Consider the following 144,179-nt stretch of genomic DNA (forward strand, 5'->3'; position numbering starts at 1 on the left):
CTGTGAAGACTTCTGGTCCTGGACTTTGTGTGTTGGGAGTTTTTTGATTATTGATCCAATTTTATTGCTGGTAATCATTCTGTTCAAATTTTCTCTTTACTCCTGCTTCAGTTTTGGTAGATTGCATGTTTCTAGGAATTTATCCATTTCTTCTAGGTTGTCAGTTGGCATATAATTTTTCATAATATTTTCTTATAACCTTTACATTTCTGTGGTGTCGGTTGTTCTCTGATTTCTGATTTTGAATACTCTTTATTTTTTTAACGAGAATGGGTAAAGATTTATCAATTTTGTTGATCTTTTCAGAGAACATACTATTTACCATTTCTATTTTATTTTATTTTATTATTATTTTTTTTTAGTTCCTGGTTTTTTTTTTCTGCTCTAATTTTATTTTCTTTCTTCTGGTGTTGGATTTTGTTTTGTTTTTCTTTTCTAGATCCTCTAGGTATAAGGATAAGTTGTTTGAGATTATTCTTCTTGAGTAGGCCTATATTTCTCCTTTAAACTGTTCTCTTAGACCAGCTTTTTCACTGCATCCCAGAAATAGTGGACCATTGGGTTTGCAGTTTCGTTTGTCTCCATGTATTTTTTGATGTCTTCCATGATTTTGTGATTGACCCATTTATGGTTTAGTAGCATGTTATTTAACCTCTACATATTGGTGTTCTTTCCAGGTTTTTTTCTTGTGGTTGATTTCTAGCTTCATAGCATTGTGGTCAGAAAAGATGCATGGTCTGACTTCATTCTTTTTTGCTTTTGTCGAGACTTGTCTTGTGGCCTAATTTGTAATCTCTTCTGGGGAATGTTCCTTGTGTACTTGAAAAGAATATGCATTGTACCATTTCAGGATGGAATGTTCTGAATATTGGTTAGATCCATCTGGTCATTCAAAGGCACTGTTTCCTTGTTGATTTCCTGTTTAGATGATCTAAACGGATTTACTGTTTGATGGATGTAGAGTGTTAACATTCCCTACTATTACTGTATCACTATCAATTACTTTCTTTATGTTTATTATTAGCTGCTTTATGTATTTGGGTACTTCCATGTTGGGTGCATAAATGTTTACAATTGTTGTATCTTCTTGTTGGATTGTTCCCTTTCTGATTATATAGTGTCCTTCTTTGTCTCTTGTTACAGTCTATTTTAAATCAGTTGTGTTTGTTATAAGTACTGTTACTTTTTTTTCTCTTCCATTGGCATGATAAATGCTTTTCCATCCCTTTACTTTCAATCTGTATGCGTTTTTAGGTCTGAAATGAATCTCTTGAAAGGAGCGTATAGATGAGTCATCTTTTTTTTTTTTTTTTTTTTAATCCATCCTGTTACTCCATGTCTTTTGGAGCATTTAATCCATTTATATTCAAATTAATTATTTATAAGTATGTAATTACTGTTTTTTTTGTTTCTAGTATTGTTATTTTTGTAGTTCTTCTCTGTTCCTTTCTCATGTTTTGCTCTCTTTCTTTAGTGATATACTTGGATTCGTTTCTGTTTTTGCATATCACTCTTTTTGATTGGTTACAGTTAGATTTATGTATAACATCTGCTTGAAGCAGTCTATATTAAATTGATGGTTGCTTAAGCTTAAACCCATTCTAAACCCACCAAATTTTTACTCCTCTGTCTGCTCCATATATTAAGTATATGGTGTCATAGTTTATATTTTTTTATTTTGTGAATCCCTTGATTGATTTTGTTTTTGTAGATACAGGTAATTTTACTGTTTTTGTGCTTCCTACTTGTCTTAATCCTACTAATGACCTTTTCTTTCCACTCAAAACTTGCCCAGTAACATTTCTTGTTGGGCTGGTTTAGGGGTCATGAATTCCTTTAACTTTTGTTTGTCTGGGAAACTTTTTCTTTCCTTCTATTCTTAATGATAGCCTTGCTGTAAAGTGTATTCATGGTTGCAGGGTTTTTGTTTTTTTTTGTTTGTTTCATCAGTTTGAATATATTATGTCACTTCCTTCTGGCTTACAAAGTTTCTGCTAAAAAATCAGCTTACCACCTTCTGGGGTTTCCCTTCTATGTAACTATTTTCTTTTCCCTTATTGCTTTAAAAATTCTCTTTATCACTACTTTTTGCCATTTTAATTACTGTGTGTTTTGGTGTAGACCTCCCTGGGTTGATTTTATTAGGGGCTCTTTGCGCATCCTCAATCCATATTTCTGCTTCCTTCTCCAAATTTGGGAAGTTTTTAGCTATTATTTCTTCAAATAAATTAAAAAAAATTTTTTTTACATTTATTTTTGAGAGACAGAATGAGACAGAGCGCAAGCAGGGTAGGTTAGAGAGGGAGACGTAGAATCTGAAGCAAGCTCCAGGCTCTGAACTGTCAGCACAGAGCCCAATGCAAGGCTTGAACCCACAAACCATGAGATCATGACCTGAGCCGAAGCCAGACGCTTAAGTGACTGAGCCACCCACGTGCCCCATCTTCAAATAAATTTTCTGCTTCTCTTTCTTTCTTCCTCCTGGGATCCATATAATAAGAATGTTATTATGCTCGGTGGTGTCACTGAGTTCTTTTAGTCTATTTTCATTTTTCACTATTTTTTTCTCTATCCTGTGGAAGTTGATTGCCTTCCATTACTGTGTCCTCCTAGTCACTGATCCATTCTTTGGCTTTCTCTAGTTTACTCTTTATTCCATCTAGTGTATTTTTAATTTCAGTTATTGCATTCTTCATCTCTTACTGGTTCTTTGTGTTTTCTATCTCTTTGCTAAGGATCTCACTGAGGTCCTCCACTCTGTTCTTAGGTCCAGTGAATATCTTTATGACAATCAGTATAAATTGTCTATCAGGCATATTACTAATCTCTGTCTCATTTAGCTCTCTTGCTGTGATTTTTTTTCCTATTTCATTTGGGGCATATTCCTCTGTCTCCTCATTTTGTCTAACTCTCTTTATCTGTTTCTATGTGTTAGAAAAGTCAGCTACATCTCCTACTTTTGAAAGTAGTGGCCTTATAAAGAAGAGTTCTTGTAAAGCCCTGAAATGCAATGTCCCTAATCGCCAGAATCTGGTGCTTTAGGGGTGTCTCCTGTTTGTGTTGCATGCACTCTAATGTGGCTGAGCCACTTTTTCCTTTATTCCAGTCATTTGCAAGAGCCCACTTTGTTAGGGGCAGGGTTTGGTTCCTTTGTAGTTAGTGGGCTAGTCTGGGGCCACGTTGGCCTTGAGTTGTGTCAAATCAGCCATTTGCCAGAGATGGAGTAGCATGTTTTCCCTTGAGATGCTTTTGTTGGTAGGCAGGCCCTGCAGTCACATCAGATGCATGCCACCATTCCACTGCTGGGGCTGCATTTGGACTGGTGTGTGTGGTTTTATTCCCTTCTCCCCAGAGTAGGAGTCACTTTGTAGTGTTTTTGACCCCAGTTGGGGTTGTTTGCACCGCCAGGCTTGTGACACTGCTTTGGATGGGCTCCAGCCACGGGTGCACTGGAGGGAGGAAGGTTTGCAGGAGAACTTGGGAGCAGGGTGGCAGTGTTAGCAAGGTTTTCCCAGGTCTGCTATGGGAGGGGACCTGGACCAAAACCCTGGCTGCAGGGGTCATGGCTGCAGGAGAATGGCAGTGCAGGGCACTATTAACAAGCTAGGTTAAGAGTGTTGATGTTGCACTGGTTCCTGTAGATGTCCATGTATCTAGGCTGGGAGGTGGGGTAGAAGAAGCTCTTTTGTTTTTGGAGAAGGCTCCCAATGATCCCTGCCCCCTCCAGCACATGTTCTCAGATTAGTAAACACACCTTCCTTTCCTACATCCCAGTTGTCAAACTATTGTTTCTATGTTGTACTTCATCAAGACTGTTTGTTGTGCTATGTCTTGAAGGGCAGGGACTCAGTTTCCTCTCACCCCTCAGCTGTCCTAGAGCCGAGACCGCAGAATTTTAAAGTTCCTTGTGTTAAGTCTGCGGATGGTAAGAAATCCTGCATGTTGGCCCCTCTAGTTTTCAAAGCCAAATGTTACGGGGATTTGTTTTCCCTGTGCAGGCTCCTCGTGCCTAGGCCCCCTGGTGCAAGTGTTTTTTTTGTTTCTCTTCCCTGCATCCACAATGCCCTTTCCTTCTGTGGACAGTCTCATGGCTCTTTTTAGCTCCCGATGGTGTCTCTGCCCTTCCTACCCACTTCAATTTGGCCTCATCTCTACATGGGAGCTGTGGAGAGTCTGTTCTGCCAGTGTCCACTTTTTTTTCTAGGTTATTTACACTGATGTGGGCATTATGTATTTGTATCCATCGGATGATATGAGCAAGGATCTTCCTACTCTGCCATCTTCCCAGGGAGTTTCTTGTGAAATTACTACAGGTTTTTCCCAAGTTACCTTGAGGTTTACATAAAATATCTTAAAATTAACACTGCTTTATTTTAAACTAATAACAACTTCAATAGAATTCCTAAGCTTTATACTGTTAGTTCTTCTTCCCCTCACATTTTAAGTTGATGTTACAGTTTACATATTTTTTTTAATTTTGTGCAATAACAGACTTTTGTTCTTAGGGTTACTTTATTGTATTTGTTTTTTAACTTTTAAATTAGAATTATAAGTGAATTACACACAACCATTACCATATTATGGAATCTAACTTTGACTATGTTTTTACCATTACCAGTAGGTTTTACACTGCTTTCTTAGATTTTTATGTGTTAAATAACATCCCTTTATTTCCACTCAAAAAACTCCATTAGGATTTTTTTAATGTTTATTTTTGAGAGAGAGAGAGAGAGAGAGAGAGCGCCCAGCAGGGGTAGAGAGAGAGAGGGAGACCCAGAATCTGTAGTAGGCTCTGAATTTGTGCTTATAGCTCAGAGCCTGATGCAGGGCTTGAACTCACAAACTGCAAGATCATGACCTGAACCAAAGTTGGATGCTTAACTGATTGAGCCCCTTGGTGCCCCTAGCATTTCTTGTAAGGCAAGTCTATTGGTGATGAATTCCTTCAGCTTTTGTTTAGGAAAATCTTTATCCCTCCTCCATTTCTAAAGGACAGCTTTGTTAGGTATAGTCTTCTTGGTTGGCAGGTTTTTCCTTTCAATATTTTGAATATGTCATCACATCATATCCTGTCTAGAAAAATTTCTGTTTAGAGAACTGCTGATAGACTTAATGGGGGCTTCCTTGTCATTCTTTTCCTGCTTTTAAAATTCTTTGTCTTTGACTTTTGACAATCTAATTATAATGTATCTTAATGTAGCCCTATTTGGCTTCAAACTTTTTGTGGTATTTTTGCCTCTTGGATCTGAATGTTTATTTCTCTCCTTATTTTGGGAGAGTTTTCAGCCATTATTCCTTTAAATATCCCTTTTGTCATTTGCCTTGTCCCTCTGGAATTCCCATGAGAGTAATGTTGCTTTGTTTTTAAAGGTTCTGTAGGCTTTCTTCACTCTTCTTGGTTCCTTTTTCTCTTGGTTCCTCCGACCGGTTAATTTCAAATGTCTTACATTTCAGATTGCTGATTATTTCTTCATAGTTGGGTCTGCTTTTGAAGCTCTTTGTTGAATTCTTCAGTTGAGTAATTATATTTTTCCACTGTAGGATTTCTGTTGGGTTTTTTTTTTTTTTGATGGTTTCTATTTATTTGTTGAACTTCTCACTTTGTTCATGCATTATTTTCCTAATTTCATTTAGTAGTCTACGCATTCTTGTAATTCATTAAATTTCTTTAAGAGGATTATTGTGAATTCTTTGACAGTTCGTACATCTCCAATTCTTTAGGGTGAGTTATTAGAGTTTTATTAGTCTCCTTTGGTGGGGTCATATTTACCTAACTTTTGATGATCTTTGATTTCTTACATTTGTATCTGCATATTTGAGTGAGTGTTTTCCTCTTCCGGACTTCACTGGTTCCCTTTGGCAAAGACAGATTTTGACAACCCAGTTGAGTTTGGGTTCTGGGACATGGCTGCCAGTAACGTTCTTGGGCAGATGGGGTCTGGTATTAGGGTCTATTTTGGGGTGAGGCAACTGTTCAAGCTCTGAGGTCATCAGGAGGAGTGGGAGGGATGGTATGACACTGAGAACAGTTGTACAGGACTGCTGTTTTGGTTCCGTGCCCAAGTTAGGCTACAGGATGGGCCCCAGAGTTGCCTGGATTTTTTGGTCAGGCTTATTCTACAGTTGGATTGGGTACTCTACTCAGAAGTTGGTGGGGCTGTGAATTGGTTTCCCTGGCCTGGAAGAGCAATAGGATCGGTCCCAGGGCCTGTTTGTCTCATTGTTTGGGGATCCAAATTAGGCAAGCATGCACACTGAATATCCTGGCCAGGCGGGGCCCTGGTGTTGTTCTATAGACATAGAAAGCCATGAGTTACACTCTCTGTGCAAGTCCAACTGTAAGCAAGGCTCTTGGATGGGTTATGCAGCCCCTGATGTGTTTTGGTAAGGTTCTCTGGTCAGGCAGGCTGTAGACTGTATACACCAGAAAGATGGTATATGAATTAGTTTTTCTGCCTAGTGCAGTGGGAGGAGGAAGTCCAAGGCCATTAAAACTCTTTGTGGTCTTAAGTTGACCTATGCCCCTTGATCCCAATCACAACCCTGACTTTGCTCTGAGGGTGATCAGCTTAACTTGCCTATCTCCTGGCTTGAATGATGCTGGATTATACAGCCTCCAGGTGTTCTCATCAGCTCTTCCTTTCAGAGGGGCTGAGGGCCATGCTCTGCAGTGGATGGGGCTATGACTTAGCCTTTCTGCATAGGCAGACCAGACTTCAGAGCTGGTGAGACCTCTTGTTTGAGAACTCTAATCAGGCAGACTTGCACCCTGTTAAGTACCTTGGTCAGACTATACTCCGGCTTGGTTTTGCAGATGAGCAAAACTGCTGGTTGGGAATGACTACTTGGGCTCTACTGTTAGGAATCTGGTCTGCCAACATCCAAGTGCTGGTTGATGGAGTCCCCTCCCCTTTTCTCTGTTATGATTAGATTCCCAGTGTTTACGTCCTCTAGAATCCCCTGTGATCCCTATGGGACAGAACCAGAATAGCGGCTCTCAAGAACTGCCCCCAGTGCTGCAGGGCTGGATGTCACCCCTGGGCTCTCTTTTTCCACTGGAAGAACTGTAGGCTCAGGGGAGATCTCTTGACATGCTGTGGTGCTGGCCTAGGGGAAGGGCACTGTGGTCAGAAGGTAGCTGTTCCTCTTACCCTGGTAATGCAGTCTATCTTGTTCTCTGTGGTACTTGGGGTGCTTTAGCATTCTAGGATTCTTTCAGTGCTGTTTTGTTCATGAATAGTTGTTAGTTGTGACGGGGAGCAAAATGAGGAATGACCTATGTCCCGATCTTGGTTATGTCACTTGCTGATAATAGCATTTCACACTTGTTAGAATAGTAATCTCATTGTGATTTTGACTTATTTCCCTAATGATTGGTGATATTGACCACCTTTTCATGTGCCTTCAGTCATTCATTTGTCTTCTTAGGCAGAGGACCTGAATAGAAATTTTTCCTATCTTTAAATTGGATTATTTGGGTTCTTTTTGCTATTAAGTTTTATGAGTTCTTTACGTATTTTGGACATTAATCCATTCCTTCTCATATACATAGATTGCAAACATTTTCTCCTATTCTGGAAATTGTCTTTTCACTTGGTTGATACTTTCCTTTGCTATGAAGAAGCTTTTTAGTTTGACGTAGTCCCATGTTTATTTTTTACTTCATTGCTTGCGCTTTAGATGTCCTATCCAAAAATGTATTGCCAAGACCCATGTCAGGCAGCTTTTTCCTGTTTTCTTCTAGATGTTTCATGGCCTCCAGTCTTACATGTAAGTCTTTAGAAAATTCTTATTTTTAGGCAGACTTTAAGGGAGAAGTTCAGAAAAAAAGTTTTTAATGTGTTGAGACGGTGTCAGTTACAACATGACTATAGTCTTGGCACGTCCTAGAGGATTTGGTAGGCCACATTCTCTGACTCAGTGCTTCATGCTTTGGATAGTCAGTGTCATTTCCCAGTATGGTCACCTTCACGTTAGTGAGAACTTAACTTCCTACTTGGAGTCACCTGAAGTGTAACCTTAAGACTTCAGTTAAATGGACCCAAATTTTGCTAATGCATTCTTGGCCATGGTCACTGGCAACACAAGGGGCCAGTTCTCAGTAAACTTCAGTGATCTGCAGTCACCATTTATGTTGTGGGTTAACGGAAAACCAGGGGATTGAATAGTCTCAGTCTACTAAATCACACCACAGTCTCTGGGACTCCTTCTAGAGCATATTTAGACTCACAACTTTATTTTACAGATGAGGAATTAGAGGCCTACACAGGTGAACTGAGTTGACCAAGTTCCCACAGCTAATTAAAGACCGAAGATAAGACTAGATCTCCTAAACTGAAAATCAGTCTATTTTCTGTATAGACTCTATGCTATGAATGCAAATTATATCATAAAGTAAAAATATGTTTCTGTCACTCATTAATAATAGCAGTGGCTTCTAATGAAAATACTGGTACTACTATTTCGACAATCGGGTGATGTTAACTAGTGATTCTCACACTTGAGTTTGCATTAAAGTCAGAGAACTGGAGCACCTGGGTGGCTCTATCGTTTAAGCACCCGCCTTTGGCTCAGGACATCATCTCATGGTTCCTGAGTTCAAGCCGTATGTTGGGCCCTGTGCTGACAGCTCAAAGCCTGGAGCCCGCTTTGGATTCTGTGTCTCCTTCGCTCTCTGCCCCTCCCCCACTCGCACTCTTTCTCTGTTTCTCAAAAATAAACATTGGAAAAAAACCTTTTTTAAACTGGAGAACTTGTGGAAAAAGGTTGCTGGGCCTACTCTGCGTTAGTAGTTTGAGGGTAAGAACCTCGAATTTGCACTTGGGACAGGTTTCCAGGTAGTGCTGATGATAATGCTGTTGGTCAGGAACCTCTGGTGGAAAGCAAACCTTTGCCATTTCCTGCCATTCGTTACTGGTCCCTTGTGCGCTGTCCACCAGTGGAAACCTCATCTTCAGCGCCTCATCAGGAAGAGTGACCCGTAAACCTTTCTTTGAACTTCCTAGCATTTCTCATTGGAAGGCTGTGACAGCGTGAGGAGCTTTGGCTTGAGTCACACGGCTTAGTGCTCCACTCTTCTAATTGTTGCATGATCGGAGTAAATCATGTAACATGTCTCCTTCAGTTTCTGATCGTAGAATGGAAAGCTTGTCTTCAAACTCACAATTGTGGAAGGATTATATGAGATGATGCATATACAGTATTGAATGGAACTTACATGGTTTATCAATCAAAGGTCAGCCAGGAAAAAAAAAAATCTAGCTGTGATAGGAAGAATTGAATGATGAGAATAGGTTACTCACATGGTGGAAGGTCTCAGAAACCAGACAGGTGGGGGTGAGAGAATCCTGAGGATTAGCAATAGCCGATAGCTGCCACCACCCCTGGGGCCAGACTAAAAATGGCAGGAGGCACTGAGGCTCTATGTAGCTCAGAAGCCAGAGGCTTCTTCTGAGAGGCAGAGCATCCTGGGGCCCCTCAAACCTTGGTCGGGAGGGTTGATCTGGCAAGAGTTAGTGCCGCGGGAGGACTCAGGACCTAGAAGCCAGATGACAAGAGACCCTGGGAATGTAGTTCTCTGGGATACGGAACCGAGCAGGGGAAAAGCAGGAAGGGAATCAGAGTTCCTGCCATACTCTGTTAGTCATTGTTGCCATGACTGTATTTACGTGCCCCTCTCATTTCCATTACTAGACCACGCCTCCAGGTCCAGGACCCTTGCTGTGCCTACATGGTGAATGAGTGCCATATACATGCAAAGTAGCATCGCTGTAAATTCACTCAGCAATAAAAACAAATAGGAGGGGCGCCTGGGTGGCTCAGTCGGTTGAGCGTCCGACTTCGGCTCAGGTCATGATCTCACAGTCTGTGGGTCTGAGCCCCGCATCAGGCTCTGTGCTGACCGCTTGCTCAGAGCCTGGAGTCTGCTTCAGATTCTGTGTGTCCGCTCTCTGCCCCTCCCCCGCTCACGCTTTGTCTCACTCTGTTTCTCAAAAATAGATAAATGTAAAAAAAAAAAAAAATTAAAAAAAAAAAACAAATAGGAAAGGTATTGCAGATTAAGAAAGGTTTGTATGTATTAACTAGATGCTACAATGAGAAACCTCACTCTGGAGTGTAGCTTTGCTCCCTAAGCCTCACGCCACATCCCGTGTCACACTTAGGCGTGTTGAAGAGTGCCTCAGGCTGTCCTTGTCCTGTGGGTGTTCAATATATGCGGACTGCAGAATAGAGACAAAACCAGCAGGCTTAACAAAGTGGGATGGATGGATGGGGAAAGAATTGAGGGACAGTGGCCATTATAGCAAGAACATGCTTTGCAATGATATCACATCACCTAGAGGTAACTTCTTTTCATCCCTGAGAATATGGTGAAGTTACGCCAGTAACACTAACCTATCATTCCTGTGAAGTGGTGTCTTGCGATAATGTGGTAATAGGATGAAAACGGAGGTGGGAAGCCCTGGGAACAGCAGTGATGTTTGTTAACCAGAAGAGCAAGAGAGCAATTTTAGAAACGCTTCTTAGGTGATCACTGAGACTTCAAACCATAACTTCAGTTTCAAAACAACCTTTATTCTGTTTGAAGACCTAATACAATGCATCAAAGCAACTTAAAACAACAAGACATAGCTCCATTGAATCTATAGCTTGAACAAAATGTCAAGGAGGCACACTCCCCCCACCCCCCCCACCCCCGTTGCCTTGTAAAGGCAAAATTACAACTGACCATGACATCCTCCCTCTCGTCAAAAGACCAACTTTATTTTAACAATGTCATATAAACAGATTTGTAAAAACATTGAACAGATCGTAGCTTTAAAAAATACACACATATAAATGAGTTTTTTTTGTTTTGCTTTTTTTTAAATTTTTTTTCTTTTTTTTTTTTTTTTTTTTTCTTTTTTTTTAATAGCAGCATCCCGGGCAGCTAATGCTATCGCATGGTGACAAGTTTAACCTTAAGTTGAATAGTGTTTCCAATGAACCCAATTCTGTTCCCTTGCTACTCATAATACTAATATTTTATACAACTAGATTTTTAAAAAATAAGAATTTGGTATTTTCAAACTTTGTCCCATGTGAGGCATTGTGCTTTAAACTGCCCCTTTCTTAAAAGGCCCCGAACTCAGATTTCAGGGTCTGTTCTCCAACTACTTGGATACCATGCATAGCAAAAGCACAGGTGTTAAAACCAGCAGAGTTTTTCTCCCATTAAGGAACATCAGTAGGACTCCCAAACACGTCACTAGTTCATAACCAGCTATATGACAAAGCAATTGATTCCCCACAGTGACAGCTCACATAAACACATTGTGACTCGACACACCGAAAATGAGGATTTCCAAGTTAAGTGAGTCATCCAGACCAGCTCCCCCAAAGGAGTAACTTTTAAACGCAGAAAAAAAGCCAAAGAATTATGAACTTCTCACTTCACTTGCAAAGTTTTCACCTTTTTAAGACAAAGCAACTTCAAAGGAAAAAAAAAAAACAAACCACCCATACACATACACAAGAATTGTACTAGACATTTGCTTGTTATGTACTTGAACTCGATGACTGTGGATCTGTTGTGGCTGAAAGGTGTACTGGAAACAGTCCATGCACATATACATATATACATATATCAAGGGCCGTGAACTTGTCAGATGTTGCAAACACATGCTTTTTGCCTTTTCACACGGTTCTGATTTTTCTTCTGTGTGTACGATCAGGTCCCGGTGCTCCCACTTGTACAGCCCTATCCCAGCCTCTCTGCAGCTAGCTTAGCGTCTGGCTTTTATCTTTAGGATGTTACATTGGGTGGGGAGAATCAATGCATGCATAAAAGCATGCTATCAGGAATGCCTCTGCTGTATCCATTCATACTCACGAGCCACTCAGTGTTATTAGGAGAAGACTGTCTGATTGAACGCAAAGAGCCCTTCTGGTCAAACATCTATAAGGACGAATGTGGTGGGTATGCTACATGCAATTAAAAAGGCTTTTGGCAGAGATGTAACATCACAGATCTAGTGAGTTACGACATAACAGGGAATGATGAATCCTGCCTCTGCTGTTCAAAGAGAAACTTTCCTCTTGCATTTATGTTTGCGAAACGCAAAAATAAGGCAGGTGCCTGAATACCAGGCCACCTTGCCAGAGTGTTGAACCAGAAACATTAACCAAACTTGGTATGAAACATTCCATCTTCAATCTTGTATTTCAGATAGTAAATGAAAATTATACCTAACAGCATACGTGGATGTGCTATCAAAAAAACCCCACCAAAATGCTAGTTGATAAACCACTCTTAATTAGTCGTCAGACTTCTGTGTGAAGGGGAAGGGTGTTTTTAAAGTTGACACTTACAGACTACACCCAGGGGGATCCTCAGTTGTGTGATGAGAGGGAGGCGGTCAGATCAGTACAGTCAAGTGTGAAGGCTGACAGTCTGGCCGTAAGACTGACTATTGCTCTTGGTATGGATAGCATCATAGCATCATGTAAAGAAGAAAAAAATACATTCTACAGTTGATGAAGTCAGCGGCTAGACTGATTATTTTCAGAAGAATTTCTAAAAGGAACAACACTGAAAACCAAAACAAAAACCCCTCCCCAGTGTCAGAAAGCAAGCCGTGGCTGAACCACTCCTGGGAAAGGAAAACTGATTTTTTTAAGATCCTGTTTGAACCTACCCGGAGAGGGACCGTCACACTGATCCTGTGCTGCTCCCCCTGCAAACGGACAGTTTCCGTGGAACAGAATGGACTTTGCATATGTCAGTCAGGGAGAGAGACCTCTCCCTCTTGCTCAGAATTGGAAAGAACACTCTAAAACCTCTTCCTTTCCCCACAGTGACGTGTAACACACACAGTGACTCTGACGAATGAGAAGCACTGTCAGGATTCCTGAAGCGGCTAGGACCTTAACGAGCTCGACACAGCCCAACACGGTAACGGTGAGGATCCTGTTTATTTGCTTTATGATCTCAATTGAATGGAAAGCTAGGAAAATAACACATGGGCGGATTGCAAATAGTTTTTCAGATCATGCTTCTTCCAAAATGAAGCTTTATGGTTGCAATGAGTAGTCTAACGTTGGAGAGACACATGGTCTAAATGCAGCGACGATACCTTGAAAACAGTGGTCCAAACAAAGGCGGACACTGCCCCAGGAGGCTCCCTTTCTTCCTAAGAACTAGATGCTCTGACCTGCTCCATGGCGTTAGCGTTCCAGTAGGTCTTGTACTTGTAATTAATGTGTAATAACTCGCAGATCCAAGTGGGAAAAGAGTGAAGTAGTTACTCATTTCTCTGTAATCAGGAGAAAGTGCAAACCATCCTAGCCCTCCCTCCCCCCACCTGTACATCCCTTTGCTACCTCTCCCCCCACCCCCACCCCAGATTCAAGAAGTTCACAATTTTTAATGAAGCACACATTACCTGGTACCGTATTTTAAGAGTTTTGAAACAACATTGTTGAACTCAGCAATACTTTGTCATATTCATATATCTTTCTCTTTTTTTTATTGAATAAAGCAGCTTTGAAGCTTATCAGGCACTGCCCAACAAAACATTTAGTCCACAAAAATCTGTTATGAACTTTTTAACCTTGGGCTAACAGCCAAGTACTCTGTACAAGAAAAAGTGTAAAATAATTCATAGTTTTAATTCTGAAGCCATTTTTGTTTTTTTGTTTTTTTGTTTTTTTTTACTGGCATCCTGTACACATTTCTTCTTTAAAAAAAAAAAATCACAAAATGAATATTAACAAAAAAAAATTAGGGACAATAATATTTTCAGGCAACAAAAATTGGGATGGGGTAAGCTTATTCTGAAGGTACATTTAAAACCGAGAACAATGAAAATTAAGAATTGCATAGCACTGTGAATTTAGTCTTCAGGAAAACAAAACAGAAGCTATTTGGTATTGATACAAATCCATCTATTTGATAGTTAGTCATCCATTGTTATGTACATATTTTATATAATGAATGTCCTTTAAAGTCCGGTTTTCCAAGCTCCATTTTTCTGTTGGTGTGGTGGTTTTTAAAGTTTAAAGGAAACACTTTCTGGCATTCAGCTACAACAGAATTTCCTCTGAACGTACGTGAGCGGACGTTCTCCCAAAATGTCTCTGGTGAGCCGAAGTGCCTTTCTGCTACATACCGTTCATTTGTTAGAAAATGAAATAATCCACAGTGCGATGTGTCTGGGTCCACCGTGCACAGCCCATACCCAGGCTGAAGCAGCCCGGCTCGAGCGTCCCCAGGCCAGGGCTCTTGAGCCCGTCCACCCTCTGGTCTACAAGGTCCCAACTTTGAGCTGGTAAAGCTTCAAAAAGCATTAACAAGCACCATGGTTAAAGGCCTCTTTGTCCCTGCACGCAGAGATTTTTGCATTTCTTTTTCTCTTTGTGTTGTGTGTCCTTGTGGCTTTAAATTAAACCAACAAATAAAAAATAAAAAAAAAAAAATTTAAAAAAAAGGACAAGGACTCCAGAAACGTGTGGTCCTGGCACAGTGCTAGGCTGCGTATCTTCCCCTCTACTTTTTTGTCGAAAGCCCGAGTCCCATCTGAAGGCAGATGGCTGCGTTTCCTCAGCTCAATTACAGGTCAGGCTGCAGAGGAGCCCTGTGCTTTCCAGAGGCCTCGGGGTGGTTGAGCTCCAGGAGAAGGATCAGAGGACAAGTGCTTCATCGCCTCTGCTGTGCATATACCGGGTAGGCTAGTGTGACGTTGAGGGAGTCGTTGTGCTGCACGAGGGAGGTGTGTTGGTAATGTAGCACCAGCTCTTTGAGGGAGCTGTACAGGTTATAGGGCTCGGCAAAGCCGTAGCCAGTTGCCGTTTTGTTGATGACACAGTGCTTCACTTCGCCATCCACCCTGCAGAGGACAGAGAGAGAGAACACGGTTTTCAGAAAAGGGTCCTCGTGAAAAAGTACCCTCTGCGGGCCTTGCTCCAGGAAGGGAACACTCCCAGGGGAGCTACGGGCTTGGGCTGCTACCTCAGCTTCCCTGAGCCACTGTATTCTCATCTTGAAGGTGGCAGACGTGTCACAGGGTGACTTTGAGAAACGAGATCGGGTAGAGGACACGCGCACTACCATCACCGACGGCCCCGCCATGCGAGCAGGGCTCTACGGTTAGCACAGGCATGAATTGCATTCTTGCAGACCAGCCTCTCACGTTGCATTTATCCTCAACTCTCTCCCTCCTGTTCAGTAGGAATATTTCTCCGGTTAAATGGAGGGAGATGGCTGGGTGCAATTTTCAGAACCTTTCCGTCCCAGAGGACACTCGCTTTTCTTAACTCATAGTGATCTGAAACTTAGTGTTCACAGTATTCCCCAAACACATGGGACATAAACGGAAAACGTGCCACATGCCAGAAAGGTCTTCTCTTGGGTACACTGATCTCAAGGCCAATGACCTCTCTCTCTGGCTGTTGGGCCCTGTTCCTGGTGCAGACTTGACCTGCGGGTGGAGCTCTCGTGTGAATTCCCTCATATTGTAATGCTATTAACCTTGGGAAGTAAAACAAACCCCCCCCCCCCCACCCCCCGTGTTGCTACTTCCATTTTAAAGATGAGAAGATCGAGACTGCTCATGATGAGATGAAGTAGTTGGTGAACTGAGACCCAAACCCCAGTCTTTGAACTCAACAGCAGGTTTCTATGCTTCTGCCTAGACCTGAAAAACGTTGTATCTTTTTTACTTCCTACTCTAGGTTATGGCACTGTGAGGTTCTTCGAAGCTTGGTTGACTGAATGAATGAAACACGTCCGCAGCTGTCTGACAGGAGAGAAAGATACGTACACTACCGAGCAGGCATAGCAGCCCTGTTTACTGCTTTCCCGGACCAGGAAGGTGCCATCTCGCTTCCCCCGGAGTAGGTTTTCAGCCTTGTTTCTGTTGCTGCTGCCGACATTCCATGTCTTCTCGTCGTGGTGCGGCAAATCCTCATCATCCTCCACCAGCGAGTATTGGCTAAGGAGGCAGGAGAGAAAGGTTTGACATGAAGCCCTGGGAGAGGTCACCTCTCCCACCGAGCCCGTCAGGCCAGCCACCGCGGCTCTGACTCAGGCGGCACTTGGCCGTGGAGCTCAGCCTTCCATGTGACCTCCCTGGACAAAGAGCCCCAGTAGTAAGACTCTTCCTCTTTGTAAGTCAGGAGCTACATGTAGGCAGCTGGGCAGAGGGGAAGGTATCAAACGATCCTGTTTGTCCAGTTCAGATCAGGAAACCGACTGACTAGGAGGACTGCCAGTTTCTCCTGTAATTCAAACAAAACCTAGCCTTAAGCTTTAAAGATACACTGAACAGAATTGTGTCCTTTTTTTCCTCCCGACTGTTCCAGAAACCCACTGGGGATTTTTACAGGTTTGGGGCCTTCCTTCTAGACAGAGTCACTCAATTGGACTGTGGGTAAAAACTAACTCTGCATCCTTCACTAAACTTTCCTTTTTTGTAACATTCTGGATAATGCAATGTGGTTTACAGAAGATGTTCCAAACTCCGTGAAATTGCTCACTTGGTCTGCAAACAAAGCAAGTCACGAGTTCTCTTACCATGAAGACCCCCCCCCCCGCCCCCCAGCCAGCCTCCCACCTACGGTGAGTACTCACTCTTCAGTGTTCTCATTGCCCAGCCACTCGTTCAGCTTCTTCTGCCGAACACCTTTCTGAGTCAACCACCTGGAAGACAGTTAGAAAAGGAAAATGCATTAATCATGGATCCTTGGTTTTGGCAACTGCCGGTCATTTGCTCCCAGGGTTCTGCCTCGAGGACTTACATCAAGTATTGGTCTCTTGTCTTTCTCAGCTGAATGAGGTCTGGTTTAATGCTGTTCATGCGCTTGTCAATCTCCCGATACTCAGCTGCCTGTTTCTTCAAGTCCTCCTCCAGTCGTCTTCTACTGTCCACAATTTCACTGATGCGAGACTTCAACTTTTCATAATTATGCATAATCCTATAGGCAAGAGTAAGGCATCGGTCATGACCTGCTTCACCACAATGGTTTCCCACAGCTTATAGAAAGTCAGAAAGAATGCTTTCTCATGCTGCCATTTTTAAAAATTATTCAAAGGGCAGAAAGCAAGATCATCTTTCAACAGTTCTGGAGGATTTGCATTATTATCTTGAGCACAGGGACAACCCTCAAGGTTCACCAACCTTTGTATTTCTTTCTCATTGCCTTCCCGTTTAAATTTTTCTATGTATTCTTTGCTGTACCGTTCTTGGCTTTGGCACTGCTCTTCAAATATTTTTATGGTTTCATTAAATGCTTCAATAGCTGTTCTTTTCATCTGGATTTCCTACAACACAATGTTTAATAAGACAATGTCATACCTTTCACAGAACGGATAATTTGTTATTGTGAGACACTGCCGGGACATTTGATGGTATTCCTGTCTAGCATGGAAGGGACTCTGTTAGCAAGGAAGGCCTCTAATTCATAAAACCCATTAAAATAGTATCACAGAAGCACACATTTCCTTTGGGAATTTTCCCAGTCTATGAAAGCAGACTGCCTAACAATTTCCTATAGTTTTCATTTTAAAAGCCATTCCCCTTTATCAGCAATTTAAGGAATCCATGTTGCCTTCTACTCCCTCTGGTGGTTCTAGATACATCATAGCCTAGAGAAGATTACCTCTCCAGGAAAACACTGCCATAAATGGAGCTTCTATACTTTTTTTTTTTTTTTTATTACAGGGCATCAAAAAGTTAAATCTTCATTTTGGAGGTCAGACAAGTTTGTGGAACTTTGAGTTGTTACGTCAAATCCACTTGAAACTCCCAGCGACCTCTGCAATTATCATCATGAGAACTTCTCATTCTGACACTTACGAGCTTCATTTAAAAGGTTTATTAGAGATGCTATGAATATTAAACAATGATCTGCAAATACATGATCTTTCCCCCCACTTGATGAGCAAAACCTCAACTTTACTTTCTTTTTCCTAAACCGAACTGACACATGTTCGATTCTAGTAACTAAGAGTTCTGAGATTTTAATTTGATTTTAGCAAAAAACTCACCTGGGAAGTACGGGTATAATCTTCATATAATCTATCATATTCCCGACTTTTTTCTTGAAATTGAGTGTTATATTCATGTAATTTTTTCCCTACAGCTTCAATATTATCTTCTTTGACAACTTGATCCTGGAAGAATGAGAGATGAGAAGAGAGAAAACTTCAGTTCATCAGCTATGCAGTCCAGTAACTGGCCATACTCAAACTGTAATTTTGTGACCACAGGTATAAAGTTTTTGAAATTTTATTACATGCAATTCACCTGCTTCACAATGTTTTCTAAGTATTTGAAAGTGTCTTGTCTAAACATTGTAATGTGAGCATTTCAGTTTTGAATACCTGTTGGTATTTGGATACTGGATAAAGTAATTTCACGTCCAGTTTGGGATTATACTGAGCTAGGGACTCATTCCGGTAGTGGTTTATTAGTTCAACCACAGAGTTGAAGGTTAGTGGGTCAGAGAAGCCATATTTCCCATCTCGGTGAAATATTTTGATTAACTTGTTATTTCCTCCTTTCCTGTAAACACAATAAAATAAAGGGCATGATTACAATCTTCTTTAGAAATGTGTTCCAGTGTCTACTTACACACCTCAAGCGTTGCTATGTTCCCGGACTCACCTTAGTGTAAGAGTATAATCACCGTGCATTTTAGTAGATGCATCTCGTACCAAAAAGGTCCCATCAGCTGTATCTCGAAGTTTTTCATTCACTTCTTCCCTGAAACGAAAAGGACACAGGACAAAGCTCACCTTGAGGATTTTTTTAGAGTTTTAGCTTCACAGCAAAATTAAGCACCAGCTATGTAGAGAGCCTCTATCCCCCCCACCCCTTTATTAACTGCATTTTCTGATTATATGTATTGTTTATATAGAAATGTAATAAATTTCATCTCATTACAAACTGGGAGCTAAAAGAAAAAAAAAAAACAAAAAAACCTTTCATTACTGGTCTATCGGTGGTCCAAACACACTAATCACTCTGGCCAATGAGCTCACAAAGTCATGATCCTGAAAAGGACTCCTTCCTCCCCTTCAGGAAAAAAAAAAAAAGCTACGAATAAACAGGCCTTTTTCATACGTACAAGACACTAACATTAATTCTTATACTTCTGCCTAACAGAAAGCGACCCTGGACCCTCCCTTAAGGCAGTGGGCCACCTCACCCTGGTGCTTTCCTGACCTCTCTGTCAATAATGAGACTTCTCGAGTATTTAATTTCCTGTGGCATCCAGCACCCAACAGTTCCCCAGTGCTCAGGGACTTCTCTGGTCTTCTTTGGAAGACTACCAACTATGCTTCATGCTTATGTTGGAGGATATCCTAAAAATGGAACTCAGCAAGCTGGTGTGTTTCTTTCTCTAAAACCAGAGCTCTGTCTCTAGCGAAAACTCCAGAGTTTGTGGAGCCTTACCTTGAGATATCTCCCCAGTACCATTCAGCATCTTGTAAGGACATATTGTTATTCATACCGTTGTTGGCTACAGTAGTGGGTTTGGGTGGTTTAGGAGGCAATGCTGTAGATTAAAGAGAAACAAAAAGTTGTTTGCGATCCCAACTACGGTGGAAGGTTGCAATGAGAACTAAGTTTCTTTACAATACTATGAAATACAGCAGTAATTCACAACTCCATGAAACATGATCGTTTGCTTTAAAAAAAAAAAAAAAAAAAAAGGCATCTCTCAGAGCATGGATCAAAAAGAAAAGGAAGTGAAAAAGAGAGAACGGCTTACAGATGAACAAATAAACCCGGCTGGCCATGTGAGTGTATTTCAGAGTAAATCCTGAGTCCCGGCATTCTGCTTCTAGGCTCTAGTTATATTAAAGTTTCAGGCCTGATCAAATCCATCTAAAATAGGAAACCATGAACATATGAGCAGGAGGAATCACATGGGTTGGCTTTAATTTCCTCCTCTTATTTAATTATAAAAGACAAATTTGGTTTCTGTCCTCCACAAATGCTGTTGCTGTAAGAAAAAAGCTCATCTACAGCAATATGTTTTAAGAGGAGGAATTGGGTTTCTCTAATCTTAGTATTTCAGGCCCTCTTTTGCCAAAAGCCACTTTAAGAAACTCATCTGTGACCTAAATCTCTTTAGCATTCATGTTAATATTCTAGTGGATAGATTGTGCTCTATATGCCAAGACTGATTAAAAACCATATCCCTCTTCCTCAATGTCAAGTGTTTCTGAATTTCTTAATTGGGAGCAGGGCTAATCCGGGAAGAAAATTTGGGAAGCAAAATAAGGCTAGGATTTGTAAGTGAATTCTAAGTCGTTAAGTTTTAAAGGACAGTATTTCACGCAAAAATTATTTCAGGAGTCTATCAAGAACACTGTATAAGGACTAGGATGAAATAAGGGCAAGCCAACTCCTTTTCTCAATATAGTGTCTCAATATAAGAGTAGGCAAAGTCTCAGCGTCTGATTTAGAATAGTTTCAGGTCACCTACAACTGAGTTGTAATCACTGCTACATTCTACACGCCTTCTAAAGTACCAAGTGTTATCACTGCAAAGTACCACTGTTCCCATCCACTGTCAAAAGAGAAAAGCAGCACAAAGGACGCATCATTTTAATTAAAGGAACAGTATGAAAGATACACAACAATACAACACAAATAGCAAAGGACCTCGATTAACAAAAGACACCAGTGAAAAACTGGAATTCAATTCATATCTATTCAAGTAAGAAAAAAAACCATTTACCAACAGACAGCCTGATCTGCTTGCTTCCACAGGCAAACGATTTAGTGTCCAAGCTATGATCAAACTAATTTTTATTAAGTTACAACAAATTAATAAAAAATAGAAAACTCAAGAGGATCGGTTTACAGTAGTTGTCAACCTCCCCCCTCCCCAAAAATCCGCAAAATTAACTAGCTTTCTAAAAGAATACTGCAGTGTTACCTGGTGGATCCATTTCTATATAAAACATCAAGTCTGTGCCACAATTTATATCTGTCTTAGCATATTCTAAATCCAGGTCTTCCATATTCCAAACAGTGTTGTACATTTGTGCGAGAGTTTCCTTGGCTGAGCTCAGTTATAAGAAAAGAGTCCGGCTTTCTTTGTAATGGTGTCTTGGAATTCATTTTAAAACCTATAAGGGGCTGCACTGTAACCTATTACATCACACACCCCAGCCAATCAAGTCAGAAAAATGTCACCAGACCACTCCTGCTCCATCATTTCTCTTCTAGATCCAGTCTTAACACAATCCCAGCCTCAGGAAGAACCCACGTTTCATAGAACTGCAATGTATACATGCTCATCGTTTCAAAAAGGTGTTTAATTTGACTCTTCTCCTCTAGCACTGAGTTCTCTAATTCCTTTTTTATTACTCCTTGCAGCATGGTACGCTCCGCTGTTGGCAGGTTGACAAAAGCTGATATGCTGCAGCCCGGAGCTTTTTTTTTTTTTTTTTTTTTTTTTTTTTTTTTTTTTCCCTAGTGCATCTGGGTTTATGGAGAGCCTGGTCATGCCTTGGTTTAAAAATCTTCCAAATGCATCACAATAGTATATTTAAGGTATATTTTACAGTCCTTAAATGCCTCCTGTATATATTAAAAGCAGAAGGGATCAAGAACTCAGGATGTTTAATTTCATTCCTGCATAACTCACTGACAACTCAGAACTTAAACACTGTTACAAACGTACCACATTAGAAAGCACAATTTAAAGAAAAATCTCCTTCTACCAAACATACTAAAGTTAACACTAGCCACTAGGGAATAATAATGCAACATCTCAACAGGAATGAAGATCTGCCTATTATCAGCACACATTTAATGTTACTGTCTAACAAGACTAGTCCAGGTAAGTTACGCCTTCCAAAAAGAAAGGGGCCATATATATCAAGAATGCAGAGCAGAGGTAGGGTTATGTTTGCAAACTATTTGTCACTGAAAAACCCATCCTCCGACTTCTTGTGCTAATACTGCTTGAGGGGAGAGTGATGTAATCACTTTTGGTTGTTCGCCCCCCCCCCCCCCATCTCAAATGCCTTACCCTGGGGACTATTATTCCTGGTTAGCAATATTTAATGTAAAGAAATCAATTCCTCTATAAATCTATTAATTTCAGTTCTCTACAGCCATTCTGCATATAGTCTTCCCATCCTCACTAGAGCTTAATGTACATTTCCATTATAAACCACCTCTTTACATTTACACTATTATGAAGAGGTGAGGAGGAAAAGCCCCCATCCCCAATTAGTAGCTGATTGAAAAAAACTATAGTGGGCTTGTGATCAATGCACTTATGTATGTCACATATTTGTGTGACCATTTAAAGAACACAGAACCCCTTAAAATTTATTGTTAGACCCTCTATCAAATTTAGAATCATATAAAATAGTAGAGCAAAGGCATGTCATTTCACTGAGCACTCTGCTTGAATCCTGTCTAGCTGGATTTATTGTCCCATTGATGAGGAAGGCAGTCTCAACCTATACCCTCCCGCGGACAGCCCGGGCCACTTTTCTATTCCTAAATTCAAAATCACACGCACAAAAATGGTCCAAGTGGTTGGGATATGTCCTCGACTGAGGGTCAGAAAAAATTTTTTACTTTAATAAAAACGTGTTTTCTCTCCCCCAGGAGGAGTCCCGCCAGCAGCTGTGGACAGGCTAACAGCCCAGAGGGCTACCCCATGTCTTTGGGAGCACTTGGTGCAAACCAGTCCTGCTGCTGGATCCCATGTGGCAAACGGACCAGGGGAGGAGGGGAGGGAGACAGGTGATTTTCCACGTCTCTCCAAAGCCTGGCCGGGCACCAACTTCCAGCCAAGCACTTTGTAATTACCTCCTTCCCCGTTTCCAGCCTAAAGCCCATCTTTTCCGCACACTGTGCCCCTCCAGGAAAGGGGGGAGTGTCTCCGCTAATCTCTTATCTGCCCTCCCCAGACAGCACTTCGTCTCACTGACACACCCGCAAAGACAAACTACAGAGGGGAACCTGGTACACAAGCACAAAAGCAGGGCAGTGGCGAAGGGGGTACAAGTCAAAGGCAACTTACTTTGCAGGTTATGCATGTCTGCAGTTTCCCGCGGCCAGGCCGGTCTCCGACAATGCGAACGCCGCCCCCGGCTCTCCCCGCCGCCCCCACGGTGGCGCCCACTCCGCGGCAGCGCTCCCGCCCGCCGAGCGCAGGGGCGGCGGCGGCGGCGGCGGCGGCGGCGCGGGACCCTCGGGCTCGCGCGGCGCGACACGGACGTCGGGACGGGACCGCCGCAGCAGCGCCGCTCACCGCCCGCTCCCCATGGACACAGCCACTGGCTGCCGGTGGTGCCGTACGCGGGAGGGAGAAAGCCCCGGCGCTCGCACGTCTCGCAGATAAAGATCACGGCTTCATGATTAACTTGGGCAGGTTCAAATATTTGCTGAGCTAGGGATTTCGGGTGGGGGAGGGGAGCCCAAGTCAAAGTCAAAGTTGTCATCGGCTAACAAGTGGCCACTGCCAGCCCAACTCGCTCATTTTCGCCAAGGAAATGAGAAGGCCATTGTGAGGGGACCTAAAATAGTCTCTCTAACTGGCTGCGGCAGCGCGCGGGGCTCAAGTGGCCACAGTGAAGCGAGGCACTATGCACGGCCAAACACAGGAAGTGGCTGAGCTAGTTCAGCAAAAATAGAATCAAAGCCTTGCTTGTAAAGGCCTGAACCTCTCCGAACAGCCCAGAACACCGTGCCTTGCTCGTGTCCACCTCCTCCCACACACCAGCACAGACAGCCCCGCAGGTGTAAGAGGAAAGCCCTACGGAGGAACTGAGCAGGGTACAGGGTTGAAAAAAACGTTTGATCCTGGGAGGAGAGTTTGGTGGGGAAGACGTAGATCCCATACGCTCCACGACCTAATGAAGAGGAGCAGAAAAACCCTACTCTGCGAGATACTTTTATGAAGCCAATTTCCACTCACGTTTAACTGGCCCTAGAAGTGTCTGGTAATTAAAAGTTGTGTCTGCATGCAGTTCATGTGACTGCTAAATGGAGCAAAGGAGAGGGCAAGGAGCCCATGAGCCTTTCCAGAGGATCTGTGTCCTTTGAGAAAGTGCTAATGGACCACACTAAAATTTGACCTAAGAAAATTTTCGCTCTGCAAAAGCATAGATGGATGGCTTTACTAATATCCCAAGAACCTTAACAATGGAAAATCACAGAATCACTAACTTTAAAACCAGAAAGTAATCCAAAGACCACTTCGAGCAAATCCCTCATGCTACACACACACACACACACACACACACACACACACACACACACACACAAGATCCTGATCCAGGGGGATCGAAGGGGTTTGCACAAGATCAAAGCTCCGGGGCCACAACCTAGCCTTCTGACATTCAGTCCTAAACTCCTTTTTCTCCACCCACTGGCCCTGTCTTTACTTCCCTCTGCCAGATAAAGTTAAAATTAACAAGTGAAACTTAAGTTAATGTCTTAAAGGCCACATGTGAAAAAATTCACACCTATAACAAAACTGACTTTTTCTGTTCTCTATTTTTAGCTTATTTAAAGGTTTAAAAAAAAAAAAACAACACCTTCTAGTTCTCTTCGAGGCAACAAGGATCTGTCTGTAAGACCCTCAGACTCTGTACAGGAAGGGAACCCCAGGGTCATATGTAGAGAGTGCTAAAGGAAGATCTAGGTGGGGACCATAAAGTCCACGTAGGCAAGGGGTCTTTACAAACTTGCCTTTGGTGTGACTGATAAAGCATGAAAAACCTACTTGCCAGTGGGAAGAAAAGAGTCTATAAGTGAATCTCGCAGCTCCTGCCTGCTGATCACAGGGACGTAAGGCGAGTTCAGAGAAAACCTTTGCATCCTGAGCTGCAGAATCTTGGCCTACTTTTAAAAATAGTCTCTCTAAAGCTAGAAACCTTGGAAACACCGGTCTCTTAAGCATCTGTCTAAATTTACATGATGTTCCATGTCAAAACTTCCCCAAGATTAAAATATTGACTAGTCCAACAGTATTCTGTCACAGAACACTGACCACTGGAAAGCCTAACAGCTTTGACTTGCAGAGATTTGAAAACTCTGCTTCTAATGTCTCACGATATGTCCAATCCTCTACCACAGAGGTTCTATTACATTACTGAAAGTGTGAGCTGAGTTTTTTCCCTGGTTCAATTTCAGTCTTTGAAAAGTCATGGGCGAGACACATACTGCTTCTTTATTAGCTTAAAAAGGGAGCCCTCTGCTGGTAGAACAGAATCAGTAACTTCTCCTTGGGAGAAAAGGATCAACTTTCTGTGTACTGTATTTCATTCATCTCCCACTATGTCCAAAGTATCACACAAACGTAGGATTCACTTACAAATAATAAATGGAACACACAGATGTTATAACAGCTTAGGAAATGTTTTTCACTTTCTTTAAGCCCTTTTTAAATTTTTTTTAACGTTTATTTTTTAATGAGAGAAAGAGAGAGAGAGAGGGAGGGAGAGGAAGGGAGGGGCAGAGAAAGAGGGAGACACAGATTCCAAAGCAGGCTCCAGCCTCTGACTTGTCACCACAGAGCCCCACGTGGGGCTGGAACCCACAAACTGTGAGATCATGACCTGAGCCAAAGTCGGACACTCAACTGACTGAGCCACCAAGGTGTCCCTTCCTTAAGTCCTTTTAAAAAAAAACTTGTATTTTAATGCCAACATTTATTGGAGACCCAAAGACTCAGCCACACTGCAAAACTTACACATGTAACTGAAAACTAACTTTACCTTGTGGAGTCTTCAAAACACTATGTCTTACTACTTTTCCTTTCCTCAAAGTTTTGTAAAACTCATTTCAGAGGCAAAAAGAGGCCACATTTCATTTCTCAGCAGGTGTGATCTTGTCAGGAAAAATATCCTTAATCATTAAAATACGTTTGAAAGAATAGACTGAACACTATCTCCCATGTGCACATCGCCATCAGACAGCGACTATCCCACAACCAGCTTGCACCCTGCACAACTTCTTTAAAAAAAAAATGCAGTGAGAAGGAAAAAAATAAACGAACCCAAATCTTCGTTTAAGGGTTAAATGAATACCTCCCTTCATAATTTTAACTTAACACGAATTAGGACAGAAGAGCCTTTCAGTATGATGCAAATTCTTTACTCCATATCCAGTGCTCTTAATGACCCTGCACTAAGGAAAACGTCCATTTGAACTTCTAAATAAATCCAGATTTACATACGATACATTCTACGAAATGTATAAAAGATGGGACCGTTGCTCAGCAGAATAAAGTACTCCTTCCCTCTCAGATGCTGTCCTTGCAGAGAAAGAGAAGACAGCACTGTGAAAACAAAAGTTGACCTATACCCCACCAATATACACACCCTGAAATGGGTTTCTTTTTCAGAGCACAAACAAAACTTCCTATTTCATGATAAAACCTAGTATGGCTTGCCTCTCTGTTTATTCCAACCCATCTAAATATATCAAGTTTTTTCAAGGTTTCATTTCTCACCTTTGAAACAACCCTCTAATGTCAGACCACATTTTAAACCCAATAAAAAATAAATCAGAGAAAAGTAAAACTCTTTGAAAGTCATTTCCCTCTACCTTAGTGCTTGCTTTAGTCTTGGTTGAAAACCAAGCCCAGTGCATTTAAAACAAGATTTATGAATCAGGCTCTTCAGGATGAATGTTTTGCAATGCGCCAGTGGTTAAACATTAACTCTGACAGGTGTAGAAGGGGCAGGAGGGAAAAAGAGTCATTTATTTTCCACTCCGGGCTTGAGGGTGCAATATTAGACTTCAATTATGCTGCATTAATATTTCTGAATATATCCATGAAATCTGAAATATGTAAATACACTTATAATGGGTTTCATTCAAAGGCACCCTGTGTTAAATGGTCCCAATTTTACCCTAGCTGCCCTATAGAAAGCTGCTTTAGCTACCTAAATATTAGTAGGGTAAACATAACACGTAATGATTCAAGAAAACCTGCTGTTCAGCTTTAGGTATTTTTAAGACTTTTAGTAACAAAGGGAACAGCAGACTATCAAAGTTGTGAGAACTTACTCTCTGTTCCACCTTTCAAACCTTAGTTTCCCTCCAAACATAGGGAAGATCCTTGCTTCAGTTTTGCTGGATGCATTCAATGAGTGGGTGTGCCAAAGCGTGTTGAAAGTTGGTTAGTTTATCAAAACGTTTTTACAAATTTTATTATGCTGTGCTTCGTTCTATGCTAGGAGGAGCTCAACAGGAGAAGCAGCCTTTGCCCTTGAGGAATGTAGCTGAGCAGATGAAAAGAACAGGAAGCACCACAGAAAAGTGAAGTTTAAGAAGACAAGGTGTTAAGGGCAAAGACCTATTTGAATGGGTTTACACTGCACACCCAGCAGGGAGAGACCTACTTGTGAAATGAAGTGGATGGGACTGCTGGGGGCGGGGCGGGGGGGCTGTGTTCAGTTGTGCGTTCTGTGCACTGCATAAGGGCATGTGGCAGGGGGAGCCGGTACTGAAATCCAGGCCCCTCTACTCACCAAGCCGCACACAGTGGAAAGGGCATCATACTAAATAAGGTACCTTCCTCCCGCCAAGCAGTGCAGCCATGGAGCAGCAAATGCCAAGGGAGAGGGTGTCTTTTGCAGATTAGCAGTGAAGCCCAGGCAGGTACCTGGAGGCCTGGCTCTGCTGGCTGGGAATGGGGGCTCAGTGGACAGAAGGGCATGACAGGACTCGGGAGCTGGGGCTGCAGAATGGGGGTGGGGGGGAGGTGCTCTGAGAGGTCCTTAAAAACCAGAGCTGGGCAACAGGAGAGAGAGGCTATAGGGTGGTGAGCAGCAGTACCTATCACCTCATTTACATCTCACAACCACCCCAAGAGAGAGGCATTATTCCCATTTCACAGACTAGAAAACAGTTTGGAATGGCTAACTTACTTGATAGGAACTTGGCAAATGAGTAGCAAGAGCTGAGTCAAAGCAGATCTATTTGACTCACTGTTCTTACCAGTGCAAGGCAGACAGAGCGATTCTGAGTTTTAGCCCCCAAAGCTATAACAACCGCCGTGGGGCTCCCCACTATATGGGGACCCACAGAAGCCAGTATCATCTATCTTTAGTTTCTTTCTTACTGGAAACCTCAGAGGACTTGGGACTAGACACTAAAAGCAGTCCCATTGCTCATGAAGCTTCTCAAAACCCAGGAAGCAGGTGCAGCACCAAGCAGCAGGCTGGGGTCCAGGACTAGGTCCCCCCTGCAGACCTAGCTCGGGCACACGTTGCTTGGGTAGCACCAGGGAGAGCTCTCAACCTCTGGGGGCGCTTCAGTTTCCTACTGAGCAAATGAAGCGTTGGACTATGCCTTTGGCTCTAAAATGATGCTTTCCACGACACTGTCATTGAAAACATTTACTACCTCGGGGCGCCTGGGTGGCTCGGTCGGTTAAGCGGCCGACTTCTGCTCAGGTCATGATCTCGCGGTCCGTGAGTTCAAGTCCCGCGTCGGGCTCTGTGCTGACAGCTCAGAGCCTGGAGCCTGTTTCAGATTCTGTGTCTCCCTCTCTCTGACCCTCCCCCGTTCATGCTCTGTCTCTCTCTGTCTCAAAAGAATAAATAAACGTTAAAAAAAAAATTAAAAAAAAAACCAAACATTTACTACCTCTTCAAATCTGGTGTATCCAGCCATTATTTTTGTACTTTGCAACTTATTTTGATTAAACTTCTGAACCTCGTCGAACTGGAATACTATTTCCTCTTTCCCTTTTCAAACTCTAGCAGTTCTTCCAAGCCCGTTTCAAGTCCTATTTTTTTCTACAAGCCTTTTCAGTCTACTCAGTTATCCTACCAAGTACCCATCACATTTCTAAAATTCTTTTTATATTCAGAGTAAGCACCCTAGAGCCTAGCACTTAGATCCTGTGTGCTAATGGTCTTATAGGAATTGACACGTTGCCTCAGTCATCATCAGTTTTGCCTATCACCTCAAGTTTTACCAGGTAAAAACTACAAAAGATGCCTGCCTATCTATTACATGATAGCCTTGCTTCCCTGTCTCCCCCTAAAATCATTCAAGTACTTCGTTCTTTTTTTTTTTTTTTAATGATTATTTTTATTTTTGAGAGAGAGAGTGCGAGCAAGGGAGGGCAGAGAGAGGGAGACACAGAATCCGAACCAGGCTCCAGACTCTGAGTTGTCAGCAGAGAGCCTGACGCGGGGCTCAAACTCATGAACCTCGAGATCATGACCCAAGCTGATGTTGGATGCTTAATCAACTGAGCCACCCAGGCTCCCCTCCAAGCACTTATTTCTATTCACAACAATGAAGGCAGTTCAAATGAATGATTTAAGACTGTTCAATGGAGATGCACTGGTGTTGCGTTTCCAGACCCCTCTGGTAATAGCACACGCTGGGGCAATGATGAAGGACTCGAGGAAAATGTCGGATTCCCACCAGGCCTAAGAAATCATTTCTCTAACCAAGAGTGCCCTGCCAATCATTTGCGGCAAAGCCACCCCTGAATACAAAGGTGTTCAGGACGACGTTCTTCCTGAAGTAGGTGGTGTGTTTCCACAAGTGAGGGACGACGAAGCCTCTATTTCATTCCAAAGGGCCTACAATTCCTTACAATAGCTGAGAGATACCACACAAAGGGAAAGATAGCTCAAACTAGGGTTTAGAGATTATTCGGGTTCAATTTTCTTGAAGAGGCTGCATGAATCTTGGGATGGTCTCGGAAACATTCAGTGCAGTGTTCATCATTCAACAGCGCTGACAGAACGAACCCGCCTGGGAAACTGGCACACCACTTTCTTGGAAGAATGTACCAGGGTCTATGACACAGCAGGCGGTCCGAAGCGCGCATAACGAAAATGGATGAACGTGAATGCTTTCTTTGGTGGAATCGAACTGAAACGGATAAGGACAAGGACGTTTAACCAGCTTACACCAGACTAATTAAACTCCACCCGTGACTCTCCCAGGTATGTAGGAGATACTCTTAAGATACTCCGGTTAAATTCACTGGTGGGTATCTATCAAACCTTGTCTGGCTGTTAGCTTTCCTACCTCCCCGTGTCCAGAGGGGCGGGCACTGAGAAGAGCGGCACCACCTCTGGCCCTTTCTACAAGCGGGACTCAGCTGTCCCTCCTCTGAGACAAACCTCCACATGTACACCATGGGCCAGGAGGGAGTGGGAGAGCACAGCCCTGCCCGTTGGCCCAGGGTCCTGTTTTGTTGTTACTAGTCTTCTCCATTCCCCGCCCATGTGTTTAGTCTGGGGTGGGGCCTAGTCAATAAAGGACTCAAGTGCCATGTTTCACACCTGCCCCCTGTCCCCGCATCACAGGGTACCTTTAACAACCGACCATGGACTCTTTCATACTGAGCCAAAAGGCAGCCTCTGAACACCAACAAAGAGTTCCCAAATCCATTAACAAGTGCCCCAAGTAGTTACATGAGATGAACCTTCTGGCCACCCCCTGGGCTAAAGTCCTTGGCTATTGTTGACACACTGCTCTGATGCCATTCACCTACAATTCAGAGTATCCCCACTGAACATCCTGCTTGTTGTGATCTGGAACATTTGGAACATACCACACTTGCCCTATATACTATTTCTGCTGCCTCTCTTACCTTTGGATACCATATCTTGAGCCTGCCCACAGCAGCCCTTCCAAATACTTGCCTCGTGAGTGGTTACCTACGCCATCCTTCAATCCTCACATCCTTCAATCCTTCAAGCCTAAGCCCTGCCTCTCGCAATCTGCACCATCCCACTGCGAACAACCAAGCCTGGCTATTTAACACCTATAAAAGCACAACTTAATTTCCCCTTGTTTAATTAACACTGATCAGTGGGTCCCTATGCCTGTTTATCCAGAGATAAATTTGGTAGTTTGTATGAGTTACCTATAACGAAGAGTAAATGCATGGTGTTTTATTTTAACTCTGGGCATAAATTAAGATACAAGCCACATTTCGACTGGTCCTGAAACTTCACTTACTGGACCCGAATCGTTATGCTAAATGACCAGCTTCTGTTGGCTAACTTCTAATCAGTATACGGCAAAGGAAGGTTGTTTAGACTTTCCACAGAAGAAAAATACATCAGTTTAAGTTAAATCCACTGCTAACATGGTCTACATTTCCTGCTTTGTTAAATGGCTAATTGAATGCCAGCCTGCTTTCAAAGAAGTGTCTGGCTTGCTCAAACTTGCTGCAGTGAACACCCTGGTTTCATACTGCTTGCATTATTGAAAATGTTTATTTTGACAGACATTTCTCAGCATACCTGCTTCCAAAACACACATTCCAAAATACTTGAAATTATATAGTAATTATAAATCCCCTACTTTAGAAGTATTAGAAAGAAAAACAAGAATGTCAACAACTAAAACGAGCCCCGTAATTTATGCAACAACGGGAGGCATCAAAGCTGACGGGAAGGGGGAGCACTCCCAACAACCCTCGTCTAAGACGGAGGTCACCTAAAATCCACAGACACTGAAATCCAGGTAACATTTACCATGTAGGATACCACTCAGCCATTCTGTCTCTAAATCCCAAGGCAAAACGTTATGGATCTCATTCTACAAGAAACTTCTGTTACTCCACAGGAGTTCTAAAGCCACCATTTTTCAGGCTCTAAAAAACGAACCACGAGAAAACTTGAGAAGTCCAAAAGGCATTACCTGGTGCAGGCTGTCGTTCATTCCACTCGGTCGAGATTAAAATTTCTATAACTTTTATGAGGTGTTCAGTATTCTCAGAGCTACAAAAACAGAGAGCTTGATTAGAAATCTTTTTTTCTCAACAACGAACTCATCTTCATTTCTACACATTCAAGTCAATGTGTCTGGTGTAAATGTGCCCATGAATCTGTGAGCGAGTATCTTCAGAATAAGGTTAATGATCAATCGATCCCCTCAGGACTGTCCCCATCACCCCAAAATACATGCTTCTCTCCTTTCGCCTTACCTGGCTGCTGGGAATCTGAAAAGCAGAGGGCTGAAAAGTTCAGAGAGTACTCTTGCATTCAGAAGATTCTTGCTGGAGATTTGAGAGAGCTTGAAGAAATGTTTTAGCAAATACTGAAGCGTAAGCCAATACTGATGAGGTATGTTAGGTGCCCTAATGAGCTTCTTCAACAGCTGGATATATTCTTCAGGGCTTTGTACTTCTACAGAGTTTAAAAAGAAAAAAAAAGAAAGAAAGAAGCAAAAAACGGTAAGAGACTCTAGATCTCAGTAGCTCAACACCTAGAACGTTCTTCTGCTCTAGCTACAGAAGACAAAGTCCTTTAAAACAAAGTCATCAGGAGCAGCAGACAGCACATTTGTTCTCATTACAAAAGGCTTTGTGAGAAAGGAGAAATCTCAAGTCAAATGGAAATGCAAGAAACTTTTGGTGTAAAAAACCACAAGAGGATGAGGGTGTGCTGGCAGAGATCTGCCCTCTATTGAGCAGCTCTCAGTGTGATTGGCTAATTCAGAGGAGCATCAGATAAGTATCACACGGTTTAACTTTGAAGGTTCCGAACCACAATTTCCTGTCCCCAGAGCACTTGAACTGAGCATTAGGCTCCTAAGCCTAAGAGCCCTCCTCTCTCAACACATTTTGTAATGGCCCCTCGAGGAAAATGGTAAGAACATCGCTAGTCAACGGTCCTAGTCCCTGGTTCCCTGAATCCCAAGATGGCACTTGGAACACTGTGGCCTTCAGTGACGTAGTGAACTTTGTTAGTACTGATAAAAGGTTAACAATTAGCCATTTCAACATGTGGACAGCCTTCCTAAGCAAACGAGAGTCTGGGTCTTCCATTGGACGCCCGGGTAAGGGAGGGAATTTGTGCCAAAGGAGAGGGTGTCAGGGAAGCGGCAGATTCCTACTAATATTTTCCAAAACAGCTCTCTTTACAGGCAGCGTTTCATAGAGTTTACATGTGCATCCACATCTCACTGTATGTTCAATGAGGTTTTCAGAACAGAAAACAAACCTTGGGCTAAATAAAGCATCTCATTGTAAACGGCTACTGGAATGACAGGATTCGGTAAGTCCGTAAGATAGCGTTTGAAAGCGTCTCCTAAAACTTGCACATCGATCATTTCCAAGTCCACGGAGGCGGCATCTAGGACAGAAACATTTTAAAATGCATTTCAAACATTGTATGCATCGGCAGGGCCAATTTTCTGTATGTGTGACTAAACTGTGACACATGAAAAGTAAGCAGTATGAGGACAGATGTAAAAGATTTCAGTGGTTATCAGCAGGGTTTCTCACAGGGGTTGCTCCTGGCATTTCAAACAGAACAATTTTTCTTTGTGGAAGTCCGCCCCTTAAGTTATAAGCATTTAGCATGATGGCCTCTCCCCAGGATGCCAGGGGCACAGGCCCAGACTCTGGATTGACAACAACGAAAAACAATGTCCCCATTATAAGCTGAATTCATATGCTGAAGCCCTAACTCCCACTATCTCAGAAGGTGTATTTCACGATAGGGCCTTTATTTTTTTTATTTTTTTTTTTTAAGTTTATTTGTTTTGACAGAGAGCAAGCGGGGGAGGGGCAGAGAGGGGGGAGAGAGAGAATCCCAAGCAGGCTCCACAATGTTAGTGCAGAGCCCGATGCGGGGCTTGAACTCACAAACCCTGCGATCATGACCTGAGCTGAAGTTGGACACTTAGCCGACTGAGCCACCCATGTGCCTTCAGACGGGCCTTTAAAGAGGTGGTTTTGTTGAAATGAAGCCATTAGGGATGAGCCCGGGAGGGGTGGAGAGAGAGAGAGAAAGAATCCCAAACAGGCTCCACACTGTCAGTACAGAGCCTGACGCGGGGCTTGAACTTTCAAACTGCGAGATCATGTCCTGAGCTGGAGTCGGATGCTTAACTGACTGAACCACCCAGGTGCCCCTGGTATCCTTGTAAGAAGAGCAAATTTGGACACACAGAGATGCCAGGAGTACACGCATGGAGGGAATGCGGTGTGAGGACACAGTGAGAAGGTGGCCATCTGTACACCAGGGAGAGAGGCCTCAGAGGAAACCAAACCGGCCTTGATCTGGGACTTCTAGTCTCAAGAACAGTGAGAAGACAGGTTTGTGTCTAAAGCCACCCAGTCTGTGGAAGGTTGTCATGGAAGCCCTGGCAAACTAAAGTAGCCCTGCAAATATTTCCAAATACCTTCTGGAGGGTGCTTCTGCTCTGAGAAGAGTTCTGTCTAGGGATGGCTAATCACAGAGTAAATGCTTCCTAAAACCTCCACAGGAAAGCATAAAATGCACATCCATTAAATTTCCTAAATTTCGAGTCGCTAAATACTACATCTCACAATTAATATATATTTAGCTCAACAGAGTGTCTGAACAAACAGTAAGATATACAGAATTTTAACAGTCAATCTCAAGAATAGTCATAAAAATATTTATAACATTTTTAGAACGCTCCCCCCTAATTCTGACAGAGTATTCTGATGAGGATATGACTCATCTAACCTGTGGGCACTGACCTAGCTCAGAACAAAGAGAAGACAAGCACATCTGTCCAGTAAATTCCTCAGCTGGAAAAGAGGTCAGGCAATTCAATAACGGGGTGATACTAACCCAAACCACTCTGAGTACTCAGGGTAGAAAAAGGTACCATGTCCAGCAGAAAGAGGGGATGCTGGGGCAGGAAGGACCACAGGCATCTAGATCTGAGGAGAACCATCTAGCTGCTGCTGAAGGACTGCACACCCAGTGATGTGACGGCTACCTTGAGGAAGAGTGTCTGGAGATGTGTGTACTCAATGGGCAAGAGGTAAGCTGATGAGCAAAATGCTACATTTTTCAACAGCTTTATTAATTGTGGTGTTAAAAAGAAGTTGGAAAAGGGCGCTGCTGGAAGTGAAAATAACACTTCTGGTAATTCCAATTTTAACGGTTAGAAATGTGTGAGACATGATCAAGAACTAACATAACCTGGTGACTGACTGGATTAGGTTGTGGCCTCGGAGAGAAGGAGAAGGAATCCACTCAGTCCAAGGTGTTCAAGCTGGAGGAGAAGGTGGTGTCCTGGAGAGCCATGAAGGGAGTGTGATACTATCAATCACTCCGGGTTGAAACTGAAGTTACCTAAGGTCTTTAGGCACATCGTTATCATAGACCCAACGCGCCCCACTATGTAGGCAGAACTTACAAAAGAATCACGCAACACCAATGAAGCTAAGAAAATTCCATCTGGTAGAAAATGTGGTAGGGGAAATGGCGGAAAAGAATTATTAATCTCAGGAAGTGGAGAGGTAAAGGCTTATATCACCTAAGTGTCCTACAGAGAACTACCTGCGGACTTACCGCATCTCTAAAAGGGTGGCAGAGACAATATTACGTCTTTGCATAAAGGATCCACATTAGAAGGAACGCAACTACTAGAAACTGTGTGTGCATCACTCGAGGAACATTCCACAGCCTCTGTCCACTTCACAAGCTGCTGGACCCCACACCCTTCACACCCTGTACACTTCATTTACTAGGTCTCTTTGCCCAGAAAATTAAAATTACTTAATTTGCTCATCATAAAGAATGCAATACCATTTGGCGATGTGCTATAAGATAGTAAGATGTTCAGGATTCTGCAGGGCCCTCCCTCAAGGGAGGGCCACGTCTCTTCCATGACACTTCCCAGACAGTACGGTAATTAAATGTCTCCCTGCTAGACTGAGAGCACCTCAAGGTCATGGGCTGCGGCTCTTTCCTGCTCCCCTCAGGGCCCAGCACATAGGACGTGCTTGCTCAATGTTTGTGGACTGAGCTATAAAAAACCTTAGAGTAATGTTAATTCTCCTAAGACCTTCCTGAACACATGAGATGTATTCCAAAGAGCATTTTATAGCCTTTGAACAAAATCATCTTATTTCAAGTCTTGGGAATAGTCATTGGATAAGCTCACCTTATGTCAAATCCACTAGAGTTGATGACATAGATTTTATTTTCTGTTACTGTAGCTTCTAAGGCTCCTTGGAGCTTCTATGATTCTGCAAATCCCCTTTTCTGCATTATAACCATCCTAACAAGCTCTTCTAACAGCCACAGGCATCGGTCACGTGATGACTTTTGTGGTGAGCTAGGCGAGAACTACACCACTTTGGGTCTGGGATGGGAGAGTTGACATCCCTCTGCAACCTCCCTTTTCACTGAGTCTGCTCAGGACAGGTAACTAGTAAGCTCTCCAGCACTTCAGCCTCCCTCCCAATGGAATGGAGTCCCCTTCCCAGCTCACCTCTCCCTTAACTTAGTAGTTCTCAGTTGGGGTTTTGAATTGTTGCCCCACCTGAATTCCCAAGAGATGTCTGGCCATATCTGGAGACATTTTTGATTGTTACAACTTGGGGACAACGCTACTGGCATCTAGTGAGTAGTGGACAGGTGTGCTGGGGCTAAAAAAGCCTGATTTTTTTTTTTTTAAATGCGGTATAATTAACATATAACCTTATATATGTTATTAACAACATAATGATTTGATATTTGTTTATGTTACAAAATGATCATTCACAGGAAGTCTAATTAACATCCATCACCATAGTTACAGGGTTTTCTTTATGATGAGAACTTTTATTATTTAAAAGAAATTTTTTTAGTGTTTATTTTTGAGGAAGAGAGAGAGAAAGAGTGTGAGCGGGGGAGGGGCAGAGAGAGAGGAAGACACAGACTCCGAAGCAGGCTCCAGGCTCTGAGTTGGCAGCACAGAGCCCTTTGTGGGGCTTGAACCCACGAGCCAAAGTCGGATGCTTAACGGAATGAGTCACCCAGGCATCCCTGTTAGGAGAAGTTTTAAAGAAAAGGTGTGCTTCAGGATGAGGCACCTGCCGAGGTGGTTCAGTCAGTTCAGCATCTGACTTTTAGCTCAGGTCATGATCTTCTAGTTCCTGAATTCCAGCCCCACATCAGGCATTCTGCTATCAGCACAGAGCCCGCTTGAGATCCTGTGTCTCCCTCTCTCTCCTCTCCCCATCCCCAGCTTGAGGGCACGCCCTCTCTCTCAAAAATAAATAAAAACATTAAAAAAAAGAAAAGAAAAGAGGGGCGCCTGGGTGGCTCAGTCAGTTGAGCATCCGACTTCAGCTCAGGTCATGATCTCATGGTCCATGAGTTCGGGCCCTGCATCGGGCTCTGTGGTGACAGCTCAGAGCCTGGAGCCTGCTTCGGATTCTGTGTCTCCCTCTCTCTCTCTGCCCCTCCTCCACTCGCGCTGTCTCTCTCTCTGCCTCTCAAAAATAAAGAAAACTAATAAAATTTTTTTTAAAAAGAAAAGACCTGCTTCAGGTTAAGAGAAACCAAAACAATCAGGAGAAAATTCAAATGAGAACAACAAAGAAACAATTCACTGGGGGTCAATACAGTGAGGAAAAAAAAAACAGTACGGACCTCTGAGTTGGAACAATTTGGGTGTAAATCAGAGTTCTGCCATCAGCAATAACTGACATCACAAGGGTAATATGTAGATGAAATAAAATAACTTAGTACTAATAAAAGTCGGATGTTGTCCTTCACATCTATCCTTTTCAGACATTGGTAATTCACAAGTTTGGTTAAAAGCCATGAATTCCAGGGGCGCCTGGCTGGCTCAGTCGGTTGAGCGTCCGACTTTGGCTCAGGTCATGATCTTACAGTTCATGAGTTCAAGCCCCACGTCCGGCTCTCTGCTGGCAGCTCAGAGCCTGGAGCCTGTTTCGGATTCTGTGTCTCCCTCTCTCTCTGGCCCTCCCCCACTCATGCTCTGTCTCTCTCTCTGTCAAAAATAAAATAAACATTAAAAAAAAAAAGCCATGTTTTCTCTCTCTCTCTCTCTCTCTCTCTCTCTTTTTAGTGTAAGTGATTACCCTGAGCTTCCTCCAAGGTATTACAATATTTTTATGGACTGAAAAATCCTCAAGCTATAAAAAGTCCGAGGATCTACTCCTAAATTTAGATAATGTTTACGCTTTCTCTTCTCACAAAATTCACTTTTTTCACACAGAATCCAAAGGAAACCAGTTTTCTACCTGTGTGATTTGCTCTCAAGTGGGGCAGAAAAGCTGCCTGTCAAAACATACTGTTGACGTAATTTTGGTTAGGTATTCCATCTCAGAGGTGAGGTGAAGGTTTTTTTTTTCAGCCTAGCCTGCATCATCTGTATTCAGTCACACTGAAAAGCTTAACCACTATTTCTCAAATAACTCTCATTTCATCGGTCTCTGATGTCTAAACATTTCCTGTGACTGTTGTTCAGTTTGACCAATTTTCTGACCAAAACATGTATCTCAACTCCAACCGGCTAAGGACAAAATTCACTGTTTCTTTCCCACTCTGGTCAGGCTGTAAGAAATAAAGGTATGTCTTTCACCTACAGCTTTCTGCCAGTCAGCTCGTACTGACCCATTCTGGAGGTGAGGCAGGATTTGCAGCTGTCAGGGGACATGCCCTGCATGTGCGTGACTCTGGTTTCCATGCACAAAATAAAAATGAAAGTTTGAAAAAATTATTTTCAAACTTCAAACATCTGGGTGGTGCATTTCAAATGAAACTATTTACTGACAGAGATAGAATCTTCGTTTTTCCCAGAAACATCTTTTCTAGAAACTTTCATGAGCTGCCTCATTTGAAAGCTGCTCAACTTCAGAGTTTTTCATTTACTACATGCTCTGCACAAGTGTATGTCTCAAAGACCTTCCTCCCCAACAGGGTTTCATTCTTTCGGGTTCCTAAATCCAAATTCGGTGAAATGATGTGAGGCCGAAAATTATTTTTCTAAAAAAAATTCTGGGAGGGAATGAAGGATCGGAGGGATTCTACAAGTTGATACAGAAGATGATCTGCCAGAATGATGGCCAGTGAATGTATTCACATTTATAGTTTTATTCGGTTTGGCAAAGGAGAGAGGGAACAAAGAGTAACGCCACCATTCAATTGGTTGAATTAATTGATGTCCTTTAACCAGTGGTGTGCAGGAGCTGGCCTGCTCATCACCAACTACGCTCAATTCTTTCCGAGTTGGAGTTTAGTGATAACATGTTGGCAGCCTGAAACCAACCACGGCGGGCATACTTACACCACGGAAGTGGGCAACTGGTACAAACCAGGGTTCCCCCACCTCCCTGAGAGGGGTTTACCAGCACACCATTGAATATAACAGTATCATGCTGTTACTTAATATAAACATGGCATGAAAAAGCAAATAAGCATTTGGAAGGAAGGAAGGAAGGCCAAGAAGAAAAAAAAAAGGGGGGTGGGGGAGAGGAAAATGGAAAAGGTCAGAAGAGACATTTGTTAAATGACACAGGCTTATAAATATTTTTTAAGCTGATCCAGATGAATTAGATGTAGCCAAATGCATGGTCAGAGAAAAGATGGTGGATATGCAGAGCCAGAGAAATCCCAAGAGGGTGTTTCTCTCCTCTGCAATTCCTGCAGGGCCCAGAGGCTCTTAGCTGTGATGACAGCCAACATGCCTGCAGGCAGGCACACACACCCCAACTCAGGAGACAAACATCAAAGGTCAGCGCTGGTTTGGGCTGTTACCATAATAGGGCAGAGGGAAGTGTGTGTGATTTCTGAGCTTCCTTCAAACTCAGAACGCTGCATGATAGAGTTCAAGTGTTTTTGTGTGCTTTACCTGAAACAGAAAGGTAAGAACCGTGTCTCCCATTCGTCTTTCTAGCTCCATGACACTCACCACAATCAAGAAGCTGTCGTAATTCTGCTGGGTTGCTGGAGCTCTGTGTTCTGTATAAAGTTGAACATTCCAGACCTAAGACACAAAACAGACTGAGCATGCAAAACACAGCTCTCTGGAGAACCTGTGGGCCGGCTGCCAGAACGACATTCCAGTTTCCAGCTCCTATCTATTCTAGATGCATGCACCAAATATTCTTGGAAGTTAACTCCTGCTATTAATCGTAGCTGGCATGTCAATACTTTTGGTGAAGTCGTCTGGCCACGAAGGAGCAAGTTAATTATATTTATTAAATTGTGGAGAATTTAATAGTTTCCATACAGTAACTACATGTTAATATGGAGTCAGGAATCAGACCAAGGCTGTTTCCCCAGGACACAGCAATAAAGAGCTTATGTGTCTAGCACAAGTTGGCGAGAAGCTTATTTAACGAATGCCCCACAGACAAGTATAAATTGTAATACCCATGAAATAAGGACATAACAAATTAACTGATTCTCTCTATCAGCCGATTACCTTTCTTTTCAATGGCTTCCACTAGCTTCACAAGAAGAGGCGGAGCGATGTCAGGAGGGGCAAACTGCTCAGCAAGATCTGGCAGAGCCAAAGCTGCGAATGAACAGAATCCTACAATTAGATTATGTTTAGGTGGGGGCAAGCAAATGCATTAGACAACAACGAAGAAAACCGAAATACAGAACAGTTTAGTTCTACCTGACACCAGCAAACTCAGGCCTGAGCAAGATGGCGCCCTGTGCTGGGCCCTGCACTTCAGAGGGCTCCTCTCTGGGCCTCCTCCAGCCGTGCCTCTTCCTGCAGTTTAAGGAGTTTTGGGGGCCCAAGGGCAAGGCCTACTTCTCTCCAGGGACACACTCAGAACACTTAGCTAGAATCAGGGAATTCCCTGCCCAATTAGCTTCTCAAGGCCTCTTCCCCAGGTCCATCCTCCCTGGGGCAGACCTCCCTGCTGGGGTGTGCCCCTGGGCCTGAGGCAGTTGGGTTGGGGGCTGGGTGGGCAGGACTCAGGGTAGGATGGAATGTGGATGTGCCAGAGCCCCCGCAGTGCAGGGCAAGACTAGGTTGGGTGAGTGGTCAGCTCTCCCCAGATCACCACACTCCGTGGCAGAACTGAAACCCGAGAACTGGCCGCCTGGCCATTATGAAGCAACAACTTCATAATATCCAGGTAGGAGGATGGACCAGCTTTTACTCAACTGTTCATTAACATGACTTAGAACTTTAAAATATTCAGACACAGGGCATTTGCAAATGATCACTGGCCACATGACATTAATTCCAAATTAAGCCCCTGGATTTAATTTAACTTGCTACCGAAGCCTTGGTTTGCTCACATATATTTTGGTCGGTTAGTATCTTCAGAAATGTGATGTTTTCACAAACTGTTTTTCCATGCTTTATTTATGTATTTTACCATTCCTGGTGATTCAAGAAGAAACTAACTGGATAACACACCAATAATGGCCTTGAACATTACATTAATAATTGTATTCTCACTCCAAAAATACACAAAACCATTTTAAGTAAAAATATTCATCTCATAATATACCAGAAGAGGGAGCTAAATATACTCACCTTATTTTTCTCAAACTGCAAAATACACGTAAATGACAGTCTATATAAAAATACCTACAGGTGCAACCTTTTTGTTAGCCTCCAACATGTAACTTTTTAGACACTTAAGGTTCATCACTGCACCCTCTTTTCTAGGAATAAATCGTTTATATAACTTAAGAAAGATGAAATATTTATAATTTTGTTTCAGGGAGATTTTAGTGTCATGATTATTATACGTCGTTTATTATGCTAAGCAAATTTCTAATGAAGCCCATCTTTCTAATACCAAGAATCATCACGTAACAAGAAACTCACAACACATAAATCAAGTAAAATTATTTTCGATGCTGCCCTCAGAGGGGGACATATGATTTATGTCGTTTTACAAACCCTAAACCCTGCAGTGTAAGAGCCTGTTAGACTCCAATATGCCCTGGGTCAGACACATGTGGTCTTGCCACTAACCTCTACTGGCCATTTAAGTACTCAGGATAAAAGGATAAGAGCTAAATTATGGAAGAAAATCCCACAGCAGCACTGTCCAGTCAAACTTTCTGGGAATGATGGAAATGTTCTATTAGCTGCGCTATCCGAAAAAGCAGAGACCAGCCAACTAGCCACATGCGGCTAGTGAGCACTTGAGATGTAGCCACTGCAGCTGAATAAATGAATTTTTAAAAATTGATTTAAACTTAAAAAGCTCTATGTGCTAGCGGCCACCATATTAGAGAGCAGGGTGCTGTATGTCCTGAGCACGGACATATTTGTCAAGAGCAAATGAAAGATTCCTGAGTTGGCTTTGTGCAACTAAGACCCCACCATAAAGACATGCCTGGGGACAGGACATCTGGGCGTAGGGCTAAGTGACATCTGTACTCAGAGCACGAAAAGTCTGTCACAGCTTCCCAGGTGACTCCGTCCTACTGCAACACCACTTAAACATGTTATGGACTTCATAAAGCCAGGACAGACAGGCCACTGACCTTCTAGACCGTTACTAGGCACAGGGCTGAGTGGGAACTTCACCTCTCCTGTGTTCCCTGTACCTACCGGAGCCTATACATCACGTGGAGAACCTGCTAAGAAGAAAGATTCCCAGGTACGACCATAAACCCCCAGAATCAGAAAATCCAGGAAAGGAGCTACTAATCTAGTTTGGAGTAGTACTAAGTTTTAGGACATGCTATTATGATAAGCAAATTCATGTGGGTAACCCCCTGAAAAAAACCCATCAGTGACATCCCCCAAATCTCTAAATGTTAAAATGTCAGTATATTTGAGAAGTACCGAGAATACAAATCTTGCAAGTTTCATGTGGTCTTTTTCATCAAAAGTATTGTAAAATAAAAAACGATACACCATCAAATAAAAGAGCATACCATTTCATTCTCTCTGATGAACTATAAACTACTTCCTTTTGCCTCAGAAAATTATCAACTCACAAAAATGTCCTCCCCCATAAATGCCTTCTATGCTGAACCAAGTGATATGTATCATCCCAACAGCACATGTAACAGAGGCAAACCTAAAAGTAGAAATGGTGTAGAGAAATATCAGTAAGAATTCACTGCAGTGTTTCTCCTTGGCCTTCTCAAACTTCTAGTTCTCACTTATTAGCACACGCCAAGATGTAAGAAGCTAAAGATTAACTAGTAAATACACAATCCCACATAGCCATGCAACACTCGCCTGGCTCTGTCCCCGCCCTCTTAAGTTACTTAGGCCCTTTTTTTTTTTTTTTAATTAAAAAAAATCTTTAAAGTTGGCACCTGAAAATGGAATTACTTAATAAAGGTTTATCTCCTTCCAGAATCTTATCAACACAATCATTTCTGCAGGCAAATTTGAAAGTTAAATTAACTGATAATTAAAGATTTCACCTAATTGCGATTCAAATATGCACCCGGCAGTTGTTAGATTCCTGGGTTGGCAAATACGACATATAAAAGGGTTTCCATCTATTTGTTCACTTTGGCTTGAAGAAGAAAAAAGGAAAAAAAGGAAAAACCTTCTTTCTTTAGTCCTTTCAAGGTTTCTTTGGCAAAAAAAAAAAAAAAAAAAAAAAAGAAATGGTAGTTTGCCATCAGTATCCCGAGCTACAAAATATCATGTGTTTCGCTCATAAACTGTTACTTCAAGGTTTTGAAAAGCATCATGATAGCCATTGGGTACCTATAACAATTCTGGAACTTTTCTCAAAGAGCACACCACAATATGAAGAACAAAACTAGATGCATATATAAGGAGTATGGGCAGTCTTCTTATAATAGAGCTAGTGAATTTCCCACTGGGTTTTTAATATTGCTAAAAGCTGTATTACTCAAATGTCTGAATCACTGATCCATTGCTGATTAAGCCTTTGCAATGGGAGTTTTAAAAGATAAATTTCATATGGAGAGACCCTATTTTTTAAATAACAATTCAAGGATTTCCTATTCTCTAGTACAATATCTGTGATTCAATCTGTTTCCCCTTAAAAATATTTAAACATAGGGAATGCGAAGTCCTACCCAAGAAGCTTTTCAAGTTCACATTTTCTCCTACGGGTAAGAGGATCAATCAACATCAAAAATCTAAAAAAGTATTCTAAAGCAAACTATTAATTATTTCAACAATCCTAAAATCAATGATTCCTCTAATTTTATTAAGTACACAAGGTCGGTATTTCCTTTTCCATTACATTCCATTTTAAGAAATTCTAACAGGAAACTATAATTGCGAGGCATTGCCAAATTTGGCAAGTTGTTTTCTGAAAGGTGCATGATAAAGCACCACGTTATATACAACAACAGATTAAAACATAGTGGGACTAAAAAAGAAAAAAATACAGAATATACAGATCATCTACAAAACACAAAATCACACAGCATGATCCTCATGAAGGTGATATATACATTTTTATTAGGTTTTATCATTCAGACAAATTTTTTTTAACTGAATTAGGAATGCTTTTTGGCTCTGAAGCCTGCTGTAGCCAGTGTGTTAAGTCTGAGCCAAGCCCACTCTTAAGAATCTGGGTGAATTCACAGATTCCCTTGCGATAGTCCAACACCAGTTTTTGACTGAGTGGAATCATTTTCCATCAAAAGAAATCAGCATTACTTAAGGAGAAAGGAGACAAGAAAGAACAGTAGAAGGGTCCAGAAGTGGTGAAGCAAGACATATATTGTTTCAGAAGAGGAATCAAGTCTTCAACACCGATACAAATACCAATGAATTAGGTGTCCCCGGTTGTAGAAAGAATTTTTTGATGACACCTCAGATGCTGCATTTTCCATTAGTTCTATTTTTCTACCTTAACCCTGGTGACAGCCAATCACATGGAACAGAAGGGAGCCTTCTTTCCAAACTCAGACCCTTCCCAAACCACTAACCCGGACAGGCCTGAACAGTCCTTGGGCACCAGCGGTGTGTGGGAGACAGTGGCATTCCTCACATTAAATGGTGCCAACACGGCTACAAAGTGCAAGATGAAACCGGCACACAGCTGCACCTTTTGGAGGCGGTCTCCATAAAAAAAGATATTTCAGAGTCAGTGCCTGGCAGGGACGAATGGAAAGTTTAAGCTGAAATTCTGGGACTCCAGAGACCGCCCAAGCCAAGTATTTCATTACTTGATGGAAGTAGCTTGGAAGTACATGAAAAACTGCCACTTACCTTTTAAAATGTCATACAAATACGCAGAAAAGAAAGTATATGTGCTAGGCGTGGATCAATATTAAATCAAGATGTGTGCCGATTAACTGTTGTTGAGTCAAAACTTTATTTCGGCCTGAAAGAACTTCTCTCATTGTTTCAAACGAAAAATGTACATTCTGGTGGGCAAAATCTGAAACTTTGCAAAGCACATTCACATTTTATGTCCATAACGGTTAATATCCCGACATTTAAACTTCTTAAGCCCTACTGGAGAAACCACAACAAAGACGGGCTAAGATAGTATAGCTAAAAAACTAAAAGCAAAAAACCAACATGGGTTCCTCAACTTTGGAACGCACCTGTTGAATCAGAAGTAATACAATTATGAAAAGCACACGTTTAAAGCCAAAGAGACTTGGGGTTTAATCTCAGGTATGCCACTTACTGAATGTATTCTTGGGCATGTTAATTAACTTGAACCTCAGTTTTTTCATGTGTAAATGGGCATAATTAAGAAGGTAATAAGGATTAAATGAACAATATAAATAAACATGGCAGGCACAGTGCCTAGTATGCAGAAAGCACAAACTAATGGTTAGGTGTTATTAATTTAGAATTATTTATGTAATCTTTTTCACTACTAATAGATTTTCTATTGTAATGGCAAATTTTAAGACCAGACACTAGTATAACGGAGACAGAATTTTCAATACTTTTTTTAAGGTGGCAAACTAGAAACATTTTGACAGAGTAGATATTTGCATTTTGCCTTTCTTTCACTGAAGCATATGAACGGTATCTTTTCAGGAGTCGTATCTAAAATATCACATTATTTTCAATATGTTGCACTTTCCCCCCAGAAAGTCTCCCCTATTTGAGTTATACTTCAGTTTTCTGAACAAAAAGGAAAAATGAAGTTGGAATGGTACTGAACTTGGGGGAAATAGGGACTTTTTTTTGAGGAGGGAGGAAAAAAAAGGATGGACAAAGAAAAAAGGAAGAGCAAGTCGATGTGGAAATAAATCTCCAGCCATAGCTACATTATTTTCAGAGATAACTAGTCAGGGGGAATTAAAACACTTGTCAACACATTTAAACAGTAAGTTTGCAAATCTTTTCAGATACTCTAATTAGTCTTTAATATCTTTATCTTTTCCCACTTATCCCTTCTGCTCCACAGCTTAAAAACAAATGAAAGGGATTGGAGTTCTCTGCCCATTTAGTTTTATTTCTAGACCACAGCCTCATATAGGAAACAAACAGCACTCAAAGATCTTATTAAACCTAAGAAGACATTACAGTTTTGCTTTGGATGGCCTTAGCTAAAAATTCAGAGGTAAGAGATCACTGAAATGATTGTCATCCCCTAGAGTCTGATTTAAAGATTACAATTTATAGTATATAGAAAAAATTAAAATACTGGTCAGGAGGTAAATGAGGAAGAAAGGAACTCATTTTTATACTCCTGAAAATAATTTATAGGTGAGTCCCTGGGAGTTCTGGGACTAATGACTTATAAAAGAAGTTGGTCTTTTGGTCTGTTGGCTTAGAAAGATTTCACGTGAAGTGTGACTGAAAAGCCCCAAAAGGGAAGGAGAGAAAACAAAACCACATAACACACCACAAGGGGTACTGACCATTCGCTGAATACTAGGGAACATCAATTAGGAGCCATATTCCCACCAAGACATGGCATTCATTTTTTTATTCATAGCCATCCAAAGACGCAACGGTCCTTATTATCCCCACTCAAAAGACAAGGAACTTGAGCCTTAAAGAAACTGAGTCATTTGGTCAAGGTCGCCAAGCTCGTAAGCAGTGTCTTGAAGTTCAGTTTGTACCTGTTTTTCTCCCCCCAGAGCCTACAAGTCCCAGTTGAGGACAGAACCCTGTGAGAAGTTTTCCAGAATTTTCAGCAAGTCTCCTGAATTTAAAAGGAGACTGCGATCGTGAATGGTGTTGCATAATGCACAGATATGTAATGTTCGATCCTGCAGGCGAGGAGCCCCAATACTTGCTGGTGTGCTCAAGTAAACTTATCCTAGCAACACCTGTTTCAGCACTTCCTCCAAATAAGCTAGGGGGCACCTTCTCCCTCACTAGATAATATTTTGAAATGCAGGTAATTAACACCAGAAAGAGAAAGCAAAGAGAGTCCCTTTAGTGAGGAGAGAGGCAGGGGCTCCAGGGAACCTGCAGAGGCACTCACTTCTCTCTCATTTGTGTCTGGTAATAGATTTCACAATCAAACATATAAAAATACCATGTTAAAAAAGCAGGGTCTTCCAATGTAGTCCGAGAAGCCCCCATCTCTCCAGAATTAAAGATCCTCTGATCAGGAGAGCACAGAAGTGAAAGAGAAACTGTAACGATTTACTTTCCTGGGGAAAGGAGAGAGCTGAAAGAAGCTTCTTGATCCAGGCTGGCCCCTCACTAACTGCGCAGAAGCAGGCTGCTGGAGGTCCGAGGCGTAAGTGCCAAAGGAGGGAGGAGCTGCCACAGAGGCAAAGTTGTCCAGCCGGGTGGCACCAGCTTCCTCACAAAGCCTGGATGGAAACCAGAGGAAAGAACCACCAGACTCCATTCTAATGACGACAGAAAGAGGTGGGCTTTTTCTCTGACATTTGAAAACATACCAAAAAGTTGAAAGAATTGTACGGTGAGTGCCCACGTAGTCTCCTCCTAGATTCTACAAGCAACATTTAACTAATCTGTCGTATTACCTATTGATTCATCAATCCACCTTTCTTTCTGGGAAGCATTTCAAAGTAGGTGGCAGAAATCAGTTGCTGTGGACTGAACTGCATGGGGCACCCTCTCCCCTCATCCATGTGATAAAGCCTTAACTACCATCAAGACAGTATTTGGAGATGGGATTTTTGAGAATTAAGTTTAGATGAGGTCATGAGGGTGGGGCCATCATGATGGGATTAGTGTCCTTCTAAGACTCCAAAAAGCTTCCTCTTTCTCTCCCTGCCCTAGGAGAGAGTAGGAAGAAAGGCCAACTGCCTACAAGTCAGGAAACAGCCCTCACTAGAACCCAACCATGGTGGCCCCCAGAACTCAGACTTTTAGCCACCTGGACGGAGATGAACAAATAAAGGCCTCTTGTTCAAGCCATTCAGTCTATGGTATTTTGTCATAGCGGCCCAAGCTGACCAAAACATCAATACACTACACCCAAAGGAAGCAAGGAAACCTTAGGTCTAGAAAAAAAAAAAAAAAATCAGTGGCAAAGGCTAATTCCGGAGAGTTAGTAAATATCTTCTGAGTGTCAGAATATTCACAAGGGCACATGCTTCCTAAATTTTACTGAGCATACTAAAAGCCCAATTCAGACAGATCTGCGTGGGCTTCAGGATTCTGCATATCCGACAAGCTCCCAGGTAAGGCCCATGCTGCTGGCCCTCGGAACACACTTTGAGCAGCAAGGATGAGCCCACCAGTCCCAGAGAGAAACTCCAGATCACGGTGGGACAGCGAATCCCAACAGCTAACGTTCCACACTTGATACTTATTACCAACGCGCCCTGGGCTTCAAGGGCTGGTTTTATACCAGATCCCAGGAGCCCAGCATCGAAACATGTGTCGGACAGATGACAGGACTAACTCAGAGCTTCTACCTGTCAAATCTAATTAGAGCTGATATCATACCTAATTACACATCCAAAGAGAGATTAGCAGTAGAGGCTCGGCTGCTCTGTGCGCCTGGGCACTGCTTCGTGTGGGGAGAGGGGTCACGTGGGTCACGACTCGACAAAGTCCCGCAGTAAATTCAGGCCAAGAGCTAAGAAGTACCCACCTCCCCTGACGTCCCCAAGAAAGCTTTTCCTAACTGGTCACGTTCAAGAGGACTCAGGTGTTCAGATTTTGGTTGGAGGAGAGGAATAGGAAGTATTCCTACAAACACTACTATAAGCCCTACTACTGCTACTACTTCTACTACTGATAGTACTTGTGTACTTAACACTTAGTTTTGGAAATTGTGCTCAGGGCTTTGTGGGGTTTATCTCATTTAATCTGCACAACCCTGTAAAGGATTATAACTGTCCCCACTTTACAGAGGAGGAAAGCGAGGCTAAGAAAAATTAAGCACGTTTTTTTGTGCCAGGAGTAAGTGGTAAAGGAATGATTTTATAGACCAAATCGACTTCAAAGCCAGCAGTAACCACTCCAGGCATCTCAGGTGCCTCCTCAGGCAGACGCACTGCAGGACTCCATTCTGGGGGTTACAAAGCCCTGAGCAGAGAACAAAGATGGAAAAGCACTCGTCAAGAGAAGACACGCACAGTGACAACCCCTGTGACAAGAGGTGGCATGGGTTCAACTTGAGCTTGGGCTGGCAGGCCAGCATCTCGCCATCACCTCTGCTCTATCAGGATTGAACCCTTGCCAGTTCACTCAGCCAGGCTAAATATTTTGAGGACAGCATTTATTAAATATTTTCTCATAAGGCTAAACTAAGCACATTCTTCCCCAAGGATGTAATGGGTTTTATTGAGCTAAATATAGTTGGCTAACATATCACTTTCGGCAAAGGTACAGATGGACCATAAAGAGCCCAGCAAATAATTTACAAATACACATAACATTGTCTCAGGGGGATACAAAAAGAAACGGATGAGCCGTCCATGGGATTGCGAAGAAAAAGAAAATAAAGCAAAAAAGAAAAGGGGCCAGAAAGTACTGGACGGAAAATTCCTTATCAGCTACTGCAGAAAAATTACATAAGAACATGTCTATTTGGACAGACTAGTTCAATTAAACATATTTTTAAAAATCACTGATACATAAAACTAAGTTATCCATTTATAATAAAGCAATTGGTAACAAATTTTAACAGTAAACACAACCCTTAATAATCATGAGCAACTGGAATTAAAAAAATAAAATAAAGCAATATCCTTTCACTACCTCAAATGTGATTAATTCTGGGGGGCTAATATGTTCCCCTATCTCACAATATACTATGATCACTGTAAAATTATTATTCACCTCTCAACTACAGAAATTCATGGACTTACGTTGGCTGTGACTTTCCTTTTAAGGGTAACAATTTTAGATGGTTCAATTTGGGCAGCAGTTGGACCATACCATTACATTCTCAAAAAAGACAGGACAATACATAGTCTTATATGCTACAGAGACTTATTTTTGCCAGACCCAACTACCTTGTTTTAAAGACTGTGATATACAGGAGACCCTACAGACAGAAGCAAAATATAAAATGCGTTATCAATTACAGAAAGAAATCGGACCATGTTCCTACAAAGATTCTCAGAAACTAAACAAAACATATAGATGGGTAATGTATGAAGAGTGGGCCTATTTTATAATTGCTTAAAACAGGGGGATTAAGGGGACCACGTCAAATACACGAAGAGCAAAACAAACAAAAGAAGCGACATCAAAAATTAGGCTGGCCCCAGATACGAAACTATTCCATCAGTAATTCTAATGAACCCCTGAGGTTCTTGATAGAAAATACACTGTAACAGTCTGTAGATTTCACACTGCTGAAACTTCTCAGGCACAGTCCGCATGGTAAAGAAAATGTGGGCTGCCTATAACGGAAGTCACTGTGATGTTGTTAATGAAAAAGTACCCCTGGAAGATGGACGCCCTGGAGGGACTAGCAATCCCTGACCACAAAGGGGTGTTCCTTTCTGCATTCTGGTCTCAGAGCCACCTCTGTCCTAACCACCGTGACGACCTGTGCTCTGCTTCTCTGGGAAGCCACTTGTATCTTCCGTTGGAAGGGAAGTGATAGGGCCTGAACCATGGGACGAAGTTTTGTACATTTTGTTCTATCAGATCAGGCCTCAGTAACTTTATGAATTATGAGCTGTCAACTTTTTTTCATCTGCTATAGAATATGCTTCTTAGAAATCGGTGCTATAAATAACACAACAGATGTTTTTTGCTGGCTTCAACAGGAGCTTGGGTAATTTTTTTAAAAGGGGCTAGAAGTTAAGCGAATTAAGCCAAAAGGATGCACTAGGTTTCCCCCTGTTGGTCACTCTTTGCATTATGCTTTTGAAGTCCCAGATTCAGTGTAGCCCATAAAATAGTTTTTGGGGCCATTTCATGTAACCTATTGAAGAAATCAGAAAGGGTTTTAAAACATACTGCATACTTTCTGTGGCTTCTTCTATCTCAGAAAATACTATTAGGTCCTATGCTGGATTGTTAATCGATGACATCAAAACAATTGAAAAGCTACTGTGCAGCAGCAGACAGCGGGTGCAGACATGAGTTCTAGATGGCTCTATCAATAATAGGTTGGGAACTCGGAGGAAAACATTTAATAGCTCTGGGCCTTCAACTGCATATCAGTGAAGTGATAAAGTTTAGCTAAAGAATTCTAAAACAACTTTTGGTTCTTAAATTCTGTAGTTGGAAGACAAAAGTTGAGGTAATCATTGGGCCAACATAAAATCACTCAATTACATTTCAACGTGAATTGCTTTAACAATAACTCTATTCTTGGGGCATCTGGGTGGCTTGGTCAGTTAAGCGTCCAAGGTCAGCTCAGGTCACATGATCTCACAGTTTGTGAGTTCAAGCCCCACACTGGGCTCGTTACTGCCAGCTTGTCAGAGCAGAGCCCTCTTTGGATCCTCTGTCCCCCTCTCTCTGCCCATCCTCCACTTGTGCTCTCTCAAAAAATAAATAAATATCCAAACAATAATAATAGCTCTATTCTCTTCAGCCGTTATGTTATTGCATGGCTGGCAAAACTTCCAGAGGAAGGCTGGACTTCATGCAAAAAGTTACTTCAAGTAAGGGGAGGGAGGGGAAATAAATTAAATGAGTTAAATTAAAAGAATGGAAAAATGTCAAAATTGAATTAGATTTCATTCGGCTACCTTAACCTGTAATTTCTGACACACGATGGGGGAAATTTTTTTGAAGCAGTCTTTTCGAATGAGATACAACCTTTCACTTGGCCATTTCTCCCATTTCTTTGTATGTGGATCTAACAGAAGGACAACGGACTACATGCTCTTAAATGCATCCCAAAGTCCAGACCCGCTACAAATCCGAGCATGCAGTTTCACCTAGGTGTCTATGTAGCAGGATTGGGAGGGACGGGGGTAGAGACTCAGAAATTCAGAGCAACATAAAAGTCAGGCCAAGAGAAGGAAGGAGGGAGAGCGGAGGGTGAACAGTCACTGGCCTAGATACCGCTCTAGTCACTTAGCTTATTTCCATCAGTCACGCTAACAACCTTGTGAAGGACATCAGTCTTGTTTCACATGTGGCAAAGACTGAGAGGTTAGGCGACTGCAACAAAATCACTTGGTCAGGGTTTGGCAGATCAGATACCAACAACCCACGTCTGTCTGCACCTAAGGGCAGTGCTCTTTCCACTTCAACCTTTGTTCTACAGGGAGGTATTTCTCCTGTGTTCCTTCTCCTGAGTTTCTGAATTAAGTTGCTTGTAAATGCAGCCCCTTTTAACATTTTGGCATTTCTGACCAACGCGTGCTGGGCTCTAAGAGATAGCAAGGAGGGTCCATGCAAAAGTGGCTCATGATCTACACAGTCAGTGAGTACAAATATCCATGATAAAACACATAAAGGGGTTAATCATAAATAATGATACTCATGGGAAAGTGCTCCATTTCCTAAAACCTAGATCTCTGTAAGTTTATCCATTTCCTTCTGAGGGGATCTGGCATTCAGTCACTTGGAAAATGACATGCTCTCGAAAATGCAGTAGTAAGAAATAATCTCAAATCAAACAAGACCGGAAATAATACACCAAGGCCTGCCTTTCACATTTGAGGCTCTCATTACCAACATGCTAATAATAATGGCTAACACTTACGATGCACTTAACATGTGCCAGGTCCTGTGCTAAGTTGCTTTAATGAAATTATCGCATTTGGGGGCAGGCTGTCTCATCACTTCCATTTTGCAGAGGTGAACTGAGGCTCAGAGATGGTAAGTGATTTGTCCAGGCTCACATGGCTATACCAGTCAGAGCCGGACTTAACTGACAGGGGTTATCTAGTTTAGACATAAAGGTTGCTCCCTTCCAAGGGATCTTTATTTAGTAGTGGAGTGTCCTCTCACTGAGTTCCTTTAGGGCATATAGTTTCCTTAAAGACTACATCTTTTTTTGGTCCAGCCCAGGGCACTACCCTGGCAACTGGGACTGCTAAGAGCCAGACAACAAAGTTAGAAAAAGAAGACTTCTCTAGGTAAAGAACACAGGTGGAAAGCAGAGAGCTCAAGAAGGGCCACTCAGGCTCCTTGACTGACCCATTCCTGTATTTACTATATTCTTCCAATTCTAGAACATTCTACAAGATGTTGAGCATATCAGATCTACACCTACTAAATGAGGGCAGAACTTGCCAGGCAGAGGGACAACCGACCTTCTCAAACCCGTGAAAACCACAGAGTGATACCAACCATTTCCATGGTCCTGTGTTCTATCAGACGATCGTTCATTTTGAAAGAAAAGGCAAAAATATACATGAAAGGAAATCCAACGAAATTTATGGGAACAGTCACCAAGTACAATTTGAAATGCAGAGAAAGAATGATTTTTAGGACGCTGTAATGATGGGGTCCAAATATAAGCCATATATGTAATTTAATATCTTCTAGGGGCCACATTACCGGTAAAAATAAACGAGAGAAAATGTAATCTTTTATTTAACTCTGTTTATCCAAACTATTATCATTTCAACATACAATCAATATAAAGGTTATTAACGAGGTATTTTACATTCTTTACCTCTTCTTTTACACTCCTCGCACATCTCGATTCAGACTGGCCACATTTCAATGGCTCAGTGTGACTGTGGCATGTGACTAGTCAATGTCTCCTGGACAGCACTGCCCTAGAAGACACAGCCTTTCGTTTTCCCTCAGCGTGCTGCCGTCTGCTGACCACAGCCGACAAAAGGTTCCATTATCAAGGAAAGGCTGCCAGAGTCCAGCTATTAAGTGAGACAATCTAAGGTCTGCTTAGGTTCACATCTTGACAGTATGATCCTCAATCATTTCATTTATAAGATTAGTGATCATTAACATGTCCAATATTAGCTACCAGACAAATGAACATTAAAGGGGTGGAAGGGCAGCCATGTCTACTGAGGATTGGAGGCAGAGGCAGAAGGAGGTGCCTGAGGGTGCCCTGCCTATTTTTAAAGCGCAGCATCTTCAAATTCAAGGCCTTGAATACAGCCATCTTTCCGAAACACGCAATTTAACCAATCTGTTCTTACAAAAACTTGGAAACTATCGCTCGACTGTGTTAACCATACAAAGCACGTTCTGGGATTCAAACTCTTGCTACAAAGGCAGCATGGCATGGGGCTGTGGACAAGGTTGGAGCAGCTTAAGTGACATCCCGTTCTGTCAAATACCGTCTCTCCTGCGACAGGTGCTTGTGCTGTTTGCTCCCAGTCTTAAAACTTGACTCTTTCCAAGTAATGGAATGTGAAGCTTAAACCCAGCTAATAACTGACACTTCTATGGGGGGCGGGGAGGAAGGAGTTTCACAGCTCACATATCTGCTTCCCTTTTGGACCCCAGAAGAGAAACTCATTCCTTTAAAAAGTCAAAGCTGCTATTGTTCTCCCCAAATGTAAAATGTTTTAGAGGTGGCAGAAGCTGGAAGTGGGAAGCGGTTCCCAGCTCAGATTAGATGATAACATTATAAAAAGTATAAAGGCACTGAATCAAATATCATTATTCAGGAAAGGCAACAAGAATGGAGACTGACACTGTGCTCCTCAGACCTCGGGGCTTCTTCCAGGAGGAGGCCTCGGTCTGAAGGCAGTGGGGGTTACCACGCCTGAATTTCAAAGGCGATGTTTACAAGAGTCTGCCCTTATCAGACACTTGACATTTTGACAGAGTTTATCAAGTGAACATGGCTCTTGAGGTGTCAATTTTAATGGTTTTAGCACTTGACTATGCAGGTCAAACCTTGGTATAATGTGCTACTTGATGATGATACCCAGGAAATTGGGTCTCGGGAGGAAGTATGCGGTCTGTATAGTGTGTCCACGCTGCCTGCATTGAACAGCTTAAAAAAGATTAATTTTAGATGCAAACCAATGTTTGAAGAAGGGGGCTCAAGATCGCCATGAGAATGAAAACTCTGGAAACTCACTCATGGAATTCATCGCATACCCACTGCACCAGCACGCAGAGGATGTGATCGGTGAATACAGGTTGTCTGCACGGATAAAGGAGTCCATTACTCCCAAAATGTTCAAGAATTCTTGGTCTAAGAGAACAATTTGAAGAATGAAACTTACGACAGACTATGACCCATGTGAGATTCTTAATTAAGAGCTCATCCATATACATGAAAGCACAGGGGCACCTGGGTGGCTCAGTCGGTTAAGTGTCTGACTTTGGCTCAGGTCATGATCTCATGGTTTGTGGGTTGGAGCCCTCCATGGGCTCCATCCCTCCATGGGGCTCCATCCTGGCAGCGCAGAGCTTGCCTGGGGATTCTCTCTCTCTCTCTCAAAATAAATAAATAAATGTAAAAAAAAAAAAGTTTAATGAAAGAATAATCACTTTGGAAGTAGTGATGCTACATTCAGATGCTGTTTCTTTGCCCCTCGGTGGTTCAGTGTCTCCAGAGCACACATGTAGGGCAGGGATGTTCATTACTGCACCCTGTGCTTGGTGGTGTGCCTGACACAGGGAAGTTTTTTCATGAATGTTGGTTGGGACTCCTCTAAGTGGAATCTTTCTGGACCTTAGTTTTCTTGGATATAAGCTATATGGACTGAGTTATCATTTCTAAGATCCTTTCCAGTACTCTATGAATACTGTGAATTGAAATTGCTGTCTGAAAATAATTGAGCATCCGCGTTATATATTTCTGCCAGCAATACTGAATATAAGCCCTGACAAAATGTATCATCGAGATTTTAACACCCAGAAGTGGCAGCCCTTTCCTTACCCAGTACTTGAATATGGTGTATGAATAATTCAGGGATTACTGACAAACAAAAAAGTATCAGGGGGTTGGAAAAATCAAAAACCAAAACGAAAACCCCAAATAACAGACCATGTACACTGAATGTCTGAACATGTTAATTAATCTGTTCAGGAATTGTTTAACAAAGTAAAAAGAACACCGTTTTATAGGACAGATGAAAAATTATTAGCAGAACAGAATAATTTCAAGTGTAGTACGTACCTTTTCCCCAACCACATGACTGTATTACTCCTTGTGGAGACTTTCCGACAGATAGTAAGCCAAAGGCATAAAGGGACCACTGGAGAATCACTAAAGGTTAGCCCCATGTTAATAAGGGTCACTCCTTCATGGTTATATCTGCCTTTCAGCAGGCTGTTCGGTAGACTGGACAAAGGGGGGTGAAATTTGTGGGAAGAGGCAGCTTCTTTCATCCAGCTGCCATATTTCATTGAGTTATGAACTCCTTTATACTTGTTCCTATTATTCAAAATGCTGAAGCGGGAAAACAACCCGAAGTAAAGGTAAGCGACTGGGCAATGGAGCTCTCACTTCTGGTTCTCCCACCTCAGACTGTGGCCCGAGCAGCATCCTACGTCCCTTATGGAACACCTCACAGCAGTGGGCAAAGAGGCCCCCATAAAGCACACTGTCGCTCCCTCTTGTGACCACGCCCTCAAGAGGAGGCCCTCTACCACAGACCCGCACAGGGGGTACCCTGACCCTGGCTTGGTGGGTCACCACGCTACAACTGGCCGCGCGAATGCACGGACCTCCTTCAAGAGAGCCAGACCTAGGATCAAGTGAAGAACAAGAGACTTCTCTTGAGCATCTCCATTTTCCTTTCCCAAACCTTTTTCCCAATGGGGCAATATTCTTTCTCTATCATCTCACACCCTTACTAATCCTCCTCCCCTATCCATGAGATTGCTCAGCGCCTCATGGCCTCTCTGGTCTCCCCCAGGCTCAAAAACCAGCCTCTTACAGAAGGGTCTGATCAATGATCACAGTGAAATGGGAATAACCAGCAACGTTTCATGTGTTACCATTCCAGAGGTATATGGTTGATTTTAATAGGGTCCCTAGCCACATTCTTCTAATCGTAGAATTCCAGGCGTAATCTTCTCTGAAGACACACACCCACATATATGGTTCCTTAGTATTGTGCTGTAAATGAGTCATTAGAATAGGTGTCACTAAGGTCATTAAAATGCTCTGCTCAGTGGTAGATTTTGCAAACCCGAGACCAGATGATCATTTAGGACACCAACCGTGCTCACTGTCTGTGCTTCAACAACAATCAACTTCATACTGCCACGATAAAATTAAGAAATATTACAATAATACCTTAAATGTCTGTAGCACTTAAAAGATTACAAAATGCTTTCATACCTTTTTTTTTTTCCTGACCCTCAAAATAGAGGGGGGAAAAAAAACCCAAAAAAAACACACACAAAAAACAACAACTAGTCAAAGAGAAAAGCAGAGGTGGTGACCAAGGTAGAAAAAGACACAGGTTAACAAATAAGTTCAGGCTGTTTTCATTAAAGAACAGGAAAACATCCAGTTGGGGTCATCAAAGTTGCTTTGAACCATGTCTTATTTTGAATAAACAAGATACTTGATTTTAAAGATTTCTGTGAATACGCCCTTATGAATTCTGTGTCCGCCCCCCTATTCCCCACTTGCAACCAGGTGCTTCAGAAAAAAAAAGAATAAAAACCACACCAGAAAGGCACTCGGTTACCACGCCTGCAAAGCCCATGTCTCTGTGGTTTTTAAAGATGTTATCAGCATTTTAATGTGAAATGCCTTGCAGAATGAAGTCCCAAGCAATCACCGCTTCTCAGGAATTGTGCGAAGCATAAATAAAATTCCAAATGACATAACAACACTTATGCATGTGCATATTACAATCTCTCTATTACAAGCTTTAATGGGAAGAGATACCAGTTCCAGAGACGAATTGTTTCAGTGTTTCACACTGACAGCCAGTGGGTTTCACTTCTGCCCTCTGATCCCCTCCCAAGAAGAGCAGTCAACTAGGATCTTAAAAGAATACTACAAAAGAAGTGAAGCCACCAATCAAAATAAAGGTAAGGTTCACTGTTTTTCCCAACACCACTGTCTTCATAAAATTACTAGCCCATTTTCCCTAAGGACCATTTTACAGAGCATGGCTTCCAGTCAACGCTTGGTCCCTAAGGCAGGCCCATGAAGAAGTAGCTAACAAGTGACATTTGGTTACCAGCCCCTTGCTGAAGTAGATGGTGTGTGGCTGAATGAGAGGCTGACCGAGATAAAGATGCTATTCACGTACAGCTTCGTCAAGAATGAATCCTGCCAAAGACCCCAGAGAAGCCCTGAATTCACCATTTGTTCCCGTACAATACTAACTTCCCTTTATCAGCAAGAGAGGGTTATTTCTTCCACCTGTGTGGCATGGAAAAATCTTTACCTGACAAAAATTTCGCAAGGACCAAAAAGTGAGTACTTTGCAAATTAGGGGATGAAACAATTCTCCTTAGGTAACTTTAGAAAATTAGATGCTGTTAAATTTTATCACTCATTTAAACATCTCAGAAGTTAAGCTCTGTGAAGCTTCTGGAGCAACCCAGTGACTAACACTGCAGGCCAATCCAGAGTTACGTCCCCCGAAAGATTTCTCTCCCCAGCAATTACAGCTTCGGAGCAGCATCAGGTCCATTCATGGTACAAATCGTGGCCTGATCCATGTCAACTGGGGACAAAGGCAAGATAAGGATTTCAAGGCTACTCAGTGGAAAATTTAGGAATAAGATTCCAGAACCTCAGAAAACCTTGATTTAACTTACAATACTACTTAATTTGCCTCAATGGGAGAAAAAAAAAAAAAAAAAAAAAAAAAAGACTGTGCTCAGGCAATCTACTTCCCTGTATTATATAAAGTTTTAAGACCTAAAAAGAAACAAGATTATGGGTACGAACAATAGCTAAGCACTTCCAAGGAAGGCTTCTCTTCAACCACATTGAAATTGTCAAAAGTAAGTTGCCAATGGTGACTAAGGAAAACTCATTAGTCCATTCAGGCCAGCTCCAAGAGAAGGGACTTGACTGTACAAAACGAATAAACATCTACACAGTTCACATTTAGATTTGGGATGCAGAATCATTCTTTAGTCCCCAACAAATTTCTCCTGGTCTAACTTTCCATTTGGTAACAGTGCCAGAAGAATAGAGTTCACAGAGCTACCAGCTGACGTTTGCTCAAACATGGACTGTGCAACTGATCTGTAGAATATTCAAGCGTGCAGGCTCACATTATGACCAAATGGCAAACATTTAAAAATGACTCAAGACTCTGGAAAGGTTATAAAAATACCAAAAAAAAAAAAAAAAAAAAAAAAAAAGAAGAAAGAAAAAAATAAAGGGATTCATGGGAAGATAAAATGTAGATATTTAATAGCTCCTGGAATGGATATAGATGGGTTTATAGTTCATTGTTTTCAGTAATTCCTCTGACTAAATAAACTTTCCACCTGCTTAGTCAAGTGCTGAGAGAATAGGACTACAGTGATGTATGTAAGAAGCATGCATTTCATTGACCATAAACGACTCTAATAAGGCAAATGTGTGCAGCTGGAATTAACCTGTATCACATTTCACCAATCTCCCATCTCCCTGTAGATATTTGCAAACACCTCTCTAAGTCCCAGCTGCTTTTAGTTAATAGCTGATGTGGAGAGCATCTTGCCGAACTTTCCAGACCATTGTTTCATGAAAAAGGATTTTGAACCTTTTTTAAAATAAGGATCAGATCAATTTATTTTCAAGTCAAACGTATGACCCAAAGATAAATTTAAGTTTAGCTCTTTTAAAAAAAGTAATACTTCACATTGAATGTGCTCCTGAGGCCAGAGGAAATGTTCTTTCCTTTCCTAAAATTTCTAGCCAAGTTCTAACAAACCCAGTTTCTTCCCAAGAATATTTGTTTTCTATTTCTCTGAGTCTAGTGTAAAAGGACTGGAACCTTTCACAAGACAGAATCATTCCATTTGCTAGCTGGCTCTTTCTCCGAGTCCAGTTCCAATCCTATGGGACACATAAATCCTCAACTGAAATGTAGGGTAAGTGTCAAGAAACATACTTGGAAACTGGGAAACCACCGTTCAAAGCACAAACACAAAGACAGCAGTGAAGACCCACTTTAAATTAAAACTCTAGCAAGCAGAAATACCACTAATCGTTAATTCTTTAGCCAAAAAATAAAACACATTCAAGGAAAAAGTATGCAAATTATTACTAATGGGTGAACAGTAATGCAGATTAATCATTAGTATTGCTTGGAAGGAGGGACAAGGTAAATAAATTTACATTTACGCTGACTTACTTAAGCCGGACATATAGCTCATTGCTCTCATTAAATACTGTGTCAGGCAGTATCTGGGGTAAAACACAAAACTGGGAGCAACAAAAAGGAAGAGAAGGCAGGAGGAGGCAGCTTTCACAGCTACTGTGCTGTGCAGGCAGCTGCCACTGGATGGCAGTGGGGTGTCACACAGGTAGGTTGCTAAGTGCTGGGATGGGTCACTCAACACTCCAGGTTCTGCGCCCGTAACTCAAAGCCTAGGGAAATAAAAAGAAGCTCCTCTCCACAAACAAGGTTGGGGACTTCTGGCTTCGGGGTCTGCAAACCCTCATTCTGATCATCACCAAGTGCCTTGAAAAACACCAATTTACTGTCAGAGTATGGCAGGGAGGACTGAAATAAATTAAATTCTAATTCTAAATAACATCTAGGATTCTGAAATTCAGAGAACGAACACACACTCCACACATACACTCCCTCCGGTTTACTATTGAAACATCATCATCCCAAGCCCAGGACACCAAATTGAAACCACATTTTATTCTACTTTTTCTTGTTAGCTTGATGGCTTCACCACACTTTTAAATGCTACACACTCTCCTCCCTCTCCCTTGGCATTTGATCCCTTTTTTTTTTTTTTTTTTTTTTTTGGTGAAATCAGTAATCTCACCAGTGACAAGCTTTGCTTTCACTAAGTACATCTGCCAACTTAAACAGCATCTCCTACGGCAACGGGATAATGAAAGACACATGTAGGTACTTGCCCATCATTAGACACCAACTCCTCAAGTCGGCCTGAAATTGGGCCTGTAATTCTGTTGATCGTTGGGCTCAGGACAGCTGTAGAGAGTGGTCTAAGATAGTCTGGATCTGAGTCTCAGCCGCGAGTGAAAGATGCAAGCAGCCGACCTTTCTCATCTGTGCGGGACTCACCGTGAGGCAAGTCCCAGCCCTTGGGTTCAATGGGGGAGATGTGAAGGATTGCTCAACACTTGGCAAATGGTGAGGTCTCAAGACATCAAATCGTGAATTCTGCCTCATTCCTGCTAGTTGAACTGGAGGCAGTGTTTTCAAGCCCAAACTTATGATCCAAGCAGAACATCTCCAAGGTCGGCCATTCCTTCCGCACACAGCCAAGGCTCCACCAGCTCCCAACCAGGGCGGGGCCTGCAGATCTAATCTAAGTCCTTCCACGGAGGACACCCAGTTCACTCCTTTCTCCCTCTCTCCACAGTGTCCACTGGGCACTTTCCTCTGTCGATACTGACAGATTCTATTATAAAACGTACAAAGTCTGAAGAATGGACTAACAAAAAGGCTGGAAGATTTGAAAGAAAGGACCTGGAGTTCTAGTTCACAAGAAAACCTTCCTATTTTCTGCAGCTGGGTCCCCCATCAGGAATCAGTGGCTGATTAATCCAGGCCTACAGGCACCCCCCCCCTCCCGCCTTTCTGCATCCCCCAACCCCAACCCGGAGACTGACTTAAGCCCCTTTTTATGCACTTCCTTTGGGAGTCCATCAGTGGCTCACAAATGTCGGGCCCCCTTACTTCTACTCAACAAGTAAAAACCTAGAGGGCCATTGGGCCTCATAAAGACATGCTCATTATTCAAATTATTACTTTTTTTTTTTTTAACATAACAGTACATTGAAAAACTGACTCAGGAACCGTTGACATCTTTCATCTTCTAAACCAAGAATCTCTGAGTCATCTTATGCACAGCACGGCAGTGAGAGATGTGTTGCAAAGGTTCTATGAAGAATACATTTCCCCTCTACATTAAATAGCTATTTTAAAATCAAATCTAGAATGCAGGAATTTTAACTTCCATAAGGACAAAGGCAACGTTAGACAACAGGACCACTGTATTACCTACTTAAAAGAAGCTCTTTGGCAAAAAATAGATAAAATAAAAAGTAAATCCAATGGTAGTTTAAATGGAATCCTTATCTGAAAGCAACAGTGGTAACCCATGGCATGTGACTAGGTTCCGAAGATAAATCTTTAATAGCTAAGAGTTGATTATTGTGTCAGGAAATTAATCATTTCCCTCACTTCCCTCCTCCCTTGGGGAGTCCCAAGGCAACAAGCTGTTGGAGCACCAGGTTAATTTTGGTAATATGCATATAAGGTAATCACATATACACTTTTGATTTAAAAGGGCCTTTTAGGATATGAATTAGGTTTCCTTTAGCTCAGTGGCTCTGGTAAGCACATTTTGAAAATGAGTGACTAACTTCCAAAATTCCAAGAGAGTCAATTCAAACTCCCAGAGCAGCACAGAAGTCTGGGGATATGGAAGATCTAACAAAACTTTCCTAGCATGGCTAAATATCAACACAGGAAGTCTCCAACTTATATAGGGATTAGGTTTCCAAAGCTCATTTCTGAGTTGATTGTGCAAAACTCAGAACGCAGGAATATCATAAAGGGTGGTCAGGTCCCCAGATCAGACTGCCCAAGTCTATTTCACAGAAGTTATTTTGAATAACTACACTGGTGATGACTACAAATGGGCTTATTTCAGTGACATTATGGGCAATAAAAATTTTAGTATGTAAATATGGAAACTTAAGGCACTTAAGATAATTTCTGTATCTAAGTATGTCAAGACCCATGGGAGTAACCCAATCCACCTCCCTTTGCAAATGATGTCAGAGCCAAGGGGGCAGGCAGAGCAGTGGGAAATACAAGGGCTAGGAGGAAGGGAACACAGGAGGTATGGCAATGCAAGGAGAGCAACAAGGGGCGGGGTGGGGGGTTCCCCTCGCCTTCCTATCCTCTGCTGGGGCCTGTCACTGAGATCCCAGACCCTGTGGGAGGTACCCACTTCCCTCCTCCTGCTCCAGACAATCTGAGGAGGGGGCAACACAGCCCCAGCACCCTGAGAAAGGGCAGTGATGCAAAAGGAGGAGGGCGCGGTAAGGGTGAAGGAAGGTGCCTTGTCCTGTTTCCAAGGCACACCATTGCTCACCCGGCTGCAGCCGGAGCTCAGCTCACACACTCTGCTTCCCTCCACCAGGGTTTGAGCTTCACAGATAGGAGAGGAGATACCCTATTCACTATGTTGACCCCCACATCCAGCCCAGTAAGTGGCATACAGTAAGAATGTAACAAATGACTGTGAGTAGGGGTGCCCAAGGAACTGCTTCCAAATCTCCAGGGCAACAACGTCAAGACACTGGCCTATTCACCCATGTATTGACTCACAAGTACTCTATCGACTGCCTTCCATGTGGAATGTTCAAATAATGGCCCAACTGAGGAAGGATCTGTGTTAACTTTTCTTCCTAGGAATTCCCATTCAGAGTACTTGAAATGCTTGGTAAGTGACACCCATAAACACCTATTAAAACGTAGCTTTATGGGAGGTTAAATCATTCTTGTGCTAGCCCAGCAACAGGAGCTACACAGGGCAGCAGTATTCCCAGAATGGTCTGTTGAACTAACCAATGTCATTTGGGGGGGGGGGAGGTTTAGTTATGAAATCCAACTGCCCAGTACAATATTCTGAAGTGATAGGGTACATAATCTGTCTGGGCAGCATTTAAAAGGCCCAATGTGTCTGCTTTTATGGAAACACACTACAAAAAGACCAAGGAGAGATACCACAATACACAGTTGATGGATGAGAGTAGAATTTAAAAGGGGAGAAGAGCTGGGTAGTTGAAAAAAGCAGAAATTGAAGAGAGAGCCAAGTTTCACATGCACCTAATTCTACTCTTCTTTAATGTTATGAATAAAACCAACCAGAACAGGAAAATGACTCTGAATTTTAAATAGTGAGTAAGCATATATTCCTTTTCCTAAGGAAGGGACAAAAATAGAAGAGAAAGAAGGTATCATTACTGGTAAATGGGCAGGTCTTTGCAGAAGGAAATGACACAGACTGATTATAACAATGCACTTCAACTTTCCTACATAAAATGCTCATGATTTAAAACTTCTGACAACGTTCACAAAGCTACCTTTCCTCCTCTATCTCAACTCTTCAAATTACACCGCGGGCACCAGGTACAAGCCTCCTGCAGACAGCCACAGAAATCTGCTGGAAAATAGAAATATATTTTACTTACCTCAGAAAGCATTTCTTGATTTATTATGGACTCACTCCGATCACTCTTGTGTTTGGTTTTTGCTTTTATCGTGCCTACTCATTTAAATTCACCAATATGTTGCTTTATAACAGTTTATATATTTTCTTTTCACACATATATAGGTGTACTATATAAAAATTAAAGCAAATAACATATGGTTCTCCCCATTTTCCTTATATTACCTCTTCCTTTAGCTGATAGAGTACTAAGTTCCCAGGGCAAAATCGGGGGAGGGTTGCCGAAACAATTCATTTGGGGAATATGTAATACCCCCAAAGGGTATTAAATAATTATTTGGGAAATAGCTAACATCAAAAGGCTTAAAATTCCAAATATGAGTAGACATGTGAGCAAAAAATAAGGACACAATACAGGGAGAGCAGTGGCTTTATTCCTAAGTTTGGTAGGATATATACTAACACATACATACACACACACAGTCACAAATAAAACACTAATTTATGTAGGTGTTAATTTTCTCAAGATTTGAATGAAGCGTGTTTAGATATTTGGGATACGGAGGAAAGGTGGATTTAAGATAATACAGCATTAACAATAAAAAAAACTCTACTGCACTACCGTTTTATATTTGTATCCAAGGATTCTTAATAACTGAATTTATGTATCAATCTTAATAGTGGGGAATGATTTATTAAAAACATTTTCCAGAGACGCCTGGGCAGCTCAACGGGTTAAGCGTCCAACTTCGGCTCAGGTCATGGTCCCACGGTTTGTGAGTTTGAGCCCCACGTTGGGCTCTTTGCTGATAGCTCAGAGTTTGGAGCCTGCTTCAAGTTCTGTGCCTCCCTCTCTCTCTGCTCCTCCCCTGCTCATGGTCTATTTCTCTCTCTTTCTCTCTCAAAAATGAATAAACATTAAAAAAAAAAATGTTCCAAGTTTGTATACATTTGAGACTTTTCAAAAAAAATCACCTTTTATTATTTTATTATTATTATTATTATTATTATTACTATTATTATTATTATCAATGCACCTTTAAGATGTTCAAAGACTATGGGGAGATGGCATCACTCAGGGCAGTGCTCTCTGTCTAGTGTTCATGATCTAGAAAAACAGATCCTGGCACCAAGGCACAGAACGCCAATGTCTCCAAGCCCATCCCATTTTGGTTGGACAGGAAATGATGGATTTCAAAGGTTGGAGTGAAGCAAAGACCAAATTAACAATAAAGTTAGAAAAATGTTTTCAAAATCAAACCTCCAACATTTGTCTAATTAAACATGCATGTACCCATTAATAGTCCATTAAAGTGGAATTCTGACCATCTCTAAACTATGCTTTTAGAAAGGGATCATGAGAGCAGCACACCTCCTCTCCATCAATATCTACTATGATTTAATGAGACAGGGTATGAAAAAAAGAAAGCACAGAGTAAGAATTCCTCATCAAATCACACGTTTTCAAATATCTCAGCTGAAAGCACCATCAAAGTAATTCCGTTCTGATCACACCCACTATCTGTTAGATGGGCAAACATCTTTTAGCTTTACTTCTTTTTTTAACCAATAGGTGGCAATCTTTATTGCCAAGACTATTTAAGCAAATCCTTCAGTGTAGAAAGATTGTTTTTCCTCCCTCCTGTCAAGACTCAGAACGTCTTTTACCAATGAGCTATCTAATAAATGATTATTAATCATAAAGGCGAAATAGTTGTGATTTATTACATTACTGTAATTTTGGCTTGGTAAGAAAAAAAAAAAAAGACGATGACCTGACGATTTTTTCAATTAAGAAACATACCGAACAGAGGGAGCAAAATGACACTTTTTTCCTGGGTATGTTTTTGACAGTGTTATTACACCAAAGGAAGGCAGGTAATAAGTACAGAATACACCCAAATGGTATATAGGTCATGAAGACGCATAATGTAAAAAGAATACATGAGCTGACCAGAGTACATCTTCTAGGGGATCAGACTTGGTAAGCACACATGAAGACACTGTTGTAAGGAAGAGAGCACTATGCCAGCACACAGGTGTTTGGCGAAAGCGCTGCCCCTTTCCTTGGAAGCAAAGACAAGGTTCAAGAATGAGTCTCAGAAAACTGGTCAGTGCCACCGCCAGGGCTGTGTAGCTTCTGTCATTTCTGCTCTCATTTAACCTCATTTCTTCTTGGGATAGCCACAAAGAAGATACAAAAGAATCGTTTCATAAATTTCCAGATGTTTAAATCGGCTCTAGGTCCTTATTTCCTGTGGCTAAACAATTCCAATTCTTCTCATTCCCTTCAGATCTAAACACATCACTTAATTTCAAGAACTTCTTTTGTGTGCGTGCCAAACGCGTTTTTAAAATTTTTGAATGGTATCAACGAGTTGCTGATTTTTGCCAAATACTAGGTTTTTAATACTCTAATTTTTCGGGGCTTGGTTGTGACCACGATGCCTCACCAAAATCCTCTGCTTGGCGGAGCGTCATTAAATTCTATTTTACAGATGAGAAAACCAAAGTGAAGTATGTTACCATCTTGACGACACACGGCAAATTAGTCTCAGTAATTAGGACTAACGGTTGGCCAAGGGCATTGTTCAAAGCCCAGCCTGTTCATAAGTGTTCTAACATAAGCAAGAACAATGAAAAATGACGTTGAACAAAAAAGTGCAATGGTTGCTTCGGTGAGCCTACAACATTAGTAACAAACTCCTTCTCCTATACATCTTCGAAATGCCCACAAACACCCAAACTTACAGGACATTCCAAACTCAACCAGCTTGAAATCAATGAAGAAAGCAAGCATGTTTATCAGAAGGCCTAAACTTTCCCACAGGTGCAACCACTGTTAAACAGATCCACTTACAGTACAATAATTATGAAATAGGAATTTGCTCATGTACAAAAGTAGTTCACAATCTTCCTCAAAACAGGAGGCAGCCTCTTTTGAATAGGACACAAAGAGAGTTGGAAAGACCCATCGCGTATTGTGTGCTATGTTCTTTTAGGATGCTGAAATGTATTTCTTCCTTTTGAAGACAGCAGCTGAGACTCAGAGAACCAACCCGAAGTGAGTGATTTGGATGCCTGATTTAATCCGGCAATTAACTGTGAGTCACTTCACCCCTGGTTTGTCCCTTCAATAACAAAAATAATTCCTCATGCCAAACGGATGCAGGGAAGTTGATTAAACTATACACTGCTTTGGGTTTCTTTAGAAATTGTCTATACAACCCATGGGGTGTGCTAGTCAACAAAACATTACACAACTGGAAATGAGGTTCAGTTAAAGCTGTTCTTACCTCTAGTCCCACTGACTGCCACATGAGATCTGAGTTCAAAGAGGTACGTTTTTCTAATGCCTAGGTTGTCTTACGACTAGTATTAGAAGACAAAGGGAGAAAACTTGGAATTAAGATGGATCTGACCAGTCAACTATTCGGTGAACGGCGGCATTAATACATTCTGCCTGACCTACAATTATGGTTACAGCAAATACTCTTCACCCCACCGCAGAAATTTAACTTGGTGCTCGATATGAAATATGCAGTCAAAAGACAAGTTTTCACAAGGGCCACTGAGTGAGCTTAATAATCCAATGAAAAGAAATACATCCTCAAGTCTTTAATTAAGACCCATTTAGGTAAGAAACTTTCAACGCGTGCTTTCGGCTAAGTCCCACTGAATGAAAGAACAGAATTTCCTCCTCCCCTTAGTCCTGCATCCAATGCAAATGCACTCCTTGTGACTGTGTTTCAGGCTCAAATTCTTGTTTTTCTTGTACCTAACTGGAAGAAAAAAATCAAGTCAAATTCTTTCAATTTTAAAAGGTTTCTATGTATAAATAAAAGATCACCAAGGATCAGTGATTAACAGAATTTCGGTTTGCTCCTGATAAAGCTTTGGTTTGCATATACGCATCTGTCAAATCCGCAGGAATGTCATCTTAGTAAAGATATAATTAATGCAGCCACACAACACTCCAAATTAATGCTTTAATTTAAACTACAGCTGTTTAATCTTCTCATTGTAAGAGACCAGAATAACTAATGCTCGATTCTAGAGGAGCAGGAAGTAAACAAGAGTAAAAGGAAACTGAAGTTACTCAATTGTCCATGAAGCTTAAGGAACCATTTTATGCAGTTTCAATTAAATAGTCCCTTGTCACTCTGGTCCACGTGACTGGTGAATGGCAGATGTCTCGGAATCTGAATCCCAAAGCTAACTTGTCTCTGCCCCTGAGCCACCGAAGTTAACTAAGCACATGCTTTATGTTTACAGTCCTGGGCCGGGACCTAGTCCCCAACTACACTGCCTCAAAAGACAAAGAAAGGCTGCGACTGGACACCTGTGCCTGCCACAGCTGTTCACCCATATTCTCTTCAGTGAACATTTTGAGGAGGAAAGAAAGGTAGGACCATTGGTACAAATTCCCAGTGGGGCCCCCAGGCTACCTCTCTCCTCCACTGTGAAGGGACATCAGTGACATGTGTAGACAAGTTTGCAACAAACTAGGGGGCCTCCGGAATCCAGGCTGAAATGGTTTCTTCAGCTACAGCTGTGAGAGAACAGAACTTGGAGCTTCCTAACTCCGCCCTCTTTCAATTCACTGAAACTTCCTTTGAAAAATGTTCTAGGTTATGACCTCCACATAGATGATTCTTCCCAGAGGTGAATTTTCTCTGAGGGAAATCCTCTCAGCTAGTCGGAGACTGTAAGAGAGGACACGTTTTTTAAAACAGGAAACACAACATCAAAACCTTTCTAAGTTTTATGTGTCTAATCATAGCAGCAAACAAATCTTTTCTTCATCAAAATTTAACCGAGAGCCCAGGTTTTACATGCCTATGAAAGGTTCAAAAATAACAATTCTTCTGATACCAAGAACAGAAACACAAGTGTGTTTCAAATAACACAGAGGCAAAGGCCTCAAAATGGGCCTTCCTCTTTCATCGTGGCCTTTTGTAAAAATTGCGACAGTGCACCAGTGGGAATTCTGGCAGGAAAAAAGTCCCATCAGAGACTGGCTTTTTGTTTTAAGGAAAAAAAAACAAAAAACAAAAAAAACATGCTTATGCTGAAAATTCTTGCTTTTTCCATTATGTGGTGTCTGGGGGAGGGTGGGAAGAGGAAGGCTTCTTTCTATATCTGTAGAGCACTGTAATTTAAAATGAGTCATGTAAAACATAAATGAAAATGTTAACCTCTCAGACGGGGGTCAGCAAATTATATTCCTGCTTAGATCCATTTTTTCTCTGGCTAACTTGACTAATCCCAAGCCAGGGGCTTTCCCTATAGACATACTCCAACGTACCTAGAAAACTGAGGGTTAAGTCTGAAAAATGGCAGGCTTGAGGAGGAGGCCTCAAGGCCTTAAGGATTGAGAAATCCTTGGCCACAGCTCAGCCTTGGGCTATCCCTACACTACCTCTCAGCCCCAGATCCCTCCCATTTCACAGCAGTGAATTTTCCCAAACAGGTATAGAGAGGAGACCCTGACTCCTATGAGGGGTGGAATTATTTGTCTTTGTGTCACCTCCCGCTTAACCTCTCTCTCCTGGACCGGTCCTGGGAAAGCATCTGTGTGTCTGTCTACCCACAGAAGACTTCTCTTTCTGGGCATGCCCCTGCCTCAAATCCATCTTGACGGTTTAATGGGATCACCCAGCATCGAAAACTTTTCTTCTGCCTTCACACATCACGAGTGGGACAGGAACCCAAATGTGACTGCTGTGCTCTCTGAGCAAGACTCAACATGGGGTCACGTGGAGAAGTGCGGACGCCTGATCCCCTGTCCAGCCTCACCTGCTCTTCGTCAGCGCTGCTCTCTTCTTGAAGATTAAACTTTTACTAAGTCAAGTAATTAAAGCACCAACATTCTTCTAGACTGTATTGCTATAAACGAGTCCAGGTCTAGGTTCAAACACTGATAACGTTCTAATAGCACAATACTTTCACCTGGATGGAATGAGGTCATTGCTTTAACTTGCAGTATTTCAGAGTCTTCCCTCTTTATTGTAAGAAAACTTTTAAAGAAATTGATGATTTTGTACGAAGAGTCTCAACTAAGTCTCCGGTTTGATATACGGTTCACGTACATGATCTTGATGGAAACAAGATACTGGCTAATCAAGCATTTTTTTAAAAGACTTTTTTTTAACGTTTATTTTTGAGAGAGAGAGAGACAGACACAGCGTGAATGGGGGAGGGGCAAAGAGAGAGGGAGACACAGCATCCGAAGCAGGCCCCAGGCTCCGAGCTGTCAGCACAGAGCCCGACGAGGGGCTTGAACTCACGAACAGCGAGACCATGACCTGAGCCGAAGCTGGACACCCAAGCGACTGAGCCACCCAGGCGCCACTAATCAAGCATTTTTAATACCTATATCTTGAAGATTTTTAAATTAGTTCGAGGGTAACTGAAAATGACCAAGGATTATAGAGATGTGAGACCCTATTTAAAGAGTCCAACACATAGGCCACTTCTTCCTAATATTCACTTAATATTCGCTTCCAGAATCAGTGCTAGGTTTGATATGACATAGCCTCTGGGTAAGTTAATGCTGCTGGAGGTTCCTTTCTTTATCCGTTCCACTTTGAGGGTGGAAAACAGTGTGATGTTGAAAAGCACCCAGAAGTCAGAGTCGGCATGCAAATCCCAGCTCTCTACTATTTACTAGCGTTTGCTTCTGGGCATGATTCTTTCTCTAAGCCTCAACCTGAAAAGTGGAATAAGTGAGATAATGTGGGCAGTGCACACAGCATGGGTGCCTGGCTCAAAGCAAGGGCTCAACGCATGCCAGCAAACTTTAAGAATCATGGTGAAGAAATTTCACTTTTCATCCCAGGGGTAAAACATGTCATCTTACACGTGTTTAAGAAAAAGGCAGAAACCAGATGCAACGAACTAAAAAGGGTAATATGAAAAAATTGCAAAGGCAACCTTTTTAGCAAATCAAAAATTCATGTCATCATTCAGTGACATGCCTGTAAATGAAAGGTCCTGAATAAGGCAACGAAATTAATCAGAGCCTACAATGCATATGCCTAAAACATTAAATATCAACTCAGTGAGATAGATTTCTGGGAAAAGGCTAAACCAATCAGTAATGATCTCTTCAACTTCTATAAGCAAAGGATTTTTGCCTTCATTTTAAGAAGCTTTGGTTGCTGTAACTATTAACTCCCAGCCTTCTTCATTTCCTTCTCTTAGCAAATTATACATTAAATGTGAGACAACATAATTTGGAGATTACAAACTACATTTGCTGGGATATAAAATTTGAAACGTTTCAAAATGTGAACTAAACATAACATCTGAGGCTGGCTAAAGATGGTCCCCTAGAGATTACTTGAATCAAGAGATTCTTAAGCAAAAGCTTTAGTTATATTTCAAACGTGTTCTAGAAAATGGATTGCATGGGGGATACCTACGAGGTGGGAGGGACAGTGTTTTGTATTTTGGGACAAAAAGATGATTGTAAAGCTGCCCCCATCTTTCTTTTTCAGAGTATATGAAAGGCAACTAGTCCTACAGCCAGACCATAACTAACACTACCCCCGCACCTCCAAAATGTTTTTTCACCCTTAGAGCTAAAAATACTCAAAATACTAACTAAAGGATGGAACAGCGAAGTTGGAATTCGCCAAAAGCAGCTAAGGGGATAAAATAGTTATGTGATTAGACAAATTCCCTTATTCGACCACGCTGCCATTGGATAGGCAGAGGTCTTGGGGTCTGCTACACAGGCTCCGGAAGCCAACACGAGTAAACATTCGGTGCATCTTATGAAACTTGTCCTGAATGCGGGCCACAGTTAGACGATTCCATTTGCAGAAGAGTTGGATCCATGTGGTCTGACAGGAAACGGAGTTTCAATCTAAACAACCATGAATTTTATGCTCCAATGTTTAAACTTCCTCTCAATGTTAAAGCTGACCGGGTTTCTCAAGTTTCCCTTCTGGGGAAGATTAGACCACAAATGACAGTTACAATATAACCGTACATGTAACTACAAGCATCTGATGGCTAGGGGAGTAGCAGGCTACAACTAACTTTCAATCCTTTCAAGCCGATTTTAGTGAAATTAGCAAACTCAATCACAAAGGAATATTTGCATGATTGAATCAACAGCGCCTTGTCTGTTTTGCCTTATACACTGTGCCATCAGGCATGTTTATATATAGCATTATATACACTGTTTGATATATGTTACCCCATTTTATAAATATATAATGTCATATATATGTGAAAAACATTTTGAGAGGCGCTAGTCAAGTGAGTGCTAACTTAAAAGTTAATATTTTAACCATTTACATCCCACAGATTCCAACATGACTTTAATGGCCTCCTCCCAGCCTCCTGTTCTGATGAGGTTCTTCTGACGAAAGGGAGAGTAACTCACACAACTGCTTCATCGTCTTTAGTTTTTCTTGGGTCTGTTTCCTGCAAGTGGAAAAACCTGGTTGTTCAACTCATCGCCTGATATCAGGTCACGTCATCATGTCACAGGTCCCTGGCAAGCCAGGGGATCATCTTTGGCTCAGGGGTGCCCTCCTGGCCGATGGGCTGTGTCCAGGAATGTAGCCTCGTCGCAGAGCACAGACATCCCACCCGAGGGGCTTTCAGCGGTATGGTAGAGCTGCTTAAGCACAGTGGGGCACCAGGCGGACGGTCTGGGGTCAAATCCCAACTCCTCCACTAGCTGTGTGAGCTTGGGCTATCATTTAATTCAACTTTAATTTCTTTTCCTTTACAACAGGTATAATAATAAAGCCAATGTCCCAGAATTCCTATGAAAAGTAACAATTTAACATAGTAAAATGTTATTAGCACAGCACCTGACGCAGAACTAGCATTTGCTGAACACACAAATATAGGTACGTATAAATCCACACTTCTAGATTTGTGTGTGTATACACAGGTACCTATGTATGCTTATATATGTATTTCCTTAAATTTTCACACAAGGTAAGTATCTTCCCCACGGCAATAATATTTTCACACTGTCTCTGTAGGCTGCGTTTGAGAACATGCACTTTATTTCTAGGTATTTGGAAAATACACCCCTGACAGTTTTATCCTTTGGGTAACTGTTCTTCCAGGTAATCAACCTCTGCCTTTCTCATTACAAAGTTTAAATGAAGAGCAATGTTTAGGTCCTCCCAAGTGAGACGAGAAGTTTCGTGTATGTTTCTGGTCTCTTGCTGACAGCATAAAGAGTGTCTGTCAATTGCCTCTGCATGTGAAATACAAGGAAGCAACACCCTAAATTCTCAAGCTACCGTCTTTGTCCTCAAAACTCTAGTGACAGCAAACTACAATCTTTTGGCACGTACAGCTACAAAGGAGAAGGAAGCCTGGTACTTAACTAGATATTTTGACTAGAGGCTTTAATATTTTTACACTTAAAACTTTTTTTTTTTTTGGCCAAAATGTATCCAGAAGAGGCCTTCCACTGATTTCATACCAACAATGTGGAGAACACTTTCAAATGTGCACACATGCATGCAAGGTTATTTTTATTATGTTGCTCTTTTTCGCTTGATAGGATTTCCTGTTTATCAGCACCTGCAATTCTCATGTCATATCTCCTTTCTATGCATCCATCATCTTTCTCCCTCATTTTTCTTTTTCTTTGGATGCCAGAAGAGCTGTATCTGCATTTCTTCTTTACGACACTAAATTTCTTTTCACTGCGTTAATTCTACTCCTAATGGCCTCCCATATGGATTTTAATGTACTATCACATTTTTAATTTCTTTACGATCACTTTTTATGGTTTCACTTCCATTTCATCCATCCCATCGTTTTTTGTTTTTTGTTTTTTTTTTCCAACTCATGAACATCTAACTGCTTTCTGCCCCTCTTTCATCAGGGCCGTGTCATTCTGAAGCAATAAATCATTGGTGGAGGTCTGTTCTTTCTTCCAGTCTTCTATTTCATCTCCCCTTTCCTTTATGGAGCAACCCTGTTGATCAGGCTAAGCTATGTTTCTCCTGTTTTGTGATCACAAAGCAAGGAGAAATCTACCCAGGCCTGGTGTTTACTCTGAGCTACTCCTGATCTACTGGGCACTGGCTTCAGAACTGGAGTCGCCTGTCCGGTTGAGATGAACAGTTCCCAGGCCAATTCCCAGTGTGGTTTTCGTTCCAATGTCATTTCCCTGGCCTGAAAGAAAACCTTTTTCTGCCTTCACTGCCTGGCTTCCTGAGGTGCTGAATGATGGAGAACTCGATCAGAGTGCTCAAACCCTCAGTCAACGCAGGTCTTTCTAACTCTTCCCCACCTTGGACACTTTACTTTTGTGGAGGGACAATGGCAGGATGTAACAGTAATACCCCTGTCCCAAGATCCCAGCTTCGCCCCATTCTTTGCGGAGCTAGGACCTCTTCCACTACATAAGAAAGCACCTTCGGGTGACATGAGAAAGAGGAAGGGAAGGGCACTCTAGGGACAGATGCATGAGCTCCTTGTGAATTACAGGTGGGGGGTGGGGGGAGCACATAGCCCCACCCAGCTATTTACAGGGGGCCAGGACTTACTCTCTGCTTTGAAACCCAGTTCTGTTTAGTTTACAGTAGCTCTTTCTCATTTTTATAAAACTCCAAGTGCTTTTCTTAGGAACTCTAAAGAGAAGTCTCAAGAGGCTGTGTCCGGACCACCCGGCAGACACACCTTTGTAAATCAGGAAACTTGCAAATGTTTTCAAGTACAAAGACATGAGTCCAAATAAAAGTATCCAAGAAGTTTTGCTGGCACTCATTGCCTCGGAGAGACTATCTCTATGCAAGATCACATGGTCCTTTTAAACACCCAGAAATAGGGGCGCCTGGGTGGCTCGGTCGGTTAAGCGTCCGACTTCGGCTCAGGTCATGATCTCGCGGTCCGTGAGTTTGAGCCCCGCGTCGGGCTCTGTGCTGACCGCTCAGAGCCTGGAGCCTCTTTCAGATTCTGTGTCTCCCTCTTTCTGACCCTCCCCTGTTCATGCTCTGTCTCTCTCTGTCTCAAAAATAAATAAACGTTAAAAAATAAAAATAAAACAAAAATAAACACCCAGAAATAAAATTCACCTGTGCCTTTCACGTGCTCTCACCTACCTTCCTGTCCTTGGGATTCTAGAAACAGAAACACAATGTTTATGTGAGAAACTTGCCAGGGACTGACTGACTTTCCTGAGAAATAAAGCTCGACATTCAAAGGAATTCAGTCATTAGCCAGACTTTAAAATGGCGTTTACTGCTAACTGTGACACAACTTAGGTTTAAGACTTCAGATTCATTTGAGTCCACTTGGAATTTCCTGTACTTCTGGATTTCAAGCAGCCAGCATCCATATGCCAAAACACCTAATTCTTATGCTGGACACACTCAGCTTTTTGGCTTTTAAACAGGTAATAACCAGCCAGTGCTCCATTTCAATTAAAATGATATAATTCTAAGTGAGAAAGAAGAAAATTTCAAATTCAGGTAAACACCTGAAACAGACATAAACTTCTTCCAAAATAACAGATATGGAAGTAAAACCATTTAACCATGGCACATAACTTTGGACTATCTGATCAAGGTTTATTTCTTCCCCCATGAAAACTGCATACACACACACAGACCCAAAACTTTGTCTTGGTTCCCTGGCCTCATCAGTCTCCTTGTGATGCAACCCTTGAATGTATTTAACAGACATAAGAAAATGCTGTGAGTTGTATGTAAAACAAAGGTAATTTGTTGTGTAGCCGTATGAATGTAACAGCCAATGAAACTTAACTGATAAAACAAACATAATTGAAGACCACCCAAAAAGCTGCAACTATCTGGTTTCTTCAGTTACTGATAACTTCACAAAGGACTGCTTACCCAGAACCACACAAGGGCTTGCTGGAGTGTTTCTGAACCCTCTGAATGCTCCTTCTATGGAGCCCCCTCCTTCCTAAATATTTGCACAGTCCCTTGAGCTTTACCTTCTTAATCGGGAAAATAATGGTCATAATGCAATCTGTGCAGGGTGGATATAAGAATCAAATGAAAAATATCTCTGACATGTCTAGCAAAACGCCTGGCAAACAGTAAGTCTGCAAACTTTTCAGGTAATTTTTTTTATAACAAAGTCTTGATGATATTTGTTAATTTAAGGTACATTTTGAAAAAGGCATTTTCCACATTTAAATACAACCATGGGGAAAGTGTGGTACAATGACAATAATATATACTTTTGATATGTCCTAACCAAATGCACTAAATCTCACTCCTTGGTACTCAGTAGATACTCAATATTATTTAGCAATAAAGTCTTTTTGCTCTAACCTTTCTGAATCTTTCTCCTTCAAAAAATAGGAAATTTATTTTTTGGCTACCTAAAAAAGCAAGTCAGCAACGTTGTGAAATACTTTCAAATTATAAAGTAATGATACAAATATTCAACTATGTTTCTACCATTAGGACACGGGGATGGAAAGATCTATTTCAAATGAACTGTTCACTGATAAAGACGCAACATTCTTAAACATTAAAAATTATTTTAAAAAATAGGATAAAAATAAACCCAGGGGTGTTGAATGTGGATTCACAATAGATGATCTTACAACTTTAAGTAATTTTGAAAAACGAATTTTCCAAGAACCAACAGCAAGTGGGAACCAGTGTGAGGGCTCCTCGCTTTGGCAATGGTACCGTGTGCCGAGTCTAAGTTGTGGCGCCATATGGCAGCTTCCTTCCTCAGGATAAAGCTTGTAGGATGAGGACGACCCCAACAATCTCGCTGACTTTACAATGCAGCCTTGCCCAACGCCTATGCTCACGTGTTGCCTCTTGGGCACATAGTCTAATAATTCCATCACATAAATTTGAAGAGCTCTGAAGAACCAAATCTTTCCAATTGGAATAGACAAATGTTAACACCATCACCCTCTCTACCTGCCTTGGAAAACTTAACAAAAAACCCACTAGACAAATACTTAAGAACTCTGAGCGCCTATCATGTCAACACATTGAATTACACCACACACACACAGCGCAAGGGAGGCATTCCATGAGTGTCTCTTAATTCACTCATGAACTACAATATGTCACAATGGGAGTCACAAACTAATTTAGATGTCAGCCATTCCTCAGCGACCACCAACAGAGGGAGAGCATAAGTTCTCACACTGGTGAAATATATCTTAAGATCATACAGTGCACAGTTTTGCAAAAAAAACAAAAAAACAAACAAACAAAAAAACCCAAAAAAACCCTTGGTATCAGTGTGGCACTTTCATTAGCAATAATCCCATCTGATTTCCTGGCCCAACCTCCATATCAGATCTTGCAGCGAGCACATGTGCCCAATCATCCCAGCTTGGGTTTCCATCCAAGTCCCTTCGCCATTTACCCTTCTTCTGGATTCTGGGCTGAAGTACTAATGAACGACTACTAGTGACAACTTAAGTTTTCTGGGTTTTGTTTCTCCAGCAATTCTTATGAGTAGGAATGGACAAAGTTTTACTGACCAAGTGTCAGTATGAGGTTAAAGCAAAAAATACAGCCAAAACTCAGAAGAGACAGTATCTACTTTTTTTTTTTTAACATTTATTTGTTTTTGAGAGAGAGAGAGAGAGACAGAGTTTGAGTGGGGGAGGAGCAGAGAGAGAGAGAGAGAGAGAGAGATGGACACCGAATCCGAAGCAGGGTCCAGGTTCTGAGCTGTCAGCACAGAGCCCCACGGGAGGCTCAGACTCATAGATCGGGAGATCATGACTTGAGCCAAGTTGGAAGCTCAACTGACTGAGCCACCCAGGTACCCAGAGACAGTATCTACTTCTTATTTTTACAACTAGACAACACTAGGATGGGGAGGGGCTCAGGAGGAGGAGGAGGAGGAGGAGGAGGAGGAAGGAGGAGGAGGAGGAGGAGGAGGAGGAGGAGGAGGAGGAGGAAGGAGGAAGAAAAAGAAAGTGAGGGAGGGAGAGGGGGGAGGAGGAGGAGGGGGAGGACGGAGAGGAGGAGGGAGGAGGAAGAAGAAGAAGGGAGGGAGGGAGGGAAAGAGAGAGGGAGGGAGGGAGAGAGGGAGGGAGGGGGAGGAGTAGGAGGGAGAGGAGAGGGAGGAGGAGGAGGAGGAAGAAGAAGAAGGGAGGGAGGGAGGGAGAGAGGGGGAGGAGGAGGAGGGGGAGGAGGAAGGAGGAGGAAGAAGAAGAAGAAGGGAGGGAGGGAGAGAGAGGGAGGGGGAGGAGAAGGGGGGGAGGAGGGGGGAGGAGGAGGGAGGAGGAGGAGGAGGGAGGAGGAGGAAGGAGGATGAAGAAGAAGAAGAAGGGAGGGAGGGAGGGAGAGAGAGGGAGGGGGAGGAGGAGGAGGGAGAGGAGGAGGAGGGAGAGGAGGAGGAGGGAGGAGGAGAAAGGAGGAGGAAGAAGAAGAAGAAGGGAGGGAGGGAGAGAGAGGGAGGGGGAGGAGGAGGGCGGGGAGGAGGGGGGAAGAGGAGGAGGGAGGAGGAAGATGAGGGAGGAGGAGGAAGGAGGACGAAGAAGAAGAAGGGAGGGAGGGAGGGAGGGAGGGAGGGAGAGAGAGGGGGGGAGGAGGAGGAGGGAGAGGAGGAGGAGGGAGGGGGAGGAGGAAGAAGGGGAGGAGGAGAAGAAGGGGAGGAGGAGGAAGAAGGATTAAGGAATTTAGAGGAAGCAAAGTAGAGTGGAATTTCTGACTCTAATAATGTATCATAGAGATTTATATTTCACTTATACCAACATCTTTACTATCTTGGATATCACATTTGATCATCAAATTACCAACAGTCTCCTACAATACACTGTAATAAATTCACAGTCAGAACTTCAGTATGACTCAAACTGTGACAGGATAGATGAATCCATAGGCACCGCATAATACAAGCTATCAACTGAAAATAGATGAACAGATGAATGCAAATACCTCCAAGCAAGAAGTATCCAGAAAAGGTATTCCTGAAAGTGACAGCCATGCTTTCGATGGCAGAAAGCCACTGGGACAAAGTTGTGCATACATAATTAAACAGGAAGATCTGCTGCTTGTTTTTGTTTTCAAGTGCAAAGTTCTATTTTATCAGAACATTTTAACAATGTAGAGTGCATGGAATTATCATAGTAAAAACAAAATACTGTGGTCGTTTATAGAAATTAGTAAGAATAACACATTTATAAAGTATTCTGACAGTTATCTTGTTAAACTTGACATTTTAGGGATTATACCCAAGAAATGAAAATAAAGCCAACTTCTAGTGCACCTTGACCTTCTCTATTTAGATTAGTTTCAGTGAAAGCCTAAGAACTGTTTTGGTACTCAATGCTATAAAACTGACCAAGACCTCGAAACATTAGATATAATCCATCATGCAATTATTATGCTTCTCGTTTCCAGCTATCACACCAAGTTATTTTTCCCCCTACCTCAGCCTTCAAACCAATTTTGTGTCATTCCTCATGGAAATGTGTTTGCAACGAAGATACACATACAAACAACAGTCAGCTGTACTGCTAACATCTGTTTTACAAAGAAAAACATGGATATGTGTATGGCATCACATATTTGCTATTCTTTCTTGCCAGACACAAAATTCTCCCCTTTCTGGATGCTACTTAGCAGATGCAAGGCACCATTTGTTGTTAAACTTAGTAATTTCAATTATTTTCTCAAACCCTGACTTTGGGAAGAAGTACTTATTAATCAGCATTTCTCCTGTCTTCGACAAAGATGCATTCACCTAGAAACCAGAAAGATTGACCTCAAAGTTATCAAAGAATCTACTGACTAAATGCAAAAGGAAACATTTTCACAAGACAGAGTTCTATTTTTATGATAAAGAAAATTTCATTAGAGCATCACCATTAGCTGGGTGGCTAGGACACAGAGAGGCTCACTCCACTTGACAAAGATCCTGTTTGAGGCAGAGGTGTGGAGGCTTTGTTTAGGTTGTACAGATAGGGACACTGGACGTTTTACCCATGTTGGAAAAAAGAGCACATAATGAAATGTCGATAGCCAGAACCCTTGAGGAAATCATCTGAACATATATCTCACTTAAGAAAGTATCACTTCCGTACCAAAGCTCTGTGATTCTACATGACACAGGTCATGGTAACACGGCAGGAATCTTTTCCTCAAATAATGTCTTATCTGTAACCTTGAACTTAACTGTCCTGGAAAAGAGAAAACAGAGCCCTTCTGGTCAAATAAGAGACTGGAGGAAGGAGGGAGGAATGTCTTCCTCTCTGCCTGGGGGTACCAAGGGATGCTCCCTACTCATCTGCCATCAGGGTTTGCCTAGAGTTCCGAACATGGCCAGCCAGCTCCCCGCAGAACTTTTCTGGTAAAAAGCAGCCAAGGTGAGAAGCTTTTCTCTGTCAATTTTCTTCTCAAGGATATGGAAATTGTTCATTGGGATTACTCTCCTTTCTCTTCATATTTCTGGGGAGACAAATAACTAAATTTCAAATTCGCAGGAAAAATGTCTTAAAAGTCAAGAATCTAGCAAAAAAGAACAGCAGTGCTGACACTCAAGAGGGGAGAACTATAATATGTAACTTAACACAGGAGTAATATATTCTGGGATCGTAAGAGAAGTGGTCAGGCACATCTGATCTTATCAGAAATAATTAGCACATTTGTTTTCTCCGGACCTAGTCTCCAATCAATTCTATTGATGATATCCTTTGGAAATGTATTTCATTTCATACTAAAACACAGAGGTCAAACACTTAAATTTTTACACCTGGCTAAAAATCTCTAGCATGCTGACTAAACTTTCCAGTTGGTCAGAAGTCAGAGGCAGAGCTCTACAGCCTTCACCTTCAAATACCCTCTAACCAGCCTTGCTTTCTCACACAAGCAGCATGGACAAAGCCGGGTGGGCAGTCAGCACCAAAAGTCAGATGTGTTACCCCACCATTCAGGGGACATCAGCAGGACGATGCTCTGACCTCACAGCCAAGTCTCACTTAAGTAGGAAAAAAGGTGCAGAAAGTTACGACAAGGTCTAATCGCAACTGAAACAGAATTCATAAAGGCAGGGCTTTGTGAAGCAAAGCCGATTGCTTTCACGGGTACTATCTGGGGGAGTAACAGCAGTAAGTTATGACCACGAGTCTCAGCAAAGGTGTGCAACTTGGGATCAGGTCGCTATCTTCTGTGACCTCCGTACAGTATAGTCAATTTATGTGATTTATTACAGCCTTGCCTTCTAGACGGGGAATGACAACCAGGGAGGGGCACTCAAATGCTGAGTGTGATAAATGTAAAAATAACATGGCTGGGGGAACCTTGAAAGCAAAGACAAGTTAGAAGCTTTTTGCTTCTTCTGTTTAGAAAGAGTTTTGATCAAAATTTAAAATCGGTCTTACCAAATGTATGCTTTATGTTTTATATGTGGAACCAGCTGGCACCTGGGACTCACCGTCAGGGTCCGCAATGGGGGTGGTAAGGGGTGTGTAGATGGGGGATAGAGATGGGTACAAACTCGGACCCCTAAGTGACCTCGAAAGTGAACAGATTCCAATGTTTGTTCTATTCAAACTAACACGGTCACTAGTTTGTAGAGTAAACTAGATTCTAGTTTGTCCCTGGGATCTCACTAGTCTAAATATTCTACGTGACCGTGACTTTATAATTAAAGAATCGCAAAATGCGGTTTCAAGAAATAGCCCGCGGCACGGTTTACTTATGTAAGAAAGGAATACATTTTCATTCCTCTATCCCTACATCTCCACCTCCACCATTTCTTGGTGTACCAAGAAGTGGGGACCATGGCTGGATGGGGCTGTGTGTTCAGGAATGGAATGCCAGTGTCTGAAGAGCCTAACGCAGAAGGAGCCAGTGTAGTCTTTCAACAGCATGGCGCCCCCAAGGACCACGTGACACCCATTTTGCACACCCTTCACCTGTTCGCAAGAGAGTTGTCTCTGAAGGTCAAACAGGGCTTGACTGCGTTGTGGGCAAGTGTAATGTGACACTCTCGTTGGCAATTTTAGCCCCCACGCAAAGGGAAGCAGATGAAAGCAGGGGAGAGGGAACAAAATCTGTGCCTGAAGACACCTGCTGCTTTTGACACATGTTCTCATCACTTTGCTTAAGTGGCTGACAGTACCCACTATCAGCTTAACACACTTCCCCACTAGCAGAACTACCTATCCCAAGCCCTGGAGTATTAAATAACAGCTTTGGAGACATGGCATGCAACGGTCACGGCCAAGGCTGCAAGGTTCCTCAGACGTGAATGGTGTGAAAGAACAAAGAAACTGTGATTTCTAAAAACAGGATGGGCTGTCACCGCCTTGTGTGCCTGTGTAGAACACACAAAGCACATGGCTCCTTTCAAGTCACCTGGGATGTGAAACAGCTAGATGATGAACCTCGGAAGCAAGCCTTTATCCACTTACTGAGAACCTACTGCACTGTTCTAGATGCTTGGGATAATGGAGGGACAACTAAGAGCCTCGCCCTCATGGAGCCTACAGTCTACCAGAGGGAACAGATGATAAAATATCAACATGGTAAGTAAATGCTTTGTGAAAGCAGATGGGGCATGTCGCCACGTGAAGTAAGGAGAGCAGAGCCAGCCTCCGTGCGATTTGAGCCAAGAGCTGACAGTAGGTCACCCAAGAGCTGCCCAAGCGGAGGGAAGGAAGCAGAGTCCTGAGGTAGGAGGAGGAAGGCCAGGGTATCAGAAGGCATGCTCTCCCTCTCAAATCTAGATGCCGATTTTCATCACTACTTTCTGGCACAAAACAGGGATGCAATTCATGGTGAATGAATGACTCGAAGGCCAATCAACACAACAATGTCCAATTCACACATTTAATTCAATCCACGGGTTGGGCTTCCTCAGACACTGTACGCAAAATGTACTGGTGAAAGGTTTATCAGATTTTCAAAGGAATTTCAAAAGCTAACCTTCACACCTTTATTTCCAGGAACATTCATGGAAAGTGGAAAAGTGGGTTCTATTATGTAAGAAGGAATCCCTCACACAAAGTCTACTTTTGGCCGAAGCTCAATGACAACTTTCTTTTAAGAAGAGACAGGGCACCTGAGTGGCTCAGTCAGTTAGGCATCCGACTCTTTTTTTTTTTTTTTTTTTTAGGCATCCGACTCTTGATCTCGACTCAGGTCATGGGATCGAGCACTGACTGGACAGCACAGAGCTCTCTTGGGATTCTCTCTCTCTCTGTCGCTTCTTCACTTGCATGCACAAGCTCGCTCACACTCTCCCTCTCAAAATAAACTTTAAAAAAAAATTTTTAAAGGGTGCCAGGGTGGCTCAGTCAGTAAGCATCCAACTTCAGCTAAGGTCATCATCTCAGGGTTTGTGGGTTCGAGCCCCACATTGGGTTCTATGCTGACAGCTCAGAGCTTGGAGTCTGCTTCAGGTTCTGTGACTCCCTCTCTCTCTGCTCCTCCCCTGCTTGCACTCTCTCTCTCTCTCACCCCCAAAAAAGAAAAAGAAATAAAAATAAAAATAAACATTAAAAAAATAAAAAGAGAGTACGTTGCAAGAGCAGGAGACAAGAACCACACAATTAGTAGGCAGGCAGGCATGAGCACCTTCTATCTATCCCATTCCCATTACGGGGTGTGCCAACTCCCCACGGCACACTATCTCAACAGGAGGCCTGCATTTGATCCTTAGACCTCAGGGGTGACCTTCAAAATAAAATAAAGACAGTCCAACACGAAAAACAGGTTAAATCAAGTTAGGAGAGGGGAATAAAAGGAAAAAAGGGCTAAAGAATTCAATGACAGCAAGAAAAGAACTATCCTCTCTGTCCCACAATCTGTCACTGCAGAGCCTTCCAAGTAAACATGCACGTGGGCAAAAAGAAAGTGGAATCCCATAGTTGTCCTCACAACTACTTTCCTTGTCAATGTGACATGCAATTACTAGGAGCTACTGAATTCTCACTTCATAGCAGTCATATGTAAATGAGACTAGAAGGTTACATTTCTGGAAAATCTACAGTTTAGTACCAAAGCCCCCTCACAATCTCCCATTTCAACTGCCTATTCAATCTTTCAGTTACTCCTAATGACTCATTTCTATTTAGGCCAGCTCTTTCTAATATCTGAATGCACGATGTCATGGTTTCTTTCTTAAATTCTGCTAAAAATTTCATTTAGTCCACTTTCCATGTAGTAAAAAGAAAAAAGGAAAAAGCTGTTAAAAATCTCTATTGTCACCGCATCAGATGAGAAAGCAAGCATTATAAAATAGGTTCGGACTTAAAAAGAGAAAATCACTTTGCTTATAATGAAAAGTTATACCTAATGGCAGTTTTCAAATGCAATTTTGCTTAGAAAGTATTTTTACAAAATCTTGTGTCACTAATCTCAACACGGTATCCCTTTTTCCACTTTTTAAATTATCTTCTCTGGTAATCCAACACAGATACTTGTAGGATTCTGTAATCTTTTGTATTCTGGGACAAATTAAGTAATTTTTCCTTTTGAATTTTTTTTAACTCAAAAAGTAAACAAATTAAAAATATGTAGTTTGGAGGTGGGGGGGGGGGGACCCAATTGCATGTATACTTTCTATCTGCTAAATGAAACACAATGGTTGACAAAACCATATATACATATGCAGAGTCAATGTTTTATGTTTTTGTTGCACAAAAAATTAACTTTTGCTTTGGAACTGTATAGTAGAAGACATTATCTGGACATGATTTATAAAGTACGGTATAACGTTCATCAAACAAGTATCCCTGTTGGGTCGGGCAGGGGAGGAAAGAGCACATCCTTCAGGTATCTCTAGGCAGTTACCCTTGACTTTTAAAAATATTCCCTATCCTACTGCTACCCAATGCTAAAAAGCAGCTATTTATCCTTGCATTCTGCTCCTTTATTCTTGTTACCTCATTCATATGTTCTAGAATAAGCCAACGTTCAAGAAGGCATGATTGTATCAGAATCCCTTCCAGAAAGACACTGTAATGCCACAGGCAGTTTTACTCAACATGCAACCACGGCAAAAGGGCCCACCTGTTTTAAACATACCTTGCCAAACCTTTCTCAGTCTGAGAAAAAAAAAAAAAATTATGTAGGGGGGGAAAAAAAAAAAGAAAGAACAAAAAGCTTGAAATTTACCAATGAAGAAATGAGTATTTAACAAAGGTGATAACAGCAAAACGGAGCAAAGGGCTGGTCTTTGTGTGAAAACGAACAGAAGAAAAATCTTAAAACGACCAGCTGTGCACAAAGCTAGAATGTGGACCATCTCCAGTATCAAGGAGTGGTTTTTGAATCAAGGTGGTTTCCATTTAAGAAAAGTATTCAGTAAGTTTTTTCTTCTCATGAGGGCCAAGCACCGTAGAGGCATTAATGCTACAAATGACATTGCCGATGAAAGAAGGGAACTCCCTCTACATCTAGACTGAGTACAGGATTAGGTTTCAGCTGCAGCCACAGTGTTTCTGGAGAGGAAACCCAGAGGTAGATACCAGGTTATAAAAACAATGGTTTCTTCTCTGCTGAGTTCTGGGGTCACTTTATTACTTTCTACACTTCTCCATACCAATCAAATTAACGTTACATCTACTGACGTTAGACTTACCCTCTTCTTTCCTTAAAGGATTATTTATATGTATTACGAGCAATTAAAGAATAAGGATGCAAGAGATGTTTAATTCAATGGCAACTATAAAAACAGGGTTTCAAGACACTGACCAAGTTCTCATACACCATCTCCGTCTTTTGACAACTCCCTACCCCACAAACACAAATTTCCAGTCTTGTAATGGTTGACCCAGTTTTTATGTACCATATATAAATTGAGGTAAGGCTGTCAGAGTAAGTTTCTGCTCAGAGCTCACTACGGTCCGACGCAAATGGTAGGCTTTTCCTTAAAAAAAAAAAAAAAGGGGGAGGGGGAGCGGGGGTGCACCACGAAGCAATCGCTCATTAACACTGACCTTGTTGTTGCTCACTGTCTGCTTCAGCTTTTGAAGAACCTGGTGCAACAGGAAGGGGTCGAGGTGGTCGGGGCTTTGGTGTGGGAGGCGAGATTTTTTTCCTTCCAATATATTCAACGTAAGTTCCTGGAAAGTCCCCTCTTTCCCCCGTGGTTTCATTATAACCATTTAACCAGCCAATTTCTTCAGGCCTGGCTTCCTGTCCGTCACTGAATCCAAGAGCTACTAAAGACCCTTTATTCACAGTCAATACATCGCCCAAGTGCAAGTCAATATCTTCTTCTCGTTCCTTTTTGTAATCATACAGCGCCCGGTACTGGTAGCCCTCGGCACTCATGGTTGCAAACCTGTCACCATGCAACAGACGTCTCGTTACACACTGCAGTCTGATTTTACGTTTCTATGGAAAGCGAATTCAGAGAGTATGTTAAGATTCCTAATATGTGTCCAGCAGAGGACAAAGGACAACTCTCCAAAGGTTTAAGAGGAGAGGTGACTGGATGTCCGGCTGTCCATCTGTCCTCCATCAATGGTGTGACTGAAGACAGAGTGCCACTTCCTCTGCGGCCCGCAGTCCTCCCACTGGCTTCCTTTTCAGCAACTCGTCAACACTTGGCCTCCAGGCTGACTCTCACAGCGAGGCCCAATCCTTTCTGACATTCTTGTCACACTGTCCATCTGGCGTCTGATTTTACTGTTGCACTCCACACGCGAGCTTCACCTAGCAAAGGAAAAACAAAGCTTATGAATGAACATCACACTTTGCCATCTGTGTGAATTTGAATTTCTACTTCCATTCAACAAGTATTTAATCAATTTGGCATACATGCACAGGCCGGTGTGCTATTGCTCAACATGATACATACAACAAAGATTAGTAAGAACACCAGGCAGGGGTGGGAGGTGTGCTGGCATGTGGCAGCGTCTCAGAGATAAGAAGGGTAAACAAGGAACCATAACACTAGGTCAGTACCCTAAGACAGGCAGAGACTAAGTGCTATTGGGTTCGATGAGGGAGGGACCACATCTAACTGCAGGGAAGACAGAATGGAATGTGGAGCATGATCTTAGGTACAGATGTGACTAAGCAAATGTCATATTCTGGGAAGAGCTAGAACAGGCAGTCCAATCCATCTGAAGCCAAAGAGGGAACACTGGATCTGGATTAGGAAGATAGGTAGGGGTTATATGACATGATGCATGCCTGCACTGAGTTTGTGAGTCATGTGGTCCGATTTAGGGCACCACCGAAAATCCGTGGAGAGAGGGGAGCAGCAAGGTCAGAGATGCACTTAAAGAATCTCAATCTAGTAACAGCGACTAGGACAGATTGGCATAGGGATAGAAGAGGTGAGGAAAGGTGTCAACCGTGTTCTGCAGTGGTCTGGGCAAAAGGGTCCTGAGGGCATGAACCAAGGTGGCAGCAGAAGGTATGGAAAGGAGAAGAATGAAATAACAGACGCTGCCGAAGAAGCCTGAGTGGATGCGGCGATGCTCCAATGTGGGTCAGGACAGCAGCAAAAGGCCTGAACCTGAGTTCGTTAAAAGAATTTAGCCACGGGTATCAGGCAAAGGGAAGCCAAGAGGACTGACAGGCTTACAGATGCAAGGACGGTGGGAGGCAGGGGAAAACCTGGTCTGGGACTCTAAGACAGGGAACACACTACAGATCTGGTGATCAGCTGCAAATAAGGCAAGCCTGAACTCAGCGGAATGGAGGAACTCACAAGGAAAAATATTAAAGGTTAAAAAATGATCCAAGGATCAAACACTGGGGTTCGCTGAACACACCTGAAAAAGCAAAGTCACGCTTTGGACACAAACCCTATGTGCGGGAAATAATAAATTAGAGGGTTTTGGTGGGAAAAGCGAATCCCTGAGACCAAATCCCACAGGGGCCTCCAGCAGGGAGGAAAGTGAGGCAAGGCCAGGTAACCTGGGCTCTGCCCATCACCGCATCATCACTGGCTTTTGGGAAAGCAGACCCCGGTCTAGAGGTATTGAGGATACTAACTAGAATTTGAGGAGTTAAGGAACTGAAGAGAAAGCAGAGATGGTTGTGGGAGATCACCCTGGAAAGACAGCCCCAGTGTCGGGGAAAACGAGCAGTTGCAAGCTTTTCGCTTTTTTTTAACATAGTGGAGGCAGAGGGATTCCAGACTCTCGAGAGGGAAAGTCAGCAAGGGGCCTGCCTGCCAATAGAACAGGGTGTCCATGTACATGCTTTGCACCCTAGTTGTTTCTCAATGCTATCTTTATTACAAAGAGTAAAAGCAACCTAAAGGTTTCAGTTAAGCTGGCCAAGTCACAAAGCCATCAGCGACAGCCACAGAATATCAGTGTTCTATATCAAAGACAGCTTGATACGTTTTAACGAGTGGGGCCACTATAGATGTTTAGTATTAAAGGAACTCATCGGCGTATGCATCTTAAGAAGGAAGATCTAATCGCAGACAGTAATGTTGGCATTCAGAAGCATAAAGCATTCAACTTTACACGGTTATAGAGCCTCTTAGCCATAGTACAATAACACTCTTAGGAGAGTTAAAATTAAAAGAACTAAAAAACAAACACTGGAAACCTTTGCAGAGTAAGAATATTAATTTGAGATAGATATTCTACTTTGTGTTTCAGTCATCGGATTAAAAAAAAATTAAAGCAACCAGCAGGGTGTAGGAGAAAAATAAACTATATTATGTTTGAAGACAACCTCTCCTTTTGATAGATCCAGGATCAAATTAAATATTCACTGCAGAAATTCACACAAAAATGTAGAACTAGCAAATTTCGTTTTTAGTACTAATGTACTCTGTACAAATGAGACACAGAACTCTAAAGAACATGAAAATTTACATATCCCTAAATGCCTGGAAACCAGGCAACATGCCTAAGAATAATTTAATTCCTCCAAATCTGCCTTGAAATTTTTGTTAGCTTTTCCTGGCAATGTAGGTCTTTATGGAAAAAAAAAAAAAAAAAAAACATCTTCAACTAGTAGGTTGGAGAGATCTTCCCACCAGCTGCTGCCTATGGCTTCCTCTATTTCAACAACCCAGTGGGCCAGTTTGGTGAGATTCTTCACAGAATGGCGAGTATTTTATGCTCCCTCTCTTCCTCCCTTTCTCTCTCCCTCCCGCCCTGTCTCTCTTAATCACTCTCTCCCCCACACAGCCCTCAGCAGCCACCAGGCCCCCCATCACAGCACACCTCTGTAGATATGCATGTTCCTCAACAGAGGAGGCCACACTAAGAGGCTCCACGTGTGGTCAAGGTTTTACAAACCTGAAAATTATACTAATGTTGGCCTGAGGCTAAATCTGTGCAAAGAGGAAAAAAACCCTGAGGAACTTGATGATCTCAAGAAGGCCAGACCTGAGAGTTAGCAATTCCCACCCAGGTGCCAGAGACCCATATATCTCTACAAATTCCGGTCCCTCAATGTTTGTAAGGAGAACCTGACTTTCCCTGTTAGAAGAATCCTGTGCAGAATTCTGGGCTCTCATTGGATTTTAAAAAAAAGCAAAAAAACAAAAAAACAAAAACAACAAAAAGCCACATCTTCTATGATGCTAAGATTATAAGAACACACCATTCCTGTCTTCTGGGACTCAACAATGCCAAGGCCACGAAGATCAATCAAAACAATTCAAGGTTGGCCAAGATTCAGTGCCAACAAAGTGGTTGGAGAGCAACCTTGTAAGAGAAGAGGGAGAGCTGACTAGTCATGTGGGTGGGGACTGGATAGTGTCCTGTCCCTATCCTGTCTTGGCCAGGGAGAAGAGGCAGGCTCTTCTACCCTGCTGCACAATACACAATTTCTCCCGATGGCCATCCCATTTCAATGACGGTCACTGTCATATTGATCATCATGGGTATCATCTAACACTACTGGAAGCTGTATGTATACTAATCTATCCAATCTTTTTCCTCTTCCTCCTTATCTAATACTTACTGGGAGCTCTGTGTGTATTAACTCATTCAATCAGAATCATCTAACGCTTAATGGGATCTATACACGGCCCAGCATGTTGGGTCAATACTCAGCATAACTCTGAGGCAGCACTATCAATATTCTCATTTTGCAGAGGAGGAAACTGAGATAACAAAGAATTTAGTACCTTGGCCATGGTAACACTGATCAACTGATGGGAGGAATCACAAGTCACCTTCAAGTACTTTAGCTCCAGGTCTGACACTTTTAACACCACGAAAACCTACTGCCCAAATTCAACTTGCTTTGATGACAAAAGACAGCCCTGGTGGGTCCATGGGGTCAATGATGCAGATTCCTTGCCTGCATACTCTGGCCCCCCAGATTAACCTTGAATGTCTGCTTTCTATTTACTCTCTGTGACAGTGGCCCTACTGATAGTGTCTGTGACTCTTTCACAAACACACCTGCCAAAAAAAGCCACTACAACCTGGCAGCAGTCCCATCAAGTTCAGGACCCAGTATCTTAGACAATGCAAATTTTCTTCCAAAGAGACTTCAGTAAAATGCATCCTTGCCAAAGAAGTCTATAAACTATGAATAAAAGAATACTGGGCACATCACTTCTGGAAGGCTGCCCACTTCTGGAATCCTGCCCACTTCTGCTCTAAGAGCTTCAACTACTGCCACCTGTACCCCTCTTGGCATCTATGTCCCCTACCGCTGTCCCAGGCCCCTGACTACACAATTTCTAACAACTCAGCTCCTCCTGAGGGGGGATATGGGAAACATTAAACCATAGTCACAAGGGCTATCATATCTTGACAACTGGCAAGTTTTTTGTTTTTCGTTTTTCCCTTACCCTCAAATTCTCCCCAGGACTGCAGAAAACTCAGCAGCCTGAGGCATCGGCATTGCCTGTGTAACATAACCCTCCTAAGATCAATTTGGAGCCCAAACTACCCAGATTGACCGGATACATGTTGCCGAGATTCACAAGATTATGGCTCTAATCTCCTTGGCTATGTTCACCTGTCCAATGAACTATTTCCACCTAGCTCCAACATAATTGTTAACATAGTAAAGGTTTTATATGTGAAAAATATCTACCATCGATAAATGAATGTTTTCAAATAAGTAATGCAGTTTTCTAATCTAGGCTCTAAGCTACTGTACATGTAAATTACTGTAAAAGGTATAAAGAAATCCCATCAACAAATAACAAACTTACTCACATAACATCACATGTAATAGTTCAAAATTTCTTTAACAGTAATTATCGTGCTCCAGTATTTCAATCTTTTCAAAGATTGCCTGTCACACCATTTATCAGAAGTATATTTTCTCTCTTTGCTAAGATACTGATCTATTCTTATTCTGTGCCTCAAAATAAAGTTGTGTCTGATGTCTGACAATCAGCAATCCATGACTTCTTAATGTTCAAATGCCTCAATGTAAATTTTCAATTTAACACTCTAACCTGCAGGCATTCTGGCAGAGAACCAAACAAAATTCTTTGCAAAGTGCTCTGACTTTGTGTTGACTTACTCCCCTTTTACAAAGGACAAGGATTTACCAAACTTAATGGGAGGAAGGAATATAAGATATTTTAAAATCACTTGAAATAAATCAAGAATATACTCTAATCATACAATTCTATCCTGTGGTTGAATTAGCAGTTTGGCACTGGGTCCCAGCACGCATTGGATCTTCGACTCAGATGCAAAGGCCATGGAGGGTTCATGGACCCCGACCCCCACTTCCCTACATTCCATTTCTCTGTCCTCCCGGTGCTAGGTCTGAGTCTAGGGCAAGCTCCCAACCTAAATTAAGAAATTATTTACAAAGCTTTCCACCTTTCAAGTATAGTGTTCTGGAAATTATAAAAATCAAAGTCAGAGCAAAGTTAAATTGAACCTAAATCAATAGTCATCAAACACCCCCATTCATTTTCAAACCAACCAGAACGTGCTGATGGTTGCAACCCTCGGGGCTTAGTCCCTACTGTGGGCAAGCAGGGTATTTAGATGAAGACTCCTGCCTGCAAGCCCGTTTGGCACCCCAAGAGCAGTGAGGCTAGGAGGGGTACAGGACAGTACAGGGGTACTAGGTGAAATAACCAGGAGGCAGGACTCTGCAGAAAACAAAGTGAGGACACAGAGCCGGAGCACCTGAGGAGGGGCAGAGAACAGAGACCCAGGTCCAGCTGGAGTCATCACCAGGAGGCTGGCAGAAAGATGCCGATGCTCCTCCAGCAGCTTCTGAGGGGCCTCAGAAACATATGCCATCACCTGGGAAAGGCCAGGGGGGTGACTATTCTGGTTCTCTTACTCATCACGGTGAACAGGTACTGAGGAAAAGGCCATGGAACGAAGAGGACTAAGGAAGATGATCTGAACTGGCTCCTCTTGTGAAAATGCAGTGCTATTTTGCAAAAGTCTTAGCAAGAAGATTAGTATAAGCACTGAGCTTCAGACGCGGGCAGCTGTCCCCATCACTGTCTGGATTTTTAACCTTGGGCAAGTTACTCAGATCTCTCCATGGCACAATTTTATCATCTATGAGGCAGATACAATAAGCAAACCTGCACCTTACAGGGTTACTAGGACGATTAAATGAAATTACATCTATAAAGTACTAAGCTCTGTGCTGGATAATTAGAGCTTAATACAATTAACACCAACGTAGTGTTTACTATGGATCAGGCACAGCTCTTAAGAGTTTCGTATATATCAACTCATTTAACCCTTACAACTTCCTAGATACAATTTGTATCCCCATTTTACTGATGAGAAAACAAGCACAGAAAACTTAGATAATTTGCCTGACGTTACATAGCTAGTGAACTGCGGCTATGTTATCATTGATATCATTATTATTATGGCTACTAGTATTCAACATCCCTTACTTCCAATTATACACTTCCTACCTGAAACAGGAAAATTTGCTAGGAATTTGTGTGTGTGTGTGTGTGTGTTGCCTCTAAATGCTTGCAAACCCTTGTAAATGCATCCTGAAGTTAGCCAAAATAAAAGTCTGCTGTCTCCTTAACTTCTTTTCAGACAGACACATAAAGGCAGCAGGTGGACTTTGCCCACCTAGTTCTCTCCCCGCCTGAGGGAGAGGGTGGCTCTGGAGAGACCAGGGAGGGGCCAAGACTTCTCCAACAGGATATGGTGATCTAGCTGCCCTCAAAGAGAAAAGATGACAGGCACTAACACAGTCCTCCAGGGACTAAAGGGAGCTTCGTCCTTAGGTTGCAGCCCTCGCTCCTCCCAGGGTCTGGACCACCGGTGTCCAGCTAGGGAGGGGAGGGGCAAGGCATGCCTGCCCAGGGACCTCGCTTTATTAACTCACTCTGCACAGTGCTGGGGTCTTCTCACACTTTGCCCAAACTCCTGTGATTTCAGTACTTTCTGGGGTGATCCTTAACCTGAAAACTATTTTCACTACAGATGCCTGTGGGTATGTATTTTATTTACTTTAAGGAGGACAATGCTGGGAAGATAAAATCTCCAAAGATGTTTTTATAGCAGGATTTTTTTCTTCAGCAAAAGCTATGCTAAGCTCATTGTACCCTTTCAAAAAAAAAAAAAAAAACCAACATAAGCCAAACAGACAAGTTTATGAGTAATTATGTAGTCTATTTTTCAGCTCATTTGGCATAATGTACATGAAATGGCCTTTAATTGCCATTCTTTTAGGCAAGTAATTCCAATAAGAGCGTTGGCAGAAGCATAACAAGAAATCACATTAGGATATAGGTGGAAGAGACAGAGAAAAAAAGCAATAAATAATACCGATATTTTAAAAATTACTTACAACCTAAGTCTTTTATTAATAGTTGTTACACAATTTATATTGTGCCTTCTAAGGCAAAAAGCTAAATTGATAAGCCATTCCCTCCACTGATAAGCAACCTCATTTTCTAAGAGCTTTACTAAGAGGCTCCATTCTCTTGCCTTCTCTGGCAAATCCCTGTGTCCTCCAAAACAGGGAGATCTGTGGGGAGCCTATTTAAAATGTATAACGTACAGAAAAAAACACTTCTCATTTTCTGCTGCATGGTGTATGCCCCACAGGTGAGAGAATTAAAAGCAAAACTCTAAATGCAACCATTATCTCAGCTTTCTATTATCTAACCTAACCATTAAATCACTTTCTTTGAATCTGCTCCTTCACCATCGCTTTATGCAATAAAATGCATTTTGAAAATCACAAAATGCAAACACAATAAAAGGTGAACTGAAATTGTTCCTGTTTTAATGAGCATATGGACAATCTTTCAGACTGGATGCCTTTTTAGAACCTGATCCCTGAACTATCTAAGAAAAAAAGGAGATTTTGACCAACACACTAATTTAAAAATCACACGGCATTCACGGAAGAATTTAATTAAAGGTATGGTCACACGTTTAACAACACAAGATTTGGGTAGGTAGGTGGTGTATCTTTGCATTGAAGATACAAAACCCTTCAGAAATCAGCTGAGATACAATTGGCATTTCCAGAAGATAAACGCATACTACCAGAATCACTACCAACAACCAAAATATGTGGTAACTGTAACTTATTGTACCACTTCATTCCTCCAAACCAACTTTATGCTGTGCGGATTTCCTGATCTTAATAAATTAAACAAAAAATAGCTAAGAAAAGACAATATAATTAACCAATGGGAAGGGAAGTGCTTTTTCACACTATCAGCATCATACGTGAGAAAAGACACAGTGATAACATCATTTTACAAAAGCAGATAAAACAGCAGATAGACAGTGTGCACCAGAGTTCTGTTATGCAACTGACAAGAACAGGTCCCAAAACAAGATGGAAGTTAGAAAGCAAATGCACATAGCACTTTGAAAGCCAGTTTGAGATACACAGAACTTCCTTCCAATCATAAAAACCCATACATTGTTATGGAAAAGTATGACTATCTACTACCTGCCTACAACTAGCATACAAAAGCTGAAGAGGCCAGCAGTGACATAACCCAACAATTCTGTAAGGCAGGTAGGTCTCCTCCACTGACCTTTCCAGTTTAAACCTTGATTCTGAACCAAACACACCTTCTAGAACTTTACAGGGACCCCCCCCCCCCAAAAAAAAAAGAATTACTCTTAAGGTATTTTCTTTGTAACAACCAAAAAACACTTGCTTCCCAAAGTTTAAGCAACTTTTGTTTCTAAGAAGCTATCCTCTGAGTTTTAACTGTTAATTTCAAGAAAGGTGAAATGTATTAAGGAACTGTGGGGGGGGGTTATTTTTCTTTTTTAAGATTAATATTTGCGGCCTTCTGTGCAGAATTCCCCAAATTCCCAATTATTTGCACCCTGAAGATCCTTTATTCTGAGAGCATACCTCAGAAATAAACATGTCTACTCCGATCTTTTCTAGCTTACCTACCCATCTTTAAAGTGGAAAACGCAACCCAAGCTAATGAAACATTAAAATGCAATTCCAGATAAATGCCTAGGTCAATAAGCTTGGTGAAAGTCCCGCCTAACAACTAAAACTTGAACCTCCTTACGCTGAAATGACAATCTTAGGCTGCACTCAAAACCCGGAACTGTTTTATCCAGTCGTACTTCGCACTGAATGACAAAGAGAAAAAGAACAGAACAGGAAAAGAAAAAAAAGAAAAAAACCAACCCCGTACCGCTTCCAAAGTCAACCCCCGCCCCCCCCCCCCCAAATAAAGAGTAAACTCATACTCAGACACCAACAGTGCTGCAGCTCCACCAGGGATTAACGGTGGAAGGGAGACCTTTTCCATGTTAACAGCACTCAGGGAAGCCTAAGAATTTCCCCAAATCCAGTTCACACACATTCTGCATTCAACATGTAACAGCCATTCCACTCACACCCTTCTAGTTCATGCTCCAATTCAGGTTACCAAAGTATGTATCGGTACTGGAGTGCCTGGCCTGAGCTTTCCAGTTCTCTTTGTCTTGCGATCTGCGGGGCAGTTTCTGCTCTTGGGAAGTGAGTGTTAGAGCAGCGGTTGCCAGATAATTCCCCCACGATATTTTAGCTCGGGCTTGCCACACTCTCTTGCTCTCCCTAGCCGGCTCCATATTGCTGGGCAGGTCCCTCCACTCTCGCTCCGCGCTACAAAAAGCTGGATTTCCGGGCTGTTGGAGGACCCGGTTAAAAATGCCTCCAACAACCTGTCCAGGCCCGGCCGGCACTAAACGCCGTTAGGGCCCCAGCGACCAGCCGCCCCGAGGCGCACTTCCCCCACCCCGGAAGAGGAGGAAGACAAACTTCGGAGGGCGGGGGCTCGGGGCGAGCTCCGGGGACCACCGCCGCCCCACCCGCTCGGGGGAAGGGCCCGAGCAGCTACCCTGGCTGCAGCCGAAGGACGCGGGGGAAGGCTTCGCTCCTTCCCGCTAACTCAAAGGCAACGGTTTGGGCGCTCTGTGAAGGACCCCGGAAAACTGCAAGGCGACAGCAAGGACCCTCAGAAGTGTGCGGTAACGGAGGGGTGGAGACCAGCCCGAGATCGCCTGCAACTCAGGGGACGAATGCGCCCGGCGGCGTGCAGCTAGAGCCAGCTCGGAAGAGGACCGGGGAAACGGGAGCTCTGAGGCGGCCGGGAGCACGCAAAACGCTGGCCATGAGCCGGAGATGCCGGCGGCCAGCCCGCTCTCCCCCGGCTCTGCTCTGCAGGAGAAGCGGCTGCTGGTGACAGGAAGAGAACGGCGGCAGCCGCGCGCGCACGCACTGCCTCCCCCTCCCGGGCACACACACCCGGACCCGCTGCCGCCGCCTACCTCCCCTGCCGGCCGGCTTCCTTCCTCTGCGGGGCCCAGGCTGCAGCGGCGGCCTCCGACGCGCCTCCGACCCGGCCTCGAGCCGCCCGCCGTTCCCGATTCGAGCGCGGCGCCTCCAACCCGCTAGCCCGCAGCCCTCGTCGCGGACGCCGCTTCCTCCAACTCCGCTCCAGCTGCTCGCGACTCCTCTCCGTCAGCCAGCAGCTCCAGCGCCCGGCGCCGGCCCCGCCTCCGGCCCGGCCCAGCGCGCCCCGCCCCCGAGCCCGCGCCAACCAGCGCGCACGTCTCCGCCCCTCTCCGCTGGCGCCGCGCCCTCGGCCGCCGCCACTCACCGTGCCGGCCCTGGAGCTGGGCGGCCGGAGGGGCGGAGCTCCGGCTCTGCGGACCCTTCCTGCCGCCGGGCCGGCCTTCCGCCCCCGGCCGCGGGGATGCCCCGGGCGGCCGGGCCCCGCGCTAGCTCCGCGGCGGAGCGCTCTGGATCTGCGCCAGGCCGCGGCACAGCCAGCTGCCGGTGTCTCCGGGACCAGAGGCGGTGGGGCCGGGAGAGGTGGGGGATGATTTCAGACGTAACAGGCTGCGTCTCTAATCGGAGGGTCTGGAGCCGACCCCTATCCTCCTTCGAGCCCCCAGTGCCCCAGCGGAGTGCCAAGGGCGGGGAGGATTCGGATTCCTGGGCTCGCCAAGGCGGGGAGGCCCTGCAATTCCCGGCCTCGCCAGCACAGCTTCGGGAGTGGGCGGAAAAACCACGCTATCCGCGTGGCGTCCCGGGGTGAAGGAAGGGTGAAGGGGTGAGCCGGAGAGGCTAGCGCCCGCAAGCTGCCACGAGCTCCAGCAGCCTGGCACCGCCGCCGCTGGGAGCCAGGCGGGCCCGCGACTGGGGAAGAGAGTTTTATGAAGAGGGCTCACGCTAACTGATCCCTTCCAGCCTTGCCATGACGGAGCAAATGTAGGTCGCTCTGGCGGACCACGGCCCCTCGGGTAGGGAGTGGAGGCTCACATGAAATTATACTGTCTCTTAAATGTTAGTTTTCAAATGCAGAGTCTTCCACTAAGAATCATTACTTAGTTGCTGAAGAAAAATCTGATGTTGGTTCAGACCTTCCCAGGACGGGTGAGATGGAATGCCAGCAACTTGTGTTCTGCTCTTTACTTATTAAACCGTGGAGGAGTCCGCTTTTTAAACATCTATTCGCAGATCCCTCTTTTCAGCAGTTTTGAGATCTGCACGCGCCCAGCCTGCTTGCCCTAAAGCCCTTTTACAGCTCTTTGCCAATTCCCTTGCAAGGATTTTCCTTTTTTTTTTTTCTTTTCTTTTTTCTTTTCTTTTCTTTTTTTTTTTTTTTTTTACCATCACTTAAGACTTGTGTCAAACTTTGAATTTGGTGGTTTATTCCTTGGGTGTTGGAAGTAGAGGACATCCTGAAATTGAGTATCCTCAGAAAATAAAATCATTTTGAAAGGTGACTCACACTCTAATGGAAAGAGTTTCTTCTATTTTAGGTTTCAGGTACTGACCTATTATTCCAACATGTCTCTTAAAGTGGAGATAGAGAAGTAGAGAACTACCTACATGTTTAAGAATCCACTTTACCGAAACTTTACCAAGCAATATCCTTTCCACCTACTCTATGAAATGATGGGCTTCATCTATTGTTTGCCTGAGCTTGGTAAATGAAATGAGGTGTCTCAGCCTGGAGTAGAATTACCTTGACCCAGTCCAATAAACTGAGCTCTAAGTGCTGTGATATTTGCACTATTTCCTTTAGGCTTGGGTCTGAAGAAACCTTACCAGCTACCCTCTCCTTTTGTACACGATGAGTTCCTGGAAAGGGACTTACATACTGTTACGATGGGGTTCTATTCCCTCAAACCTAAAAAAGCATGAAATCCTTAAATTGAGCTTCCTCGTTTTTAGGTGGTCTTTAGCAATTTATGTTGTATATTCTTTCATTTTTTCCATCCTATGGAACACACAGCATTAAGTCCCATGGGAGGAAAATTATGCTTTTCTTCGATAAGCTGAATAATTTCAGTCTTTGTTTCCTCTGTAATGATATCTGCCCCCACAGCACTAACATTAGCTTTTATATTTTCATTTTCCATTGCTGTCTATGAAATAACAAAAGGCAACAAAACAGTAGTAATCAAACTTAAAAATAAACCTTTTTCCTAAATAAAATCTTACCTGGACTCCAGAAATGTAACTGTTACAAGAAGCCTTGTGGTGAGGTCAAGGGAACCTCTAGGCCTTTGGACAAGGCAGGTTATTATCTCCTGGGGATGGGTTGGAAATGCAAATTCTCTGTCCTTACTGCATCACAAATGCTAGGGGGGTGGAGCCTACCAATCTGTTTAAATAAGCCTTCCAAGTCTTCCGCGCACACTAGGGGTTGAGAGCCTTTGCCCTAGGCCTAGGGCAGCTGGGAACAGACGGAAAACCACTGCACTGAAATGCTCAAATGGGCACAGAAACACCACTGTTCAATCAGTAGCAGCCAAACTGTTGGCTGCCAGGTGGTGCCACCACTGAGGAGCTCAAAATGTCAGAGGATGTACAATTTCCCAAAGGAAGATGGGTATGATGTGCACAACTGGTGATGGTCAAGGGGGTTTGGAAGTCAGACCTAACAGAGACAAGGACCCGCAGCACCCTGAAAGGCTTTCAGTGGCCACAGCAAGCCACTTTGGGGAAGAAGTGTCCTCCCCAAAGAAGACTGGTCAGATATCCTCATTGGCCCCCATCACTCCAACTACTGCAGTGATGTGAATGCTAGAACACAATTCCTTTAGACTCAAAACCCAATGATGTGGTTTAGAGTTCAAACAACAACACAAGTACAAATGCCTTAGAGCCTTACTTCGCCAAGAGAGGTGCACAGACCAGCAGCATTGGCACCATCTAGGAGCTGGTTAGATATGCAGCATCCCGGGCTCCATCCCAGGCCTCTTGAATCACAGTCTGCGTTTTAACGAAATCCCCAGGTGACTGATGTGCAATTTAAAGTTTGCAATGTTCCGTCTTAGCAGGGGTCCTCAGTTTTGGCTATGGCACTTGTCATTGGCTGGGGAGCTTATAAAAATCCCAGTGCCTGGTCAGCAGCCCAGAGAGATTATATCAAAACTTCTGTGGGTAGAACAGAGGCATCCGTGGCCTCTATAGTTACTCACGTGTCTCCACTGTGAAGCCAGGGTTAAGAACCACTGCTCTGGGGGATCCAGGTAGGAAAGGTACCATCAGGAAGGCCAGCTGGGAGAGACTGGAGCACAAATGGCTGGTCTTACAGGAAGCAGCTGGTACTAGCATTTAGCTGATCGTCACCACATGGGAATGTGAGCCCAAATTTACCAAACCTTCCAAATTTCAGAGAGGAGCTGGAAACCCAGACTTTTATGGGCCATTTCTCAATGACTAAATGCTGGCAATTAATTCAACATTTTTTGAAACCTGGGTTAGGCCACATAAGTGTGATGACCACTGGTTGATGGTTTTATGATGCCTTACATCATAAAATTAAGTGGACCTCAACAACAAAAAAAAGGACACCCAAGAGGACAACTAGCTTGTTGGAATCTCAAATTGCTGGTCTAAAGGCCTCTGTATTTCCAATCTTCTGTTCTCCATGGCACCAAACACTGCAGGCATTCAATAGCTGAGAGATGGTAACGGGTGAGAAACGAGCACCACCAAACACTAAGGAGTTTTGCCTAATAATTTTATTTTTCCTCTTTCCTGCCCTGATAATGGAAATTCTGGGGGGGGGGGGGGTGGCAATCAGTCCCTGTATTACTTAGCTTAAGATTTTTCACTTTTGTGAATGACTAGGTTAACCACAGGTTAAGGGAAACATGAAAAAAATGGCTGGAATGCTTCCTAGCAGAGTGAAAATTCTTAAGGCCACCAATACTGTACTTCTCAGTCTGGTGTTTCTGAGCCTGAACAAGCTGTTAACCATGTTGAAGTCCTACAAAGAGTGACAACATTCCGAGTGTACCCCCAGAGAACGTGTCAGATCATAATCGCTCATACATACCCTGAGTTCTCTGCTCACAATCCATTCTCTGGACATCCCTGTCTAATCTTTTAGTGTCTGAATCCTCATCAACTGTTGAGGGTAAGACTCGACAAATCAACCAGTATGAGATACAAGTGAATAAGCCACCTGTGCAGTAGTTTTCAGCCACATTCTACCCAATGGCTGCCCTCAAAGTCCCTTGAAATAAGAAGCTGTACTTCAAAAAGTTACAACACAGTAAACCTCAGTTGAGGTGATAAAATGTGAAACATAGAAGCAAATGTTTGTGTAGCTATTTTCTTGAATGCAAGGGCCACGTTTTATTTTGGGGTAACTCCAGCAGCTCATGGACTTACTGGTACAGAGAGGGTACTCAGTAAGGGAGAAAAGCCTGGAAGTTGAAAGGAAACTCAATATAAATTCTTAGATTTGTGACCTTTAGAGCAATAGTGTGCAAGCACTCTCCAGAAAGAGCCTCAGAGTCAGAAGAAGTCAAAGCCAGATTCGGGGACAGAGCAACAGGGCCACCAGGAAGCCAGTCTACAACTGGTGCTAAAACATCAGCAGGCATGGGGCAACTGGAAAGCCACGTCCATGGAAAAATGAACTTGGGTGCTGATATCCCACCATATAAAAAATTGCCTGGAAATGAATCATAGACCTAAACATCTAAGAGCAGACACTACAAAACTCCTAAAAGAAAATATAGGTTTAGAAGAAAAGATTTCTTAAAAATTAGGACACAGCTACGAAAGAAAAAAAAAAAATCAAAATCAAACTGAACTTCATCAAAACTGCAAAGTTTTGCTCTTCAAATGACACTGTTGTGAAAATAAGAAGCCACATCTTGGGAAAAACATCTGCTGTTAAACATATATCCAACAAAGGACTTGTATTAGAATACGTTAGGAGGGGCACCTCGGTGGCTCAGTTGGTTAAGCGTCCAACTCTTGATTTCGGCTCAGGTCATGATCTCATGGTTTGTGAGTTCAAGCCCCACGTTGGGCTCTGCACTGACAGCATGGAGCCTGCTTGGGATTCTCTGTCTCCCTCTCACTCTGCCCCTCCCCCACTCACAATCAATCTCTCTCTCTCTCTCAAAAGTAAAATAAATAAACATTTAAGGAATACGTTAGGAACTCTCACAAGACGGTAACAAAAAAGCAAACAAACAACAGCTTTTAAAAATGAACAAAAGCAGGGTGCCTGGGTGGGTCAGTCAGTTAAGCATCCGACTCTTAGTTTCGGCTCAGGTCATGATCTCAGGGTTCATGAGTTCAATCCCCGTAACAGGCTCTGTGCTGACAGTGCAGAGCCTGCTTGGGATCATCCCTCCTTCTGTCTGCCCCTCCCCTGCTCATGCTCTCTTTCTCGCTCAAAAATAAATAAAATAAAGATTTTTGAAAAATGGACAAAAGAGGGGCACCTGGGTGGCTCAGTTGGTTAAGCATCTGACTTCAGCTCAGGTCATGATCTCACAGTTCGTGGGTTTGAGCCCCACAATGGGCTCTGTGCTGACAGCTCAGAGCCTGGAGCTGCTTCAGATTCTGTGTCTCCCTCTCTCACTGCCCCTCCCCCACTCAGCTCTGCCACTCTCAAAAATAAAGAAAAACATTAAAAAAAATTTTTTTAATGGACAAAAGATTTAAACTCTTTACCAAAGAAGATATGTGCATGGCAAATAAACTCATGTGTAGAAGCTAAACATCTTTAATTATTAGAGAAATACAAATTAAAACCACAGTGAGAAGGGACCCAAATAAAAACTTGCATGCCAATGTTCACAACAGAATTGTTCACAATAGCCAAAAGCTGGAAACAGCCAAGTGTTCAGCAATTAATGAATGGAGGTACAAAAATGGTAAATCCAGGGGCACCTGGGTGGCTCAGTCATTTAAGCAACTGACTTTGGCTCAGGTCATGATCTCACGGTCTGTGGGTTCGAGCTCAGCATCATGCTCTGTACTGTCATAACAACTTGGAGCCTGGAACGTGCTTCAGATTCTGTGTCTCCCTCCCTCTCTGTCCCTCCCTGGCTCATGCTCTCTCTTCCTCTCTCTCAAAAAAGAACATTAAAAAAAAAATCTTTTACCAAGCTTACAGGACACTTAGCCTTCAGCTTTCTGAGCTAACATCACATTCCAGGTTTGCCTCTTAGAAACTAAAACTTAATCACCTTGTTTAGACTTGGGTGATACAAGATTTTCTGCATCACCATTTACAGACTCTCTCTCTCTCTCTCTCACACACACACACACACACACTGCTACATCATGTGTTAATTGTTAAGTCTGATTTCTTTCTCAGAGGATCACCTTTTCCCAACCTTCTGGAGCCACCTTACTCCAATACAAGCAACCCACTTAGATCCATAAGCATGTGTCAGTTGAGCTAAGAAAACAATTCTGAAACATTCTACCATTGATTTTTTTATTTGAAAATGAGCTTGCATTTGAAAAGTGCCAAGTGTAAATACAATAAGAAGCAAGCAAATAAACTATATGTCTTGGTGATTGAAATAACTGGAAATTTAACCCATATTGATTATATTCCACACCCAAGTTTGGAGCCCTGGCACAAATTGTTAGGGTGCTGTTACAGCTGTCTGGGTAAAAGGATTTGCTTAAATATGCTCGTGTTGGCCCTGCCAGCATAAAAATTAAGGGCAAAGTCACACCGACAGATAATGAGCCCTTTATCAAGGAAACTGTGTTGGACAATCTCGCTGCTCAGAAAGAATTTTTCAAAAGAAACCCTAGCCTTTGTTCCCTCCACTGGAGGAGATCCAGAACTGTCAGAGCTTCTGACGGAACCTAGCCCGAGTATTCAGACAGCCTCGGAGAATAAAGGAAACACATTACCCTCAGCCTCCCCAATCTAGCTCCAATCACACAGCCTTTTCTCTGGGTCTTGCCAAGCTGTGTAGGCAAAGGAAACACTTTAGATCAGGTAAGGCTGTCTTCTGACAGTACCCATTTTTCTAAAATTGGTTAGAGTCGTATTTTAACACTCAAAATCCTTGGTGGGTGGATGTATCATAATGCTAACAAGCACTTCCTTTCTCCAGTTATGAATAAAATGCATCCTGAAGGAACGACTACTCATAATTTAGGATGTTGTGCAGTGTATCAGTTTCTTTAAGCACTCATGTCTTCTATTTTCTGCTTTAAGGGAGCTGTGTTTACGATGGCTTTTGTATTGGATTTCAATGTTTCAAGAGGGCTTGCACCAAAAAAAAAAAAAAAAAAAAGAGGGCTTGCACATGAACTGTTCTGTGAAATGCACTGGCTCTGGGTTGTGGGTACAGCACGTGTCGTGACTGCCATCTTACAGATGGACAGACAGACTGAGAAAGGCTTTGTGATTTGACCCGGTCCCATCTGTGATGAGCACCAGAACCAAATCTCCACTGGGGCCCTTTTGCCTCGAGGCAGCCCCTGCTGCCTCACTGTTCGCTGATACCTTCCTGCTTTCCTGTCACGGTGCCCCTTATCCTGAATTTGTGATGTGCTACTTCAAGGCAACTTTCAGCCTAACCATTGTGATTATCAACTAATCTATTGGTGACCACCAATCACAGAGAAACTCTGATGATTTGGGCTCATCAATAGAGAATTTCAGACCTTTGGGACCTCCCTAGTCTCTCTCTTTGGGGAATCCTGAATTAGAAAGCTGCCTAGTGCCTTATGCCTCTAGCTTACCTCTCCCATTTTCAGATAAGGACACTGAGTCCTAGAGAGGTTAGATAACTGTCTCTGCGTTACCAATTTAGTTGACGCTCCAAGTCACCAGCTGCTGAGTGACAGCATCATGACAAGTACCTAAGCCTCCTCCAGTCGGCCACACTGTTGTAGCTTGTGGTCTCAGTGGCACCATCCTGGTTTAGCTGGGGCCTGGTAAATACTGGCCAAACGTTAACAGGTACTGTGGAGTTACTAAAGAAAAGATTTACGACTTTTATGCATGCTTGTGGGTCTGTCAACAATGCCCTTGTAAAAGATTACTAAACTCGTGCATAATTGAGGCACCCTGCCACTTGAAAAACAGGGGAAACTATGCAGGCTGATGATGCAATCTGAGGCAAAACAACCTGAAATTGCTAAAAAATAATTGACCGTGCAGTTCTGTGGCGAAGGAGCTGGCGATTCCGGCTATTTTTGTTTGTTTGTTTTTAATCATGGAATGCAAAGGGAGAAAAGAATACACGTCTGTTCCCAAGCCATTTCCCTCACAACGAATGTCAGCACACACAACGACCCCCGTGCCCACCAATACCTCCTTGCTACAATCCACCTTGGACCCCATTAAAACTGTATCCTAATGTTCTCATTTGGGAGAATGTTCCCTCACCAGTCCCTGCATGAAACTAACAAGCTAGTGGTACTAAATCTGAAAAACTCACTCTCTTCTCTAACACGAGGCTCAGCCCTTTGACAGAGGTTGTTATGCCACGCTTTTTTCTTATTCATTCTTTCCTGGAAGGGGGTTCAGAAGCCTCCGGGCTTACCAACAGGCTACCATGCGGAAGGCTACAGGACGATTTCTGTTTACATTCAAAGCCTATCACGCAAGTGAGGGCTAGAGCCGCAAGTGTGAGGCAGGCTAAATTGATGTGCTTTTGCTCTGGTAAGAAGCTGTGAATAGATCTATGACTGTCCACCAGTGGAAACTCCATGAACAGGAAAGTTTACTTACAAGGATATGTCTTTACTCACCTGGCACTGAGTGGCTCTTGCCCCATTACCACCTCCCTGCAGAAGAGGCCGCTGGGCCAAGCTCATTGACAGGAAAATACTGTGCCGAAACCCAAAATGAAGCTGACGAGGGGGAGAATAATATAGTTAACGGCACTTAGTATAAAGTGAGCACTGGTTCAAGTGGTTTACACATGTGAATGCATTTAGTCACCACCGCCACCCTATGAGGTACCTGTAGTATCATTTCTCTCATTTTACAGAGGAGGTAACTGTGGCCTGAAAAGGTTGGGTAGGTGGCAGAGCTGAGCTTTGAACTCAAGCAACTTGGTTCCAGACTGCATTGCTAAAGCAGGGGTGTGAAAACTACACCTGCAGGCCAATTCCAGCCATCAGCTATTTTTGTAAATAAGTTCTCTTGTCGATGGCTGTTTTCACACTACCATGGCAGCGTCAGTGGTTGTGACAGGGACTATACGGCCCACAAGGCCTGAAATATTTACTCTCTGGCTCTTGATAAAAAAAAAAAAAGTGGGCTGACCTTTGCTCTGAATTATACCTGGGGAAGAAGAAAAGACTGTCCATCTCACACCTTTTAAAGATACACATACATCTGAAGGCTGTTGTTATAGAGGCTAACGATTTAATATCTGGAAGACAGTGTAGCATCGAATTCTTTCCTATGTGTTTTAAAGATGAGAAAATGGAAGTCTGGGACATGACGAAATTAGCCCTAGGTTACACGGAGCGATAACAGCAGAAAAAGGTCTACAATCTGAATCCCCACCACACAGTTCTGCTGCGTTTGAGGTAACACCTCAACTACCAGTTAACCCCTTACCAGAAATCAGGTGAAAATGAGTGGAGAACAAGATTTATAGGTACCGTCCAGCAGATAGAGAAGGAAGTTAAAGGTAAATATAGAGGGTCCAAAAGGGGGAAAACACAGTCCTTGCTGATGAGAACAAGGGCACCCAAAGCAAAAGATTGTCTACTGGACACTAGATTCGTTTATAAACATTATTAACCATGTTATTTCTTTAGCCCTAACTAGATTATACATTTATGTCTTGAGGGAAATTCCAAAGGTCATGACCTCACAAAGTATAGAGTCTGCAAAGAAGGCCACACCCTGCGAAGTCAGAATGGAAATACCAGCCGGATTATTTCCTAGTGGGTTTTCAATACCCATCCATGAGATAGCTCCTGGAAGATCTTTATGATCACTTTCATCACCAGTAATGTGCACAGCCCTCATCTTATCTTGGAGCTTCAAAAGAATACACTGTCAAAACCAGCTTCTTCATGACTTCTCTTCTAGCAAGTTCTCCTCCATCTCTTAGGAAACAAAGTACATATTTTCCCAAACGCAACTGAAATCTGAATCATGCTACTTCTATTTGGGCTTTGGGGAGTCTCAATGTTAATCAGATACTAATGAGAATCAAAGGAGCTAGGATTTGTTATGTAATTTTTCCACCTAAAGAAATGCAAATGATATTTAAAATCAGTGTAAAATCAGAGCTAGTAGCGCATGGCTTTGGTGAATCAGCTGGAAAACTTCCTAGTCCAAATAATATACAAGTCTCCTAGCATTCCTCCCTATCCAATATAAGGCTTTAGAAATTTTGGAGACTTCAGATTCCATAGTAACAGCAGTCTAGAAAGACGGGACACTTTATAAAATTATCAACCTGCTTAGAATTGTTTTCAGTTAGAGCTTGTGGTTTGCACATTTTAATATACTCAACTGGGATGTCATGGCAAACCTGGCTTTTCCAGGACTTGCAACCCTAGTCCTACCACATTTACCGAGGACTATCACTGAGAGCCTCCAGTGCAGCCGGAGTTAAGTGGGGTAAATGAATCAATGTGGGCTGATCATAACCTTTCCTTCAGATCCTACTTCCTGGCCACAGGTAATTGGTCCAAAGCAGGATACCTGGCGCATTTGGCCAATGAGTTCCTTCCTCAGGATTCCGGAGTTTGTAATGACAGTCAGGATAGCCTCCCTTAAAGTCTGAGCTCAGAAGCTCTGTAAACCTATCAGAAGCTATCAGCTGCCAGTTCTTGTATGTTGACAGCAGAAGTGATGGAAGCTGGTTTGTGAGGAGACAGAAGAAGGAAGGACAAAGCAGATAGGCAGAGAGCCAGAACTGAGGAGAGATACCATAAAGTCATGAGTTCATGATTTTAATTTTTCTTGGAACCTGGCTGCAAATTTATCTTTGTATTCCAAGTGATACTTTTATAGCCCTACAATAAAATGTTCTTTTAATTTAAGCTTCTTGGAGTGAGGTTTCTGTCATTCAGCACCAAACATCTCAAGGGATCTGCAACATGAAAAATGCTAATGAGAAGATGGAAAGGAGACAACTTTGCTAGGAAAATGTGTGTATTTACTAGGAAGGCTTATTTACGCATCAGTAAGCTTCTTCAAGTTACCATCCAAGGCAGATCAATCAAGCCAATGACTTGAATTTAGTGTTTAGTAGTTTTCTGTTGTTGTTGTTATTGTTGGTTTCAATACATAATAAATAGCAAGGATTTGTGGGTGACACCTTGAAGGCCTAGAGAAAGGAGAAGTAAAGCACAAGATGAAATGAAGGCCGACTCCACCTGCCAAAACTGAAGCCCGGCCATCACTCTAACCACGTCTGGTTCTGGTCCTTGCTGCTATCCCAACAAATAGCACGGTTATGCAGCTTGCTGTATAGGCAGAACCCTGTTAACCCGCCTCTCTCTTTTCCCCTACACTGAGTCCATGATTTCAGCACTCCCCAACCCCAGAGGTTTAAACAAACAGAAATCTCTCATATTTACCCATCTCTTTTCATCTCCATGGTTGCTACCCCCCCCCACCCCTCCACCCCCCCACCCCCGCCCCAAACTTGCACCATTCAGCAGTCACTGAACTAGTCTCCCTTCTGAGGGGAGACCTAGCTTTGCAAACTCCAGAGTTCTGGCCATAGGATGCTTTCTGCAATGTAAATCTGATGATGGCCTTCACTTCCCCCTAAACACACAGAGTACACATCTTCTCTTTTAAACATCTTGTGGCTTCCCAGGGCCGGAGGGTCATGATTTCCCATCAAATCATCTGGAAGCTTTGAAAACAAAAAATGAAACACAAAACAAAAAAAACCTGATGCCTGGGTCTCCGTTCCAGTTCGGATTTAATTTTCTGGAGTGGGATTCTCTTACCAGTGTTTCTAAAATGCTCCCCAGGTTTTTCTGATGAGCAGCCAGCGTTGCAAAAAATGTGTAGGTATACAAGCTGACATCCTTAATGTGGGCGGTGCAGTCTCGTCCCTGCTTACTCTTCTTCCCTCTTCCTATACCACATCCCCGTCCTGTGTCCTCCAGACACGCTGGCCTTCTTTCAGTTCCTCAAAATCACCACGCTCCTTCCTGCCCGGGGGGTAGGGACTCTGAGCAGGTTCTTGGGACACAGTCTCCTTTTTCTCCAGACCTGCACTTTGTACCACACCTCCCTAGGGAAGGCTGCCTGGGCCTCCCTGATTAGGTCAACTCCCCGCTCTGGACTCATCAAACACTTCTTTTACAGCACCAGTCACAGTGTAGCTTTATAGGATGTGTCATTCTGTGAATAATGTTCGTTTCCCCCAGTAGACTATCAACTCCGTGCGGGCAGGGGCCACGTTAGCTTTGTTCACCATTGCGTCTGCAGTCCCCAGCCTATACCAGGAAGAGAAGGCCTTCTTTATATGGGCATAAGGACCAAGGAAGAGAAGGGTGACAGTTCCTGAGAGCAGGCTGTGGAAATGAAAATTCTACACACAGATTTTTTTTGTGACAAAGGTAGCAGCAACTTCAAAGGGAAACCCAAGTCTTGAGTGGAAAGGACAGGACTATATGCCAAGGGGCATGTGGTTGATGACGGGTTGGAGGATGGGGAGGGTGGGGTGTGAAAAAGTCTCAGGACAAGTGAAAGGTCTGGAGGAGAAGCCTCTGACCCTTCCATGTCTGGTCTTCCAGTTTATTTCTCTAAACTTCTGCCAGGGCTCAAGCAGCATGGCCTGAAAACAGAAGAGAAAATATGCCCAGCAGTCCTGTAGGGTCACTGGAGTGGACTGCAGGTTTGTTTGGATGGCAGACAGAGAAATCACCCAACTGGACATCTAGTTTGGTGGTTAGACTTGAAGCAGACTCCCCAGTTTCAAATTCCTGTAGGGAGCTCTGCTGTGTAACCTTAGAACAAGTTACTTATGTTCTCTATGCTTCTGTGTCCAGACTGTAGCACAGAGACCCTAACAGAACGTACCTCACAGCAGGTATAGAAGATTTTATAATCTCTTTAGCCTGGTAGTTACAAATGTAATGGCTTCTAGCTAATACAACCACAAATTCCAGCTCGCAACCCTTCTTCAGCCATTGTTTTCATAATTTTATTCCTACTCTAAGAACTCTCTGAGGTTCCCTATTTTTGCTTCTGTTGGCAGATGAGCAGTAGACGGCCTGGTAGTTCCATGTCCTTAGCCGGTGTGGCACACAGCCTCCACCCTGCAAGCCCAACTTTGTACTATCAAGTGAGAAAAAGCTACCGGTTTCTGAATAAAATCTAAGGGCGGCACACGTATGATTTCTGAATTTTCAATACGCCATAATCACGCTAGTCACATTGAATTGGGAGGAATGATGGTTCATTTTACGTGTCAGCTGGACTGGGCCATGGGGTCCCATCCAATCAGTGAGGACCTGACCAGAACAAAAAGGCTGACTCTCCCACCAGTAAAAGGGAATTTCCTCCTGCCTGACCACCCTGAGCTGAGATGCTATCTTTTTCCTGCTTTGGACTCAAACTAAAAACGCTGGCCCTTCCTGAGTCTCAAGCCTGCTGGCTTTTGGACTGGAACAAGACTATTGGTTCTCCTGTTCTCAGGCTTTTGGACTCAGATTGGAACTAAACCATCAGCTCTCCTGGGGTCTCCAACTTGTCAACAGCAAATCTTGGGATTTGTCAGCTTCCAATATCACATGAGCGAATTCCTTATAATAAATGTTTTTCCATATGTGTATGTGTGTGTGTGTGTGTTTATTCTATTTGTTCTCTGGAGATCCCTGACCAAAGAGAAAGAACTTAGGAGAAAGCCTTTTCTGCCTTAGTAAATTTGGGAGGCCAAATGCATGACTTCTTTTCTTGCTAACTAATATTCAGAGGATTTAACACAAATACTCAGCATTGTGAACATGAGTCACTCACTATTCAGTGCGGTGGGAAACAAAAGGGGAATTAACATGTATGAAGTACTCCTTATAAGCTAGTTGCTTCCACAAACAGCACTTCGATGAATTAAAGCAGTATCTACTGACCTAAGAAATTAGCTTAAGAAAAGGTCCCAGACATTAGTTCTATGATTTGTCTTTCCCAATAAATATGGAATTTACTAACTTGGAAAAGCCTCTTACACAGCCCAGACACAGGCTAAGGCAACAGCCTTCTCTTGCTTAAGGAAACTATAGAAACTTCAAAGGAGAAGGTGTGATTTCTTTCCTTGTTAAGTAACTGAATGGTAGTGTTAAAAATGCCATTCTGACAAACTGCATCTTTGTGATGCAGAAGAGGTGGCTTGATATTCAGCCTTCAAGACCCACAACAGCTAGGATGACTGTTTTAGCACATCACAGTACCACATGTGGTCACCCCCTGAACATACAATAGGACCCTGTCCCAGATTTAGGCAGGCTCAGGGACATCTCCACTTCCTCATAGGCCTTTTGTAAACCACAGGAAGCCTTCCAGACTCAGCAATGCACCTGATGTAAAACTACAAGGTTTTGGTGGAAGACATGAGAAAAGGTTCAGAAAATTAGTTTTTCTGACCTGTATCTGAAGAGAGCCACTTGGGAGTCTTATGGCTGGTGCCATCTTTCTGAGATTTTCCGTGTCTGCCCAATGGAGTGGGTGGAAAGGACAAGAAGGACACAGTGTCTCACTGACCTCAGCCTCATATATAAAAAGACCTGAACCTCACTGACCCTGCAATTTTTGATACAGTCATAACTGAACAGTGAAAGGCAAAAAATGTTTTATAATGGAAAAGATGCAATGGCTAGAATTTTACAAATAGAGACTCTACCTCTATTGTTTAGTTTAAGTCACTTAACTTCTCAGTGCCTCAGCTGTAAAAGTGGAGTGGGGTGAGGAGGGCTGGGAAGGTGTGGGGGAGGGTGGGACCACACGATTTCTCAGACTCCCTGACCTTTAAAACATCCAGGTTTCTCTGTTATCTCCATATTAGAGTGGTGTTATTGGCATGCTAACCCTTTTAACTTAACAAAGGTAAGAATTTGTTGGCCACAAAGTACCTTCTTCATTTGGATGGCAGGGTTCTGAGCTAGTCAACCCTCTCTTTAGTTTAACAAACACTGTGGAGTATCTGCTAGAACAGAGAACCATGCTACCTTCTGGATGTACAAAATGAACTCACAAACTTGTGGGGTCTTAAGGAGGATCCAGATTACTGGTCGAAGATAATACACACTAAACTGTTATTCTTTTTTTTTTTTTTTTTAAATGTTTATTTCCAAGAGAGACAGAGACAGAGGGTGAGCGGGGGAGGGGCAGAGAACGAGGGAGACACAGAATCCAAAGCAGGCTCCAGGCTCTGAGCTGTCAGCACAGAGCCCGATGTGGGGCTCAAACTCACGAACTGCGAGATCATGACCTGGGCTGAAGTCGGACACTCAACCGACTGAGCCACCCAGGCGCCCCGACTAAACTGTTATTCTTAAAGAGAAACACAAAACCACACGTAGGGCAGTTTAGGAATGTCTGTGCTATCCCTTCTACAAAAGGGGTCAATATTAGCAAGTCATTTGTAACCAACGGAGTCTTGCAGCAGTCATGTTCTGTTATGTCAGAGGCTAGGGTGGAAAAGGCTTCTGCCTGGTTCTTTTGGAACAATCATTGTGGCAGGAGCCCTTTACCAGGGGGCAAGTCTGACTACCCTGAGGCCGCCACGCTAATGGAAGTGCTCTGTTACCTGCCACTGCTGAGGTCCCATGGGACTCTTCAACTGTGGGGCTGTGAGAAAGCTCCGGGGAGCCTCTGATGACGGTAGTATCTGACCTGCCCACACTGAGCTCTTCCTGAATTTCCAGCCCACAAGACGGTGAGCAGAATAAAGTGGTGTTTGCTGCTCTTGGTTTGGAGTAATTTGTTATGCAGCGAGAGTAACGAGAACATTATCCTCACCAAAGTTACTCTCAAGATAATTAATCCAAAATCACGGTTACCACAGAAACACTTACATTACAATAAACTTTTCCAGTGGATATACAGTCCATGCTTCCGGAGAGAAAGAACAATGGCACATGCCACCTAAAACCTTCACGAATGGAGTCATGCAATGTTCTAAAATACCTTTTTTTTTTTTTTTCTTTTTTTAAGTATAGCCTTGAAAAGTAGCCTGTTTGCTCAAACTAGGAACGCATGCACGGAACATTATATTCTAAAAAAACAAAAATTTAAGAAATTTGAAACCAAGATGACCCTTTATTGTTATTTATTTATTTTTTGTAAAACCGAGATGACCCTTGAAATAACAACTACAGTTGTACTATTTCACATTATCAGTGCTCCTCAGGACAACTGAATTTTTTGTTTTTGTTTGAAAAAAAAAAAAAAGTCATTCTGAGTCTTTATTTACTCTAACCACAGTGAAACACATTCTGGCCTGGTGATCAGAGGAAAAATACAGAAAGATAAGAATAGACTCCCTGCCTCCCACCCTTCCAGCTATATTTCATGGTGCACAATCCTCCGATCAGGAATTTGCAGGCATTTTCAACACCATCAAGATTCAAGTACTCTAGCTCAAGGGGGGAGTGAAGCATGAGCCATCTCCTAAAAATGAGAGCTTCATGACTTGACAGACCTGAAGCCTGTCGGAGGATGCAGCTTTCAGTCACTGCAGAAAATAGCTCCATTTCAACAGGTGACAATTTAAGGCCCCACCAAGTGGAGCAGCGAGCGGCTGACCTTGCCTCTTCATTTCGGTTTCTTTATTTGCAAAGTTGCAATTATACTCCTGACCCATCTTAACAGATACTTTGTCAGCTGGTGGGGGGGAGAATGCAAACAGGTTTTAAAAAAAATTCTGAGAATTAAAGACACTAAGTCAGCTTTGCCAATATAGTAGCTTTGAGAATAAACTTTTTTTCACCCTGGCCATGTGTGCCTGTGCTACTGCCTACTTTTTGCCATCTGAATTTTAACATATTCACTCTAAAGGTACAATAAATACAGGTGTGAGGATAGGGGGAGGGGTCAGCAAATAAACATAAAACTGGAGGTCCTTTTGTGTTTGGAACTAATGAATAGAACAAGTGGGGAGACATCTATTTTCATGGTTGCATATCACCACAGGTGATATGTCAAGTCCCATGTGAAAAAAATACAAACGACAACCCAGAAAATAAGGGGTTATCTACATAAACAAATTCACAGTAAGGCACTCCTTTATTTTATTTATTTAGTTATTTTAAAAAAAATTTTAATGTTTATTTTTTTTGGGGGGGGGGGGAACAGCAGAGAGAGAAGGAGACAGAATCTGAAGCAGGCTCCAGGCTCTGAGCTGTCAGCACAGAGCCCGAGGTGGGACTCGAACTTACAAACCGAGAGATCATGACCTGAGCCGAAGTCAGATGCTTAACCAACTGAGCTACCCAGATGGCCTGGTAAGTTTCTCCTTTAAATTTTTTTTTTTTTAACGTTTATTTATTATTGAGAGATAGAGAGACACACAGCATGAGCAGGGGAGGAGCCGAGAGAGACGGGGAGACACAGAATGCGAAGCAGGCTCCAGGCTCAGAGCTGTCAGCACAGAGCCGGACGCGGGGCTTGAACTCACACGCTGTGAGATCATGACCCAAGCCGAAGTCGGACGCTCAACCGACTGAGCCACCCAGGTGCCCCTAGGTTCTCCTTTAAATAGGCTCTCCTTTTATTTGTTTGAAATATACTTAAAATATCAAAGTTTGTCCTGTGCAAGGCTTCTCAGGAACACTTCTAACAACAACAACAACAACAACAACAACAAAAGGACAAGACTGTATCAAATAACTTTGGGTCCTAAGCCCATGAAGTAAAAAAAAAATTAATACAGTTGCTTTTCTTTGCTAACCCAATTGTGCAAAGTTCCTCCACTGCTTCTTTTCTCCTATGGTTGCGAGGTTTCATTTTTCTTAACTCACCTCCACTGTCGCTTCATCTCTGTGATCTTCTGATCTTCTGTGAGCCCTCTCCTTGCTTCTGTTGGGCTCCCATGGGACTTCATTCATTTCTCTCTATATGCAACCCTAGTGCTGAGTGAAAAAGGCTTGCCTATAGCCTGTGTCCTCCATCAGACTGGGGCTGACTCATCTGTCTTCATACCCACAGCACAGATGGCTCTCTGTGCAGCAGGGGCTTAGGCCAGGCTCAAGGCCCCGTCCTTGGATCTGTCTGCCACCACTTTGTTACCCCTGCATTTCTAGTAGGTCACACATCTTTTCCTCTTAATATTTGTGATTTTTCCTCTGAGTCCTTTTGGGTTTTGATTCCACGGTTCTTAGTTAAACGATGAAATCACATCAGCTGGTGTAAGGCTGGTGCGAGGCATAGTCGGGGGTGTGCGCGAGGCAAGTCGCTACCTCCCGTTTCTGGCTTTGCTCTTCTCATCCACACCCCATCCTTGTGCTGTATGTTCACTCCTTCTTCTCATTTCCCTCGCAGAGCACATCTGAAGGTGAGAAAACTTCTTCTTACTCTTACATTTGTACTTCCCGAATACTATGTGGAATCCGGCCACACTTCTTCTATCCTTCTGAAGAAAGGGGTTATCTAGTGCAAAATAAATTTTCTTGTAATCTCTAGTTATAAAAATCCTGTCCTATTTTGTTCAAGTATGGCATGGTGTACGTAAAACTCTGTTCTGAACCTTTTCTTGGCATCAAGATACTTAGGGTGAAACTATTCCAAAGTCATTACAAGTCATTCTTTTAAGAATATCTAATGGCATATGCAGTGGTCACCAGAGGTGGAAAAAACCATGGTATAAACCTGAATAGAACCGGATTCCATTTAAGCACATTGAAAACTTCTTTTCATCTGTGTATGCGCGCACATATAAAAACTGAAAGGAAATACACAAAAACATCAGTGCTAATTTAAGGACATGGGGCTTATATTTTCCTCATTATACTTCTTTTCCACATTTCTCAATTTACCACAATTATAATGTACTTTTCTGTAACTAGAAAAAAAAACCCTAAATTCTGACATGTTAAAGAAAAATAAGCGTGAAAGTTAAAAACAGAATACACCGGACATTTAAAAAAAAATCCACATTTTGTATTTTAGCCTGAGAGAAGGGGAGACCAAAAAGGTTATTGTGTTTTTTAATGCACTCAATTTTTATTTTTTTAAGTTTATTCATTTATTTCTGAGAGAGAGAGAGTGTGCGTGTACACGAGTGGGGAAGGGGCAGAGAGAGGGAGAGACAGAGAATCTCAAGCAGACTCTGTGCCCCACAGGAAGCAGGGCTGGAACTCACTAATGGCGAGATCATGACCTGAGCCAATGTCTGGTGCTCAAAGGACTGAGCCACCCAGGCGTCCCACTGCACTCCATCTTTAAACTCTCCAGAAGAGAGAACAGCATAGGAAGGTCCCGGGTACCCATCTCTCACTCCGCTTCCCCAATAACCACACTGCTATCCGTCTTTCATGCACTTTCCTGTGCCCACTTTGTCTTCAAAGCAGTTTTTTAGGGATTCCAGTTATCCTTTCATTTGGATATATTTGCTTTTAAGTAGCTTGGGTTTTCTTTTGGGATGGCTTACAAGGCCAGAAAGCTTCTGAAGACCCGCTAATGTGAGAGGGCATCCTGATTCTGCAAGCGTGTGCTCTTCGACCCCATCCGGAGACAATCCTACTGAAGTCCCAGGGAGCAAACATCTAGCAAAAGCAAAGCGATATGGTATTTACTCAACTTGACTCCTGTCCGGTGGGTCAGAGAACAGTCTCCAGGGTCCAGGATCAAGCCGGGCCTCGCCGGCCTCGGCAGCTCAAGCCGCTCCATTGTGATTCAAGATTCGGGGTGTAAACACATGCAGTGTTTAACCATGGCCAGTTTGCTTTGAATGTTTGATAGCCGTGACTGAGGCTCAGGAAGAACACAGTAGTGACTTCTTCGCTGGAACTGAACTTGAGGCTTTATTTAGTATTTGGGCAAGCGGCACTGGCAGCTGCAAGCCCTCAATGGGCGCTTTCTAGTCGCAGGGCGGGCCGTGTTGCTGGGAGCTGAGGGTCCGGAGCTGCCGGGGAGCTGGGTGGGGGGAGGAGGAAGCAGGACTGCCCAGCCTGGGGCCATCCCGGACCCAGCGACAGGTGCTGAGGAGCAAGGAGGAGGAGGCCCTCCCCGCCCGCTCCCAAGCCCAGCCTTGGTGTCTGACACTAACTGCCGTTTTTATTGCGTTTTTGTTTCAGGAATACAGGACCTTGGCAGGCAGAGATGTACCCCGTGGCTTGGGCTTTCTCTGCGCAGCCAGTGGTGATGAAAACAATAACAAAGACCCTGACGTTGCTTAATGGCCAAGACTCGCTCAGATAACAAGCCAGCACAGTTACTGGCCGAGACCCTTGATTACAGAGGGGAGGGGAAGGGACAGAAGGAGCTCTAAGTTATATTTCGGTGCAATCAAAGGAGATTATCGTCTCGTGATCTGGACCGATGATCACGTTTATTAGTAACTATCGTTTCCTGACAACTTTTATGTGCCAGGTACTGAATTAGGTACTTTATGTTCATTTTCTTGCTCACACAACCCTGCAAGGTTTTGGTGTTTTCTTTTTTTTAACAGAAGAGGACACTGAGTGTCAGAAAGGTTAAGTAACTTGTTCGATATTATTACACAGCTTATCAATAGTACAGCCAGAAATCCAATCTTGGTATGACTATAAAATAACTTTTATTCTTTCTTGGGGAAACAGATAGCTTATGCCTTATAAATTTTCAATTCAAAGTGTCAGATGACTGGCCTGGAACTGCTGAGTTGGCCATGGGAGTATGTAGTAAAAGTCAGTAATTTACATACACAACAATATCTACTCTTCATTACAGAGAATTACAGAAAAATTTGGATGAGGTAGAATCATTCCCCGCCCCCCCCCAAAAAAAACCCACAAAAGGCAAATGATCCTGTGATGATGATAAAGAGGAGGACAAAGACGATGAAGGAGGAAAGAAGTTTAAAATAAAGTATCGTTTTTCCAGTGTTGTATATACAACATTTGTTTGGATGTCTACAGTATATACAAAATAAAAATAAATAAAATAACCACAGATTAAAGCACAGTTCTTATCTAAGAAGACACTTTAAATTTTAATCACTTTTGTCTCTGAACTAATGAGGGTACTTTTTCTTTGTTCACTTCTTTCTTTTTAAAAATATTTTTTAACACTTTATTTTTGTAAGACAGAGAGAGACAGCGTGAGCAGGGGAGGGGCAGAGAGAGAGAGACACACAGAATCTGAAGCAGCCTCCAGACTCCAGGCTGTCATCACAGAGCCTGATTTGGGGCTCAAACCCACAAACCGTGAGATCATGACCTGAGCCGAAGTTGGACACTTAACTGACTGAGCCACCCAGGCACCCCTGTTCCCTTCTTCCTTATTTAAATATTTTACACTATACTTTTTTAATTAAAAAAATTGAAACTTTATTACTATGTTAGAAATGTCACTGAAAATTGTCCGATTCTGATAGCTCACTTTAGTGAGAAAAAAATGAACAAAGTCAGCAGTGTGCCTTTGACCTTGAACTGTTATTTAACTAGCAATCTGAGTATCAAGCTTTTTAACATCTTATCAAGGTCCTAGATTACCTAGGTATATCCTTCCTTTAGGTCACATATGCCATTTTTTTTTTTTTTTTTTTGAGTAGGAAGATTCAGAAAGTGGACTTCCATTTTATCCAAAAGAATCTGCACCCAAATCTACATAAGGAACAAGATGGATGAAGAAAGATGGGTTAGGCGAATTCACCCCAGGGAAAAACAGAAAGGATTTTCCTCAGTGGAAATACACTGACGGATATTTTCAAGGAAGTTTTTAAGAGACTTATTTATTTTATCCAGCGTTCTGAATAGGACACTGAATAAATATCCTCTGGTGGTAGGCAAAGGGATCATATTCAAAAGCTTATGATTGAAGCACATGGCAGTGATAATACAAAGGCAATGATGCAGCCCAATGTTTTCAATCTTTTCAAGAACAAGAATCTCTTTGGCAAGTCAATAAAATTTTATGGGTCCCCATATGATAGTAGTTGTGTTCATTGACAAAATAAAGAATTATAAATTAGGGATATTAATCACATAACCACACTACGGCTTCCATATACATCTGGAAAACCCGTAGCATCTCTGTGTGAAAACATGGATCTATTGAGTCTGTAGTGTTTGCTGCATAAAGCCTTATAATAACCTCCGGGGCCCCTAAACAGGAAGGTATGAGGGTCTTCTGCTTCCTCTCCCCTCCCTCCTTGCCCGCCCAAAGGTAGGTTCCTGACCTAGGCCTTCTCTTCTAGCAGATGAGCTATCACACCTAGACTTCCAGTTTCTGTGGATCCACTTCCTCCTCATATCTCAAGAGAACTCTGTGAGAAGGAGGCACAGAGGGAACTCCGTGTGGGCTGGTGGGTTGATCTAGATGGAGTTCTGCTGCTCTTCCAGGGTCCAGCCAACTCTTGGCCACACTGGCCAACATATCCCCCAGCTCCCACTACCAGTTCTAAAAGTACCACGAGTATGGAGTAAGGAGCGTTTGTGTCTTGGTGCCTTGAATTTGTTTGTGCCCCAGAGCACAGACCAAGCTCAAGTAAAACGGTATGAGCTCTGGGTTCAGACTCACTCCTAAGGTCACTCATGGATCACAGTGTCCTATTCTGGCATCTTAGGTACAATGCATGCTACCTCAGTAAAGGTACCTTTTGTCCTCAGTAAAGGCTTTTGCTTCTTGGTAGATCTGCCTTCTCCCTCAACTCCCTGGCTCCCCTGAAGGCACTTCTGATTTTCTATACCTGCTCTGCTGCCTCAGGAAGTCCTGGGGAAAATCCAACACCTCTTTCCCACCTGCTCACCTAGTTAGCTACCTTCTTGGTTGAGGTGTGGAACCTGGATTCATAGGAAAGACACGGGCTTCCTCCCTTTCCCTTGCCCCTTATCTCACACCAGCAAAACAAAACAAAAATGCAAACCTGCCCCATTCTTGACCGATACTAAAACCATAACATTACAGATCCTTTGGTTTAGGCTTTAACTTTTGGTAAAAGTACAAAATGCAGCTAAGGGCAGAGGTCACTGGTTAAGCCTTATCAGCAAGTTGCCACTGAATGAATGAGCTTATCAGATCCTTTCCTGGTGGCAACTCTCAATAGCAATCAGGTAGAAAAAGGAGACAGAACACTGAACCTTGCTCCTTCAATATCGACCAACAGTCAGGAAAAGCAGAAAAGGAAAAACCAAAGCTTACACAGATTAAGAGTAAAATTAGGGTCCCTCTTGTCTAATACCACGGTCAGCAGAAGTTCTTTTCTAGAGCAGATATAGAGTAGATGCTGGACTGACTGTAACTAATTCACACTGGATATAAAGAGAGTACAAGACTCCTGAAAGGTGGTCAAGATGGGGCCAAGATGGAAAAAGAACCAAAGCCACTGATATAGTAAATTGTGAGCTGGTCAATGGTAGGAAGGACCGAGCACTCAGCATGCTTCTGATGTTGTTTTATGCGACTTACATTCAAGAGATAGGTGCTATTATTATGCCCCATTTACCACACGAGGAAATCAAGGTCTGAAAAGATTGCTCAACTGGACCTACCCTGGGGCAGGGGCAAGCACTGAACCCCAGTAGTGTGGTTCCAAAATGAGAACTCTCAAAAAACACTATGCTATGGATTAGAGAAGTAGAGCCCAAAGCACACTCTGGTTCTAGTTTAAGCACAGCCTCTTGCTATATGACTTTAGGGAAGGTCATTTCGGCTCTCTGGCCTCAGTTCCATCAACTACAAAAAAAAAATATGTATATATATATATATATATATATATATATATATATATATATATTTATATATGATATATATGATATATATGATATATATGATATATATATGATATATATATGATATATATATATATATCAGAGTAGACGACACAATGTTCTCCCACTGCTCCAACATTCAGTGATTCTACATGGAGTACATACAGCCATAAGATGTGATAGCCTGTGCAACCAATACAGTAGGCTGAGGGTTCACAGTACCCCCCCAACTCCTACTCCCACAGACTTATGCGCCCAGAGGGGCTTTTCTGCCTTCCTTTCCTTATCCTCACTGATAATGGTGGTTGATGGTGATGATAACAGAACTGATGTGAGAAGTACTTCTGGGATCTGTCAAAGGAGAAGAGGAGGGAGAAGCATCGGAGGCAGATGAAAACCTGCTTGGTGCTTTGTAACACGATCTTGCCCAAGTTAGTTAACTTCTCTGAGACTCAGCTTCTCCATCTGCTGTAGTCAGAGTAGCTACACAAAAGGTTTTCATGGGGATTCAGGAAAATACGTGAAGAACCAAGGCCAGCACCTAGCAAACGCTCAGTAAGTTTTAGTTCCAGGTACTTTTTCTATCATTCTCCCTTCCTAACAAATATTCCGAGTTGTAATGCCAACAGCGATGCCATATGATCTCATGTCCCCTTCTGTTATATTAAACTTTTGTGTTCTAAGACAGCTCTTGTTTTTCCAATTTTTTTCAACATTTATTTTTGAGAGAGAGAGACAGAGAAACAGAGTGCGAGTGGGGGGAGGGGCATAGAGAGAGGGAGACACAGAATCTGAAGCAGGCTCCAGCCTCTGAGTTGTCAACACAGAGCCCAATGTGGGGCTCGAACATACAAACTGTGAGATCATGACTCGAGCTGAAGTCCAACGCTCAACCTACTGAGCCACACAGTCACGCCTAAGACAACTCTTGATTTAGGTGAAAGGGAGTCACATTCCTTTGTGTAGACAGCTTGAGGTACCTGCCTAGCTCAAAACAATTTTGTCTTCTTGGGAAATATCCAAGATACACAAATGATTTCAGATATAACTAACAGAAAATACAACTTATAAAGGTTTAATTAATAAATGAAAATACTGACTTAATGTCTGTTAAGTCTATCTGTTAAGTCCAAAGGAACATAAGCTTCAGGGAGGGCTCACTCAGGCATCAGATAGTACTGAGAACATGGTGAAAAGTAAAAAAATAAATAAAAAATAAAAAATGAAAATAATACAGAGAAATTAAAAATAAAGTTTAGAATGATAAACACCTACATTGAGAAACAAGAAAAAATCTCAACCTAACTTTACGCCTTAAGGAACTAGAAAAAGAAGAACAAACTAAGCTCAAAGTTAGAAGAAAAGTAATTACAAATATCAGACTGGAAATAAATGAAACAGAGACTGTGAAAGAAAAGATCAATGAAACTAAGAGCAGGTTTTCTGATAACATAAACAAATAAACCTTTACCTAGTTTCACCAAGAAAAAAGAGAGAGGATTCAAAAATCAAAAATGACAGATGTTACAACTGATACCATAAGAATATAAAGGATTCTGAAAGGCTACTATGAACAATTATACACCAAAACAATAAGAACCACAAACCCCAAACTGGACAACCTAGAAGAAATGGATAAATTCCTAGAAACATACCAACTACTAAGTATGAATCATGAAAAAATGGAAAATGGAAACAGACCAATTACAAGTAAGGAGATTGAATCAGTAATCAAAAACCTCCCAACAAAAGAAAGTTCAGGACCAGATGGCTTCACTGGTGAATTCTACCAAACATTTGAACCACTAACTAATTCTTGTTAACCCCTTCCAAAAAAGAAAAGGGGGGAAACACTTTCACCCTCATTCTATGAGGCCAGCATTCTCTGATACTAAAACCAGGTAAGAAAATCACAAGAAAATTAAAATTCTAATATCCCTGATGAACACAGATGCAATAATCCTGAACAAAATATCAGCAATCTGTATTTGACAATACATGAAAGAAATCATACACCATGATCAAGTGGAATTTATTCCAGGAAGACAAGAAGGGTATATAACATCTGCAAATCAATCAGTGTGATACAGCACATAAACTAAAAAATAAAAATCATATGAACATCTCAACAGATGCAGAAAAAAACATCTGAAAACATTCAACACCCATTTATGATAAAAACTCTCAACAAAGCAGGCATAGAGGGAATGCATCTCGACATGATAAAGGGTATAGATGACAAGTCCACAGCTAATACCATAGTCCACATTAAAAGCTGAGAGCCTTTCCTCTAAAATCAGGGACAAGGATGCTACTTTTGTTCAACACAGTACTGGAAGTTATTGGAAGGTCTAGCCACAGCAATTAGGTAAGAAAAAGAAATAAAATGGATCCAAGTCAGAAAAGAAGAGGTCACTATTTGCACATGATGTAGTATCATATAAAGAAAACCCTAACATCTCCACCAAATAGCTCTTAGGATAAATGAGTAAGTTCTACAATACAAAATGGGCATACAAAAATTAGTTGTATTTCTATACACTAATAACAAACTATCAAAAAGAGAAATTAGGAAAACAATTTTGTTTACCATTACATCAAAAAGAATAAAATATCTAGGAAGAGATTTAACCAAGGACTGAAATACCTGTACACTGAAGTGAGAACTATAAGATAGTGATGAAATAAACTGAAGACACAAACAAATGGAAAGACATTCTATGCTCAAGGATTGGAAGAATTAATGTTGTTAAAATGTTCATACTACCCAAAGCAATCGACAGGTTAAATGCAGTCCCTATCAAAATTCCAATGGCATTTTTCACTGAAATAGAATGAAAAAAATCCTAAAATTTGCATGGAACCATGCAAGACCCTAAGTAGCCAAAGTAATCTTGAGAAAGAAGAACAAAGCAGGAAGCATGCTTTGTGATTCCAATTATATTACAAGGTTACAGTAATCAAAACAGTATGGTATTAACATGAAAACCAACGAACAGATGAATGGAACAGAAGCCCAGAAATACACCCACACATATATGGTCAATTAATTTTTGACAAGGGAGCCAAGAAAATACAATGGTGAAAAAGCAGTCTCTTCAATAAACGGTGCCAGGAAAACTGGGCAGCCACATGAAAAGACACCACATGGTGTCTTACATCATACACAAACTTCAACTCAACGTGGATTAAAGACTTGACCTTGACCATAAGACCTGAAACCATAAAACTCCTAGAAGAAAAAATTGGTGGTAAACCCCTTGATAATGGTCTTGACAGTAAGTTTTTGGATTTGACACCTAAAGCAAAGGCAACAGAAGCAAAAATAAACAAGTGGGACTCCGTCAAACTAAAAAGCTAGTACACAGCAAAGGAGACCATCAAAGTAAAAATGGAATGGAATAAAAAATTTGCAGCTCATTTATCTGATAAGGGGTTTATGTCCAAAATACATAAAGAACTTATACAACTCAACAGCAAAACAAACAATCCAACTAAAAAGTGGTCAGAGGATCTGAACAGAAAAGTTTCCAAAGAAGACAGATGGCCAATATATACACAAAAAGGTGCTCAACACGACCAATCATCAGGGAAATGCAAATCACAACCAGGTGAGAGATCACCTCATACCAGTCAGAATAGCTGGCGTCAAAAGCAAGAAATAACAAGTGTTGGCAAGGATGTGGAGAAAAGGGACCCCCTGTGCACCATTGGTGAGAATGTAAAACTCCCGTGGAAACCAGTATAGAGGTTCCTCCAATAATTAAAAGTAGAACTACCAGATGATCCAACAATTCCACTTCTGGATATTTACCCAAAAGAAACAAGAACGCTAAACGAAAAAGATACATGCATCCCCATGTTCACACTTGATCTTAGACAAAAGGCCGAGAAGCGATGCATCCCCATGTTCACTACGGCATTATTTATGAGAACCAAAATATGGAACCAACCTAAGTGTCCATCAACAGATCAATGACAAAGAAAATGTGGTGTGCGTATATACACACACATACATAATAGAATACTAGTCACGCTCAAAAAAGAAGGAAATCTTGCCACTTGTGGCAACGTAGACAGACTCTGGAGGCCTCGTGTTAAATGAAAATAAGTCAGACCGAGAAAGACAAACAAAAAACCAAACTAAAATAAATTCGTGGATACAGAGAATTCATTGCTGATGAATAGCAGGGGGCTGGGAGTGGGGGAAATGGATAAAAAGGGTTAAGAAGTACAACTCTCAGCTCTAAAATAAGTAAGTCATGGCATATAATGTACAGCATAATAATACTACAGTTAATAATACTGTGTTAGTAATACTGTGTTGTATATTTGAAAGTTGCTAGGAGAGTGTATCTCACCAAGTTTTCATGGTAACAAAAAAAATTCTAAGTATGTGTGGTGATGGATGTCCATTAGGGTCATTGTGGTGATCCTATTGTAATATATACATATACTATACCATCATGTTGTATACCCTCAACTATTATGTCAAGTATATCTCAATATTAAAAAAAAAAGGAAGAAAAAGATTTGGTACATATACACATATACACTGGAATACTACTCAGCCATAAAAAAGGATATTCTGCCTTTTGTGGCAACATGGATGGGCTTTGAGAACATCATGCTAAGTGAAGTTAAGTCAGACATAGAAACAAATACTATACGATCTCACTTCTATGTGGAATCTAAATAAAAATGAAAGCAGAGAAACAGAACGCATTGGTGTTGTCAGAGGCAGAGTTGAAGGTTTGGGGGATTATGTGAAGGTGCTCAAAAGGTACAGACTTCCACTTACAGGATAAATAAATTTTAGGAGCATAATGTACAGTGTGGTGAGTATATTATCAATACTGTATTGTAGGTTTGAAAGTTGCCAAGATAATAGAGCTTAAAAGTTATTGCAAGGAAAAAAATTGTAACTGTGTGAGGAGATGGACTTTAACCCTATTGTGATAATCATTTTGTAATATATACATATATCAAATTAGTATTTTGTAAGCCTTAAATGTATAGAAGGTTATGTCAGCCATATCTCAAAAACTAGAACATAAATAACAACAAAGAGAGTCACAGGGCCAGCCCATATTCAGTGTGGACCTACATAAGGTCATGAACACTAGGAGGCATGATTCATTGTGGGCCATCTATGGAGACTAGTTACGGCAATTGGACAATGAGTACTCTTCCAGTAATTTTCATTTGTATTTCTTTGAATAAAAAAGAGTCAGATTCTGCTGCTTAAAACAAAAACCTCTTTATTAATACGCCTCTGATCAACCCTAATATAAAAGGGTAGAATAACCAAAAGAGAAAAATATGAGAGAAGTTAACTGAAGTCAGTTACAAAATACCAACTGTGTGTGTGTGTGTGTGTGTGTGTGTGTGTGCGTGTGCACACATGTGCACATGCTCATCTTCAAAGACCTAAAAATTTTTTTAAAAAATCAAATTTTATTATTTTAATTTTTTCAAGACATATCATTCCATTTACCAACACGTCTACAATGTATTTCTAAGATATACTCTTCTTAAAAATCCATGACACCATTATCACACCTAAAAATGAATAGTTCCTTATTATAAGATCAGCATTCAGGTTTCCCTAATTGTCTAATAAATAGCTTTATATTTTTAAAACCTCTAATAGCCAAGAATAAGGTGGGTGAGAGGTTCCAGATTATATAATATGCTCATGAATTAGGTACTGAATCAAAGTATTTCTCAAAGGAGTGGGTCCCCAAAAGGGGTATATTCCATGAACTGAAGGAAGAAATAAAACAGACACTTCTGAATGTAAGAGCCTGGCCTTTCTCTACCTGTAGCACCCTTTTTTAATTTTTATTTTTTAAAAAATGTTTATTTATTTTTGAGGGGAGGGCAAGAGAGAGAGAGGGAGACACATAATCCAAAGCAGGCTCCAGGCTCTAACCTGTCAGCACAGAGCCTCACGTGGGGCTCGAACTCCTCAACTGTGAGATCAGGACCTGAATCGAAGTCAGACACTTCACCCACTGAGCCACCCAGGCACCCCTACCTGTTACACTCTTACTCATTTCTTCCTGAACAGCTCAAACTTTACCTCTTCTCTTACCCTATTCTATCCATTCCACTAGGCAGAGTTACTTGTTGGGTTCTCTGGTTTCCCATGGCTCATTGTAGGGATCTTTAATATATCATTTAATATATCATTTACTCTGGCAGATAGTAACTTTTTTGTTACACGGGGTAGACAGAATTCTAAGACAACCACCAATAAGCCCCGTGTATGATTCCCTCCCATTCTGTGTAAGGACCTGTGAAATGTGTGGAGGTGTTACTCCTTGATTACAAAACACTATTGACAGAAGGGATTTTACAGATGTCCAAACTGGTTCACCTTAAAATAAAAATGTCACCCTTTGGTTGCACTGACCTATCTGATCAGGTCAGCTTTGAAAAGAAACAACATGTGAGAGGGATTTGATGCCTGGGAGACTGCCAGCCTGGAGATGGAGGGGGCCATGTGGCAAGGAATGCAAGCAGCCTGTAGGATTGGAGACCAGTCCCTGGCTGACAACCTGCAAGGACTTTCAGTCTTATAACCGTAAGGGAATGAATTCTTTCACAAGCACACGAGTTTGGCCTAAGATCCCAGCTCTAGACGAGAATGCAGCCCACTTGAAACCATGATGTTAGTCCAGAGAACCCACCTGTGCTGTACCCAGACTTCTGCCTGCAGAACTGTGAGCTAACAAAAGGGTACTGTTTCCAGCTGCCAAATTTATGATTTGTTACACAGCAATACAAACTGATACATTATGAATCTGTCTTCCCCACTGAATGGTGATCTCTTGGAAGGCAGGGACCACCTCTTATCAACATAGGCTCCTCTGAGCAACGTGTCTGATTTGGAGCAGTGGTCTAATAAATGGTTATTAAACAAAATTATAAATTAATCGCAAGTGCTGCATTTTGCAGCACCGTACAGGGAATTACAAAAAAGGGTTCATTGCACTCAGTTTGTTTCATTAAGTGTTCTTCAAATGCCCACTAAGTGCTTAGCACCATGCCAAAGTCACGTTCCTCCAAGGTAACATCCCTGATTCTCCTGGTCTCCCGGGGAGCCTTATTACAAAATATTGGGCTTTGAAAAATTACTGATGCAGACATAATTAATCATGGTTATTACCCTAGTAGAGTTAAGAACTGATAGGGGGGTGAAAGTAAGAGACAGAAAAAGTTCCAAAATTTATTTTGAGGGAGAACTTTATTATGCTGTCCTAACAGAACTTCTGATTAATGCCACTCTTGACTATAACTCAGGGCAATTCATTGATCTTTGAGTTTCAGTTTCCTAATAAAGAAGTAGATTACATTAGGTCACTCCTAGCTATGAGATTCTAGGTGGCCTATGGATTTCGTGTCTTCTCTTCACCCCTGCTCACTATCCATACAACGAGATGTTCACATTGTGACCTACAAGCTCAAGAAATGGCCAGGCGACAATCATCCACAGATTAACTCTGTTATTTTCTCCCCAGGGGTTAGCATTTCAAAATCTTCAAGAAACAAGAAAACAGGTTCTTATTTTTAAAAAATCTCCCAATATCTTCGCCTCAATGTTTAAGAAATCAGTAAATAGCTTTTTTTACCCTGAAAAAGCTCAGGCATTATAGTGTAACTGGAAGAATTCCAGTCTGAAAGTCTTGACATTTGACTATCTGGGCAGCAACAAAACATGCACTCAAAAGGAAAAGAAAATGACATGATGTTTGAACTATGCTTTAAAGTCCCTCCTGCCACCCATTGTGGTGGGGTGGGGGAGGGGGAGGTTGGATGATGTAAGAAAGCGTATCTCAAGGGTAGATGAAGACATTAAAAGTGAACAATATCCAAGTAGTTTCCTGTTGGTCGGCCTGTTTTAACCCAGAAAAACAAAACGCATTGGTAGCTAAGTTTGGTCCCTCCTACAGATGGAAAAATACTCTGAGAAAGGGCCTTCTCATTCATTTAGCAACCAACCGTGTGCTAGGTACTGCTGTAAATGATAAAGATAGAGCCGTGAACCTGCCTGTGGAGTCCACAATATTAAGTGTATTAAGTAGAGGTCACTTTGGCCAGGAAATGTCCATTATGTGCCGGGTATGGAATGTAGAGATGAATTCTTAGTAAAACTGATGAACTTTGAGCTTCATAGCTGCTTACTTTCATGGGCCCCTTCTAAAGTATAGTTATCTTCCTCTGAAATTTGGGGCTCATCTGGGTGCTTGGTGGGCTGCCCAACTAGGGCAGTGCCCTCTATATCCTGGATCTCTAGACGATGTCAGTGGGCTGCTGGAAAGCTGACTGCTTTTGCTGGCCCCTAGTGACATCCTATGCTATGTGGGGCCTCTGCAAGTATCTGCGGCCCAACCTCAGTACCCAGGAGAAGATTCTAATTAAGATGCTTCTCCACCTTCTCCAGCCTCCAGAAAAAGGCTCCAACAGGAGCCCCTTGTGCTCTGAAAACTCCTTTCCCCTGCCCAGGACTACTAACAGGATGCTGGACCTGGCTGAGCTGGGCCAGCTGTGGAGGCAATGGTCCAGTGACATCAAAGGTCTGAAGCCTCAAAGGGCTTTTCCTAGGACAGGAGGCACCTCCAGAGTAAGAAATTATTTCAGCTGTGGCATGACCAACAAGTTCTGAAGCTGAAAGAACCTTTTCTAAACCATCCATAATGAAAAACATATTTCTATCTACTATGCCAGAAGACAAAATTATCTTTCTCTCTTCACAAAATGGTAGTATAAAACTTTTACCACGTGAAGAAGGATCAGAGAGGATAAAACCAGAGAAGTAAGGAAAAGATTTATTACATAGGCAGATCAACCAATGAAGGTATAATAGTAACAAAAATCATTAGAACTACAATAATGCCATTTTTCTAGATGCTCCTTAAAATGTGTAATTCGTTACGATTTCTTGTTTTCCTTTCACATACATATATATTTTTGAACCTACTTTCCTATTCTCTTTCATAAACAGGGCTCCACATTTGAAAAGCTTCAGACCTCGTAAGAATCTGGATCTAGACTGCCAACTCCTTTTCCTTAAGAGGTGAGTAGGACAAAGGACATGGAAAAAAAAATCACTAATATCTTGAGAAATCAATTCCCACAGCTTTTCCTCACTCCATTAAATCCTCACCCTCTCATACTTGGTCTTGAGTCTATTAAAGAAACTTAGAAGATTCAAATGCCAATAAGGACTACTGAAAATGTATAAATGCAAAAGACCTGCCTGACCTGACTTCAGTGAAAAAGCAAGTCTCCATTCTGTCTTCCTAACCTGGAAGAAGGCAAATTGGCCTGGATCATTTTTTTGGAAGGTGATTACTTCAGAAATGTGGCATTCCAGAAACTGCAAAGTGTATCATTTTGTGAATACGTTTCTTTTAAAATTAGTTATTAATACAGAGGCGGTCACTATTGACTGTCTTTGTAACAACACATCAACTGCTATTTTCCATCAATTCAGGAGGGAATGGCAAGGCTGAGAGCCAAGGAAGGGAAAAGAAATGACTGCCCATTTTGTTGCAACAAAACCAAAGGACTCTTGATTTATCAGTACATTTGGCACACTCTTTTTGGGGAGGGGGGAGGGGGGAGGGGTGACTGGGAGATGGGAATAAAGGGTTGTAAATTTTATAAATGCAAGTCCTCTAAAGTAGGCCAATTGGTCAGCTGCAAACTTGGCAGACGTGATGAAGCATGTGTGCTGGGGCAGCTTCAGAACACGATGTTCTGGTTCACTCTGAGAGCAAAGGAAAGTGGAAGAAGGGCTCAACCCAGGACAGAGAGGGCTCAGCACAGACATGCAAGGGGCCAAGAGACAAAGCCAACACTAAGGAATAAATGCAACTTGGTTAGACTCCTGGCCACAAAATCAAGAGAGAGAGAGAGAGAGAAAGAAACAGAGAGAAGGAAAGAAAAAACTATTAAAGCCCCCAAGAGAGGTGCTGTGGTTCTGATGTTTACTCGAACTAAATTCTGGAAAATTCAGAGCTGTTGTGTGATTAATGATTAAGAGTAATCATTGAATGTTTTATGTAACAGTAATGATGAAATTTTGCAAAAGTGCTCAGGAATAATGCTGAGTCTATAAACTTTGAAATATAAAGATGCATGGCATAGACAGAAAAAGAATATTAAAAAAAAAAAGAAAAAGAATAGCATCTGAGGTCCAAATTTAATAAGGACCTACTAGGGCTTTTTGAACCTTTATTTACAGTTCACAACATTTCAGTAATTACTCAGCTGCTAATGAATAAACTAATAATGTATAATATATACAAATAACAAAATATTTGGCATACTGGAGTATGCAACCTTCTCAGACATTTTCAAAAGATTCAAGAAAGTAAACCTAATACTTCAAGTTCAAATAACATGAAATAATATTAACAGCTCAAGGAAAACAAGGAACCAATGGCAAATTATATTTTAATTCACAAAACATTCTGTGGATTGGTACTGAATGCCCATAATCTTGAGATTTTTATTTTTTATTAAAAATTTTTTAATGTTTATTTATTTTTGAGAGAGACAGAGACAGAATGCGAGTGGGTAAGGGGCAGAGAGAGAGACACACACACAGAATCCGAAGCAGGCTCCAGGCTCTGAGCTGTTGGCACAGAGCCCAATGTGGGGCTCGAACTCACGAGCTATGAGATCATGACCTGAGCCGAAGTCGGTCGCTCAACCTACTGAGCCACCCAGGCGCCCCGAGATTTTTATTTTTATTCAAATGATTTTGAACGGTGCTAAGGTTTTATTCCATTAGATGGAATCATTTACAGCTGATAACATGCAATGAGTAAGTTCACACATGTGTTTCCTCAAACATCCAGTACTGTCATAAGCTTGGAAGGACAGAGATTCCACTAGGGATAATTGCTAATTCCAAATGTACACTATCATTTAAAAATTTCAAGTTGAAAATAATTTCTTAAGGAATGTCTCTACACCTGATTTATTGCACAAAACAATTCAAGTATATATGAAAAAATGGTTTTTACTACTCCTCCATGTAGGAAAAAAAAATGCAGCTTATTTATCAGTGTAAAAAACCAGAGCCTACAGTAGCCAGAAGACTCAGCTGGTCTTTGCAAAGGAGTTTATAGCTTTCAGTTGAAAACTGTAAGGGAGAATTCTCATTCTCAGCTGCTGGCTCCCTGTGAGCTCCCTGTGGCCTCTGGCCCCATTTCCATGGAGACAGAGGTGGGAAGGGTAAAAATAAGTTAAGGGGAAAACTTTTCTTTGAAGGAAGTATTTCCAAATCCCTACTCCTCCAATACTTATGAGTGTCCAAATTAAAACTGACCGCACATTACTGACTGAAGTTCACATTCAGTTCTTCAAGGTTCAGTGCCTGAAAATAACATATCTGATGGTTAAGGTATGTTTGCATGAATAAAAGCAAATACCTGCCTTATTCGGTACTCTGTAAGCTCAAAATAGAAGCTCGAAAGAAAGGTAAAATGGCTGCTGCCATTCAACAGTGGACAGAGAATCCTACCATTTTCCAGGGTCTGTCTACCTACTATTCAAAAACAATCCTGCCAGTTTTCTATTGGCTGAGAGCTGTGAAAGTTACCACTGCAAACCTCTCATAGAGGAAGCAGGGTGGGTTGGTGTTACCCCAAATATGAGGAAAATGGGATCTTCACCAGGAGAATCTTTTCTAAAAAGTGTTGGTTTTCCTCACATGTAGCAACTAATCCATTGCCTCGCTCTAGGCTTTTGTTCCTGACCATTCTACCGAGGTTAATAAAAATAGATAGGATGGTCAAATAACTATTGCTATAAATCATCAGTTTACAGCTCACGACTAGCGGTCATTTATTGAGTCATCACTGCCTACCTGCTACTGTCTGATGTATCTGTTCACTTAATGATAGTCTCTTAGGAAAAACCTTTCATGAGGAAAAATTCAAACACACACACAAAACAGAGCACTCCGCTGAGCCCGTGTGTTTATCGCTCAATTATGACAGCCATCAATTCAAGGCCACTCTTCTTCTATCCATACTGCCACACACTGCTCCATTATTTCGAAGCAAATCTCAGATAATTTATGAATATTTTAGGATTAATAAAATATAACAACTCATTAAAAATAAACAATACCATTAGCACACCTAACACCACTATCACACCTAAAAAATTAGTAATTTCCTAATAACTGTTAAGTCAGAGAACTTTTCGGATTAATTAGTACTGTCATATTATTATTATTCTTTATTCACATTTTTCAATTACAGGGAGTGAGGGTGAGAGGAGTTTAAAATCCTGCATAATACCAAAGAGAAGTTAAGTAGGAGAACTCACTTATAGGTTCAGGTATAAGACCACCACAAAGCCTGAGTTTAAGGTCACAGGGTTTACATTAAAACAAAACAAAACAAAACAAAACAAAAATCCTGATACTAACAGTTTTTCTGTGAGTTAGTAACTACGGGACAAACTTTGTTCTGACTGTTCTCAAAACAATCCAACGAAATAGGAGCCAATACCTGCATTTTACAGATGAAGGCACAGAGCTAGTCCAGGGTATATCTCGTCTGAACATACTTTCACTCACTGCCTCATCCCTTTACTCACTTTGTTACCTTAAAAATTTTTTTAAATTTATTTTTATTTTAATTCCAGTATAGCTACCATAGAGTATCATAGTATATGTCGTATAACATAGAGTTTCAACAATTGTATGCATCAGTCAGCGCTTATCATGATAAGTGCACCCATCCTCCCCATCTACCTCTCCTCTGGTGGCCATCAGTTCATTTCCTGTAGTTAAGAGTCCGTTTTTAATTTGTCTCTTTTTTTCTTCATTTGCTTCTTGAATTCCATGTATGAGTGAAATCATATGGTACCTGTTTTTCTCTGAATGACTTATTTCACTTGGCATTATACTCTGTAGATGTATCCATGTTGCTGCAAATAGCAGGGTTTCTTTTTTTTTAATAACTGAATACAATTCCATTGTGTGCGTGTGTGTGTGTGTGTATACATACATATACACCACTTCTTACCCATTAGCAGAATTACTGGATTATAGGGTAGTATTTTTTTTTTAATTTTTTGAGGAACCTCCATACTGTTTTCCAAAGCGACTGCACCAGTTTGCATTCCCACCAACAATGCACGAGGGTTCCTTTTTCTCCACATCCTTGCCAACACTTGCTGTTTCTTGTGTTTTTGATTTTAGCCATTCTGACAAGTATCAGGTGATATCTCATTTGATTTGCATTTCTCTGATGATGAGTGACAGCAAGCATCTTTTCATGTCTCCACTGGCCATCTGTATATCTTCTTTGGAGACATGTCTGTTCATGTCTGCTGCCCATTTTTAATTAGATTATTTGCTTTTTTGGTGTTGAGTTGTATAAATTTTTATATATTTTGGATACTAACCCTTTATTAGATATGCCATTTACAAATACCTTTTCCCATTCAGCAGGTAGTCTTTTAGTTTTTTGATTGTTTCCTTTGCTTTGCAGTAGCTTTTTACTTTGATGTAGTCTCAACAGTTTATTTTTGCTTTTGTTTCTCTTGCCTCAGGAGACATATCCAGAAAAATGTTGCTATGGCTCATGTTAGAGAAATCTCTTCATGAGCTCTCTTCTAGGATTTTTATAGTTTCAGGTTTCACATTTAGGTCTTTAATCCACTTTGAATTTATTTTTGTCTGTTATGTAAGAAAGTGGTTCAGTTTCCTTCTTTTGCATGTTGGTGTCCTGTTTTCCTAACATCATTTGTTGAAGACACTTTTTCCAATTTCATATTCTTGCCTCCTTTGTCAAAGATTAATGGATCAATGTAATCATGGGTTTATTTCTGGGCTCTCTATTCTGCTCCACTGATCTATGTGTCTATTTCTGTGCCAGTACCATACTGTTTTGATTACTACAGCTTTGTAGTATACCTTGAAATCTGAAATTATGGTACCTGCAGTTTGTTGGTCTTTTTCAAGATTGCTTTGGCTATTTGGGGTCTTTTGTGGTTCCATACAAATGTTTGGAATGTGTGTTCTAGTTTGGTGACAAATGCTATTGGTATTTTGAGAAGGATTGTATTAAATTTGTAGATTGCTTTGGGCACTTTGGGCATTTTAACAATATTTGCTCTTCAAATCCAGGAGCATGAAGTCTTTTCATTTGTTTGTGTTGTCTTCAGTTTCTTTCATCAATGTTTTATAGTTTTCATAGTACAGGTCTTTCACTTCTTTGGTTAAGTTTATCCTAGGTATTTGACTATTTTTGGTGCAACTGTAAATGAAACTTTCTTCTCTTTCTGCTACTTCACTATTAGCGTATGGAAATGCAACAGATTTCTGTATGTGGATTTTGTATCCTGCGATCTTATTGAATTCATTGATCAGTTCTAGTAGATTTTTGATGGAGTCTTAAGGGTTTTTCTACATATCATGTTATCTGTAAACAAAGTTTTACTTTTTCCTTACCAATTTGGATGCCTTTTCTTTTTGCTGTCTGACTGCTGTGGAGAGGACTTCTAGTACCATGTTGAATAAAAGTGGTGAGAGTGGACATTCATGTCTTATTCCTGATCTCAGGGGGAAAAGCCCTCAGTTTTTCCCCATTGAGTATAACTAACGCTGTGCGTTTTTCATATATGGCTTTTGTTATGTTAAAGTATGTTCCCTCTAAATCTCCTTTCTTGAGGATTTTTATCATGAATGGATGCTGTACTTTGCCAAATGCTTTTTCTACATCTATTGAAATAATCATGATTTTTATCTTTTTCTTGTTGATATATCACTTGGATTGATTTGTCTTTTTACCCACCTTTATATCTATCAATCCATTCATCTATATAGTCAGTTATGTGAATACTTAATATGTTTTCATGACTCAAAACACAAGAGGTTCAACATGGTACTTATGGAAAAATCTCTATCACCTCTGTCCAATTCCCATTTCCAGAGGTAACCAATATTTCTGGTTTCTTGATTGTCTTTCCATACGGATCTTGTGCACACACAAGCAAATGCACATCCTTTCTCTATTTTTACACGGGAGGCAGGATACTACATACACTGTTCTTATTTTGGAGCTTTATTCTCTTCTTTTATACAGAGCCCACACTATGCCATCCTGCCCATTCTCATTGAGAAGCAAGCCCAGATCTGAGTTTCTAAGTCTCTAAATCTTAACTTCCCTATAAATATTTAATATTGACTCAGAACTTGTATGTTTCCCTCATTCATATTTTGAGACTGTTTAAGCATTCTTTAAAATCAATTAATTCTGCTATCATTGCTTTAGGCAATGCCCTAAAACTTACTTTAAAAGCAAAGCACATTGGACTGTGTTGCCTGAGATACCAGCAGGTTTATTTAAAAATAATCCAATGTTATAATTAACTAGCTTTTAAATATTCTTCCATTTATTTGTTTCATTTTGTCGTTTCTATTTAAAAGTGTTCTCAAAGAGGATGGAAGATGATTTGCAGTAATGGCACTATCAGCTAAAGTAGCGAAATTAAAAACTAATAAAGACGGGAAAAATAATTTAAAATGTCTCCTTGGAGAATTTCTAACCATACTGGTTTGGGGCCATCATTTCCCATGTCTACACAGTGTTTATAAAAATCCCAAATTGATATTATCCCCAGGTGCATGGCAGAAGTGAACACAAATTCTCTTTCACCCCAGCCTTTGAATGAATTCCTATATGCCAAGGTCCAAGGAACACCAATCATCACAATCATCATCATCCCCCCACCACACACACACACACACACACACACACACACACACACACACACTCACATAGAGTAACATGGGCAAACCAGCCACCATGAGTAAGAGTCAGCAAACAATATAATACACGAACAGTCCCACAAAGGCAGGAGATTTGGGAATTATCAGATATAAATGAAGTTAAAGAAAAATAGATTTGAAAAGGAATGAAAATATAAAAGAGAAGTCTAGAAATAATGGGCATGGGGTGAAATAACCTAATGTAATCAGACTATTAGAAAAGAGAATAGGAAAATGTAGCACGTTTTAAGTTGCATGAAAATGTAGAATGGAATTCATTTCTCCATGAAAAGGCCTATTCTTAGATTCAGGCATCCCAACAAATTCCAGGCAAGTTAGACAGAAATCTACATTTAGACACATTATGGAGAAAGTGCAGAAGTTTAAAAAAAAAAAAAGAAGTATCAGTTTGAGCAGAAGACAAGTTTAGTACAAAAGAATAAATAGTTGACCTGTCAAACAGCTATATGGAAATTAGAGGACACTGGAATACTACTTGTGGGTATCCCAACAATGCATCTTCAAAACACACTAACTAAATACAGATAGAACTACAAGGAGAATCTGACACGTCTATGAACACACTAGATCTGTGGTTCTTGACTTTGAGTGTGCATCAGAATCACTTGGTGGGCATGTTAAAATGCAGATTCCTGGGTCTACCTTTTGTTTCTGATTTAGTAGGTCTGCAGTAGGGCCCCAGAATTTGTATTTCTAGTGAGTTTCCAAGTGGTGCTGATTCTACTGGTTCAGGAATTATACTGTGAGAACCACTGCCCTAGAAAAGTATTATACATATGCATCAAGAGACAGGTATATAAAAGTTTACAGCAGTACTGGCTGTTATTTAAAATTAATGACAACCTGTTATGTCAATCCACAACAGAAAACTAGAAGTAACTCATAGTGTATTGAGACAACTGAACGCTATAGAGTGATAGGAAAGAACCAACTATTGCTACTTGTATAACATAGCTAATTCTCAAAAACAATGAGCAAAAGAAGAAAATCTAAGAAAAATACATAAACTAGGATCTCATTTACATAAATTTCAATTAAAAAAATTAAAACATTGTATAAAGATATGTCTAGTTTTAATAAAGCCATAAAGAAAATGAATACTCCGATAATAGACCTGGCAATTTCCCCCGTAGGGTGGGGTGGGGACATGCAATCGTGGAGACGAATGTTCTACTTCTTAAATGGGGGTAGGTGAGTTGTTGGATGCTTATTTTATTCTAAGTTGTACAGTTACATGAAGCATACTTTTTGTATCCAAGGTCTATCTTGCAAAAAAAAAAAAATTAGTAGGTAATGAAACCAGATAGTATATAAGAAGAGCCAAATCACTGCCAACTAAAGTGGTCAAGAGTGGATTCCACAAGGAATGAGGATTTGAGTGATTACTGAAAATGTGACAGGCAAAGATTTGGAGCAATGGGGGTATTGCACCCTTGGCAGAGTAATATAATCAAGTGATCAGAAGTAGATCAGTCTGGCCAGAGAGAACTGTCATCTGGGCTAGTGCAGGCAGATTAGGTTGAAAGGGAAGCTAGATCAAATTCTTTTTTCTTAAATATATAATTAATTTGTTTATTTATTTATTTATTTATTTAGAGAGAGAGAGAGAGAGAGAGGAGCACTCAGGGCACGGGGGGGTGGGGGGGGGCAGAGAGGGAGGGAGAGAATCCCAAGCAGACTCCACACTCACCTTGAAGCCCGAAGCAGGGCTCAATCTCACAACTGTGAGATCATGACCTGAGCCAAAATCAATAGTTGTACGCTTAACCAACTGAGCCATTGAGGCACCCCTCAAATTTTTAATTCAACTAAGAATATAAAGTCAGAATTTTGAGAAATTAGGACATACGCAGATACCTTTTGATGGGAGAGGTGAAGACGAATCAGGGATAGGGCTACTGTTAGGCATAAGTCTTGTTATTCAGTCAGAGCTACCTACATAAAAAGGGAAACATCTTTGATTAATAACTTCCTTTTTTTTTTTTTTTTTTTACCAATATGAGGGAATATACATATTCTATTTTGATAACTCTGTAAGGTTTAAAATGAAAAATAATAGTTGCTTTCTCTTAACCCCACCCATTCCTAAGTTCTACTATCTAGAAGAATGACTTCCAACATTTTTCAGGCTTTTCTGGTTTTAACTTCCATTTCTTTTTTGAAGTAACATACTTATTTTATACAGCTATGTCTTGATTTAGACATGATTTTCTCTACTAGGATTTGGCTCTTTTATAACTACTACCTGTAGACTCAAGCACACACAAGCACTTTCCCACTTATTTCCCCCCAACACAAATCACAATTTTTGGCTAACTCAATGGACAGTATTTACATTATTATGGCCATATGAACATTGTTCTTACTGAGCCACGTGGCACACTGTGAACACATTACTTTTCTTGTATAGCTTTTAGATTTTCTAGGAGTTAACTGCCTTTTTTATATTTGAATAGCTTCTATTTACCTATCAACAATTTACACCCAAATTCTCCATTCAGGTCTCTAGAAGATTCCTCAAGTGGTGAAATTCGATGGGTAATTTGTATGTTCCATTTCTCCCCCTTGGAGACATCCTTCATGGACTACTCCATATTCTTGCTTCAGTGTGGCTTACTAAGGAGTTGTTATCCCAGAATTCACTTAATAACATTCTAGAAATTCTTATCACCTTCTTCTTTTGTTGGATATGATCTTCCTTTTTCTCCTGAGCACGTGGGGTGGGGCTTGTCAAATGGTAGACTATGTGGTTTTGGGGGGAACCCCAAACACTAGTTATGTTTAAATCTTACCAGTTTTCTCAGACAGAATCATTTGGGTACCTGATGGTAGGAGACTGTGGATAAGACTGGCAGCCAGAGTTTTGACTATCATGGCTGCGCCATGCATGGACAGACCTTGGAGAGCAGGCTTACCTTTCAGGATGCGTAAATTCCCTTAATCATTCTTTTTTCAACAGAGGGCTTTGCTTTTGCCTTCAAGTATTCCAGGGGCCTAAAAAATAGCCCTCTCCTGTCTAGATGGATGAAGGTTGAAAATCGTATCACCAGACCATAAAACTATCAATATTATAAGTTAATTATATTTTATAGTTGACAAATATTTAAGTGTCTCATCTGAGCAAAGCATTGTTGGAAACTGAGTGAATGCATGTATGCTTATTTTCCGAATTTCTTGGAACCGGGAGCTATCTTTAAGGGGGCGGGGGGCGGGGGGTGGGGGGGAGGGAAACAACCAGAAAGTGGTGCTGACACATAAGGTCTTGAAATTCATTACTTTGAGAGAGTCTAGGCTAAATGTGAAAGTACTTCCAAAAATATATATATATATATAGGAAAATTTGCAAATGTCAGTTCCATTAAAAGAAACTAAAATGTTTAGAAACATTTCTAACTTCTGAGATTGTTGTAGAGAACAGTCATAGTTTTTATAATTTTGGTGGCAGAGGGAGAAATATTCCTCAAATGCCATGTGCAGTTCTTGGGATCTACTAAGTTCTAGTATGAAGAAGTGTATCTGCTATTATGTATGCCTATCAGAAGATATTTTCTAGAATATTCAAATTAAGTGTACTGTAGAATGATCATCATAGACCAGTAGTTCTCAAAGTTAGTCTGTGGGTCTCTGGGGGTTCCCCAAGGTCTAAAAATTTTTTTATGATAATTCTAAGACATTACTGGTTTTTTCACTGTGTTGATATTTACACCAATGGTGTAAGTCATGCTGATGCTTTAGTAAGAACCAAGACAGCGGCATCAAACTACACAAGCAGAGATTTTATTCTTTACCATCAGGCACTACTGACAGTGGGGGTGGGAGGGTGGTGGAGAAGCCAGGTTCACTTAAGAATGTCTTTGATAAAACAAACAAACAAACAAAATGATTGCTCTTATTAAATCTCAACTATTAGGTAAACTTGAAAATACATCCTGCGTGGGGTGCCTGGGTGGATCAGTCCGTTAAGCATCTGACTCTGGATTTTGGCACAGGTCATGATCTCACAGTTCATGAGTTCAAGCCCTGTGTCGGGCTATACACTGGCAGCATGGAGCATGCTTGGGATTCTCTCTCTCCCTCTCTCTCTGCCCTCCTCCACTCACTCTTTCTCTCAAAAATAACTGAATCAACTTTAACAATATATATAAAAATAAAATATATCATGTGTGATAAAATAGGAAGTGAACATAAACTTGCAGCATGCTACAGGAGGACGGCTTGTCTTGAGGAAAAGGGCATATTGAATTGTATGGGCTGCAAACTAAATAGCCATTTTGCACAGAACATGATTTTTTATTTGAAGGAATGACTGACAAATTACGGTTTTCATACTTGAGTATTTGTCAGACATTTTCTCAAAAATTAATGAAATAAGTCTTTCACTTCAAGGGAAGCCACTGGCAGTATTTGTCGCCAATGATAAAATTCAAGCTTTCAAACTCCTATCTACCACTATGAGCTTGACAACGGCCTAATACTTAAAGACATTGCCTTTGAGACTGGTAATTATGTTAATGATTGTGATTTCTTATGTTAAAACAATAACATCGATAATAAAATGGGCCAGATATGTAGAAGAACCACATAACTCAACAAACCAGTATTTTCCAAATGACCAATGCATGGGTAAAAGACCCTTTCAAAATGAAAGGGACACAAAATAATCTTAAAATTACAAAGTAACCTTTAAGAAACTACTCCTTGGTGAGTTTGGAGACATAAAGAAAAATATCCACAAGGACTTGAAAAGGCTGTTACAATACTCCTCGTTTTCCCCCTATATCTATGTGGAATTTTCTTTATATGCTTCAACCAAGACAACATATATCAACACGATGAAAGAAGAAGAAGATATGAGACTCCAGCTGCCTTCTTTTAAGTTAGACAACGACATTTACAACAAGGTAGCACTGCTACTCATCTTTTTTGAAAAAATAGATTTAATATCCATAAAATATTTATACAAACATGTAATGAGTATCTTATTATTGTTTTTCAATGAATACATAAATATTAATTTTTTTTCTCATGCAGTCAATATTGATAAGTTATACCCAAAATACACAAAAAGCCCAGTGAGCTCACCAATAATTTTCAAGAGGAATTCTGAGACTCAAAAGTATGAGAATTAAACAAACCTTAACTGGTCTTTTTGCTCATGGTCATAGGTTTGGGCGGATTGAGGAGATAAATTTGGAAGCAATGACGACGCATTGAAAATAATTTGGCAAAGCAATGGTTCCCACCTGGGATCAATGCTGACCACCCATCCCTCCAGGGGCACTTAAAATGTCCATAGACCTTTGTGCCAGTCATGCTTGAAGGATCCAAGTGTGGGGGTTGAGGGATTGGGGGAGTGCGGGGGAGGTGAGGAGAGTTGTTACTGGCTTCTAGTGTGTAGAGGCCTGGGATGCTACAGGACGGATTACAATGTACAACACAGCTCCCACAACAAATAATTATCAAGCACAAAATGCTGGTAGTCCTGAGGGTGAGAAACCCTGGAGTAAAGTTTAGTAGATAAACATAAAAACTGCCTGTCAAAACAAAACACTGATGCTAAATCACTTAAGTGTATGCATCCAAGACACCACATTTTTCCATGAAGATACATACAGATTAGAATGCGATAGCCCATTTAAACCATGAAGCTGTCTTCTGATTTACCAGTGAGACCAGTCTGTCATTTTCTAAAGGCAAATAAAGGACTAATGTTTGCTCTCTGCTCTATCATTAAAACCCTAATAAATTCTTAAAAGTTCAGTCTACCCCACATTCAACATATAACTCAAGTCTGGTAACATATATCTGTATTTCTGAAGACATAGTAAATGTGAGATCCATAAACCTTAATGTTAATTAAAAGGACATGGTAAATAAAAACTTGTGCTCTGACTCAAGGCAGCATCCTAAGGTGCCCCAATCATGTATAAAACACAAGACTTCAAGAATCAGCAAGACATCCATTAAACAAAAGAGAGTAATACTACTCGGTTTAATACTAACGGAGACAGTTAATAATCGTTGGGCCAACCGATGTCATCATTTTGGTAGAAAGCAATTAGAAACTCCTAGACTCTCACAGTAGGTAGGATCATCCTATCAGGCAACTAGTCATACCCAAACTCCCAACCCTTGGTTGAGGTCCTAACCCTCTCTGTACCAGTGAATGTGACTTTACAAGGAAATCAGGTATTTGCAGAAGTAACCAAGTTGAGATGACATCATACTGGATTAAGGTGGGCCCTAAACTCAATCAATGACTGATCTCCTTAGAAAGAGAGAATGATTTGGAGTCACACATAGATGGAAGACGTCCCCGTGAAGACAGAAGGAGAGATTAGGGTGATGCAGCTACAAACCAAGGATTAGGATTAGGATTTCTGGCAAGCACCACAAACTAGGAAGAGGCAAGAAATGATTCTTCCCTAGGGCTTTCAGAAAGAGCATGGTCCTGCAGCTAACTTGATTTCTGACTTGGGGAACCGTGAGGCAATAAAATTCTGTTGGTTTAAGCCACTCAGTTTGTGGTACTTTGTTATAGCAGCTTAAGGATGCTAATATATCTAGCAATCTATACCAGAGTCTCTTCCTTCTAATCCTTTGGTGACTGTTTTCTGGTATTGGATGGAGAAGGTCCAGCGATGGGACACTCATTAACAGAAGAGGCAGGTTTGCTGCTGGATGATTCTAAAAACTACTCAGTTCTTCTTTGCATAATGAGCAGACAGACTTTTCCACTCGGTTGCTTAAATTGTTTTATTTTTATCAACCATCAGTCTGGTATTCTGTCATCTATAATGCCTATCATGATATACTTGGACAAATGGGTCACTGAAAGTTCACCTCATCCAAAGGCAGAAAACAAAATCCCCAAAGGCTAAATCAAGGCTCTCTCTAACTCATCATCATTAGAGCAGGCAATAACAAATGTGTGAGCCTGAGCTCTCACCTCCACCGAGAATGATGGGCATCCCCTTGAGTCATTCAAATTCAGTTGTAAAAACGTGTGTAAGGGGAATCTGGCCCAATGGGTGGGAGCCTGGTTTACACAACATGGATAAGTGCCTTCTGAACCTTCACAAAATGAGTAGCAGAAATGAGATTAGAATTCGCTTCATTATGCACCAGATCCTAGTGGTTTTTCTGACTTCCGTGCAGAGAGCCTTTCTTGGGCACACTGTGGGATATTCATCGTTACTCCACTATACACTGTCCCTTGTGAGGGGAGATCTTAATAAGGTGTTTAATAAATGCTCACAAATTAGTTTACTTCCGTGCCGTTGAGTGTCCCTTCTCTCACAGCAATTGAAATTCTATTTATAATAAATTCACTCAGTATTCACGTGGGCGATGCATACATTTCAAAATGTTCAGCTGCAATTTGGATCTAATTAGTTGACACTTTGAGGACTGCCAAAAGTTTTTTTATTCAGGAGTGGATTGGCTGTTTCAACAACAAACCCTCAAAAACATCTGTAGGATAAAGCCAACTGACAAAAATATTTATGTTACAGTTTTCAGCTGTGACATAAGGGGACATTCCGTTTTATGTGCTTTGCATTTATTGCAAGAGCTTTGGCCACAAAGATGCTCTGTGGGAAGGACTTTCCTCATTATCATCTTGTCTTGTCCTTCCTTTCTGTTGGTTCAAATTTACAGGGTGCTATAGAGGGAAAATTCAATAGCCTGACTGCATACTTT

The 144,179-nt window shown here is 41.9% G+C and overlaps 1 protein-coding gene and 1 long non-coding RNA gene across 8 annotated transcripts; one reads left to right on the plus strand and one right to left on the minus strand.

The window, feature by feature from the left end:
- Positions 1-10,554: 10,554 nt before the first annotated feature.
- On the minus strand, positions 10,555-96,949 carry PIK3R1 (phosphoinositide-3-kinase regulatory subunit 1). Of its 3 annotated transcripts, XM_019463115.2 has the most exons (16): positions 96,835-96,949; positions 86,128-86,848; positions 40,167-40,259; positions 39,651-39,725; positions 32,960-33,091; positions 31,942-32,143; positions 31,656-31,735; positions 19,437-19,539; positions 18,645-18,743; positions 18,362-18,542; positions 18,026-18,151; positions 17,157-17,299; positions 16,777-16,953; positions 16,610-16,678; positions 15,801-15,971; positions 10,555-14,867 (listed from the first exon to the last, which is right to left on the minus strand). In XM_019463115.2, the coding sequence occupies exons 2-16, from the start codon at positions 86,462-86,464 to the stop codon at positions 14,678-14,680; spliced, it is 2,178 nt and encodes a 725-aa protein (XP_019318660.1). In that variant the 5' UTR covers positions 86,465-86,848; positions 96,835-96,949; the 3' UTR covers positions 10,555-14,677. The 3 variants fall into 3 exon arrangements, with proteins under 3 accessions (XP_019318660.1, XP_019318661.2, XP_019318662.2); XM_019463116.2 differs by lacking the exons at positions 31,656-31,735; positions 31,942-32,143; positions 32,960-33,091; ... (2 more) ...; positions 86,128-86,848; positions 96,835-96,949 and adding an exon at positions 23,041-23,697; XM_019463117.2 differs by lacking the exons at positions 31,656-31,735; positions 31,942-32,143; positions 32,960-33,091; ... (2 more) ...; positions 86,128-86,848; positions 96,835-96,949 and adding an exon at positions 20,932-21,388.
- On the plus strand, positions 12,842-18,582 carry LOC109275061 (uncharacterized). Of its 5 annotated transcripts, none has more exons than XR_008423837.1 (3): positions 12,842-12,940; positions 15,712-16,128; positions 17,700-18,582. It is a non-coding gene; the product is annotated as an uncharacterized LOC109275061 (long non-coding RNA). The 5 variants fall into 5 exon arrangements; XR_008423840.1 differs by having other exon boundaries at positions 15,712-15,992; XR_008423839.1 differs by lacking the exon at positions 17,700-18,582 and adding an exon at positions 16,485-16,576 and having other exon boundaries at positions 15,712-16,146.
- Positions 96,950-144,179: the final 47,230 nt, after the last annotated feature.

This window comes from Panthera pardus, unplaced genomic scaffold (assembly GCF_024362965.1).
Source record: "Panthera pardus isolate Hobbes unplaced genomic scaffold, ASM2436296v1 HiC_scaffold_2, whole genome shotgun sequence".
Taxonomy (NCBI): Eukaryota; Metazoa; Chordata; class Mammalia; order Carnivora; family Felidae; genus Panthera; species Panthera pardus.

Coding starts and splice junctions, on each gene's coding strand:
- PIK3R1 (XM_019463115.2), bottom strand. CDS start 86,464: ATGAGTGCCGAGGGCTACCAGTACCGGGCGCTGTATGATTACAAAAAG. Junction 40,260..86,127: donor AGACAGTGAGCAACAACAAG/GTCAGTGTTAAT, acceptor GTTCATTCGCAG/CTTTGGCTCTGCCAGATCTT. Junction 33,092..39,650: donor ACGACAGCTTCTTGATTGTG/GTGAGTGTCATG, acceptor TTTCTGTCCTAG/ATGCCGCCTCCGTGGACTTG.